The 144,179-nt window shown below is 45.5% G+C and overlaps 1 long non-coding RNA gene across 1 annotated transcript; it reads right to left on the bottom strand.

Moving 5' to 3' along the window:
- Nucleotides 1–56,900: 56,900 nt before the first annotated feature.
- On the bottom strand, nt 56,901–143,830 carry LOC144685299 (uncharacterized). Its single transcript, XR_013577701.1, has 3 exons — nt 143,700–143,830; nt 57,364–57,425; nt 56,901–56,976 (listed from the first exon to the last, which is right to left on the bottom strand). It is a non-coding gene; the product is annotated as an uncharacterized LOC144685299 (long non-coding RNA).
- Between the last annotated feature and the right edge of the window lie 349 nt (nt 143,831–144,179).

The following is a 144,179-nucleotide window of genomic DNA, read 5'->3' as shown; positions in this document are numbered from 1 at the left end:
CAAAGTTCAGAGATGATGCATTAACTTATTAAACTGAAAAACTATCCATCCCATGACAGGTTAGAGTGGTCCGATCCCAGAGGATGAACGGACAGTTGGCACAGAGTGTGCTGATCTCAGCAGCTTGTGATAGCAGCATTCTGCTCCCTAGTCTAAGTGTTAGGAATTCTTCCCTCAGTTTATCTCCTCCTCTGCTAATCCATCTTCCATATGAAGAAGGCAGCTTGGTGAAGGATGTGGTTGGTGACACCGTGTGGCAGCCTCGGACACCTGCAGAGAGAATATGCAACAAGCCTCATGGCGTTAGCCGAGCATTGGTGAAGCACACCATAGGGACGCTAAAGGTGCAATTCCGATGCCTAGACCGACCTGGAAGAGCACTCCAGTACACTCCCCAGAGGGTCTTATAAATCATCGTGGCTTGCTGCATGCTGCACAACATGGCACTGCAAAGGCAGGAGGACTTGCCAGATGACGAGATGGAGGAGCTGTACATCCCTTCCGATGAGGAGGACCTTGAAGGGGATGAGGGTGATGAATTCAAGGTAGATTAGACTGCAAGCAAAGAGGCCATGGCATGGGCCAGATGAGGCAGGCATGCACATGGGGCCCTGTTAGCCACCAGATTCCACAAGGAGCATGAGGAGTTGTAGTGAGTGCCCAATTGGACATGAGCCGTCCTTCGTGGGCCAGAATGAGCATCAACGTTACAGTTCCTCTCATTTCGTCCAGTCACTTGTATATGAGAGTGAATGGTTACACATCAGGCTCACTATGTCCAGATCCTTTGAAGGATGATGAACCCTTGGCAGCATGTGTCCTTGTTGAGGTGATGTGCTAACTGGAGGAGAGTGTCCCAGCATCAGACTTCAGAAGGTGCTGCCTCTTCAAGCGTCTCTGCAGAACCCCAGTTGCAACAGCATCCTACAAGAGCCAGGAGCTGTTGGTCAATCCTCAGCGGTCTCGTAGCTGTATGCCTTCAGTGTGACAAGGTTCCTCAAGGAGATCCATCTGAAGCAATGGAATTACGCACTTTGTGTAATGTTGATGGTGACTCAGATAATTCACATTTGGGCAAGGCAGCTGATGATGTTCCGCTGCTGTAAATCCATTTATGGGTGACTCAGTCATCTGTGATGCAGTCTTCCAAATCACACTGACATCCGGCACTCTCAGTTAGGGATCCTGGGCTGCATTTATCCTCAGCTTGATATGGATGCAGACCAGCTGAGCATGACAACATCAAACAATTGCCTGCCAGACATTAAAATGTCTCCTCTTTAACACAAACATTGTGCTCTCATGGCCAGCCCTGGCCCTTGCCAAGTCTAAAATGCACACACACCATGAACCCCTCAAGGGCTCGCATCCTTGCGAATAAAGAGCAGACTTCAGCTTCAGTCCATCCTTGTTCCTATCCACTGCTCCATTACACTTTGTCTAAAGCAACCAAGTGGGCTTCCAGGGCCTCTCAAAGCCTGTATTGCCTGCCAGAAATGACCATTCGGAATTAGCATCAGTGACCTCAGCCAGTGCTCAGGTGAGGGGATGCACAGCGCTGCATCATTAGTTTGTGACAAGAGCCTTGTTCCTACAAGACACACAACTACAGGGCGAGGGGTGCTCAAGGTTGAATGTTCGAGCATCAGGACAATAATGTGGCTGAGAGGGGCTGGGCTTTGGCACCTTGAGGTGGCAAGGTTCCCCACATGTTGGTGAGCTTAGCAGATGTGCACTCTGAAAGTCGAAAACGCCGGTGGCTGACAGCAATGTACACGAATATTGGCCCTTAGAATGAAAACCCTGCTGAGAGACAGAGAGCACATGGAGTTGCATGATATATGACCCTTCTCCAAACGTGAACACATCTCTCCTTGTACTCTGTGCCTCCACCTTTCAAGAATGCAGACGAGACTGGAGAACACCTCTGTCTTAATCTCACATAGCCAACAGTAAACATGACATGACCCTGCAAAGCATGTGAGTGAAGTTCCTTCCACCAGTACACTTAACATTAAGGTGGAGACATCACTGATGTCAAGAATTATCTGGAAAAGGGGCACACGCGATGGTGATATGGAAGCATTCTACTTTGACGAGAGGCCCACGATAGCGACAAGTGGGGTGAGGGACCATGGACGTGTAACCTGAGTGACTGCAACACAGCTCATCATATCAAAGAGGCATACACAAGAGGAGATTTGGAATGGGTGTGATTCTATTTACAGTTGTGAACATTACATACATGTTGTGAACATCTGTGCCACCATTGTGCTCCTATTATTTTCTTGATTCCCTAATCCTACTATTATGCCTGGGTGCATCCCTGACATCCACAGTGGAGGTGGAGACATCTTGCTGACTGCTACACCCTGTTGTCAGTGATGAGTTCAGCAGGCATCCTCTGGAGGGCCGAGACCTGGAGGACCCCAGTCTGTTTTGGGCCTCCTGCTGTGGAGCAGGTGCACCCTCCCTAGTCTGTGGAGCTGAAGGTGATGGGGACACAGGAAGATGGGATTGAGATCGGCCGGACACTCCTGCAGTCATCTGAGTGGATGGCCCTGGGGTATCCAGCTGCTGGTCCTCCTCCTGATGGGTGCCCAAGGACCCCTGGCAGATTCCTTGAGGGGGAGGGGCAGCTGGAGTGAGATTGAGGTGCCCTTCATCCCTCTTGTGTTGACATTGATGAATGCCACCAATGCTTACACCAATGAAGTGCAACTCATGCAGCAGTGTAGGATCAATGCTCTGGACCAAGGTCTCCATAGTGGCCACCACCCTACCAGTGTTGACCTCAGTACATTGACATGATGGCGCGATCACCTCAGATTGCAGGCAAACGGACTCCTTCAGTGTCCATTGCAGCTGGATCCCTTCCTGTTATCCCCATGCCTGTCTTTGCAGCTCCCGCAACTGATTTAGGACCAAGTCCAGGGGCTCGACATCTGACTCGGACTCAGTTGAATTATGGCCTCCCACAGTCCTCTGAAGAGTGTCCTGCACTCAGTTCTTGTTGAAAATAACAAGAGTGACATCACAAGACAGCACGAGAGAGCAGTGGAGAGATCAGAACCAGCGTGAGTGCAGGGAAGCTTCAAAAAGTGATGTCAGAATGAAGGTGAGAGCTGATTGGAAAGTAGTGAGTAAGTGTTTCCCTCCTGTTTTTTCTTCAGTTTTTCTCCAGTTTAAAATAGATTAAGCTAAGGAAAGGTAAAAGTTCTAATTTTTATTTAAAGTACATAAATAATTTAACGTTTTTTTACTGTACTTAACTTAAAGTAAAGGGTTTTTTTTTCAACTAGAGGCATGGCAGGGCAGCTCAGTCCCGCGTTATGTATCGCCTGCAACATGTGGGAAGTCCTAGACGCTCCTTGCACTCTGAGTGACCATGTGTGCAGGAAGTGCCACCAGCTGCAGCTACCTGAGCTCCGAGTTTCGGAGCTTGAGCAGCAGCTGGAGGCACTGAGGTGCATCTGTGAGGCTGAGAGTTTCGTTTTTAGACGTGGTCACCCCACAGCTTATGGAAGTGCAGACAGAGAGGGAATGAGTGACCATCAGTCAGAAGAAAGGTGTCAGGTAGGTAGTCAGGAAATCCCCAGGGTGCATCTCACGCGAGGACCATTTTTCTGTGTTGGAAAACGGTGAGAGTGATGGTTCCTCTGGGGAATGTAGCCACGCTCATGGCACTGTGAGTGGCTCAGCTGCACAGGGGGGGAGGAAAAAGAGGGGAAGAGCAGAAGAGCAATAGTGGTAGGAGACTCAATAGTAAGGGGAACAGACAGGCGTTTCTGCGGCCGTAGATGTGACTCCAGGATAGTATGTTGCCTCCCTGGTGCCAGGGTCAAGGTTATCACTGAATGGCTACAGGGCATTCTAAAGGGGGAGGGCAAACAGACAGAGACCATAGTACATATTGGTACCAATGACATAGGTAGAAAGAGGGATAAGGTCCTGCAAGCAGAATTTAGGGAGCTAGGATGCAGATTAAAAAACAGGACCTCAAAGGTAGTAATCTCTGGGTTACTTCCGGTGCCACGCGGTAGTGAGTATAGAAATAGGAGGTTAGTCCAGATGAATGTGTGGCTGAAGAGATGGTGCAGGAGGGAGCGCTTTAGATTTATGGGACATTGGGACCATTTCTGGGGGCGGTGGGACCTGTACAAGGGTTGCACCTGAACCGGAATGGAACCAACATCCTTGTGGGGAGGTTTGCTAGTGCTGTTGGGGAGGGTTTAAACTAACTTGGCAGGGGGATGGGATCCTGAGAGGAGGTTCAGCAGCGGGAGATGCACAGCCAAAATTAGAAGAGAGAGCAAATGAGTCTGGAAGGCACAGAAATTATAGGCCAGTTAAGGCACAAGGGAGTTTGGCAAGGTTGGAGGGTATTTATTTTAATACAAGGAGTCTGACAAATAAGGCAGATGAGCTGAGGGCACAAATTGACACATGGAAGTATGATGTCATTGCTGTTACAGAGACATGATTGAGAGAGGGGCAGGATTGGCAGCTCAATATTCCAGGATATAGGGTCTTCAGGCCGGACACGGAAGGAGGTAAAAGAGGAGGGGGTATCGCAATATTGATCAAGGAATCAATTACAGCAGTAAGGAGGGATGACATCTTAGAAGGCTCTTCAAATGAAGCCATATGGGTAGAACTGAAAAATAAAAAAGGAGCAAGCACATTGCTGGGAACGTACTATAGGCCCCCAAACAGCCAGAGAGAAATAGAAGAGCAGATATGTAGGCACATTTCAGAGAAGTGTAAAAATAATAGGGTGGTAATAGTGGGGGATTCCAACTTCATTAACATTAACCAGGTAGTCATAGTGTGATAGGTTTGAAGGAGCAGAATTCTTAAAATGCATCCAGGAGAGCTTTTTAAGCCAGTATGTAGAAGGTCCTACAAGAGAGGGGGCAGTCGTGGATTTAATTTTAGGGAATGAAGCCGGGCAAGTGGTAGAGGTATTAGTGGAGGAGCATTTTGCAGATGGTGATCATAACTCCATTAGATTCAAGGTTGTTATGGAAAAGGACAAGGATGGGCCAGAAATCAGAGTTCTAAATTGGGGGAAGGCCGATTTTAATAAGATCAGGTATGATTTGGCCAGAGTGGACTGAGAGCAGCTACTTTTAGGTAAACCTGCGTCAGAGCAGTGGGACTCATTCAAAAAGGAAATAGGGAGAGTACAGGGCCAACATATTCCAGTAAAGATAAAGGGTGGGACCAACAAATCCAGGGAACCCTGGATGTCGAGGGATATACAGGATTGGATAAGGAGAAAAAAGGAGGCTTATGGCAGATACCAAGGGCTCAAAACAGTGAAAGCCCTAGAGAAGTATAGAGTGTGTAGGGGGGAACTTAAAAAGGAAATTAGGAGAGCAAAAAGGGGGCATGGAAAAACATTGACAGGTAAAATAAAGGAAAATCCAAAGTTATTTTACAAGTACATTAAGAGTAAGAGGATAAGTAGGGAATGAGTAGGGCCCATTAAGGACCATCATGGTAATTTGTGTGTGGAGCCAGAAGACGTAGCTGGGGTTCTAAATGAATACTTTTTGTCAGTGTTCCCAAATGAGGAGGACAATGTGAGAATGGAAATCAGGCAGAAGGACTGTGATATAATTAAATAAATTAGCATAGAAAGGGAGGAAGTTCTAAGTGGTCTGGCAGGCTTAAAAGTAGATAAATCTCCAGGCCCGGATGAAATGCATCCCATGCTGTTGAGGGAGGCAAGGGAGGAGATAGCAGGGGTGCTGGCAATAATTTTCAATACCTCTCTGGCCACAGGAGAGGTGCCAGAGGACTGGAGGACAGCCGATGTGGTACCGTTATTCAAGAAGGGAGGAAGGGATAAACCAGGGAACTATGGGCCAGTCAGTCTAACCTCAGTGGTGGGAAACTATTGGAAGCAATTCTGAGGGACAGAATTAATCTACACTTGGAGAGGCAGGATTAATCAAGCACAGTCAGCATAGTTTTGTTAAGGGGAGGTCATGTCTGATCAATTTGATTGAATTTTTTGAAGAAGTGACCAGGTGTGTAGATGAGGGCGATGCATTTGACGTAGTCTACTTGGACTTCGGCAAGGCTTTTGATAAGGTCTCGCATGGGAGACTGATAATGAAGGTAAGAGCCCGTGGGATCCAAGGCAATTTGGCAAATTAGATCCAGAATTGGCTGAGTGGCAGGAAGCAGAGGGTGATGGTCCAGGGGTGTTTTTGTGACTGGATGCCTGTGTTCAGTAGGGTTTCACAGGGATCGGTGTTGGGTCCCTTGCTGTTTGTGATACATATAAACGATCTAGACTTGAATATAGGAGGGTTGATCAGTAAGTTCGCGGATGACACGAAAATTGGTGGGGTGGTAAATAGTGAGGAAGATAGCCTTAGATTACAGGAGGATGGTCTATACAAGATGGTCAGATGGGCTGATCAGTGGCAAATGGAATTTAATCTGGATAAGTGTGAGGTGATGCACTTGGGCAGGATAAACAAGGCACGGGAATACACGATGAATGGTAGGACCCTGGGAAGTACCAAGGATCAGATATATCCTGGTGCATGTCCACCGGTCCCTCAAGATAGCAAGACAGGTCGATAAGGTGGTTAAGAAGGCATATGGGATACTTACCTTTATTAGCCGAGGCATAGAATATATGAGCAGAGAGGTTATGCTGGAACTGTATAAAACACTGGTTAGGCCGCAGGTAGAGTATTGCATGCAGTTCTGGAATCCGCATTATAGGAAGGATGTGATTGCACTAGAGAGAGTGCAGAGGAGATTTACCAGGATGTTGCCTGGGCTGGAGAGTTTTAGTTATGAGGAGAGATTGGATAGACGGATTATTTTCCTTGGAACAGAGGAGATTGAGGGTGGACAGGGTTGAGCTGTATAAAATTATGACGGGCATAGATAGGGTAGATAGGAAGGAACTTTTCCCCTTGGTGGAGAGATCAATAACCAGGGGGCATAGATTTAAGGTAAGGGGCAGGAGGTTTAGAGGGGATGTGAAGAAGAATTTTTCACCCAGAGGTTGGTGGGAATCTGGAACTCACTGCCTGAAAGGGTGGTGGAGGCAGAAACCCTCATAACATTTAAGAAGTGTTTGGATGTTGTGCCCTTGCGAAGCCATGGCAAACAAAGCTATGGGCCTAGTGCTGGAAAATGGGATTAGAATAGTTAGGTACTTGTTTGATCATTGCAGACTCGATGGGCCGAAGGGCCTTTTTCTGTGCTGTAGACCTCTATGACTCTATGGCTTGATGAGTGCCAGTGACCTTGGATGTCCCTGCCTCCACCTACTGTAGACCAGATTGTGCACTGCACTCACCAGATCGTGACTCTGAGCCTGCTCTAGATCTAGGTCCCACCGAGGTATGAGTCTCTGTGCTGGTGGAGAGTATGGGTGAGCGCTGTGACAGGTCTTCAAGGCTGCTGTGTTCTTGTTCCACCTCTGAGGTGTCCTTGGGGCTGGAGCTGAGGGCCTGGCTGACTGAGGGCATCAGGCGCTTAGCAAAGGTGACCTTGACATAAAGTAGAGATAATTAGTGCATGGCAACTAAGTAAAAAACAGGAGATTGCACTCCCAGTGGGATGAACTGTTGGATTATCTGGAGCAGGATCTTCATGTGGGTGTTTGCTGCCAACATCACCGCCGCCGCAGGCATGGTCCACGTCCTTTCCGGCCAACTCAATGACTCTGTTCTCGAATGTGTTAGGACATTGAGTTCCGGCACTCCACCCATGATCTGGGACCTCTCCCTGTGATTGTGCACGATCTTCCCCTGCGTAAAGACAGATGGAGAGAGTGTGAGCAAGACACATGCCAGGGCAGGTGAGAAGGATGACTGGCCTATGTGGGTGATGAGTGGTGCCATGGACAGGATGAGGACATGATCTGCAGAGGAGATGAAGGTGTGTGTGAGAGAGTGAGTGATGTCCATTGAGCTGGCCAGAGATCCCTGTGAATGTCTGTTGGGCTTGTGAGTGTGTGAGTTGGGGGTGATGAGATAGTTGACTTGCCTAGGGAATGGAGGAGATCATTCATCTTCTTTCTACATTGGCTGGCTGACTTCTTCTGTGCAGCGATGGCACTGATCGCTGCTGCCACTCCCTCCCAAGCCTCTGTGGTGAGGTTGGTGGACCTCCTGTGCCCAGGGCAGGGGTAGAGGACATCATGGCGTGTCTCCACAGTGTCCAAAAGGTGTTCCAGTGAGGCGTCACTGAACTTTGGTGCTGCCATCTTCTTGGCTTTCGGGGCCATGTCTTGAGTGAAGCAGTCCTGGGCTGCAGACATTGAGAACTGTGCAAGCAGCTGCAGTTTAAATATGGCGCCCAGAGTGAGGAGGAGGGGAGGTCATGGCATGGCGGGTGAATCAGAGGTCACCTGCCAGCAATACGGCATGTTTTCCGATCCGACATAATTAATAAGATGGGAAGTGGATGATACAGCATGAAAACCAGCCAATGAGGCCAATGGGAAAAAACACTGATTTTTATGCCTGCTACCCCACTTAGGGCAATTCAGGGAAAATCCTGCCCTGACTCTCAGTTAGGCAGTTGGCCTATACCTGTAAAAAGGATAAGAAATCCAGTTCACCAGTTTGTTTCTCAGATAACAGAATTTTGTATTTTCTCAGGTGGGAGGTTGAACGTGTTAAGGGAATTATAGATCAGCCAGCTTAAAATTGGCAGTGGGAAAAATAATGGAATCCCTACGAAAGGAGAAAATAGAAAAACATCTAGAAAATCAAAATGTAATAATGAATAGTCAACATGGATTTCAAAAGGGAAAGTCTTGCTTAATGCAACTTTATTGAATCCCTTGAAGAGGCAACAGAGAAAGTAGACAAGGCAATGCAATAGATGTATTACATTGCGGTTTCCAAAAGGCATTTGTTAAGCTATCAAGTAATAAACAAATGAATAAGATCAAAGCATGTGGAGTCAAGGGACAAGTAGCAGAATGGATGGCTGGCTGGCTAGCTGAAAGGGAGAAATCAGAGAACAGAAGTGGGGTTCCAACAGTGTCAGTATTGGTAATAATTATTGCTTACAGTTTATATTAAAAATTTAGACTTAAAAATAAAAAAAATCTAATTTGCAAATGACACCAAATTGAGGGCAATAATTAACACTCAGGAGAACTACAAAAAGTTGGAAGAAACCATTAATGAACTCACAGAATGAATTTCAACACATATAAGTGTGAGATATTTACATTTTGGTATGAAAAATGAGGAGATCATATATTACTTAGAAAAAAAAAATCTAAATATTTAGTGGAGAAAAGGAATCTGGGTGTACAATGTATAATTCACTAAAAGTTATGGCCAGGTCAGTAAGGACATAACGAAAGCAAACCAAGCACGGGGTTTATTTCTGGAGGGATGGAATTGAAAATGGAGAAGTTATGCTAAACTTGTATCGAGTACTTTGGGTTGGATTTTTGTGGAGTCGAGGAGACCCTGGGCAGAATCTTCTAGTCCCACCAGCAGTAGGGAGCGTGGCGGATGGGTGAACTTATTTGGCGTGAGGCCAAGAATCAGTTTCCCGACGTTGGGATGAACTTTTGGAATTCAGTTCTTGGGACTTTAAAGACGGATCGAGCTTCCTGATGGACAGTGTCAGGAAGCCCTTTTGCATGCATTAGCATATCATGCATGCTCATTAAGAGGCCATCTCGCTGGAATTAAGCTCCCCCTCCAATTTAAGTACCCCGCCAGTCAGAAATTAGAATATTCTGTTTTGTGATTTGGATATAAATAGTGTGCACCTGGCGAGCTTCACTTTTTCCATGACTTTGAGATCAGTGGATGCTGCTTTTGCTTCCTTGGGGACTGCTTATAATTTCAGTCATATCGTATGTCGGCAGCTAAAGTTGTGCCAAGGTTGGAAACAGGAGGCAGGCAAAGGGTGGAAAGTGGGGTACGGTAGAGCAAAGGCCGGACAGGGGAGGTAGGTGAAGGCTGGAAGTGGGGTAGGGTGGAGTGAAGGCTTGACAGGGGAGGTAGGTGATGGCTGGAAATGGGGTAGGGTGGAGCGAAGGCTGGACAGGGGAGGTAGGTGATGGCTGGAAGTGGAGTAGGGTGGAGTGAAGGCTTGACAGGGAAGGTAGGTGATGGCTGGAAGTGGGGTAGGGTGGAGTGAAGGCTTGACAGGGGAGGTAGGTGATGGCTGGAAGTGGGGTAGGGTGGAGTGAAGGCTTGACAGGGGAGGTAGGTGATGGCTGGAAGTGGGGTAGGGTGGAGCAAAGGCTGGACAGGGGAGGTAGGTGGAGGCTGGAAGTAAGGGATTGGATGCAGCAAAGGTGGGACAGGGGAGGCAGGATAAGTAGTGAGCGAATGGGTGAATGGCTATCTGGGTATCCTTTAAATGTGGCGCCTGGACTTTCGACCCCATGAGGTAACAGTGGGGACGATGACAGCAACTTCCCACCCACCCTCGCCATGAGATTCACTATGCTCTGCCTGGATGTAGAAGTAATGAGCTGAACAGCGCAAGATCGCATTGTTCCCCCCCGCAGTGGGAATCACTCCCACTCCCATGCCCACTACTGAACTTAGACTTCAGAATGGAAGGTTCTGCTCTCTATTTCTGAAAGATCCAATTACTGCTCGGAAGGAAAAGGGGGTGTGACATGAATCACACAGGAGATAAATCCAAACTCAGCAGGGCCATTTGAACCCCTCACTCTTTGAACTGTCAAAAAAAAAACTGGCTGCAGTTGTCACTGATTGTTAAAACAACTCTGCTGGACGTTTTGATTGATAGGTCTATAGCAACTGTTCGAGCAGTGTCAATAGAGTTATTTGTTGACATTTCCTTAAGGGCTATTCATTATGAATGCTTAGCTGAGTTTCAAAAACTGTAATTATCTCAGCAGGGGTTTATGAGCTCACAGTTTTATGGTTTAAAGTAGCTATTGAAGTATTAGGAGCATGAACAGAAGTTTGTTTTTATTAGAATTCAACCACTTGAAGATATTTTAAAGCTTTGAAGCTTTCTTGATTTTCAACTATGAAGTCTGTATAGCGAGGGATGTATTAGATTTTTAGAAATTTGTATATTTTTTTCATTTCCACATGGCTCCTGAGGTCTGCCCATGGTGGACACTGGATGAATTAGCATTGAGTAGGCATGGGGATTTGAGGGATCATTGAGTGTGTGGGTGTCGGGATTTGGTGCAGGTCACATGAACCTCTTCACTACTCCTTCTTTCCTTAAATTAAACAGACAATCCCAAAACTTAACAAACTTCGTATTTATAACAAGGTGATTAGTACTGATGCCTTTAAGGGGAAGCTAGATAAGAATCTCTGAAAGCTCTACATGAAGATCTTTGATCAGTTTATGGCCCCATAACCAATGGTGTAATACCCACCCTCTTAGCAGATGGCAATCAGCTCTTAACAAATAGGAATGATATTCTCTATTGTTTGGCATAGCACTTCAGAAGCCTCCTAAACCAACAATCCATAGTGTGCAATGATACCATTGAGTCACTTCCACAGGACCACACTCTAGAAGAGCTTGCTCTCGATCCTTCACAAGCGGAAGTCGCAAAGGCCATGAAGCAGCTTTCTATGGGCAAGTCACCGGGAGCTGATGGCATCCCAGATGAAATATCCAAGTACGGGGAGATTTACATGGTTAGGAAACTCATTAGTCCCTTCTGCCTAATTGGGAACCAGAGCGCTGTGCCCCAAGACTACAAGGAGGCCTCCATGTCTCATTTCTTCGAACAGAAATGGAGCAAGTCCATCTGTGACAATCATTGTGGAATATCACTTCTTTCAACAGCAGGAAAAGTTCTTGCAAGAGTATTCGTAATCGGATTGTCACTCACCCCATTTACTCTGTGTACCCAGAATCACAGTGTGGCTTCCATGCAGGATGGAGAAAAATAGACATGACCTTTGCAGCGCCTCAAATTCAAGAGAAGTCCTGTGAACAGAATAAGGAGTTCTATATGGTGTTCACTAGTCAGACTAAGACGTTTGACACAGTAAACCGGGCAGGCTGTAGAAGCCTCTGTACAAATATGGCTGCCCTAAAAAAGATGATCGGTGTCATTCACTCACTTCATAATGGCATGATGGTCAACGTGATGCAAAGTGGTATGCCAATGGATGCCTTTCCTGTCACCAGCGGTACCAAGCAAGTTTGTGCATTAACTCCAGCCATGTTTGCCAAATGCTCCTCAGCCATGCTCCAATATACACTCAAAGATCTTGACACAGGAGTACACATTGAATTCAGGATAGATGGCAGCATCTTCAACTTGCAAAGGCTCAAGGCTTGCACAAAGGTTACTGAACAGCCAATGAGTTTGTGGAGAACTGCACTCTCATAGTACATACTCTGGAGGACATTCAGCTGCTTGTTGTTTGCTTTGCCCTCACCTCAGACCACTTTGACCGGACAATAAATGTGAAGAAGACACAGATCTTGTATCAACCTGCCCCTGGCCACGTACTCCAAGACTCCATTGTTGCCATCAACAACACGCTCCTCCCTTCTTTCCAGAAGCTTCGCTATCTTGGAAGTACCATCACATTATGCTGTATGACAAAACCAAATGTCGTCTAGTAAAAGCAAGCTCAGTGTTTGGCAGGCTCACTCACAGACTTTGGAAAGAGCATGGAGTTTGTCTCAGAACAAAGATCAAAGTCTGCCAGACAGCTTCTGTGGTCAAGGTACTCCCACACTGCTGCAGTCTGTGGGGTCAAGGTACTCCCACACTGCCGCTTTCTTTTGGTTAATCAGGTCCATGGAAAATTCTGCTTACCTACACAAGTAATAATATCTTCTGACCTAGGCATCCCACCTGTAATTAAGGAATATCAAGAATAACACTAGCTGTCACTCAGTAAGTCTACCATTACATCAAAGCACTTTGTTTGCTGTGCTTTTCCTTTCATCAGCTCATGTTGGCTTAGATTTATTGCTTTTCTCGATAGATGCTTTTTCAAGCAGTGCCTTTATAATAGACTCTAGTATTTCTGTTGCTGTAGATGTCAGTAACTTTCCCAGCATGGATGTCAAACCAACAAACCTGTCACTTTTAAACTTGTGCTTTTGACCTTTATATTTAAAGATTGGAGTTGCATTTTCTATTTTCCAGGGATATAGCATTGCAATTGGCAGAGCAGCAAACTGTTCGTGAAGTGAGGATGAATGTGGAATTTAAAAAAAATTATTTAGTGCCCAACTTCAGAACATTGGTGAACGTGGTAGCACCAATAGGGTGAACCTGCTGCCTCACATTGGGCCACATTAGCCCCCTTCACCCATTTTAGTGAAAAGTGTGCATGACTTAAGATGTAGAGCATTGTGGTTAGAACCTGAAACCTGAGGATTCTGACCTATTGCAAAAATAAACTGATATTATCCAGAATTACTTCTAAGAGGGCAAAGTCCAACATTGGTGAGTTTGCAAAATGGGTGATAATGCATTGGCCGCCTGGCATTTTCACCATTTTTCTTTCATTTTTCCTTTTCTTGATTTCAACGTGTATAGCAAGTGACCAATTCACAGCGGCCCATTCTGCCTTCATGCTAAAGTTGATTTGCACCCTCAACAAGTTTAATTGATGGCACTTGCCTCAAAAGCAGTTAAAACTACAGAGGAGTTTTCTACCCATAACCATGGGTGTAATGGCCATTAATGGATGAATTGCGGTTAATCAGGAGGACAAGAGGGTGGTCAGGAATCACAGAAGATCGGCAAGCTGAGCATAGTGGAGGAACTTCGGGTTCACTAGGTAGTTTGTGACAGAGGCGTGTCTCCTAATCAAGATGTGTTACAATGTAATATCGGAGCCTTGCAGGTCACTGCTGGCCTCAACCTTTTTTGCCACAAGGATCTCCCAGGCATCCACAAATAGTTCACTAATCAGTTGCTACGTATTACTCCTAATGCTCCCTACAATGAAACAATGGCAGACTGACAATAAAAGCAATAAAAGTCAATTAACCTTATTAAATTTACCAGTGTTTATGGCATTACGGTTTGAGTGTTTGTTTTCCAATTTGCCCCATTTTCATTGTCCATCTGCCTGACCACTTCAGTTTAACAAGCACTGTAGTGAGCAACTGAATAGAAAACTCGGGAGCTACGAAGGATGTAGAAGGCCACTTAAGGGCTCCTCCCACTACCATTGGTATTTTACCAAAGGCGGGAGTTGTCCACATCATTAGGTGAGGTTATCAGGTTCCACCTGGTGGCTTTTTTGTGGGCTGAGAGGGCCATCTCCTTTGTTCAGGCACCCTGTGCCCAATGGAGGCCCTCTGCCACAGGACTTGCCTCACTGCTGCTTGTTGTTGTCACTGCCCCAAAACCCAGTCCTCTGAGCTTCCCCTTGCCTGGGCCTGGCAGACTGGCTGAGGCAAAACAACCCTCACTCACCTTCCAATCTAGTTCCATGGCTCCACGGTGTGGTGGACTGCCTGCAGGCCCAGTAGTGGCCACCACTCCTAGTGGCGTTGCTGGGGCAAGAAAGCTGTCGGACATCTGATTGGCCAGCAGCACTCAAAGTCTGGGGGCGGGTCTACCTCCCAAAAGGGGCAGAAGTCTCACCCTGAGAAAATTAACAGGCCAACAGCTGTAAAATTAGGCCAAACAGAGGCTGACTCGCACCACCCCCACCACCCCCCAGCCCCCAAACCCCCACTTTTAAAGTCAGGAGGCAGTACTGCTGCCTTCATGTAAAATCCAGCTCATAACTTGTAACATGTAACAATCCTCCACTTACTGCATTCAGCTGGAGAATTCGCTTTCATTAAAAGTTGCTGCAGTTTTGGCTATGAGTTCTGTTTGCTGCAGTTCATGGAGACTCTTTTTAAAATATACTATGTAAATAGACTTCATTTGCTTTGCTGTTCCTTTTGTCTGCTGGAAAATAGATGGCCTTAAGCCCTGTTATAAATCCCGCCCATGGTGGTTTCCATAGGTACTCTGGATAAACCACCATGCTAACTAACACCTTTAATTATTTGGAAATCATCTTTCTTTACCAAATATTGATGCTGAACTCTGTTATCAACTACCAAGGCCTAAACTATCCTCACATTTTGTCAAGCCATTCTCGGCAACATGTATATATTCTGTTGCTGAATTCACAATTTTTTAAAAACAAAAAACTGCGGATGCTGGAAATCCAAAACAAAAACAGAAACAGAAATACCTGGAAAAACTCAGCAGGTCTGGCAGCATCGGCGGAGAAGAGCACAGTTGACGTTTCGAGTCCTCATGACCCTTCAACAGAACTAAGTAAAAATAGGAGAGGGGTAAAATATAAGCTGGTTTAAGGAGGGGAGGGGTGGGGGGGGCGGAGAAGGTGAGGGGTGGTTGTTGGGACAAGCAAGCAGTGATAGGAGGAGATAACCAAAAGATGTCACAGACAAAAGAACAAAGAGGTGGTACATCTTTTGGTTATCTCCTCCTATCACTGCTTGCTTGTCCCAACAACCACCCCTCACCTTCTCCGCCGCCCCCCACTCCCCTCTTAAACCAGCTTATATTTCACCCCTCTCCTATTTTTACTTAATTCTGTTGAAGGGTCATGAGGACTCGAAACGTCAACTGTACTCTTCTCCGCCGATGCTGCCAGACCTGCTGAGTTTTTCCAGGTATTTCTGTCACAATTTTTTACATTAATACCAGTCAACGGACAAGTTGGCTGTTACAGAGCATTGTACAATTATGCTGAAACACCATTAATGGCTGCAATTTTTGATTCCCCCCTAACAAAATTGCATTTTTGGAAGTCACACCTTTTTATCCTAAAGCATTTCAGGATTTAATTACCATGTCACAAGATAAGCTGTTAATTCTCTCAATGTTCTGAAAAGAGGAAGAACGAGTCTAGTGAATTTTCAAATAAATGTTTCCATGATCGTATAAGTGAGGAGAGAACAGAGGAAAATACAGAAGGAATGGGTTACTTTGCTGAAAGTTGGTCTTATTTTTTAGGAACATAGGACAAGCAGGAGGCCATTCAGCCTCTCTAGTTTGTTTTGACATTAATCAGGTTATGACTGATCTTCACATCAACTCTAATTATCTGCCTTTATTCCATATCCCTTGATACACTTACATAAGAAAACGTACCTGTGCATTGAACATTACAATTGGCCCAGCATCCTCAGACTTTTGAGGGACAGGGATTTCTACTACCATTTGTGTGGAAAACATACTCCCCGATTTCATTCCTAAATGGCTTAGCTCTGATATTAAGATTTGCACTGGATTCCCACACCACAGCAAATGGATTTTATGCATCTGACATTTCAAACCCTTTTATTACTTTGAAGGCCTTGATTAGCTCACCCTTCAACCAATTGAACTCAAGGGAACAGAAGCCAAGGGCTGAATTTTCTCTCTGGTGCTGGGGAAACAGAGGTTGGGATGGTTTCCCGATGCCAAGCCCGTCCCTGGGGTGGGGATTGAGGAAGAGTCACTTATTGTGATTTTCGTGGTCGGAGAGGTGGGGAACGGGCCCTATTTGGCCTGGAGACAAGCTCGTTGCCTGAAAATCAATGGTTAACCACTGCTCTCTGTTTCTTGTTGCTCAGCCAGTTTCATATCCATGTGCTACTGTTTCTTTATCCCGTGGGCTCAAACTTTGCTCACAAGCCTGGTGTGTGGCACTTTATCAAATGCACCCAATTGTGATGGGTACGCTCAATGGCAAGATCAGAGAATTTCGCAAGAAGACGCTAGTCGCATTTCCCAACAATGAAAATCCAGGACACGATTGTCCCTCCCCCCATCAATGGCGGGCCGTGTTTCCCAATGTTGAACGTCGGGAATTTAATTTTAATAAATTTTCATCTCATTATGGTGACCACATGCCGGAATCACCCCCCACGTCAAATTTAAATCCCACGTCGGCGTGACTTCACAATGGTGTGATTTATAACTGCCTTTAAAATGTGTGCACTGGGTGACCTCAACTTCAAGCAGAACTGGGAGGTGAGTGCGCAGTGCTTGCAATGATCCCAGTGGCTCTGCAGATTCGGGGGTGGGGGACACAGGCAAGACTCCGCAGTGGCTTCTTCGTGGCTATCTTGTGTTGCTGGAGCAAGGGTAACAGTGCTGGGGAGAAGGGGGAAAATGGAACCTTGGGACAAGGGCGACAGTGCATGCGGGGGTGGGGTGGTGTGGGAGGCAGTGGTGGGGGGAGGAAAACAGCCAGGCTAATAACAAAGCATGTCAAAGATGAGCACTCCACCGCAGATGAAAGTGTTTAGCTTGAGGTCAATTGACATGCTTGGAATCAGCCTAGTCAAGCAATTGTGCCCACTCAAGCAGCACTAATTCCTCACAGTGCCAATGATTGCTCCTTGGCTGTTAACCCCTCACCTGCACACTTCAAACTCGAATGAATACTATGGTGCAGCAGAACCATTGCACGACTGGGCAAGCCTGAGGATCCTGTTGGGAAAGGTGGCCATTGAACACTGATGGAGGAGTGTTCTCCTAGTCCCTTGTGTTATGTTTAGGTTGACTTGAAAAGTCACCCTCATTACAAGCAAACCACGACGCCTTGGAGTCCAGGTTAGGAAAATACCTGCACCTGAGATGAGAGTTCAGGATGCACTCGAGTGGCTGAAGCTGCCATGTGGTGTGGGGCGGTGATGGATGTGGGCATGGTGAGCCATCATGCGCAGTAAACACCGAGCATCCATGTGGTGGCTTGGACTCTCCGGCATGCGTTAAGGGGCATTGAGAGGAAGCCGCAGGCGATGACTGATCAAGAGTGGTCCTTAGGAGAAAATTGCTGACCCTTGCATCTCTCTCTTTGATATTGCAGTGAGGAGACCATCAGGAATATGGAATCTGGTGATCTTGCTGTCTGCCTGATTGCTTATAGGCGGGGGAGAAGAATGCAACGGAGGTGCTTGGCTAGTAAAAGGGATGAGCAGAACCCTGAGGACCAAGGAGCAGCACAGCCTCCTCCACACGCAGAGAGTGAACCCCACAGAGCCGTCGTTCGTAGGCGCATCGCTAGACCTAGGGTCTACAGGTGACACATGTGCTTCCTGCAGATGAGCGAGAGCCGGTGTTGCCAACGCCTGCGCATGTCAAGAGAGCTTCTGCAGGATTTGGCACCACAGAGATTCAGAGGGCATCCACTGCCATTGGTAGTTAAAGTTACCGCTGTGCTCAATTTCTACGGCAGTGGCTCCTTCCAGGGCTCCACCAGAGAGCTTTGCAGGATCTCGCAACCTCCACCCATAAATGTATCCAGGAGGTCACAGACACTCTTTTTGCCAAGGCACACACCTTTGTCAATTCTGACAGAGGTCAGGCGAGCCAGGAAGCAAGAGCGCTGGGATTTGCTCCGATTTCTGGATTCCCACAGGTGCAGGATGCCATCGATTCCACCCATGTGGCCCTTAAATCTCCCTGGAACCAGCAGTCCAGTATGTGAACTGCAAAGGCTTCCACTCTCTCAATGTTCAGCTGGTCTGCGACCATAACAAATGGACCATGCAGATGTGTGCAAGTTGCCCCGGGAGAGTCCATGACTCGTACATCCTCAGCAGGTCTCAGATTCTTGACGTCTTCCAGGGATCACACAGGATGCAGGCTTGGCTCTTCAGGGACAAGGGCTACCCACAAAGGATGTGGTTGATGACGCCCATGCGATGGCCTCAGACTCCTGGTGAAAGAAGGTACAATGAGGCTCATGCCGCAACCTGGAGTTTGGTTGCACACACCATTGGCATCCTGAAAATGAAATTCTGGAGCCTGGAATGATCTGGTGGTGCACTCCAGTACAATCCCCAGAGGGTATGACATAGCGTCATAGCAGCCTGTTGCTCACTACACAACCTGGTGATGCAAAGTGGGGGAGAGCCTGAATGATGAGGAAATGCAAGAGCTGCACATCTCCTCCGATGAAGGGGAAGTCGAAGGGGATGAGGGTGCTGAGGCCCTGGAAGGCGAGGGTGCAGGCAATGAGGTCATTGCATTGGCCAGCCAAGGCAGACATAGTCGTGAGGCCCTCATTGCCGCAAGATTCTAGGAGGATGATGACGAGATACAGTCAGGACACTCCTGAGATCTTCACATTGCACCTGGGATCCTCTGACACCAGTCTGGCTGAGGACAGCATACATACGCTCTGTGAAGAGGCTCATATCATTGATATGCTGCTGTGAAACAGTGGCCACAGGGACTTTAAGACAACGTGATCCTTTGGCAGGCTTCATCACCTGTTCCCTTCAGCAACACGCCTTGACCTGTCAGAAACGGTGATGAGATGAGGAGGCAGCCCCGCCTCAAAGGTACTGAGAGCACACAGAGAACATCATGGAACCCAGTGACGCTGGGTACGAGATTCTTGCAGCAAACACAAGCTACATGGAGGTGCAAACATCACTAATCTGGATACTAACTTTGAAGCTGGACAATCACTGGGCTCAAAAGGCTATAATCTGCACAGGGGAGAGGCCCTGTTCTGTGACAGTAGCCATCATTTTGTGCAGGAACCAAAGTTTCACATCTAATTGTCATGAACACTGCTCAACCTAACAAGGAGCCATAGACAAGGAGACATTCTTGGGAATGTATTTACAATGGTCAACATTAAGTATAAATCATTAACACCTGTGCCCACATTGCACAATTAAATCTTCTTGACCTTTCTAACTCTACAGCTAACCCTTTGGTTCTCCCCCAACACCCACAGCAGAGGTGGAGGTGGCCTGCTGACTGCCATGCCCTGTTGAGTGTGGTGACCTTGGCGGGTGTCCTCTGGAGGGCTGAGACCTGGAGGGCCCCATCCTGCTTGCGGGGTCCTGCTGTGTGGTAGTGACACCCTCCTCGGCCTGTGGAGCTAGAGCTGCTGGGGTCACAGGAAGAGGGGATTCCGATAGGCCAGACACTCCCGGAGTCACCTGGGTGGATGGCTCCTGGATGTGTACTTGCTGATCCTCCTCCCTATGGATGCCTAAGGGCCTCTGTCTGACTCCATAAAAGAGGCAATTGGAGTGAGCTCAAGATATCCTGCCCTCCTCTTGCACTGACACTGATGGATGCCTGGAAGTGCCTCCGTGATTGATTGCAACTCCTGCAGCAGCGGAGGATCATTGTACTGGATCAAGTTCACCATGACAGCCGCCATCCTACCAGTGCTGACCTCGGTGTGTTGGCATGCTGCCGCTATCACCTTGGAATGAAGGCGGATGGACTCCTCCATCGTGCCTTGCAATCTGAGGAGTTCAGCAGACAGCCCATCCTGATGTCCCCGAGCTTGCCTTTGCAACTCCAGCAACTGAGGTAGAACGGACTCCAGAGGCTTGTCATCTGGCTCGGACTCAGCAGATTTGTGGCCTCCAGCAGTCCTCCGAGTGTCAGAAACCTGAGAAGTCCCTGCCGCCGCCTGCTGTGGATCAGACAGTGCGATGTGCTCACCAGATTGTGATCCCAAGGCTACCCTAGAACTGGGGCCCACCGAGGTGTGTGTCTCTGCGCTGGTGGAGGGTGTGGGTGACGCTGTGACGGGACTTCAATGTTGGTATCTGCTGATTCCTCTTCCTTCGTGCCCTCAGGGCTGGAGTCAAGGGCTTGAGTATGGACCCTGTCAGCTGCTTCCCAGATGTGCCTATGAAAGCACAGAGAGATAATCAGTGCATGGCAGGGGACTGCGGAACAGGGGAACTCACTCACAGCATGTTTGTCTGATTGATGTTGCTGTGCTGGATCCTCATTGGTTGAGGTCCACCGACCTCACTGTCAGCACAGGAATGGTCCAAATTGTCACTGGCCAGCTGGATTACTCTATTTTCAAAGTCTGTGAGGACCTTGATGTCAGGCATTTGTCCACCAGTCTGCGGCCTCTCCCTTTCGTTGTGTGCCAGCTTGTCCTGCATGAATACAGATGGAGAGAGTGTAAGCAGGACGCCTGCCAGGCCAGATAACAAGGATGCCTGGCATGTGTGGGTGCTGAATGGTGCCCTGGATGGGAAGAGGACATGATCCACAGGACAGATGAAGGTGTGTGTGAGAGAGTGAATGGTGATGTCCCTCGAAGTGGCAGTGAGTTCACTGTGGATATGTGATGGGTTTGTTAGTGTGTGAGTTGAGAGTGATGAGAAGAGTGACTTATCCTGCCAGAAAGGAGATCATTCTCCCTCTTTTGGCACTGAGTGGCTGTCCTCTTTTGCAGGGCATTGGTGCTACTGATTCCCATGCTGGATTGGTGACCTTGCTTGCTGGTCTTCACCCAGAGTGGGGGTAGAGAACATTGAAATGGGCCTCCACTGCACTCGAGGGAGGCTTCGCTAAATTTGGGAGCAGCATATTTGTTCCATTTGGCAGCCATGGCTTTGCAGCAGCTTCCAATCCTTTAGGGAGTGCTAGCTCATGCAGGGGCGTCCTTTAAATACAGTGCCCAGATTACTGAAGGCCTGAGGTGACGGGGGGTGGGCGAATCTGAGGCTACCTCGCCAGCGATCCAACATGAAACCTGTGCCTCTGCATTTTTTCAACAAAGTGCCGCACAATACGGTGGCAAAAGTGGCCATTGCCGTCAGCAGGTCAAACGCTGCTTTCCCCACCCAATATTGGACTGTGCTGATTTCTGTGATGATTCCGCCCATAGTTTCTAGAAGCTTCCCCACCACTGAGGCTAACCCGACTTGCTAGTGGTTTATCTTTATACCCTTTTTTGAACAAAGTTATAACATTTGCAATTTTCCAATCTTCTGGAACTACCCGTGAGTTGAAGGAAGATTGGATAATTATCGCGAGTGGCTCCGCAATTTCCACTCTCGCTTCTCTTAGTGCCCTTGGACTCATCTCACCCGATCCTGGTGCCTTATCAACTTTCAGTACAGACAGCCTATCCAATAACTCCTCCTTAAATTTAAACCCTTCAAGTTTCTGAACTAACTATTCTTTCACCATGACCTGTGCAACATTTCCTCCTTGGTAAAGACAGATACAAAGTATTCATTTAATACCTCAGCTCTGCCCACTGCCTCCAGGTGTAAGTCTTCTTTTTGATCCATAATTAGCTCCTTTTTAACACCCTTTTACTTTTTATATGCCTGTAGATGACTTTAGCTTTCCGTTTTATATTGGCTGCCAGTCTGTTCTCATATTCTTTTTGATTTTCTTATTTGCTTTTATAATTTCCTTCTGAGCCTTTTGTATTCAGCTTGGTCCTCCATTGTATTTTCCATCTGACATCTGTCATAAGCACACTCTTTATTCTTCACTTTAATCTCTATCTTTTTTCCCATCCAGGGTGCTCTGGATTTGGTTTTCCCTTTGTGGGAATTTTGTTTGAATACGCCCAAACTCTCTTCTCTAAAGGCAGCCCGTTGTTCAGTTACTGTCTTGCCTGCAACCCTTTGATTCCAATTTACCTGGGTCAGATCCATTCTCACCCTATTGAAGCTGGCTTTCCCCCAGTTAATTATTCTTACACTTGATTGTTCTTTGCCCGTTTCCATAGCCAACCTAAACCTTACTGTCCTTAAAGGTTCCCCACTGACACTTGATCCACTTGGCCCACCTCATTACCAAGAACCAGGTCCAGCAATGCCTCCTTTCTCGATGGACTGGAAACATATTGCTGTAGAAAATTTTCCTGAACACACTGTAGGGACTCTTGACCCTCTCTTCCCTTTAGACTACTACTATGCTAGTCCATATTATTTTTTATTCATTAATGCGATGTGGGCGTCGCTGGTTAGGCTAGCAATTATTGCACACCCTTATTGCCCTTGAGAAGGTGGTGGTGAGCTGCTTTATTGACCCGCTGCAGTCCATGTGGTGTAGGTACAGCCACAGTGATGTCAGGGAGGGAGTTCCTTGATTTTGACCCAGCGACAGTGAAGGAACGGCGATATATTTCCAAGTCAGGATGACGAGTGGTTTGGAGGGGAACTTCCAGGTGGTGGGGTTCCCATCTATCTGTTGCCCTTGTCCCTCTAGATGGTAGCGGCTGTGGGTTTGGAAGGTGCTATCTAAGGAGCCTTGGTGATCTTGCAGATGTGTGGTACTGTATGTCGGTGGTGCAGAGAGTGCATGTTTGTGGATGTGGTGCCTCTGACGTGCTCTTATAGCCACAGTATTTATATGGCTATTCCAGTTCAGTTTCTTGCCAATGATAACTCCTGGAATGTTGATAGTGGAGGATTCAGAGATGGTAATGCTATTGAAGGTCAAGGGACAATGGTTAGATTCTCTCTTATTTGAGATGATCATTGCCTAGCACTTATGTGGCGTGAATGTTACTTGCCACTTGTCAGCCCAAGCCTGGATATTGTCCAGGTCTTGCAGCATTTGGACATGGATTGCCTCAGTATCTGAGGAGTCGCGAATGTTGCTGAACATTGTGCAATCATCAGCGAACATCCCCACTTCTAGCCTTATGATGGAATAAGGTCATTGATGAAGCAGCTGAAGATGGTTGGGCCTAGGACACTACCGTGAGGAACTCCTGCAGTGATGTCCCGGAACTGAGATGACGGACCTCCAACAACTACAACCATTCTTCTTTTGTGCTAGGTATGACTCCAACCAGCGGAGAATTTCCCCCTGATTCTCATTGACTCCAGTTTAGCTTGGGACCCTTGATCCTGCACTCGGTCAAATGGTGCCTTGATGTCAAGGTCAGATACTCTCACCTCACCTCTGGAGCTCAGCTCTTTTGTCCATGTTTGAACCAAGGCTGTAATGAGGTCAGGAGCTGAGTGACCCTGTCAGAACCCAAATTGAGTGTCAGTGAGAAGGTTATTGCTAAGTTAGTGCCGCTTGATAGCATTGTTGTTGACCCCTTCCATTACTTTAATGAAGATCGAGAGTAGACTGAAAGGGTGATAATTGACCAGGTTGGGTTTGTCGTGCTTTTTCTGTACAGACCATACCTGGGCAATCTTCCACATTGCCGGGTAGATGCCAGTGTTGTAGCTGTACTGGAATAGCTTGGCTAGGGGCACAGCAAGTTCTGGAGCACAAGTCTTCAGTACTATTGCTGGAATGTTGTCAGGGCCCATAGCCTTTGCAGTATCCAGTGCCTTCAGCCGTTCTTGATATCACGTGGAGTGAACCAAATTGGCTGAAGACCGGCAGCTGTGATACTGGGGACCTCCAGAGGAAGCTGAGATGGATCATCCACTCAGCACTTCCGGTCGAAAATGTTTGAAAATGCTTCAGCCTTATGTTTTGCACTGATGTGCTGGGCTCCCCCAGTATTGAGGATGGGGATATTTGTGGGGCCATCTCCTCTAATGAGTTGTTTAATTGTTCACCACTATTCATGACTGGATGTGTTAGGACTACAGAGCTTAGATTTGATCCGTTGGCTGTGGAATCACTTTGCTGCTTATGCTGTTTGACATGCAAGTAGTCCTGTGTCGTAGCTCCAGCAGGTCCTGTACCTCATTTTTAGGTATGCCTGGTCTTGCTCATGGTATGCCCTCCTTCACTCTTCGTTGAACCAGGTTTGATCCCCTGGCTTGGTGGCAACGGTAGAGTGGAGGAAATGCCAGACCATGAATTTACAGATTGTGGTTGAGTATATTTCTGCTGCTGATGGCCCACAGTGCCTCATGAATGCCCAGTCTTGAGTTGCTAGATCTGTTTGAAATCTATCCCATTTAGCATGGTGGTAGTGCCACACAACACGATAGAGGGTATCCTTAATGTGAAGACAGGACTGTCAGAATTTTATACGTTTCAATGGGATCACCTCCCATTCTTGCAAACTTCAGTGGATACAGGCCTAGTCGACCCAATCTCTCATACGATAATCCTGTTATCCCAGGAATCAGTCTGATGAACCTTCGCTGCACTGCCTCTATGGCAAGTATATCCTTTCTTAGGTAAGGAGACCAAAACTGCACACAATACTCCAGGTGTGGTCTCACCAAGGCCCCGTACAGCTGCAGTAAGACATCCTTGCTCCTGTACTCAAACCCATGGCAATGAAGGCCAACACACCAATTGCCTTCTTAACTGCTTGCTGCACCTACATGCTTGCTTTCAGTGACTGGTGTACAAGGGCACCCAGGTCCCTTTGTACATCAACATTTCCCAATCTATCATCATTTAAATAATACCCTGCCATTCTGTTTTTCCTACCAAAGTGGACAACTTCACGCTTATCTACGTTACAGAGAATCTACCATGTATTTGTCCACTCACTCAACTTGTCTAAATCGCCTTGAAGCTCTTAACATCCTCCTCACCACTCACATTCTCACCAAGTTCCGTGTCATCAGCAAACTTGGAAATATTACACACATAAAAACTGAAAATGCTGGAAAATCTCAACAGGTCTAGCAGCATCTGTGGAGAGAGAAACAGAGTTAATGTTTTGAGTCTGTATGACCATTCTTTGGAGCAGAAGGGTCATATGGATTCAAAATGTTAACTCTGTTTCTCTCTCCACTGATGCTGCTAGACCTGCTGAGTTTTTCCAACATTTTCTGTTTTTGTTTCAGATTTCCAGCATCCGCAGTATTTTGCTTTTATCTTGGAAATATATTTTTGGTTCCCTCAATCCAAATCATTGATATATATTGTGAACAGCTAGGACCCAAGCTGTGGTACCCCACTAGTCACTGCCTGCCACTCCGAAAAAGACCCGTTTATTCCTACTCTCTGTTTCCTGTCTGCTAACCAATTCTCAATTCATTCTAATATATTACTTCCAATCCCATGTGCTGGTTCTCCCTTATCTATTCTGCTAGTTACATCCTCAAAAAGGTTTGTCAAACATGATTTCCCTTTCACAAATCCATGTTGACTTTGTCTAATCCTGTTAGTGTTTTCCAAGTGCCCTGTTATCACATCATTTATTACTGATGTTAGGCTAACCGGTCTGTAATTTCCTGTTTTCTCTCCCCCTCCTTTTTTAAATAGTGGGGTTACATTTGCCAATCTGCCAGGACTGTTCCAGAATCTACAGAATTCTGGAAAATGACAACTAACGCATCCACTATTTCTAAGGCCACTTTCTTTCATAATCTGTGATTTAGATTATCAGACCCTGGGGATTTATTGGCTTTCAGCCTCATTAATTTCTCCACCACTATTTTTTTAGTAATGCTAATTTCCTTCAATTCCTCCTTCTCACTAGACCATTGGTTCCATAGCATTTTTTGGGTAGTTATTTGTGTCTTCCTCCATGAACACAGAACTAAAGTAGTTGTTCAATTGCTCTGCCATTTCCTTGTTCCCTATTATAAAATCTATTGTTTCAGACTGTAAGGGACCTACACTTGTCTTCACTAATCTTTTTCTTTTTCCATGCTTATAGAAGCTTTTAGAGTCCGCTTTTATGTTCCTTGCAAGTTTACTCTCATATTCTATTTTTCTCCTCTTAATCAATCTCTTGGCCCTCCTTGGCTGAATTCTAAACTGCTCCCAATCCTCAGGCTTGCTACTATTTCTAGCAACTTTATATGATGGTGGTGTCTGGTGCATTATCTGTAAGCTATGATTCCGTGAGCATGACTATGTCAGGCTGTTGCTTGACTAGTTTGTGAGACAGCTCTCCAAATTTTGGCACATGGCCCCCGATGTTAGTCAAGAGGGCTTTGCATGGTTGACAGGGCTGAGCTCACAGTCATCGTTTCTAGTGCCTCAGTCGATGCCGGGTGTTTCATCCGGCCTCATTCCCTATTGACTTTCTAGCGGTTTGATACAACTGAGCGGCTTTCTAGGGCAATTCAGAGGGCAAGAGTCAACCACATTTCTGTAGTTTTGGAGTCACATGTCAGCGAGGCCGGATTACTAGTCCAGTGACAAAGCAAACACATAATTGCCTCCTGCTATATTCAGTCTATATTTAGATAATTAAAGTCCCCATTATAACTACTCTATAATTTGTGTACTTCTCTGTAAGATTTTTGCAAATTTGTTCCTCTACATCTCTCCCACTAATTGGTGGCCTGCACCAAGCAATGTCATTGCACCTTTTTTGTTCCTTGGCTCTAGCCAAATAGATTCTGTCCTGACCACTCTGGGACATCCCTCCCTCCAGCACTGCAATGTTCTTCTTAATTAATACCGACACACTGCCCCCTTTCCTGCCTTTCCTATCGCTCCTGAACACTTTGTGTACAGGAATGTTTAATACCCAATCCTGCCCTACTCTGAGCCAGGTCTCCATTATAGCCGCATCATCAGAGGTAACATTTTTCGCTCAGTGGGTGGGCGCGCGCCCGACCCGACCGAGTGTAAAGTGACCCGCGATGACGTCGGGTGAACATCCTGATGTCAGACGCACTCGCGCGATATTTTGGTGGGCGGGTGCGTGCCGGATTTGGCCGAAAATTAAAAGGCTCATTAAGGCCATTAAAAGTTAATTAAAATAAATTTTTCGCTGCCCGTCCAACCTTACGCCAAGCGACCTTTGCACTTTTGTGGAAACCTTATCCACAGGCGGGATAAGGTTTCCAAAAGCAAATAAAAATAAAATATAAACTTTAATTTTTCATTAATAGCACATCCCTGCTCATGTGACGGAGTCACATGAGGTGACATGTTTCATTACATTTTTATTTTTTAAAATTTTTGTTCACATATCTTCACCGCCCTGAGGCAGCTCTCTGCCTCAGGGAGATTATGTAGCACGCACTCGCGCGCATGCAAGAAGGTACCTCTTGTCCGGCTCGCACCCCTCCCCCTGCCTGCACAGGCAGCGCTGAGCGCTGCTGCTTGTGTTTCACGCTGGGCGGGCTTTAATTGGCCCGCCAGCATGAAATTGCCTTCTGGACCTGATTGCAGGTGGCGGTCGGCCTCCCAACTGCCCCCACCGAGCCCTCACGCCAAGGGCAAAATTCTGCCCCATATTTCCACTGGCTATCTGCACCTGCAACTCACCAGTCCTATTTACCACACTCTGCTCATTCTCATCCACGTGCAATAACCCTAATTTAGACTTTATTACTTGCCCCTTATGCTGAAAACAGATACTACCTTACCATTTCCTACTCAGGTGCTATCTTTCTCTCCCAGCATTCTGTGCACCTTGGTATCCTTTTCTAATATTACCTTCTGTCCCACACCCCTGCCAAGTTAATGTGAACCTTCTCCAATAGCACTAGCAAATCGCCCCACAAGGAAATTGGTCCCGGCTCGGTTTAGGTGCAAGCTCTCCGGCCTGTACAGGTCCCATCTTCCCCAAAACTAGTCCCAATTACCCACGAATCTAAAGCTCTCCCTCCTGCACCATCTTTCCACCATTTCCATTAATTTATTTTATCCTCCTATTTTTATACTCACTTGGAATCTATTTATAAAATGGTTGGGATTTTGAGGTTGGGTATTAGTGATCATAAAATTTCATCAGATTTCACTGGTCGGCAATATGCATAATTCTGTTGTTAGCTTTGATGTCCTGTGAAAATATCTTTTTATCACATGTCCTTTGAGTAACTCTTATTACTTTCTTCTGTTTGATGAAGCTCCTGTGAAGCACCTTGGGATGTTTAACTATGTTAAATTGTTAGATAAATCTCTTTTTATAACTCCCTCGGGTCCAAATGCATTTCTATTAGGTTAAACTGTAAAAGGGGAGGAGCGTGACATTCTTTTCATTCTATATGCTTCTTGTTATAGATACATTGTGCATTTAGGAAAGGTAAAATGGTAAAAGCTCACTTATAAAACAGCTATGAGCAGAAATTCTTATCAGATTTTTCTGGCTGTAAATCTACCCAAAGAATCTCCTTCCATTTCTCCTAGTGTTTTCTCTTCACTTCTGATTAGCTTTATAATATTTTTTATTTAATTCTCCCAATTTCTCTATTTTTTAAAACATTCTGTTTCATAGCCTCTATTTAACCATTCAGACCTTGGCTTTGGTATTTGTCTCAATTCTACAATTAATCTGTACATCTTGCTGAGACTTCAAAACCTCATTTTTACCAAGGGCAGAATCGGGGGGAAGTTCAGGAGCTGGCGCGAAGAGGCGCGCCTCTGATCGGTGCCCCCGATCGAGGGCATGCCGCCATTTTTCGTGGGCGGGCCAATTAAGGCCCGCCCAGCGTGACGTCCACCAGGAATTGCTATGCGCTCCCTGTGCGGGCGAGGGGGGGGATGATTCCCTGAGCCAAGAGTTCGCTCTTTCACGCATGTGCGCATGAAAGAGCACACTCATCTCCCGGAGGCTAAGTGCTGCCTCAGGGAGATCGGCGCCAAACTTAAAGATGTTAAAAACAGAAAACAAAAATTTCCCTGACCTGTCCCCTCATGTGACACCCAAACATGAGTTGGGACATGTCCATCACTTTTAGTTACACTTTTATTAAAAATATAAAAACCTACAAGAAACTTCATCCTGCCTGTGGATGAGGCCTCATGCTTTTTTTTAAGCACGCCAGGGTCCCAGCCTGCCCGCCAACCTTAAGGTTGGATGGGCAGGTCCATTAATAACCTTAAGTAATTTATCAATGGCCTCAACAGGCCATTGACAGCTCGGTGGGCGCACAGCTGATTTGGCTGAGCCCCTGCCGACCTGAAAATTGAAATGGGGTGCGGTGACGTCGGGAGTTCCGTCCAATGTCATCCCGCGTCATTTTACGCATCAGCGAGTGGGTCACGCCCCCCCGCTCGCCGACCGAGAAATCCTGGCCCAAGTATTTTTTGCCTCCAGCATTATTTTCCAATTTATCCTCCCCAGCTCATGCCTCGTTGACTTAAAATCACCTCTTCTGAAAGCAGGAACATTCATTTTATTATGCCTAGTGCCAGCCAGTAATCAATGATGACGTATTATGATCATTAATATCCAACCTCAAAATTCCCAGCCATTTTCGGCTCCCTGCTAAATGCCTGATGTGGTATGGCTTCCCAACAAGTTGTGTATCAAGAATCACGGAAGAATAAGGGAAGACTCTAATTAAGATGTGCTGCTTAACTGAGTCTGAGAGAGGCAGCAGAGACTTAAAATGTGAGAAGCAGTAATCTGGAAAGTGATCTCAGCTTCTGACTCCTCCTCTCCCTAGGGACCAGGAATAAAAACTAAAATGTAGTGCTGAAAAATGTGAAGAATATTTGGGTTTGACAAGAAGGAGGGAAAAAAAACAATGAAAGATTGATTTATTTCCATGATGATACACTAATAATCCTAGGATATTTATGCACTGATTGTCACTTAGCATTGAACAATTGTGACAGGGCAACCAGCCTTAGTGCATTTAATAGGATGGTTCTGACAAAAGGGAGACTTTTCAAGAACGGTGTTCCCAATCTAATGAGAGCCAATTTTCAACTTGCCACCGGGTGTAAAACTGGCTTTGGGGATCGCCCTCCCACTATACAAACTACCCCATTTTAATTTCTATCAAAGTCATCAAAAATTGGGAGGTCTCTAAAACAGGCAATCATCCACAACACCTGTTTTGTGTTTAGCTGGAAAATTAAAAATCCACCCCTGCTTGGAATAAAAATTTTCCACTGTAGTATTCGGGTGAATTTGAAACATTTTCCATTTTTTTTCATCTAAACATTCCTCCCCATCACCCCAATTTTCTCTCCTAAAAGTGCTAATTTATGCAGATTTGGCACAGCATAAATACCAGTCACCCTCACCTCAGTAAGCCAAGGCCCAACAGTGGTAATATCACTGGACTAGTATTCCAGAAGTTCAGGCTAATGCTCTGGTGATGTGAGTTCAAATCCAACCAAAGCAGCTGGTGAAATATAAATTCAATTAATTAATCTGGAATACAAGGCTAGTCTCAGTAACGGTGACTATGACAACTGTCATGGATTGATGTAAAAACTGTTCTGGTTCACTAATGGCCTTTAGGGAAGGAAATCTACCATCCTTACCTAGTCTGGCCTACAAGTGGTTCCAGAGCCACAGCAATGTGGTTGACTCTTAACTGCCTGCTGGAGTGACCTTGCACTCAGTTCAAGGGCAATTAGGGATGGGCAACAAATTCTGGCTTTGCCAGCGATGTGCTGATCCCATGAAAGAATATGTGTGTCATGTGCACAAGGAGCAGGAGTAAACCATTCGGCCCTTCAAGCCTGCTCTGCCATTTGATAAGATCATGACTGATCTGACAGTAACCTTAAATCTGCACCCTGTCTACCCCTGATAACCTACTGCCCCCTGGCTTACCAAGAATCTATGCACCTCTGCCTTAAAAATATTCAAAGACTCTGCTTCCATTGCCTTTTCAGGATGAGAGTTCCAAAAACTCACGACCTTTTGAGAGAAAAAAAATTGCCTAACCTCTGCTTTAAATGGGTGACCCTTATTTTTAAATGTGACCCCTAGTTCCAGACTCTCCCACAAGAAGAAAACTCGTCTCCACATCCACCCTTTCAAGACCCCTCAGGATGTTATGGGAAAAATGTTCCCCCCACTGGGGGGGGAAGTGCGGGAGCAGGCACAGGCGGGCGCACCTCCGATCGGCACCCCTAATCGGGGGCGCGCCGCCATTTCACGTGGGTGACCTTAAATGGCCCGCCCAGGGTGACGTCCGCTCAGAGGCGCTGTGCGCTCTCTGTGCGGGCAGGGGGGGTTTCCCTCAGCCGAGAGTGCACTCTTTCGCACATGCGAGTGAAGGAACGCCCAGATCTCCCTAAGGCTAAGTGCTGCCTCAGGGAGATCGGCTCGGAATTAAAATTTTTAATACAAAGGATTAAAAAATTTCCCTGGCGTGTCCCCTCATGTGACACTGTCACATGAGTTGGGACATGTCCATAACTTTTATTGAAAGATTTAATAAAAATTTAAATGTCCTCATGAAACCTTATCTCGCCTGTGGATGAGGTTTCATGCTTTTTCTGAAGCCCACCAGGGCTCCTGGCCTGCCCGTCGGGCAGGTCCATTAATGGCCTTGATTAGTTTCTCAATGGTCTCAATAGGCCTTTGACAGGTCGTCGGGCACATAGCTGACTTGGCTGTGCCCCTGCGGACCTGAAAATGGAAATGATGGGGGGTGATGTCGGGAGTTCCACCCGACGTTATTCCACATCATTTTACGTGTCGGCAAGTGGGCCCCGCCCCTGATTGCCGACCGGAAGATCCTGCCCTATGTGTTTCAATCAAATCACCTCTTACTCTTCTATACTCCAGCGGATACAAACCTAGCCTGTCCAACCTTTCCTCATAAGAAAACCTACCCATTCCAGGTATTACTCTGTTAAACCTCCTCTGAACTGCTTTCAACACATTTGCATCCTCCCTTAAATAAGGTGTCGAGACAGTGACTATTGGCAGATGTCTAGACCATGGAAGCATTGCAGCCATGTCTCATCCTTAATTCTTCTGACATGCACACTTTCCAGAGGAGAGACATTTAAAGGGAAGCTAGGTAAGTATATGAGGGAGAAAGGAATGCAAGGATATGAGATAGGGTGAGGTGAAGTAGGATGGGAGGAGGCTCATGTGGGGCATAAACACCCATCATGGGCCTATTGGGCTGTTTCTGAGCTGTAAATTCTCTACCTTTCTAAATATTTAAAGTGAGAACCCTGAGAATTATTTCCCATTGTCGTGGGGATAAACAGCCACTCTGGTGTCAGTGAGGTTCAAGTAAGTAAAAGCACCTTTATTCGAGCATGCCTGAGAGAACTAAGGGAAACCTCGTGAAATGTTACAGTTTGCAACATCCTTTTATAGTTCTTACTTCCAAGTGCTACTGCTAGCTCTTATTGGCGAGGAGGTGGTGGCATAGTGGTATTGTCACTGGGCTAGTACTCCAGATACCCAGGGTAATGCTCTGGGGGGCCTGGGTTCAAATCCCACCGCAGCAGATGGTGGAATTTTAATTCAGTAAAATATCTGGAATTAAAAGTCTACCATGAAATGATTGTCAATTGTCGTAAAAACCCATCTGGTTCACTAGTGCCTTTTAAGGAAGGAAATCGGCCATCCTTACGCAGCCTAGCCTACATGTGACTCCAGACCCATAGGTGGCCTAACAAGACACTCAGTTCTTAAGGGCATTTAGGGATGGGCAATAAATGCTCCGCCCACATCCCATGAACGAATAAAAAAATCATTGGCTAATGACTACAGGATATTGTTAAACTGCTGGTAATGGCTATAGGATCTTGTTAACAGCCACGAGTGGCTGGTTTTCTAATACATTGTTTACCTAGTGAGTCTCTTTCACCTACTTAGTGAGATAATATATAAAGAGCCGATGTTATCTCGTCTGTCATCTTAAATCCCTCCCCCTGTCTGGAACTCAATTCCTTTTATTGTTTACACAGGCTGTGAACAGTTCTAGAATGTCAAGTATCCCATCATGCCTCTTGAGTCCACTCTAAGGTTGTTAATGTATATACTGTTATATAATTTAATACCCATCCTCACTGCCCCACCTCACCCGCAACCTAGCTTAGAGTCAGTGAGGTAATTTCCAGCTTTCCAATCAGCAAATTGAACACAGGCCTAGAATGGAATCTAAGCAATGGTAATTTATTTATGAATTCTCCCACCTTCAAAAAGTATCTTACTTTGGAATTTCTAGATGGGGTTTGGAAGTTGTAAATCTCAGCAACTGAATCCAATCAAAGAAATGAACAGTGTGTGCGTTGAGGGCCAGAATGTTATCCTAAGATTTGATATCCTCAAGAGACAACTCATTAAAAGATTCTTCTCCTTCCACTTGCTCTGATGTACATCAGATGGCGCAGTGAAAGAGGGGGTGGCGGAAGCTAATTTATTGTGGAAGCTCAAGTGCCACTAAACTGAATTTTATTTCAAAAACACAGTGATTATTTCACTATGCAATGCTGCACTGGTAGGGTTTTTAATATTTAAAAAGAATTCATTCCCTACTGGATAAGACTGCCAAAGATTTTCTTTCTCTTTCTCTGCCGTTGATGACATTTTTATTTTTTTCCTTCACTCACTCAACCATCACATTAAAGTAGAAAAAAGGATTGAGATGGGGTGCCACGGTGATAAAGATCACTAACATTTTCTATCAGGTACCATTCCTGTTGCCTGCCCTGACTTATCCTGCCTGTGTTTCCAGTTTTCTTTCTCCCTCTCCATTCAAAAAGCTCTCAACCCAAAGAACATTTGGTAGTCTTTTAACTCTTCCATAGCAATTAATGTTGCAGCATTTGCAAAGGTCTGAGTCCAGATTGCAAAGTCTGTATTCTCATTTGTAAAATGAAAATGATGGGTGATGCAGAGGAGAACCAAAGTGTATGTTTGTGTAACTAAGCTCATTGCAGTGTTACACAAATGTTGCTATTAACTAGGAGGTGTCAGCATAACACACTAGCACATGCATAAAACATGTAACAGATATTACGTTATAGCAAACCACCAGGGGAAAAATAGAGATTGGAAAAGAATAAGACCATAAGACGTAGGAGCAGAAGTAGGTCATTCAGCCCATCGAGTCTGCTCTGCAATTCAATGAGATCATAGCTGATCTGATAATCCTCAATTCAACGTTCCTGCCTTTTCCCCAATAACCCTTGATTTCCTTACTGATTAAGGATCTGTCTATCTCAGCCTTGAATATACTTAACGACCCAGCCTCTACAGCCCTCTCCAGTAAAAAATTCCACAGATTCACCACCCTCTGAAAGACGAAATTCCTCCTCATCCCTGTCTTAAATGGGTGGCCCTTTACCTTGAGATTATACCCTCTGGTCCTAGACTCTCCCACAACGGGGAAAAAACCTCTCAGCATCTACCCTGTCAAGCCCCCTAAAAATCTTATATGTTTCAATAAGGTCACCTCTCATCCTTCTAAATTCCAATGAGTACAGGCCCAACTTACTCAACCTCTCCTCATAAGAAAATCCCTCCATACCCGGGATCAACCTAGTGAACCTTCTTTGGACTGCCTCCAATGCCAGTATATCTTTCCTTAGATAAGGGGACCAAAACTGTTCACAGTATTCTAGGTGTGGTTTAACTAGTGCCTTGTATAGTTTTAGCAAGACTTCCCTATTTTCATACTACATTCCCTTTGAAATAAAGGCCAACATTCCATTTGCCTTCCCTACTACCTGCTGAACTTGTATGCTAGCTTTTTGTGATTCATGCACTAGGACCCCTAAATCCCTCTCTGCCACAGCTTTCTGCAGTCTTTCTCCATTTTAAAAAAGTGTCAATTAGGAATAAGAGAAAACTAGAAGGAGAAGATGACTTATTGGGGTCAATTTTCCAAGTACGCACTGTCATCAGGGAGCATTGTCTGAATGTTGTGCATATCAGGAAATCTTGGACTTGCTGCCTGACATTTACTATCCTTTGGAAAAAGAGTTTCTTCTTTAAGGTTTCAATTGACTCTGAATCAGGAGGTTGATGTTGCATGTCAGGACTTTTGCACATCACCTCGGCTTATGCAATACTTCAGGGAGTGCTGTGGTATCAAAGATGCCATTTTTCATTTGAAAAGTTAAACAGCAACCCTGTCTGCTTTCCTGGTTCATGCAGTACAAACGCATGAACTATAAAAATGAACTTATGAAATATGCACACAAAATGGACACTTTCCTTTAAACAAAATAGAGTTGAGAGGTTAGGCGACCTTATTTCCTGCCAATACGTATAGAACTGCAAAAACCCTAAGCTAATCTTTATGCCTTGACAAATCTTGTGGATGAAGTCATTAAAATGCAAGTGACCTTTCTGGACATATCTTTGAGAAGTCATTAAAATACAAACAACCCTTTCTGTGGTTAATGGTTGCACTTCTCCAACTAATTAAAAAGACTAGTTTCACAATTTGGTTGCAGTCTCTTCAACACCAAACTCGAAATCTAGAAAATGGGTGTGAAAAGCTCTATATTATCAAGATGGTACGTGGATGAGTGACACCAAACTCCATTATCTAACAATGGCCGAACCATCAGAAATTATTTATGAGGACAAGAAGTGCTCTGGTCACATGACAGAAACTAGGGGCAGAATTTTCTGCCTGTCGGGCGGACCTGACCCAATCGCTGGCGGGTGCAGAGCTGATCGCTGCTGCAAAGTGGGCCACACCGCCATTTTACGTGGGTGGGCCAATTAAGGCCCGCCCAGTGTGACGTCCGCCGGGAAGTGCTATGCGCTCCCTGTGCAGGCAGAGGGGAATCCCTAAAAGCGAGAGTGCGCTCTTTCGCACATGCACACGAAAGTGTGCACATCTCCATGAGGCTAAGTGAAGCCTCAGGGAGATCGCATGGACTATGAAAAATATTAAAAATAGAAAAAAAAAATTCCCTTACATGTCCCCTCATGTGGCATTGTCACATGAGTTGGGACATGTTCATAATTTACAGTACAACTTTATTACAATATTTAAAACCTTGCATGAAACCTCATCCCGCCGGTGGATGAGGTTTCATGTTTTCTCTATTTGCTGCCGGGGCTCCTGGCCGACCCGCCAACCTTAAGGTTGGACGGGCAGGTCCTTTAATTCATTAACTGATCCTGTCAATGGCCTCAAATGGCCATTGGCAGGTCGGCGGGCCCGCAGCTGATTTTGCTGCGCCCCCGCCTTCCTGAAAATTTAAATGGGGCGGGATGACGTCGGGGGTTCCGCCTGATGTCATCCCGCATCATTTTATGCGTCGGTGAGCGGGCCCCGCCCCCTGCTCGCCGACGGCAAAATTCTGCCTGAGGTTTCTGCTAAGGGGTTTTAATAAGGTATGCTCAGATCAGACAGAGACAGAAACACCAAGAGAAAAGACCCTGCTTAAAATCATCAGCTTTAAGACACATGTCGACAGAGACCCAAGTCTTGAACTCTACCTGAGGAAACGTAGCAAGGCTTCACTACAGGACATTGTTATTGCACCTTGACTGGAGTGGAATAAGAGAAATCTGCTACTGTACCATAATTGATCAACAAATTTGTCCTAAAACTACTGGAGCTTTTTCCTTCAGTGGACACAAAAGGATTACAGACCTGCATCATTTCAAATCTTCACCCCAAGAGATGAGCAAGTGTAACACAGAACACTTGAAATCATCAGACATTAACACATGCTACTTTTATAATTGCAACCTTTTCTTGTCTTTTTGTGTATGCATGTGTGTGTGTGCGTGTGTGTGTGTGTGCGCGCACACATGTGTGCAGTTGCGTACATTCGGGTGTTGAACAATAAACGTTTATCTGTCTTTTAAAACTTATGAGAAAACCTGTCATTTTTCTATTCCTGACAATTACAGCGCTCAGCGGTTAAAACACTTTTTAAAAACACACTGGGTAGAATCTTCCGGCTGACATGCGGGTGGCGGAACCTGCATGTCAGCGCTTAAAATGTCGCGCGCTGACGTCGCGCAAGCGTCCCAACGTCAGCACGCGGCATCGCGATATTTCGGTCGGCGGGCGCACACAGCAGTGGGACGTGCGCCCGTCATTAATTAAAGGCCTCGTTAAGGCCCTTAACTTGCCAATAGTCGACAATTTTGAGGGGCCCGTGCGAACTTCAGCTCAGCGCAAGGGCCCAATGGGCAGGCAGGTAGGAGATTTTTTATGAAAACTCATGCACTGGCGGGATATGTGGACTCAGAAGGGTTGTTCATGTTTTTCATGAAGCATTTAATGCAGAAAGTGTTTAAAACTTGCCTGTGTGATTGTTAGCAGCTCAGATCGATTTCCAATAGTTTTCTCTGTACTTTGAAGCTTCAGCTCAGCAGTCTGCAGACAGTAATCTTTATTGGGCCTGCAGCTTTCCGGAGGCCTCCATTTAGCCTGGGTATGGGTTCTGACATCTCCACTGGAGGCAGCTTCTCTAAGGAGGAAGGGAGGGATAGAATAAGGAGGAGGCTAGGAATGGACAATCAGCCTCCAGGGGAGCCACCTTTGGGAGGCCAGGCGCAGGCAGAAGGGGCGCAGGGCCAAGAAGTTGTCCAAGGTGGAAGGGGCCACAGAAGATGCCACTATCCCGCTGCCAGGGTTTACAGGCGGCGAAGCAGCTACCTCAATATGACTGAGGTGCAGTGCTGAAGGAGGCTCCGTCTGTCAAGGGAGACTGTCAACTATATCTGTCAGATGATTGGCCCTGAGATCTCCCCTACCCTTGTGGGTGGACACCCTGTGCCAGCGGCTCTGAAGCTCACAGTTGCCCTCCACATCTATGCCTCTGGCTCCTTCCAGGGCTCGGTGGGTGATCTTTGCGGTGTCTCCCAATCAGCTGTCCACACTTGTGTCAAGCAGGTTACAGATGCTCTGTTCAGACGGGCATTGACCTTCATCCACTTCCGCTGTGACCAGGCAAGTCAGGCACAGTAAGCCAGAGGCTTTGTGGCCATTGCTGACTTCCACCGTGTCCAGGGTGCTATAGACTGTACACATGTGGCCATCAAGGTTCCAGCAGGTGAGCCCGGTGCCTTCGTCAACAGGAAGGGCTTCCACTCCATGAACGTGCAGATAGTGTGTGACCACAGGATGCTGATTCTACAAGTCTGCGCAAGGTACCCAGGCAGCTCCCACGATGCCTACATCCTCAGACACTCCCAGGTGCTGGAGCTCTTCAGTGCTCCAGCCCAGCTGGATGGTTGGCTGCTGGGTGACAAGGGCTATCCCCTCAGAAGGTGGCTCATGACGCCTCTCCGCCATCCAAGAACAGAAGCTGAGCAGCGGTACAATAGGAGCCACGGCACCACAAGGGCTGTGGTGGAGAGAACCATTGGTCTTCTCAAGATGCGCTTCCATTGCCTGGACCGCTCAGGGGGCGCACTCCAGTACCCCCCAGATCGCGTCTCTCTGATAGTGGTAGCATGCTGCACTCGGCACAATCTTGCGCTGGAAAGGGGGGATGCAGTTGACGATGAAGACCTTGACGCCCTGGATGAGGCTGCACATGATGAATCCAGCAGTGGCTCAGAGGATGAGGAAGCACAGGGCAATGATGAGGGGCAGCACGCCGACCTGCTACTACACCAAGGAGGCAGGGACACCCAGGACACTTTAATCCAACGAACCTTCAGCTAGCTCCACACTCATGGATCAGCAGGACCAGCATTGCCTGGCGCTTCCACACGTGGCACTTAGGTGCTACATCTTCCACCTCATCAGCTGCAACTAAGGGCTTAGTACAGAAACATCAATGTCCACTCAAACACTCGTGACATATCTGTGAAAAATATAAATGCAGCACAAAGAAAACACCCTCAGCCATGGTCAGAAAAGTGGACTTTATTCTGTCCAACATAAAACAGAAACATCTCTATGACAAACATAACTATTTGTTCCCTAATCTAAGGCCAACACAAAATCACCAGTGACAAACCCGTAGAGTGCCTAACATGCCTTATGTTTACGTTTCCGGGTGCTATGTCTAGGTGCCGCCCCATCGCTCGGAGTGGCTTGTGAGACAGCCTGCTGACTCTGCTCTCCTGTTGGCCTCGATGACCTTGCCGGGCGTCCTCTGGCCTGTGATGGCCCCGCCTGGGAGGGAGTGGCCAGTTCCAGAACTGGCACCTCCCCAGTTGTCACAGCCTCAATGGAAGCAACGTTGACTGGTAGAGTGGCGGAGGAGCTGCTGCCGTCATCCGGAGCGCCCTGAGAGGAGTTCGCAGAGATGACAGGCAGCTGCTGCACTGACGAAAGGTCCCTTTCGACCTCCCTGCTCACCGCAGATGCATGGGCACCGAGCACTGACACTTGGTGCCCAGAACATCTCAAACATTGGGAATGACCACCCCCGGCCATTACTGCTGTGAGGGCTTGCAGGTCAGAGCGTAACCCAATCAGAAGAGTCTCCATCCGATCGAAGCCCCTCTCCATGAGAGTCGTCAATCTCTCAATGGAGGAAGCCTGAAGCTCTGTCCTGAGGTTCATGCCTTCACTTACACTCTGCCTGGACTCCTCCATCGCAGACACCAACTGAAGCATACCCTCTATGCAACCCTGTCAGATGCAAACGCGATTCCTGCTGCTTGTCCTGCAGCTGCTGCATGGCTGACATCTCCAGAGGCACATCATCACTGCCCGACTCAGCATGTGCCTGGTCCCCTGCAGGCCTCAGGCTGCTGGCGCCATCGGCACTCTGTCCGTGTCATCTCCTCCAGCAATTGTGAAGTGCCCTCTCCACTGTGACCCGGGACACTAGCCGACGTTAAATTCCCCACCGAAATGTTTGTGTCTGCGCTGGTGCCTGGCTGGCTGAAATGATGTGCCGCAAGTTGCACATGTTGGGCCTCAGGTGTGGAGGGGGGGCTCTGGTGTTGTTGAGCGCGGCCATGCGGCGGTGATGCTGAAATTAACAACAAGGACAGTGCATCAGTTAGCGTACAGTCAGTTCAACCTTTCATCCCTTCCCCCCCCCCCCAGCCTCATAAGTCGCTCAGCCTTCAAGACCCTAAGGAGACGAACATTGGTGGGGTGGAAAAGAGTCAAGAAGAGGCCCAAACATTAGATGCGCAGACAGACAGGCTGGTCAGATGGCCTCAGAAATGCCACATGGCATGTTATGTACCGTTGGAGTGGGGAGAGTGCAGAGGTTCCTGACCAGGATGCATGCTGGCCTGGATAGTTGTGGTGCTGAGGAAACATTGCAAACACTTGCGACATTTGCCGTGCATCACAAGAGATTGACAGGTCACATTATTGACTTTCATACTGTTAGGAGGGGCATAGAACGGGTGGGCAGAAGGCAACATTTCCCCTTGGCACAGGGATGAGTAACGTGGTGGCCTTTATTTAAGTTGAGTGCCATGAGGTTCACAGCTGAGGTGCTGAGGACCTTTTGGACAGAGTAATGTGGGGTGCACTGGCTGAAAGAGTGATGGGGTTTCCAACCCCCCCTAAGATGCAAAAAGTCTTTGGCTGTGCAGCAGTGATGCCATGGCATGTTAGGCCATGGTGATAGTGGTCACAAATGGGATAAGGTGATTTTGGAAGACGGTGGAGACGCAAATCCTCAAGGGGACGAGGGACCTTTGAGTATGACCCACACGTCAGAGTTTCTCTGTCTCTGAATGAGCAGTGTTGCAGCATTAACGATTGCAGCAACCATCAGTGGTTTGGATGGTGGGCAGACAGAGTGGATGGGACTGTGGACCTCAAATACCCGGCCGCTGGACCCCAGCCTCGCCGTCACCTGCCGACCTGGCCGCCTGCCTCCTCCCCAGCTCCATGGCCTGCTCCTTGAAGGTGGTGAGGCGCTGGAGCAGGACGTGCCAACCTCCAGTCCTCTGGCGCTCCCTGAGATTGTGTTCAGTTTTTGCCTGCAAAACAGAGAAGAGGATTTATTGGGGCTGATCGCTCACGTACTCTGCACACGCACAATGCACCCCAACCACAGTGGCTCATCTGAGGCCTCCAGCGGCTCCTGTCCACACAACTGGTGATCAGTCCCCGGAAGATAGTACAGCTCCTCCCAACCCCCTCGCCCAACGGCCACCTTGGACACATTCGGCGTCCATCACTTTGAATAACACATGGGTCTTAGCACCCATGGCAAGGCGGCACAACTAGGTGCGGCGCCGATGCCAGCAGATGGCTCTTGGCCACGACACCTTGAGGCTCCCCTTGCACCATCTCATCACCATCAATAAGCCATGTGTTGGAGTTCTGAGTATGTGTCTAGCTGCCTCCCCTGCAGGTTGCCCCCAGACTATTCAAATGCCACAAACACCAACATATGCTGCGGGGAGAAGCCATCTTCTCCTCAACCACTAAGGCTGATGTAAGCATGGTCACTACCTGTTTTCCCACCCAGCGTGCGCCAAATGCCCAATGCAGTAACGACAGCAAGACGTTGGGGGGGGGTTCAAAGGCTAAGGCTACCTGCTGGGTCAAATGGCCAAGGCCGACATGGTACTCACCCGTCCAGAGCGCAGCAAATCATTGAATCATTTGCGGCACTGGGTCCCTGTACACCGCACATCATCCTGGGCACTCACAGCATCACCAACCTTCTCCCACGCCTGCCTCCTCCTCCTCCCATCCTCCTGATACAAAATATCCCGACGGCTGGACACTTCTTGCAGGAGGACAGCAAGGCATGCATCGGAGAATCGAGGGGCACACTGGCCCCCCGCTGGCATCTCCTGCAGCCTGCCCTCCTCCTCCTGCTCCTGTCCTGTGACAGGTGCCTCTCTCTCTCTTCAAGTGGCCATGGTGCACTGCCTCAACAAGGCTGTCTTTATACAGACTGCTGGTTCCCCATTGGAACCGGCAGTCTGAGCACGCCCGCCTCCACGACTATTTTCCCGTTCCCCATGGGAGTCGCTAACTCGCTGGGCGGGCGTTAATTGGCCCGCCCGCGCAAAATAGCGGCTGCCCGCCTGCCCACCGCCGAGTCGGTCAGACCCGCAAGCCCATCAAGGGCAAAATTCTGCTCACTGTGTTTGGTCAGTCGAGAGGAGAAAAAGAGGGGAGCCATCCCTGTCATCTCCCCCCTGTCTGTAACACTGCCCATTCAGGTGGCCGTAAAAGATCGAATGACACTATTTTGAAGAAGAACGGGGAAGTTCTCTCCGGAGTCCTGGCCAGTATTTTTCACCCCATTAACAGCTCCAAAACAAATGAACTGATCATTCATTTTATTGTTTTTTTTGTGGGTCCTTGCTATGCACTAATTGGCTGCTGTGCTTGCCTGCAAAGACAATAATGAATACATTAGTCAGCAGTTTTTTGGCCAGGAAGCACTTTGAGGTACCATGAGAGTTCAAAAGATGTTAGAGATTAAGATAAGTCTTTCTCTCTTCTTCAATTAATGGCCCAAGTTTAGCCGAATGGCTGTTCTAAGTTGCCATGCAGTAAGTGTCAGTGATGTCAGTTAGGTGTACATATTAGGAATAGCATTTCAATATAACCAATGAATGTGTCAAAAGACTTCCTTCCCTTACTCTTAACTTCAATATATTCAGGCTACATTTGGAGAATTTTGAATCAATACTTTGACTGGCAGACAGTAGTTTTCTATCTGACTCCTAGGATGTTTTATTGACCTTTTCTAGGCTGTTGAAGCATTTGTTTCAGGTTTCATCTGATCAATGGGCTTGAAGTAATGCCAACTCGAGATCATCCCAAGTGATGAGGGGGAAGTTACCCAAAATGTTAGTGTAGCTGGTGCCTTGGTGTTGAAGAAGTATTTCACTTTCCAATTAAACTCATTGAAAGAACACAACCTATTATGCTAAACCCCACGGAATGTAGCTCTGAAATTATGCCATGGGATTTGAGCCAGCAAACACTTGCATATTCATCTGAAATTCCTCTTGCCACTCTTTCAGCAGAGGCCTTAACCAATTTATTTAAAATGAATACCTCCGCTAGTATATAATGGGAAAGGGATTTCAGACAAACTCGCTAAATAATTGTGTGTTAGTATCCGCTGACATAACATCCATATTAAACAAGCAAGGGTAATATAAGAAATAATGTTTTGCATACATGACCCAGGAATCAAACACTCAGTGTGAGATACTTGGTGACCTTTCCAGGTAAGGATGCCCCCTCCCCAGATATGATCAGTTTGTGGAAATGTGTCATACAGACACTAATTCAGTAAAAGTGCAGCCATTTCAGAGTTATGAACTCTCTTCCTGTCTCTAAATGTCCAGGTAACTGATGATTTTGCTGTAAGTGTAAGTTCAGAATATATAACATTACTTATTGCCTCCAGCCATCCACAACATGCTACGCTGCAAAGAAAATCTCATCCAGCCACATTGAGCTTAGCTACTGTTATTCTCGTGGTGTTCCAATATCAGAGGTTTTAAAAGCTTTTTATCATCATCCAAGAAAGAAACACATCTACCAAAAAAAACACGTACAAAGAACAGCCCCAATGTCAACCAAAAAGAGTACAGCCTAAACACTGTGCTGCCTATTGTTTTTTTATTGTACATCCACCAGCTGAATTGCTCGTGCAGAGAGCTGACACAGAAACAACAGGCCAAATGCCCTTCCTCTCTATTGCAACCATTCAATGATTCACAAGGCTGTACCAAACTGGGAGACACATTTTCTCTGTAATATAGTGTGACATGTTTCAGTAATAAAAGTGTTTTATTTTTGCATTGAGGGGATGGAAAGAGTGTAGTATAAGCATTATGTTATCAGTGCTGCAGGAGTTCGCAGTACAGCCGCCCCTGCTGTTGTCATCTATATCCAGCCTTGGAAACCATTCCTATCTGTGGATCCCCACTCCTGATGCTAAACAGCCTAAAGGAAAGGGGGAGTTGAGAAAATGATTAAAAACAAAATGGTTGCATTCCCTGATCTCCACGAGTCTGGTTGAAGAGTTAATTGTTTTCCTTTGAAATTTCTAAGACATATTTAACAGGCTGTTTGTATTACCTACCTTCCTTCAACTTAGAATCATAACTCAAGAAGACTGGTTAAGGAGGCTGTTGTTCCCATTTGAAATTAATAAGATATATTTAATATTCTACCTATATTGTTAATCTTATTACACTTAGAGCCATAACCATAGGGGGGAATTTTCTATCATTTGGAGACAGATTTGGGGGCAGGGGGTGCTAGGAAACTTGGAAAACCCTGTACTATCTCATTCATTTAGGACTTGCTGTTTGAGTCAAAAGTGGATATGTAGATGACATTTAAACAGATGCAGTTTAATTATCAGATGCTAGTAATGTGGTTACTCTCTGTACTGTAATGCAAATACCTTATATGAAGTACAATAGTATATTGGTTATGGTAATAGCTAATAGCTCAGAGATTGTCATTCAAATCCTATCCTACAAACTTGGGCAGAGAACTTAATTCATGAAGGAATAGTTAATAGCTTGAAGATGACTTTGATCAATATTTGCATTCAGACGCTTAACATATAAGTATATTGTATAAATATCAAATTACCCTTAATGCTATTTTAACAGAAGCATTAACCTGTTTATTTTAAATAGGTTGATACCTTATTAAAATACGAAGGATTGGTATTTGATACAAAGATGTTAAACAACAACATAATATAACAGCACTTCATAATTTTCAAGCCAAAAGCTATTATTCTTTCTACCTGGAAAAATGATGTGTCAGCAATACTAAACCCTGGAAAAATGAATATAGCATTCAGTTTAGTTTTTCGAAAAAGATGGTTACCTTGCAGGGAAAAACTGACCTGAAATATTGACAAGGCACCTCAGTAAATAGCTTTGAGCAGAAGAGTTAAATCAGTTTTGTTCTTTGAAGAAGCTCAGGCAGTCAATTATATCTGATCTTAAACAATACAATGCCTAAACTGAATATCCCCCAAACAGGGGTTGAGGAAGGGGGGGATTGCAATGCATGAATATCGCTCCCCCCCATCTCCCCCCCACCCCTCACCATTCAATGTAATGCAAGCAGCATGCCAACTCCCTGCTCATTTGAATGATTGCTGTGTCCAGCCAGTGCTATCACACACTTCATTGCCTGCACGCACCAGCAAGGGACACAAGATTGGAACTTGCATATAACCTAGCCTGCACTGCCTAAAACCAGCCTGCAGCTCTGAAATGGGAGGCAAATGCCATCTGGAGGAGGGGCTGCCACTCTCACAATGAGTGAATCTGACCTGGGGTACAGAGAAGTATAGAACAGCATCGCAGAGCATGGGCTGTAATGTTCTTGGACAGTGCACTGGAGGCCTTGTTCAAAAGCAGGAGAGGTGTCCAATATCTTCAGGTAACTAGGAGGCCCTCTAGACACATGTTGAAAAGGCAGTGGGAGCACATAGCGGTGGCGGTCAATGCCAGCAGTCTAGTCCCGAGGACCTGGATGAGGTGCTGGAAGGCGTTTAATGATCTTGCACGAGTTAAGGTGAGTGAATCCATTTTCAAATGCTATATCCCACCAACTGTGCCACCAGCCCCAGACACTACTCAAACTGCCACACGCCTATCACTGACCAGCCAACAATCTATATCAATTGCTGGAGAGACAATGGCATAGTAGTAATGTCGCAAGACTAATAATCCAGAGACCCAGACTAATGCTTTGGGGGACATGGGTTCAAACACCATCACAGCAGCTGGTGGAATTTGAATTCAATTAATAAAATCTGGAATATAAAGCTAGTCCCAGTAATGGTGACCATGAAACAATCAACGATTGCATTAAAAATTTTATCTGGTTCACTAATATCCTTTAGGGAAGGAAATCTGACATCCTTACCTGGTTTGGCCTCCATGTCACATGTCCCATAGCAATGTGGTTGACTCCAAACTGCCATCTATAATAGCCTAAGAAGCAACTCAGTTGAAGGGGAAATTAGAGATAGACAACAAATACTGTGGGTGGGATTTTCCCCTCAGTGCAATAAGTGTGACAGTGGTCGTGAAAAATGGAGTTCTACCTACCGGCCACAATGGCGGGTTTTTATCATCCGCTTCTCACCAGATTAATTATGCATGCAAGGGAAACATGCTACATCATGGGCAGGCAGCCTCTGATTCACCTGCTCCATGAGCTCAACGCTCCCTCACTCCGGGCACCATATTTAAACGGCATCCGCACACAGCTTTTTTCATGTCTGCTGCCCAGGACTGCTACATGTGACTCCGGGAATGTGCGGCCAATCCCAATCACCTCTCCCTGTGACCCCATCACCTCCAGATCCACAGGCCAAGGAGGGTGTATCTGCTCCACAGAAGGACACCCAAAGCAGCCCGGGGGCCTCCAGAGGACGTCTGCCAAAGCCATCACAGGCAACAGGGCGTGGCAGTCAGCGGAATGCCTCCACCTCCATTGTGGATGTTAGTGATGCACCCAGATGTAGCGGCATGGTTAGGAAAGTTAAAACAAATTAGGAGCACAATGGTGGCACGGTTCACAACATGTATATAATGTTCACAACTGTAAATAGAATCGCACCCATTTCACATCCCCTCTTGTATATGCCTCCTTTTTATGATGAGTTGTGTTGTTGTCAATTAGGTGTGATACCATGGTCCCTCCCCCCACTTAGCGCAGACGTCACAATCATGGGCCTCTCATCTATGTAGCGTACTTCCATATCACTACAGTGTGCGCCATTTTTTCACATCATTCTCGACATCAGTGATGCTTCGACCTTAATGTTAAGTGTACTGGTGGAAGGAACCTCGTTCACATGCTTTGCAGGATCACGTCATGTTTATTCTTGGCTGTGTAAGATTGAGGCAGAGGTGTTCGCCTATCTCATCTGCATTCCTGAAAGGTGAAGGTGTAGTGTACAAGGAGAGATATGTTAACACATGGAGAAGGGTCATAAATCGTGCAACTCTATGTGTTCTCTGTCATCTGGCAGTGTCTTCCTGCTATGAGCCCATACTCAGAGTTTGTGTGCACTCCTGTCTGCCAACCGCGTTTCCGACTTTCCGAGCGTACATCAGCTGAGCTCACCAATAAGTGGGAGCACCAAGGTGCCTAAGGTCTGCCCTTCTCAGCCACAACATTGCCCTGGCACTCGAACCTACAACCTTGAGCGTTTCTCAGCCTGTAATTGTCTGTATTGCGGCCAAAAGGCTCTCATCACAATGTTGGGATGTAGCGCTGTGCATCACATGACCTAAACACACGCTGAGATTTGTGACGCTAATTGTAAATGGTGATTTTTGGCAGTCAGTAGAACCTCTGAGCATGTTCTGGAGGTGCACATTGTAGCTTTGGTTATGATCACAGCAGATGTTATTGGTGAGCAAGCCAGACTCCAGAGTGGTCTGTCTCACTGATCATAAACCTTTTCTTATTATGAAAATAAAGAGGAAAAGCTACTGACCTCAAAAGCATAGAACTCCAATAACACCTTTAGAATTTTAAAAATTAAAAAAATGTATTAAAAAGGAAAAAAAAAACTTAAGCGCACAAGATTAAAGTTACACAGGTAAAACAGTCTCACAGAACAACCCCAAAAAATACCTAATTGGTCATAAGTACACAATTAAGCTACCTTCTTGGCAACTACCCCCTCACAGATTTTCACCATAAAAATCCAGGGCCAGCATTTTGAGTTCGGCGAGCGGGCGCGGTTGGTGGGCCCAGGAGCGGCCGGGAAGGGGCTCACCGCCCACGATCAGCCCTCGACCACAATTTCATGCTGGTGGGACAATTAACGGCCAGCCAGCATGAAGCGCGCACTGATATATGATCAGCGCTGCCTTGGTTGGGGGTGGAGTCAATGTGCGAGTGTGAAGTCAGTGCGGGCACGGGGGAGCACTCACAGGAAGGTCCCTGAAGGCAGAGAGCTGCCTCAGGGAGCTGAAGACTGCAGAAGAGTCAAATAAAGATTTTTAAATCCAGTAAAAAATGTCCACGCAACACAAGCAGTCACCTGATCACGGAGGTTATAAAAATTCTGTGCATAGATTTTTATTTTTTAAATTAAATGACAGAAACCTCATCCCACCCTTGGTTGAGGTTTCCTGAAAAATGCAAAGGTTGATTCGCCCACCTGCCAACCGTAACATTGGACGGGCAGCGAAAAATCCCAGTTAATTGTGCCGTGAATGGGCTTAATAGCCCTCATAATTGTCAGCGGGCGCGCTTCCGAGTTCAGCGCGTGCCCGCCGACCAAAATATCACACGAGTGCGTGATGATGTCGGGATGCTCGCCTGACGTCATCGCGCGCTATTTTACGCTTGAGCATGTCAGGCGCGTGCCCACACACTGAGTGAAAAGTTCTGCCCCAGTAATATTAGCCAAATCAAGGAATTGTTGTCAAATTAATAAAGGTACACCTCACGACTTCTCAAACACTCTCAGTCTGATGTGGTATTCCAAAAGAGGCACAGAAACAAACTGTTTCTTAAAACACAGGCTTTCCTGGCTTAACACTGGATGGTTGCCTTCAATTCAAAACTTCAACAGCTTTTCAATGGATCACACGCCAAGGCACTTTTCTCCCCACAGCCACCACCCAACTCAGTTAAACATTCTTCCTTCAATATCTTTTTCCTCTTTCATCACAGGTTCCATTGCCCTTGAACACCTCTTTGAACTCAACTTCTCCACATATAAAAATCTTTCCTGTTTTTTATTTTGTCTTTATTTTTGGGTCAATCAAATTTATTATACCTTCCCCTGTTTACTCATGAACCCTTTGTAAGATGCACAATAGCAAGTTAAATATAAGATGCTGTCTGGTTGGTTCCAGATTGTGCTGCTCTAAGAAATTACCTCAAAAGAATTCTATGTACTCCTCATCCAGGCTACTACTGCCAATCTGATTTTTCTAGTATATATGTAGATTAAAGTCACCCATGATTATTGCTACCCCTTTATCACAAGCACCCAATATTTCTTCTCGTATACTTTGTCCTACATTGTGGTTACTGTTAGAGAGCTTATAGACCATTCCCACTAATGGCTTCTTTTCCCTACTATTCCTCATCTCCAGGCAAACCAAGTGTACACCCTGATCTCCTACCAAAGTCAGCTCTAATTATTGCATACATGCCATCCTTGATTAACAGTGGTACCTTTACCTAGCTTCCTATGCATTCACGGGATGTGGGCATCACTGGCTAGGCCACCATTTATTGCCCATCCTTAATCGCCCTTGTTAAGAGTTAACCACATTGCTGTGGGTCTGGAGTCACATGTAGGCCAGACCAGGTAAGGACTGCAGATTTCCTTCCCTAAAGGACATTAGTGAACCAGATGGGCTTTTACAACAGTCGGCAATGGTTTCATGGTCAACATTAGACTTTTTAATTTACTTTTTTTAAACTCCGGGTTTTTACTGAATATAAATTCCACCATCTGCCATCGTGGGATTCGAACCCCGGTCCCCAGAGCATTACCTTGGGTCTCTGGATTACTAGTCCAGTAATTATTACTATATTACTATTCTTCTTGAAAGTCATACACCCCTTAATGTTTGGGACCCAATCCTTGTCATCCTGCAGCCACATCTCTGCAATGGCCATCAGATCATATTTATTTACTACAATGTGCACGATCAATTTGTTTACTTTGTTATGAATGCTAAGCATATTCAAATACAGTGCTTTCATTTTGTCCATTTGTTATCTTTGTGACATCTGGTCTTGATTCTTAGTGCATTCTTAGGCTGTTTCTCTCTGTCCCTTCCTGGCATTCTCCAACCCTCATTTCCCATATTACTATTTTCCTCTCTTACCTTGTCTCTACCCTTTGATATACCCCACCTTTCCACATTTGATCCCTTGCAAAGACTATTTAGTTTTAAACCCTCTCTACTTCCCTAGTTATGCGGTTTGCAAGAACACTGGTCCCATCACGGTTCGGGGTTCCAACTTTCCCCAGTACTGATGCCAGTTCCCCGCAAACCAGAGCCTGCCTGTCCCACACCAGTCTTTGAGCCACATGTTCATCTCGCTAATTTTATGTACCCTATGCCACGCGGCTCAGGTAATAATCCTGAGATTCTAACCTTTGAGGTTCTGCTTTTCAATTTAGTACTTAGCTCCTCATACTCTGTATGCAGAACCTCTTCCTTAGCTCTAACTATATCGTTGGTGCCTACATAGAGCACAACAACTGGATCCTCTCCCTCCCACTACAAGTTCCTTTCCAGCCCTGAGCAGATGCCCTGAATCCTGCCACCAGGCAGGCAACACAGCCATCTGCTCTTTGCTGCAGAGAACAGTGTGAATCCCCCTCCCTATACTGTCCCCTGCTACTACAATGTTCCTTTTTGCTCCCCCTACTTGACTGCCTTCCTGTACCACGGTGCCATGGTCAGTTTGCTCACCCATCCTGCAGCCCCCACTCTCATCCAAACAAGCTGAGAGAACCTCAAACCTGTTGGACAATTGCAGAGGCTTACACTCCTGTACTCCTGCCTTCTGGGTTCCTTTACCTGCATCACTCGCAGCCACACCCTCCTGTCCTTGACCACGGACCAAATCAGAAGACCCTATACTAAGTAGTGTGACTGCCTCCTGGTACAAAGCATCCAGGTAACATTCCCCCTCCCTGCGTCTGAAGCTCAGCCTCCAGCTCAATGACTCTGAGCCAATGTTCCTTGAGCCACAAACACTTTGCCCTGGATCACAATGTTATCCAAGAGCTCCCACATGCTGCAGTCTTCACACATCACCTGTCCTACCATCCTTTATGTGTTTTAAATAATTACTTCATTCTATTGTTCATTTATTTATGTTGCATTTTAATACATTTTATTAACTTTACCACCAATTCGTGCACTGTTTTAAACCTTAGGGATAGAATAGAACTTACCCACTTCCCAGATACTCACCAAGCAGCTATCTCCTTTCCCTGTATTGGAGTAATAACCAATTCCTACTGTTAGGAAATAGAGACAGTTTAAGTAAGTTGTATTTATATTTGTGACAGTTAGGAATGAGTTTTAGCTTTAATGTTTAAGTTTGATTTTTATTTCTGTATCTGTCTGTTAAGAAAGGTCACATTGAGTTTTAGTTTCACTTTAAAAGGTGCCTGCATTCCTAATGAGAGTTTTACAACCATGGCTTCCATGTTAAACAAACAAGAGCAGAGAAACTGGGCTGTGGTCCAGAGAGGCAGGCCGCACCCACAGACACACAGAGAAAAACTAAAGAAATTGCAGTTTTGAGTTCAGTTTGAAGCCAGGACTCCAGAGAGACTGGACACTGGGAGGGGTAACTGCAGGTCCCAAAGCCAAAGGTATGAGACAGAGACAGGAGAAAGCCCCAAGCAGACCTTCTAGTCAAAGGAAGACAGTGACCTGGAAAAGGTCCTGTTAATGAAGTCAAGAGTGTGGGGCAGAGAGAAAGGCTCCAAGCTTCAGACTTGAAGAGAAAAAAGCTGCAGAAAGCAGATTAAAAGCAAGAACAGCTTGCAAGAGGCAAGAAGGTCCAAAGAAGCAACAGAAGGTCTGTAACACTTTGCCATGGGCATGTGAAGAAGTGGTGTACTGTTGACAGATGAGTCAGTGAAAGAGGGTGTGTGGAAGACAACTTGAATACATGTGGTGATCCAGGGAAGAAGAACATTGGAAGGAGAGTTTGAAACTCTGGAGGTGAACTCTTGTGGAAGGTGTCTGAAAGAAAGTGTCGGTCTGGGAGAAGATTCCAAAGTGAGTTCTTTGAAAGATTGGGAACCATCAGTTGAAAGATGAAGTGTAGTGAGACCAGTTGGCTCATGGTGTGACAAGCGTCAGAGGGGATTTGAGGAGAGATCCATAGCATCTGGTTGAGGTGGTATCTGTCACTTGGTTTCAGAGTGTGGTGTGTCTGACCACAGGGTGCCTATTGGTTTACATGGACTGTGTACTTACTGTAAATATTAGAGTATAAGATAGCTTTGTAACTTGTGTTATCCTTACAAATCTGTATATATTTGTAAAGGTATAGTTGTGGGTGAAGGAATATTGTAATATAGTTCATTTTTTCTTGTTTAATAAATGTTTTATTCTTTTGTTAAGAGTTCATCAGCTGATTCCTGTGACTGTTCATAGCTTCTCTCCATGTATCTAAACAAACAATTAAAAGTTAGAATTTATCAAGGTGGGCTGCACTTTGGGATTAGGCTTGTCCAGGAATAATCTCAGCTGGGGATCATAACACTACAGGATGAGAAAGATAGAAAAAGGAAACAAACACCCCTCCTTCCCCCTTCACCGAACTCCCCCACTCACCAAACTCCAACTCTGCACTCAGTTTCCACAGCTGTATTCCATTTGCCGAGATGCATGATGTTACGACAATGCTCCACACACAACATGCTGGGCATGACTGAGACTGGACTGAGATGCCCTCTCCCTCCCTGGACTGGGACAAGGACAGCCTGCAAGCTCAACACTGTAAACTAAAGCGCTTCTTCACTCAGCACTGCACCCATTCTGGCCCCAAGTGGCTTGTGTTCATTCTGTAACATACTCTCTCCCTATCCTGGCACTGAGAGCGATAAGCCTTGCGCCTTCTGCCAAGTCATGTGTCTGAGTGCAACCCTCCCCACTCTTACCCCGCAGTGGAGCCCTTGCCCTGCAGCCCCTTCCCATGCCTCTCTCAGGAGAGTTTCTCTCCTTCCCTAGTGGATCACTAATCCTGTAGCACATTAAAAGCCACCTATGCCATACTGTTGGCCTGGTAGGTAAAGACTTGACTTTGGCAACCTCCGGAAAGCGATGCGGTGCTGAAGCCTGGTGCTGATTACAGTGAGTGCTGCCTGACGCAAAATAGGCGCACGAACTTCAGTCATAAGCGAAGTGCAGGTAGCCAGGTGCACACTGCTTAAATACTGTTGTGATACACGTTGTTCTAATTGCACGCTAACGTGCCCTAATGATCCACTGCGGGGGATGATTCCGGCGAGCAGTCCTTATAATGAGATGCAAATTTATTGAAATGGCATTCCTGACGTGCTGGGGTAGAAAATGCGGCCGCCATTGAAGACTTCAGTGCATAATCGCGAACTGGTTTCACGACGATGTGAAACTGATTTCTGGCCTTCTCTTTTTACTTTCTGCTCCTGCCCGACATGCCGCCCACTGTGGGTGGGAGCAGAAAATCCCAGCCTGTGTTTATGCCGTGACTCCCCACATCCCATGTAATAATGAAGAAAATAAAAAAAATCGGGACTCACATCTAACATTCATATTCTTCACCTCACCCTCAGGCACTTAGCACTGCTGCAAGCCTCACACCCACATCGCACAGATTACACACACTGCCAACCATGACAGTCAGGTTACCCAAATGCATTGCCATCTCACTGGTGCACTTTCCTTTCTCTTGCAGGACAAAGTGGCAGACAACCAGAGGCGGCAGAAGCTAGCTGGCAGGGGCAGGCACTCCTGCATGTCCTAACTCCCCTGAAGGAGACCGTACTGACCATTACTGGGACAGCCGTTGCTGAGGCACTGGCCAGTGACATGGCTGAAACCATCACAGATAACAGCATCCTCATACCATCCTCGTCTGACAATCCACTTTCCCCTTATCTCACACACTCTTCTGGTTTACAAGCTGCAGAAGATGTAAACGTGCATCTCTTACCTTTCCACCCCCTTCTTTCACCCACACCTTAACATATCTTTTTCCTTTCAGGTACCTCAGAGATGTAACCTGTGGATTGTGGAGGAAAACCAAAAAAAGAGCGATGATGCAGTTACAGCGCTGTCTCTTGGTTTTACACTTATCACCAGCAGCTCAGATACTAACACTGTGCATGCCTTAGAGGATAGACTAGAAACAGGATTTGCATATGGTGAAACACCAGGCATGAGTGAGCTACTGCAAGGGCAGGGGGCAATGGTAGCAAAGATGCCAGCTTGCTAAAGGCCGAAATCACACACGGGTTCCATAGCAGAAGACTCGGATGAGCACTTCAGTGAGCCTACTGAAGAACATTCATGAGTGCATTGGGTAGCCTCCCAGAAAGCCTGTGGTCAATGCCAAAGAACATGGTGGGGTTCAGCACCAATTTGGCCCAGGGCTTTTGAACTGAACTTGTAGTCCAGCATGGAAGTGGTGACCAGCTTCTTTCACACATTTGTGGGCCCAATCATGATGCAGGGTCTGATATCCAGTGTTGCAGCCTCTGTTGCAACACAACAGCAATCAACCAATGCCTGAGTGCTGCAGTAGAAGCTCAGGTTGCTGTCATGTTAGGTCAGCTTGCTGCCATTCAAATTCAGGTGGCTGACACCAGGGCTGTGGATTACAATATGTAAAGAGCTGCATGCAGGGTGTCACAACAGTGCAGTAATCTGTCTCCAACAGTGGCAGTGGTTCCATGGAGCATGGATCCTTCAACCCTGCCACTCCACCAATACCCTTGTTGTTGCCTGTCCACCAGCCAATTTGGATTGATGGTGACCATGCCAACTATGGCAGTTCACAACTGGATCTACAAGGACCAGAGCCGCCCGAGGTCATCCGCCAAAGACATCTGCCCATTCCTCCATTGAAATTCAGCAACCTTCTGTCAGCCATGCTGCAACCATTGGGGTAGCACTGCACTGGAGCACGAGGGCTGACAAAGGCTCATGGAAGATACCATTAAGTGAGTGCACAAGGATGATTTGTTGGCCTTTGTGTGCAATATAGCATGATTTCATTTATAAATTTGATTTGGAATATTTATATTGTGTAGCTTTTACTTTTGCATTATGACCAAGTGGATACTGATATAATCAATGACAGTGGGAAGCTAAGGTGTGGAACTGTCAGTGAAGGGAAATTTGGATTGTGGTTCCCGGTATTGCACTCAGATCAGTTCACCAACAGCTCAGCTGGAGTGGAACTGTCTCGGTTTGTTTCTCCCTTCCTCTTTCTCATCTTCCTCTTCTTCATGCTCCTGCACCTCAGCTGGTCAGTGTATAGCTGGCAGCAGAGCTGTCCCTTCAGAATGGCAGAGTTGTGCAGTGTGCAGTGGATCACCACGCACCTTTGAGACCGGTTCTGCCAAGTACTACAGGGCTCCTTCTCCTCCTCTTTTTCATCCAACTTTCAATCATCTGTCCTACACTAAATGTGTTAAATAAATCCAGCTTGGCCGTGCTGGTAGTAGCATTACCCTTACACTGTGTGAACTCTAACCTTAATAATCTTCAATGATAGAATCGACATAAAATACGGGGAGATAAATTTTCAATTTCAGCAGGGGTAGAAAACTGGCAGACTTGAGGTGTGCCCATTGGCTGCATCCCACACCTACCCCACTTTCCAGAGTGAGGACATTCACAGCAACGGGTCCAGGCCCTGAACCATCAACAATGTAATAGGGCCGCCCATCCCAGGAGTTCTACACAGACACCTGGAGCGAAAAGAGGCTATCATGGTAGCAACCTCCCTTCCTTTCGCTCCTCCTCCTTCTCACCTCCTGCAAATGCTCGTGTTCCTCAGCTGCTCACCGTATAATTGTTGGCAGGGACTGTCTCCTAAAAATGGCGAGGTCGTGCAGTGTGCCTCAAGCAGGTCACTATGAATCTTGACACCGTTCCACTGTGTACTGCAGGAATGCTCCAGGGCGGGTCAAGGCACTGGAAGCTTTGTTTCAGCAGGCCAATGGTCTGCTCTGTCACATTTCATGGCAGCATGGCTTTCATTGCTTGTACGCTGTATCCACCCTTGGTGGCTCATATGCAGACGGCAATGCAGATCTCCACAGAATGAAGGTCACAGAATGACTGCTGCCATGATATCAGGCTTGATCTGCTTGATTTCCTGCCTATGGTCACACACGAGCTGGATGTTGAAGGAGTGGAAACCCTTTTGGTTCTGGTATGGGGCAGAGTTGATGCCCGCAAACTGATGTGCATGCAGCCAATGATACCCTGCAGCATGGGGAAGCCTGCACTCCTGGCAAAGCTCTGTGATCGCTCCAACAGGTTGTCTCTGGTAAGAGAAAATGAAATGTCATTAACTTTCATTGAATAGAGGCCATCAGTGACTTTCCTTACTTAATAATATCTAGCATTAGAATACTCAAATATGTTATTAACCATTGTTATATAATCGCCCCAAATGGCCAGCTCCTGTTGATTGTAGATCCTCCTCCCAATGATCAACAGGTTGCCTTTTGAGACCTCCTTGGCTGTGCTCTTTCCTTGATTGCAATAAAACACATCTGATGTGTTTAATCTCTTTTATCCTGTTTCAGGGGATGGACCTGGGTTACTACATTGACAAGCTATACCGCCCTATGAAGCTTCTCCTTATATCACAATACCCAAATATGTTTTTGCACTCTTTGTTTAAACTACAAGTTTTTAGCACAGCCAGAATGATGTCCACATTTCTTTCATTTTCTTCAGTAGTTTTCCATCACATGTAGCTCCTTGCCGTCAGCCTTCCAGATCAAGGATGATGGAGGATCACTGCAGGCCCTATCTTATCTAATTTGAACAGTCTCCAAGAGCTATACAAACACTAATGTCTATCCTTTGCTTGCACCATCCCTGTTTCTTCCTGATAGCTTTTGTTTTATTTTCACAGCACAGAGAAGATCAGCAGTTTATTTTAGAAAGGCTGAAAACAGAAGATTCTGTTCTCAGTCCAGTTCAGTTCATCGCAGGACATGGCAGGTTAATAGGTTTTTGGAGTGAATTTATGTAAAAAGTTTAAAAGAAACCCCTCCAGAGGAATCATTTGAGCCACAGGCTGAGTTGAGCTGGTGACCTCTGCTCATGACAGGGTCTACTCCTCTAACAGAAAAATACCGGCATTACCACAAAATTGCTTCTAATTTGAGCCTTACCCATCTTAATTGGCTGCTGGTTGCTGTGGGGATGGGAGCCGATCCTATTCGGAGTCCGCCTCTGGGAAAAATTTGACACACCCCCTCCCCCTTAATTTTCGTGGCTGTCCCCGCCTCCAAGCCCACCACCATAGACCTGGGAAGATTCATTGTTCTTCACTAAGGTTCAGGTAGGAGAATAGCTTTCTGAATACACTGGGTGTATATGATCTCCTGCTGAGACCTTTCTCCTGCTCCTACTCCTTCCTCTCCCGACAGCTTGTCCTGCTCTGCGTGACTGCTGTTCTTTCTCCAACTCATGCTGTATTCCAAGGCGAATGCCTAATATGTACCCATTTCTGGGAGCATCTGCTTCATTCAGAAGTATTGCAGTCGGCAAAATGTTTTTCAGTACCTGTCACTGTAGGTTTGAAACTTGAAACAATTGTAGAAAGCACCAAACACTTGTAGAGCTTTAGCAACAGCAAGAAGAAATTAATCAACAACTAATTTTTAAGTAGCTGATGATCCCTTTAAATAGCACTAGTCGGGGGGTCCTTCCTGCTGCTGAACATGTGTTCAGCTGCGTGAGGTTAAGAGAGGGCGTTAGCTAGAGTATTGAGCTCCAAAATGGCACTGCTGATACCAGATTGCATGCTGCTTGAAATCACCATCTGCCAGCTCTGCACATTCTGGTAGATACACGCTGAGTAATTGTTAACACTCTCATCAACAAGCCGTTCAGCATGATTCATCTCTTAAGTGTGTGTGCATGCTGCAGACACCATTTTGGAGCTTCAAGGCCCAAGAAAAGGCACCGATAAGCCCAATTTCTTGCCCAAAGTCCAACAGGATTAATGCTTGTTGTAAAACTGATTTTATGGTCAAAATGTGATATATTGCGTGACAGTTGAATCCTACGTATCTACAGAAGAAGTACACTGAGGCAATAGTTCTTTCAATATTGTTGTCACACATGTTACGATGCCCAGCTGAGGTTACCACTGGAGCAGCCTGATCCCAGGGCTTGATAGATCCTAACTTTTATTGTTTGCTTAGATACGTGAAGAGGGGCTATTGAACAGAGTCACCAAAGTCAGCTAATTAACTTTTAACAAACACATAAAATATTTATTAAACAAGAAAAGATGAACTATATTAGAATATTCCTTTACCCACTACTATACCTTTACAGAAATATACAGATTTGTAAGAATAACACAAGTTACAAAAACTATCTTATACTCTAATGTTCACAGTAAGTACAGTCCGTGTAAACCAATCGGCAACCTGTGGTCAGACACACCACACTCTGAAACCAAGTGACAGATGCCACCCCAGACTAGGTGCTATGGATCTCTCGTCAACTCTCTCAAGATGCTTGTCACACAGTGAGTCAACCAGTCTCGCTGAACTCCGTCTATCACATGAGGGTTTCCAATCTCCACTCTCCAAGAACTCACCTTGGAATCCTTTCCCAAACTGACACTTTCTCTCAGGCGCCTTCTGCAAGGGTTCACCTCCAGGGTTTCGAACTCTCCTTCTGATGTTCCTCTTCCCTGGATCATCACATGTATTCAAGCTTTCTTCCACACACTCTTTCTCACTGTCTCAGCTGTCAACAGTACACCACTGCTTCACACGCCCACAGCAAAGTGATACAACAGACCTTCATTTGCCTCTTTGGATCTTCTGCCTTCTCATAAGCCTCTATATCGCTTTAACTCTGCTTCCTGCAGCTTGGAGCTTTAAGCTTGAAGCTTGGAGTCTTTCTCTGCCCTTCACTCTTAACTTCACTTAACAGGACCTTTCCCAGGTTCCCGTCCTTCCTTTGACTAGAAGGTCTGCTTTGGACCTTCTCCTGTTCCACTTCCCTAGATTTGGAGACTTTCTTCTTTAGCTTGGGACTGGCTATTTGTCCCTTTTTCTCCAGTCCCTCTCTGGCAGCTTCTTTCAACCAACGTTAGCTTGGGACTGGCCATCTGCTCCTTCTAGGCTGCCTCTGCCTGGCAGGTGTCTTCAAAACTGAACTCAAAAATTGCTGTTTCTAGATTCTTCTGTGTGTGTCTGTGGGAAGGTCCTGCCTCTCTGGACCCAATTATTTCTGTTTCCTAACGCAGGCTAGTAAATCTGACCAACGAGGAGTAATGAAACATTGGACCCTTTACCGACATTTCCTGTCAAACCAAATTGTTTCAATCTGTCTCTGTAGTGATCACAGGACTTATATACTGGGCTGTCTGCAAGGAAGGAAAACACTACAGACTCCTCTCTCCAATGAGATAAGAACAAAGCCATGTTATTGCTATAGATTGAAAATTACACCCACTACAGTAAAGGTCATGTTGTTCATGAGTTAGGCAACAGTAATTTTAGAGTGCACCGCAATACCATTTAATGCATCAGCATTGAACAGTATAATATTATTAATGGGAGGAAGTGGATTTTTGACATTATAGCACTGAAGCACTGCCACTAAAGGTGGGCAGAGGTAATATTTTCACCCTGTTTGTCTCTTTTTAAACAATATATCTCAAAAACCAATAGATGTATTTCAACGAAACTTGGTGCATAGATAGGGTATGGCCCATGGTTATTTTTTGGCAAAGATGCCAATCTGGATCTGGACCCTGGAATTTTTAAGACCTGTTGACATTGGGAGAAGGACAAACTGATTTTTTTCTTTTAGAATGTTGTGTGTTGTTTAATTTAGAATGTTGCTGATTGTGAGTTAACATCTCATTTCTTCTCTGGTCAAAATCTCTTTTCGTCATTTTAGATGCTTTATATGTTCACACATGAGATGCTCTATATGTTCACACAAAAGGGTTTTGTGCTCCTGCTTGGTTTGATCTTTGAACTTTTTGTGATCTTGTTGTTTCTCCAAATCCCATTTTCAACATGCCTTTTCCACTTCTCTTGGAACAGCATCAATTATTGTTTCCCTGTGGAGTTTGGTAGTTCACTCTAACCATTCAACTATTTTACATTTTTACATAGTCCATGAACTATATCATGCCTCTCCTTTACAGGTTTTAAATGGCCTTTTTCAGATTGTCCATTTGCCTGGATTCCAACTGCTGTATCTTGTGTATTAGCACCAGCAAGCACTTGTAAATCAATGTCTGGTCATTTTGCACTTTCAATCCTTTTTGTTGACAATTATTAAGTTGGCAATTCTGCAGGCACTTCAGTCTCTTCTGTACTGCCAATTACTGAAGTTGATACATCAATAATGTTGCTTGGATCAGTTCTTTGCTCAATTGGACCCCAATTTAGTGAGGGTTTTTATTCAACGGAACAACTTTGGAACTGTAACACTCCATACCACACATCTTCTCCTTCGTTTTCTCCAGTTTGCTTTGATGTTCAAGAATCTCATTACCCTTTTCCCAATGAATTTCTAGAAGTTTATTAGTTTTGGTTTTTAATTCTGCATTCAACCAATTATTCTGAGTTACCAACAATCCCTTTTCTTGTTCAAGGCATTTTTTCCACGACAAGTCATAGAGACTACATATGCTTGAAGTTCATCAAGTTTTAACTGAAGATTGACCTTAGTTAAATTTGCTTCTACAAGTTTATCATTTAGATATTTCAAGTCCTCAGTCAAGTGTTTCACTTTCTGTGACTGATTCTCAATTGTTCTCATCAATTCTCATTCTTCATTAATGAACTTCTCTCTCATACGCGAAAGTTAGTTTTCTACGTTAATCAGGTTTTCCTTCAATTGCTTGTTATTGGCAATAAGCATCTCATTGTTGGCCACAGTAGTTTTCTGAAGTTGATTAATATCAACATGATCAACCGCCAGCTGCAATACCATCGTTCCCAGATTGCTGTCTCCACTAGCCAAATCATTACCCAGAATAAAATCTACCCTTTCAGTAGGGGACTTAGGAATCATTCCCACAGTAACAATTCCGTTTACAAAGTAAATTTGTAAATTGATCTTACACAACGAAACAGGTTCTTAAATTCCACTAATACCCTTTATTAATACGTTTTCCTTCATAAAACTATCTGGAACACAAAATGCATCATCAGCCACCATTAATGATTGATCTGCTCCCGTATCTCTCAACATTTTAATCTGTTTACTTATTTTGCTGGAGGTGTAAAGGAACACTTCTCCCCTCTAGACAAAACATCCAGAAGAACCACTAAAAGCCTGACTTCCTTTACCAGTACCCATTGAAGAGTTCCCGGGACTATGCTAAACCATATCCCCTTTTTCTGTCGGTTCTGAAGGAACACATTTCACCTGGACTACTGCTACAGTTTTAACAACCATTTCCTTTTCTGATGCAACCTTTCCTGAGGATTCCTTAGGCGCTCCTTCTACTGCAATAGGTCTACTGATTAGTCTCCATCAATTTACCTGAATATGTCCCACCTGGTTATAATGAAAACACTTAGGCCTTCAGATGTCACTGCCACCCTCAGCACCTTCCTTTCTGGTTTGAGGACAAATTTCCTGAGAACTCCCAACTGTCCCTTCCCTTCCCTGGCTACTTGCCTTCCTTTCACCTTCCCATCTTCTATCCTTCTTGGGTTTGTAGGGATGACAGAAAAAGGGTTTAGATTTATGGGCCAGTTCATAGCCATCAGCCATCTCTGCTGCCTGTCTAGCTGAGGTGACCCTCTGGTCTTCAACATGGGTTCTAACTACGGGAGGAAGTGAATTTTTAAATTCTTCCAAGAGAATTATTTCCCTAAATGTTTCATATGTTGTATCTACCTTTAATGCCCATATCCAATGGTCAAAATTACTTTGCTTTACCCTCTCAAACTCATTATAGGTCTACCCAGGCTGTTTCCTTACATTCCAAAATTTCTGCCTGTAGGCCTCAGGGACTAACTCACATGCACTCAGAACAGCCTTTTCACTGCATCACAATCCATTGAAACCTCTTCTGACAGCGATGCATAAACCGCATGAGCTCTATCCACTAACCTACTCTGTAAGAGCAATGTCCAGATTTCTGTTGGCCACTTCATTTGTTTAGCTACCTTTTCAAACAAAGTAAGGAATGCCTCTACATCCTTTTCCTCAAATTTTGAGAGGGCTTGTACAAATTTAAATCCCCCCACCCACCGCCCCCCAACTAAGCTTTGTGTTGGAGGACTTTTCATCATCAGAATCCTCAGCAGCTGAGGCCTCTTTTTTAAAGCGCGAACTTTAAAGCTGGCATTCCCTCTCCTGTTCCTTCTCTCTTTCCTCCATTGCAAACTTCTCCCTCTGGAGGTCAAGTTCTCTTATCTTGTTCCCTTTGTCTTTCCTGCCTTTCTGCTTGCTCCCTTTGAAATGCTGTCTCTTTTTCCTTTTCCCCTCTTTCTCTTTCCTTTTCTTTTTCTTTTGCCTCTAGCCGTTTCAATTCCAGTTCTCTTTCTTTTTCTTTCATCTGTAATTCAAGTTTTTTCAGTTCTTTTTCATGTTCAAGTTGTTTCATTCGCACCTGGATCTTGGCCAACTCAATTCACTTATCCCCTGGAGAACGTGGTTACTTTTTGTAAACCAATCAGTGTCACATTTTCCATTTGTAAAAAAGTCTTAGCAACCTCCAAAGCCATTTCGAATTCCAATGCATATAATATACCTCACAGCAACTCCAATTCCTACCTCCAGTACCTCAGTACCTCCATGTACTCATTAAACGGATTCACAGTTTCCACCAATGTTCACGGATTTCCAATCCCACAAGAGATCCCACCTTATAATGATTATCCTGGGTGAGCCCTCACTTTGTTATGATCCCAGCTGATGTTACGACTGGACAAGTCAGGTCCCAGGGTGGAGCCCTGATTGATAGATCCTAACTTTTAATTTTTGTTTAGATGCATGGAAAGTGGCTACTGAACAGAGTCACAGGAGTCAGCTGATGAACTTTTAACAAAAGAATAAAACATTTATTAAACAAGAAAAAATGATCTATATTACAATACTCCTTCACCCACAACTGTACCTTTACAGATACATACAGATTTCTAAGGATAACACAAGCTACAAAAGCTATCTTATACTCTAATGTTCATAGTAAGTACACAGTCTATGTCAAGCAAGTGGTCAGAAACACCACACTCTGAAACCAAGTGACATATGCCACCCCCATCCCCAAATAGATACTATTGATCTCTCAACTCCCCCCAGACCCTTGCCACACCATGAGCCAACCAGTCTCACTGAGGGTTTCCAATCTCCACTGCTTTCCATTGTCCTTCCAATGTTCCTCTCCCCTGGGTCACCACATGAATTCAAGCTTTCTTCCATGCACGCACTCTCACTGACTCAGCCATGCCAACATAACATGACTGTTTCACGAAAACACAGGAAAATGCTGGAAAAACTCAGCAGTTCTAACAGCATCTGTGGAGAGAAAGACAGAGATAACATTTCAAGTCCAATTGACTCTTCTTCAGAGACAAAGAGAAGTAGAAATGTGATGAAATTTATACTGTTTAAGGGGGGTGGAGCAGGTGAAGCTGGATAGAAGGCCAGCTGGAGGCAAAGGAGAGATTGAAAAAGATGTTATGAACAAAAGGACAAAGGGGTGTTAATGGCAGTGGTACTGGCCAAAGGAGGTGGTAATGGTGGTATTAAGGTCAGAATGCAGAATGTGATAATAGCAGGAAAAGGGTAAGCACTCTGGAAAGAACAACATGAACAAGTGACAGATGGCCCTGGTGGAGTGTGGGGAGGGGACGTGGTGGGGATGTGAGGTGGTGGGAAAAAAATCGAAAATAGGATGAAAGGTGGGGATAAAACAAAGAATAAAAATGAGAATAAATAAAGATGAATAAAAATAAGTGGATAAAAAACAGAAATTTAAAAATAAAAAATATTGAAAAAAGGAGATAAAAAGGGGAGTTAGAATGGAAGAGAGAGTTCATGGTCTGAAGTTGTTGAATTCAATGTTAAGTCTGGAAGGCTGTAAAGGGCCTTATTGGAAGATGAGGTACTGTTCCTCCAGTTTGCATTGGGCTTCACTGGAACATTGCAGCAGGCCAAGGACGGATATGTGGGCATGAGAGCAGGGTGGTATGTTGAAATGGCAAGCGACAGGAAAGTCTGGGTCATGCTTGCGAACAGACCGAAGGTGTTCCACAAAGAAGTCACCCAGGCTGTGTTTGGTCTCTCCAGTGTAGAGGAGACCTCATTGGGAGCAGGGAATACAGTAGACCAAATTGAAGGAGGTGCAAGTGAGGCGCTGCTTCACCTGAAAGGAATATTTGGGCCCTTGGACGGTGAGGAGGGAGGAAGTAAAGGGGCAGGCGTTGCACCTTCTGTGATTACATGGGAAGGTGCTGTGGGAGTGGGATGAGGTGTTGTGGGTGATGGAGGAGTGGACCAAGCTGTCCCACAGGGAACGGTCCCTACAGAATGCCGACTGGGGGGTGAAAGGAAGATGTGTTTGGTGGTGGCATCATGCTGGAGTTGGCAGAAATGGCAGAGGATGGTGGGGTGAAAAATGAGGACAAGGGGGACCATATCATGGTTCTGGGAGAGAGAGGAAGGTGTGAGGACAGAGGCGCGGGAGATGGGCTGGACACGGTTGCGGGCCCTGTGAACCACAGTAGGTGGGAAACCTCATTGAAGGAAGAAGAAAGACCACTGTTTCACATGTCCATAGTACAGAGTTACAGGCCTTCAGCTGTCTCTTTGGGTCTTCTGGCGTCTCGCAATCCGTTTTTGCTTGAAGTCTGCTTCCTGTAGGTTCCTCCTCTTTAAGCTTGGAGCCTTTTCTTGCTCTTCACTCTTAACTTTTCTTAACAGAACCTTTTCCAGGCTCTTGTCCTTTTCCTTTCACTTAACTTTCCTCTTGAGACCTTTCCTGTGCCACTCCCTGGTTTTGGGGGCTTTCTTGTTCTGTTTTTTGGGGAAAACTGCTTCCTCTGCCGTTCCCTCTCCTGTCCAGCCACTCTGGAACCCTGGCTTCAACTGAACTGAATTGAAACTACTTTTCTGTCTCAATGGGGCCTCCTGTTGCTAGGCAACAGCTCAGTTTTTTTCTACCTTGTTTGTTTTAACTCCCCTTCAAGAGTCCTAAAATCTTCATTAAAATGCAGGCATCTTTTAAAGTGAAACTAAAACTCAAGTTCCCCTTTTTCTTAACACACAAACACAGAAATACAAATTAAACTTAAACTTAAAGATATATCTTATTCCTAACACACCCAAATACACATATAACTTACTTAAACTATCTCTATTTTGGAACAATGTTGTGGGTTGTTTTATTTAGAAGGTTGCTGATTGTTTTAGAATGTTGTGGATTGTTTCAGCTGCTATGGTAGAATTTGTCACAGCTGTCAAAATGTGAGCAGAGTTTTCAGAGCAGGTTGTTGGATGTGGATTGGCCTGAAGTCTCTTCAGTGAGATGGAAGCTCTTAATAAAAATAATTCTTTTTTTCAGTTTTATGGTTACAAAGCATCATCCAGGCAGGCCAAAACCTCAAGGAAGTTGTGTAATTATAATAATTTTGAGTTAACACAGCTTGGCAGAGATATGCACTCTACTGAGTGCCCTCTTCACTTTTTATTTAGATTGATATGAATTTATTGCAGTTTATAACATTATAAAAGACAAGTTTTAATAAGCAAGATAGTAATTAACTGCAAAAAAAAATCAGAATTTACTGAAGTTAAAATGCATGCCATAATAAAGTGATCTTGAATTGTGTTTTGGAGTATTCAGCCATTACCGTGAAGAGGTTCCACATAATAGGCCTACGTAAAGAAAAATCATTACACGGACCTACATACTGATGGTCATAGTTTTACATTAACTGACGCATACAGCAATCACTGGCCAATATGAAAACTAGTAAGAAAGTAATGTGAAGTCACCTGCAGGTCATTTAATGATCTGGTCTGGTTAATTCTGGGACAATAGTTGTATGCATGCATTTTGCAGAAGCTGTGTGATGTTAGGCCCTGGCTTTTCAACTCAGGAACATATCACTGTATAGATGTCATCCTGTCTTGCTGCAGGGAAGCATGATCTGAGAAAATGCCAGCGGAGCTGAAGACTGATTGATATTGTAGCTGAAGTTAGTTGGACCTTGAATGCTGACCTGTGGATTTTTTCAGTGACATCCTAGGAGATGATTGGCCTCCAAAAATCACAGCCACACTCTTTTGTGCCATGATTCCTAGCACTGGAGAGTTTCCCCTTTTCCCAATCCTCATTATTTTCTCCAACAAGAGAAAACATAATGGCCTTCCCTTGGTGTTCTATGTCATTCCTGCTAATGAAATATTGCTGCATAAAATCATGCCTTGCAAAATTGTACACACTTGCCATTCTGATTACAGCCTATTGAGGTCTGTGGAAAAGGTATTTATATACATATTCCAAAGAGGGAAACTATGACTCCTTTTGCAGCAGATTTTATTAAATTTACACTGAATCTTTCACAATGAGGACTTTGCTGATATCCTGAGGGTTTCCCTCATCCCTTTTCAATCAGATGAGTTTTTTTTATTATTCACGCGATGTGGGCTTTGCTGGCGAGGCCTGCATTTAATGCCCAGCCCTAGTTGCCCTTGAGAAGGCAGTGATGAGCTGCCTTCTTGAACTGCTGCAGTGCAGGTGGTGTAGGTACACCCACAGTGCTGTTAGGAAGGGAGTTCCAGGATTTTGACCCAGTGACAGTGAAGGAACAACGATATATTTCCATGTCAGGCTGGGAGCTTGGAGGGGAGATTCCAAGTGGTGGTGTTCCCATCTATCTGCTCCTCTTGTCCTTCTAGATGGTAGTGGTGGTGAGTTTGGAAGGTGCCGTCGAAGGAGACTTGGTGAATTCCTGCAGTGCTACTTTGCATCAGTGGTGGAGGAAGTGAATGTTTGTGGTGTGGTGCCAATCAAGCGGGCTGCTTTGTCCTGGATGGTGTCAAGCTTCTTCAGTGTTGTGGGAGCTGCACTCATCCAGGCAAGTGGGGAGTGTTCCATCACACTCCTAACTTGTGCCTTGTAGATGGTAGACAGACTTTGGGAGTCAGGAGGTGAGTTACTCGTCACAGGATTCTTAGCCTCTGACCTGCCGGTGTAGTCACAATATTTATATGACAAGTCCAGTTCAGTTTCTGGTCAATGGTAACCCCCAGGTTATTGAAAATGGGGGATTCAGTGATGGTAATGCCATTGAACATCAAGGGGTGATGGTTAGATTCTCTCTTGCTGGAGATGGTCCTTGCCTGGCAATTGTGTGGTGCGAATGTTACTTGCCACTTGTCAGCCCAAGCCTGGATATCATCCAGGTCTTGCTGCATTTGGACATGGACTGCTTCAGTACCTGAGGAGTCATGAATGATGCTGAACATTGTGCAATCACCAGCGAACATCCCACTTCTGACATTATGATGGAAGGAAGGTCATTGATGAAGCAGTTGAAGATGGTTGGGTCTAGGACACTACCCTGAGGAATTCCTGCAGTGAAGCTGAGATGACTGACCTCCAACAGTCACAACCATCTTATTTTGTGCTAGGTATGACTCCAACCTGCGAGAGCTTTCCCCCTCATTCCCATCAACTCCAGTTTTGCTAGGGCTCCTTGATGCTACACTCGGTCAAATACAGGCTTGATGTCAAGGGTAGTTACTTTTGCCTCACCTCGGGAGTTCAGTTCTTTTGTCCATGTTTTAACCAAGGCTGTAACGAGGTCAGGAGCTGAGTGACCCTGGCGGAACCCAAACTGGGTGTCAGTGAGCAGATTATTGCTAAGCAAGTGCTGCTTGATAGCACTGTTGATGACCCCTTCCATTACTTGACCGATGATCAAGAGTTGAAGGATGGGGCGGTAATTGGCTGGGTTGGATTTGTCCTGCTTTTTGTGTACAGGACATACCTGGGCAATTTTCCACATAGCCGGGTAGATGCCAGTGTTGTAGATGCACTGGAACAGCTTGGCTAGGGGCGTGGCAAGCTCTGGAGCACATGTCTTCAGTACTATTGCCCGAATATTGTCAGGGCCCATAGCCTTTGCAGTATCCAGTGCCTTCAGCTGTTTCTTGATGTCACGTGGAGTGAATCGAATTGGCTGACGTAGCCTCCATACTGAATAATCCTTTCAATTTTTTTTTCTTTTTGATTAATTTGTTCGCCCCACCACCACCCCCCTGAAGCCACCCCACACTCCTCGCAAAGATGGGAATATCTGCATCAGCATCAAGCTATCCCAGGACTGATAGGACACAGCTCGAACCAGGAGAAAGCTCTTTTTGCCATAATAATACTGCTTAATGCATCTCTCAAGAGTAATATCTCCTAACAGCATCAGGGAGACTTTCCACTTTCTTTATGGCTTCTCTAATTGAGATGGTTAATTGAATGGCAGCTTTGTCCTGGGAAGCAGAACACTCTCAGAAAAAGTTTTCATGAGTATCTCATTTCAAATATGGTTGACAGGAGAAGAAATAAAGTCAGGTGATTCCGTTTCACTGGGCTGGGTTTCATGCTCACCCTATGTCGAAGGGTTTGAAGGCATGTGCAGCTGGTAAAATACAGAGCATGACCTGTCTGCTGCCACCCCTCCCACCTCTGAGCTCAAATTTTATGGGAGCCGTTGGAGGTGTTGGCCAATCTGCCTGCCCTATTGAGATCCTTAAGCGGCCAATGGCCACTTAAGCTCCTCATCCCACCCCCCGCTGCTATATTATCCACAACAGGAAGAGGCCCATGCTTGTCGGAATGGCCGCCAGTTATAGCTATGTGAGCTAGTGTTGGGCAAGGGGGTCCTCCCTTGGGGGTTGTCTGTGGCCATTGGAGGCACCCCAGCACCCCACCCTCCCTCCCCCCACCCAAGGTCATTCTTCCCCTTTTACCCTCCTCTCTGGCCTCTCAAAGCCAGCCCCCCACTCCCCCCTCATCCTCATCAGACGGGGCTGCCAGCCTGGCCCCAGAGATAACCCAGACTTACCTTGGTGTCTGGGCTCCTGTTCTCTGGGATTGCTTGTCCTCCCAGCAATGGCCACCAGTAGCTGGTACTACTGGGACTACAGAGCTGTCAGCTCGCTAAGGTGGGACTTGCTCCCAAAGCTGGGGCAGAAGTCTCACCTCAAAGTAATGAATGCTGCTCCCATGGTTAAGTTGCTGTGCGGCAGCGGCAGTATTGTCTGTGGTCTCCCGCCCAATGACATTTTTAGTTTGCTGCGTGGGAATTCCACAGTGCCCTGGAAAGTCCATCCCATTGTGCCTATGTTTGATTTAAACCCAGAGTCCGGAGATGAAACCATGGTGTGCAAACCAACTGCATCATGGAGTCACTGGTAGTGAAATGCCCCCGTACATTTTAAACTGAAGCTCACTGGTGCAGATACATGGGTGTCATTACTAATTTTCCAAGAATAAAAGCTGACTCATCTAGGGCAGTAACCTACAGATCCTGCATGGTTCTGACTTTAGCCATTAGAATGCTACATAATGCTGATTGGGAGTTAATTGAATCAATGGAAAATGTGATGAATTGTGCAGTTTAACTGAAATGAACCACTTGACCTTTATGAGGTTTGTTGCACACAGGCAGTAAATCAAGGAAATGAAGTGGGAAAACAAAAATTAAAGTAAGGGCATGTTTGCACCATACAAGCATTAGAATATACACATGGGACATGCTGAGTATTGCAACCTGTAAAAAAACAACCTCGTACATAATCTAGAGTGTTCAAAGCATTCAGATACAGCCCCAAAGACACTGTAAACTCTTTATGTAGTCTGACAATGATTTGGGCTTTTCAGTGCAATCTCATGGACATCAGAACTTCACTGAACTTCCATCCCAAGTCCTACTGAAGAAGTACAATATGCTTAGAAATTATAAATAATTAATAGAAGTATAATATCATAGTTATAAATAATTAACAGAAGTAATATCACTGGTTATGAAAATACATACTAACAGCTTTGAAAACTGTTCTCTGTTCTGTTTTGATAAAAGCAGTAATTGATTTTGCAATAATAGTCTTTCATTATTTAAACCAATATTAGATGTTTGATTAAACAGGTAATAGTAATGAATGTGCTTACTAAGGTTGACTTTCACAAAATCTAATGCTTTCTAAATGCTATGTGTAATTCAGAAGTGACTTTCTTTGGGACAGAACCGCTAAGAGTGATTTGCGCTAAACTGCGACTTCAAGATTCTGGCAAAGCTGTTGACTAGGAAAACTTATCACTTTGCTGCCTCATCTCTTACACAGGACTATACGAACTGTATCAAAGCTCAGCACTGAAGGGATATTGCAGGAGGCTCTTTAACTATATTCATTATTTTGTTGAGTGAATACTTATGTTATAGTTTTGTCTTTTAGATACAATTGACATCTAGCGGGGCCACATGGTCATTTCTTTGTGCAGTCCTTAGGAGGATGGGCTGTAAGGAAGTACCCTTTTCCTCTAATCCCAATGTAATTGTACAAATCGTAATGTCACATTATGCATCCACTAACTCCTGCCATTGCTAAAGACTATTTCATCATTCCGTTTTCTTGTAAATTGAGACTCAGTGAGATATCAGCTAGAGCATGTACCAACTTCATGCAAATCCCACAACCCATAGTGGAACAGAACCACAGAATCACAGAAAAGTTACAGTGCAGAAGGAAGCCATTTGGCCGATTGTGTCTGCACCAGCTCTCCGAATGAACAATTCATTTAGTGCCATTCTCCCACTCTCCCCATAACCCTCCATATTCTTCTTATTTAGATAACTGTCTAATTCCCTTTCGAATGCTTCAATTGAATCTGCCTCCACCACACTCTCAGGCAGTGCGTTCTAGACCTTAGCTGCTCGGTGCATGAAAATGTTTTCCTCATGTCGCGTTTGCTTCTTTTATCAATTACTTTAAATCTGTGCCCTCTTGCTCTTGATCCCTTCATGAATGGGAACAGTTTACTGCTATCTACTCTAGCAAAACCCCTCATAGGTTTGAATACCTCTATTAAATCCCCTCTTTGCTCCAAAGAAAACAGCCCTAATTTCTCCAATCTATCTTCATAACTAAACTTCCTCATCCCTGGAACCATTCTCGTGAATCTTTTCTGAATTATCCAATGCCCTCACAATATCTCCCTAAAGCATGGTGCCCAGAATTGGATGTAACACTCCAGGTGAGGCCAAAATACGTCCTACACAAGTTCAACATAACTTCCTTGCTCTTGTACTCTATAGCCCTATTAATAAAGTCTAGGATACTGTATGCTTTATTAACTGCTCTCTCAACCTGTCTTGCTACATTCAGTGACTTTCGCACATATATGCCCAGGTCCCCATGATTTTACACCCCCTTTAGAATTGTATCCTTTTTTTGTATTGTCTGCTCATGTCCTTCCTACCAAAATGAATCACTTCACATTTTTCCACATTGAACTTCATCTGCCACCTGTCTGTCCATTTCCCCAACTTGTCTATGCCTTTTTGAAGTCCTACATTATTCTCCTCCCAACACACAATGCTTCCAAGTTTCATATCATCCATAAACTTTGAAATGGTGCCTTGCACACCAAGATCTAGGTCATTACTATATATCAGGAAAAGCAAGGATCCCAACATTAACCTCTGGGAAACCCCACTAGAAACCTGTTTCCAGCCCAAAAATCATCCATTAACCATTACTCTCTGTTTCCTGTCACTCAACCAATTCCTAATCCGTGTTGTTACTGTCCCTTTGATTCCATGAGCTATAACTTTGCTGACAGGTCTGTTTGGAAGTGCATCTACACCACATCAACTACATTGTCCTCATCAACTCTCTCTGTTACCTCATCAAAAACTCCAGAAAATTAGTTAGACATGACTCTCCCTTAAGAAATCCATGCTGGCTTTCATTAATTTACTGACATTTGTCCATGTGACTATTAATTTTTGTCCCGAGTTATTATTCCTAGAAGTTTCCCCATCACCGAAGTTAAGCTGACTGGGGTCTGTACAGTTGCTGGGCTTTTACACCCCTTTTGGGTCAAGAATGTAATGTTTGCAATTCTGTGGACCTCTGGCACCACCCTGACTCTAAAGAGTACTGAAAAATTATAACCAGTGCCTCTGCAATTTCCATTCTCACTTCCCTCTGTATCCTCGGATGTATCTCATCCAGTCCTGGTGCCTTATCCACTTTAAGTACAACTGGTACCTCCTTCTTATCAATTTTAAATGCTTTTAGTGTTTGAATTACCTTTGCTTTCACCATGGCTTGAGGTAGAATTTTCTTCATTGGTAAAGACAAATGCAAAGTATCCAGTTAATACCTCAGCTATGCCCTCTGCCTCTGTGTGTTAATCCTGTTTTTGGTTCCTAATCATCCCTACACCGCCTTTTACAATTTATATTCCAAACAAGACTTTGGGATTCCCTTTTCTGTTGACTTCCAGCCTCTTTTCCTACTCCCTCTTTGCTCCCCTTATTCGCTTTTTCATCTCCCCTCTGTAAAGGGTTAACTCTAATGAAAGCTACTGAGCATGTGGATAAGGAGCTATGTCACAGTCATGTCACTCACGGAGAGGAGATGAGTGTGAAGATCTCAGAGATGGCTCCAGCTCTGTCTTGGTCTTATTTCACCTTTGTAAAAAGTTAGCGCGTAAATAAATGTTTTTGAACAAAAGACCATTGAATGAAATTTTCCAAGCTCGCTGGTGGTGGGTTTGATAGGTGGCATGTGTGGAAAATATGGCGCGACCTGCTTCACGGTGGCATGAAGGTAGGGCACGATCGTCCGCTCAGCCCGCCTATGGCAGGCCACGTTTCCTGCCATCGGTCGACGGGGAGCTACGTGTAATACATTAGCATATAATTAAAAGGCCATCCAGCCAGGCTCTTGGAACCCCGCCGTATCATCTGTCCATGTTGGCGGGAGAGCACACCGACGTGTTTCACAACAGCGCACAGGCGACGTGCACTTGGCGGCCTTCACTTTGGGGGAACTGAGAAGAGTGAGCAACAACAATCTCCACAGCTTGCCCATTGTTTACAGGTCTCAGGGGCACCGGGGGACGGGGGCAAGTCCAGGCCAGCTTCACAGGCGACTGCTGAGCAGGGGAGGTGTGGGGGCGGTGTCGGGGTATCCAGGGGCAAGTGCTGGCCAGCCTTGGAGGCAACTACTGAGGGCGGGATGGGGGATGGGGTGGTGTCTGGGGGCAAGTGCTGGCCAGCCTCAGAGACAATCATTGTCAGTGGGGAGTCAAGTGCTTCCCTGGTGCTGCATACCGTGCACAGGGTCAGGGTAAGTGAGGGAAGTGGCCATGCATTAGGGACACCTGTATTAACTGACCATGCCTCACAACTGAGACAGATCAGGCGCAGCCATGGTGATATTATTGGGGTTGGGCTCCTAACCTGCACGATGATGCAAGCAAAGCGGTGGCAACAAATGGTCACCAAGCACTCCATACCTTACCGTGCCCACCCCCCCACCCCACCCCTCCTCCCCCCACCCCCACCCCACCTGCAACCCCCCAGCACAGGCTTCGAGTCCGCCACCACTTTATTGGACCGTGGAGCAGTTGGACTGCACACGTTGTACAAACTCCTCGCCAACCTTGGCCATGTAGCAGTCACTGCTGGAGGCGCTCACTGCCCCTTGCAATCTCAGCATCCCTGTTTGAGCCAATGTCCCCCACATCACAGGTTGCCAGGGCAGCCATGCAGTGCACTCATCTGTGACCATTCGAGGGGTGACCAGCACTCTCTGGGAAGGATTAATGGGCGGTCACATAGGGTCAGGAAAGCTGCTAAGTACAACCATGATAACCACGTCCCTCTCTCTCTTTCATGCTGCAGGAGGATCATGGATTCTGGTGACCTAGCTGTATGCCTGATGGCCCACAGAGACTGTAGAAGACTGAGGAGAGAGCAACTGAGGCTCCTGGCTGCGCAAAGGCAGGAGCAGCAAACTCATGAAGAAGGGACAGCAGGGGCTCCCGGAGCAAGCCATAGCTGGTCGGTGCCTAGCAATACCCAGGGTCTATAGACGCCGCCTGTCATTCCTGCAGATGACTGAGAACCAGTGTCGCCGATGACTGCACATGTCTAGGGACCTGGTGTCTCACACCTGCCACTTACTGCAGGACTTGGCGCCAAGGGGGCATGGAGGGTATCCACTGCCAGTGGCTGTGAAAGTGACCAATTTCTATGCCAGTGGCTCCTTTCAGGGCTCCACAGGTGACCTCTGTGGGATTTCACAATCTACCACCCACAGATGCATCCATGAGGTCGCAGATGCCATCTTCTCCATGGCACACAACTTTGTGCATTTCGCCCTGGGCCGGGACAGCCAGGATGCAAAGGCCATTGGATTCGCCCCGATCTCGGGATTCCCACAGGTGCAGAATGTGATTGACTGCACTCATGTAGTGCTCAGATCTCCATCGCTACACTCAGTGGACTTCATCAACCGCAAGGGCTTTCACTCACTGAACGTGCAGCTGGTATGCGACAACCAGAAACTCATCCTGCAGGTGTGGGCACGGTTTCGAGGGAGTGTGCACAATGCCTACATCCTGAACAAAAACAGAATTACCTGGAAAAACTCAGCAGGTCTGGCAGCATCGGCGGAGAAGAAAAGAGTTGACGTTTCGATCAACAGCCTACATCCTGAGTCGCTCGCAGATCCCTGCAGTCTTCCAGGGTCCACAGAGGCTCCAGGGTTGGCTCCTTGGGGACAAGGGCTACCTGCAGAGGCTGTGGCTGATGATATCCATGCGGTGGCCTCAGACTGCAGCAAAGCGACGCTATAATGAGGCTCATGCAGCAGCTCGGAACTTGGTGGAGCAGACCATCGGGATGCTGAAGATGAAGTTCCGGTCCCTGGTCTGGTGGAGCCCTGCAATACAGTCCACAGAGGGTGTCGTGCATCATTGTCATCTGCTGCGTCCCTTACAACCTGGCATTCCAACAGGGAGACGAGCTGGCTGAGGAGAAGATGGAGGAGCTGCAGGTCCATTCGGATGAGGAAGACGCTGACGGGGATGAGGGTGAGGGCGTCCTCAGTGGTGACGATGATGGGGATGAGGCTCTCACACTGGCTAGACGAGGCAGGCATGCTCAGGAGGCATAGCTGCCATTTTAGTGGAGGATGATGACGACATGCAGCGAGGTGTCCCTGTGGATCCTCACATCGCAGATGTGGACGTTTGACTCCAGTCTGGCTTATTGCAGCCAATACCCTCTGTGAGAATCTTCCTGTCATGGAAGGTGCAGACTCGATAGGTCGAAAGGCCTCTTCTGCACTGTGTGATTCTATGATTCTGAGATGCAGTGGAGGCCCTAATAGTCACTGGGTGGCAGGAGGATGATGACAACATGCAGTGAAGACATTCCATAGATCTTCACATAGCCTCTGTGAATGTCTGACTCCTGCCTGGCCGAGGGCAGCTCGCTTGCGCTCCATGATCAGGACAATCTCAGAGACGCATCCATGAAACTAGATGCATCTGATGCTGTGTCTGCCTTCAGCACTTCAGGAGCTGGTGCACAGCATCATTGGTCGCAGATGCTGGTGTGATGGAGGCCAGCCCCACCTCAAAGGTGCTGAGAGCACACAGAGAGAATGAGAGATCTCTGTGGCGCCTGCCCACTACATTCTGGCAGCAATGACCAGCACCGCCGAGGTGCAGGCATCAGTAATGTTTCCAGGGAGTGTGAGGCCGGACCATCTCTGTGGTCTGAAGGCTGCATAGAGCACAGGGAAGAGGCCCTGGACTGAGACACCTGTCTTTTATCTTGTGCAGAAAGATTTCACATCTGAGTGATAAGAACACTGCTCATCAGAACAAGGAGCCATAGGCAGGGAGGCATTCTTAGGAGTTTATTGACAATAGTGAATATTATGTACAAGTGATCAACACCCGTGCCCAGCAAGACTGCTGCTACGTCTTGGTGCTCCCCGGACATGCACAGCAGAGGTGGAGGCAGCCTGCTTACTGTGAAGCCCTGGCTGTGAAGACTTTGGCAGGCATCCTCTTGAGGGCTAAGACTTGGTGGGCCCTGGCCTGCTTTCAGGGTCCTGCTGTGTGGCAGTGGCACCCTCCTCGACCTGTGAAGCTGGAGCTGCAGAGGTCACAGGAAGAGGGGATTCGGATGGGCCAGTCACTCCCAGAGTCACCTGGGTGGATGGCCCCGGGGTGTGCACCTGCTGATCCTCCTCCCAATGGGTGCCCGAGGGCCCCTGGCTGATTCTGTGAAGGGAAGGCGTAGCTGGAGTGAGATGGAGCTGGTCAGCACCCCTCTCGCTTACACCTCTTGGAGGCCAACTATGGCATCAGCGATGGAGTCATGCCCGTGCAGCAATGACGTCCTGGACCAAGGTCTCTATGGCAGCCATCATCCTGCCAGTGTTGACCTCAGTGTGTTGCAATGCCAGCGCTATCACCTCAGCCTGAAGACGGACGGACTGCTCCATTGTGCCTTGCAATCTGAGCAGTGCAGCAGACATCCCTTCCTGATGTTCCCTAGCTTGCCTTTGCAGCTCCAGCAACTGTGACATGACTGAGTCCAGAGGCTCATCATCTGACTCGGACTCAGCAACGTTCTGGCCTCCAGCAGTCCTTCGAGTGCCGGGGACCTGGGAAGTCCCTGCCTCCACCTGCTGTGATCAGAAAGTGCGATGTGCTCACCAGATTGTGATTGCGAGGCTATTCGAAAGCTAGTTCCCACCGAGGTGTGTGTCTCTGCACTGGTGGAGGGTGTGGGTGAGCGCTGTGACGGGACTTCAGGGAGGGTACCTCCAGATTCCTCTTCAAAGGTTTCTTCGGGGCCCTGGAGGCTCTGGGACTCTATCAGCTATTTGCCAGATGTGCCTGTGAAAGGGAGGGGAGATAATTATTGCATGGCAGTGGCCTGTGAAAGAGGACATCTCTTGCGGCATGGTTGTCTGGTGGATGTTGCACTGCTGGATCCTCACTTGGTAGAGTAGTGCCAACCCCACCGTCAGCACAAGACCCGTCCTGGTCATCGCCGGTCAGCTGGATGGCTCTGTTTTCGAATTCTGTCAGAACTTTGATCTCCAGCATCCCTCCGCGTTCCTGCGACCTTTCCCTCCTGTGTGTACCAGTTTGTCCTGCATGGATAGAGAAGGGGAGAGTGTATCAGGACACCTGCCAGGTCAGATGATAAGTATTCCTGGCCTGTGTGGGCGGTGAGTGATCCCATGGACAGGATATAGACAATGCAGGTGTGTGTGAAAGAGTGAATGGTGATGTCACTTGCCTTGGCTGTGACTGAGGGCCCTGTGGGTGTGTGATGGGTTTGTGAGTGCGTGAGTTGGGAGTGATGATAGTGACTTACCCTAGTGGAACGGAGGAGATTATTCATCCCTTTGCGGCACTGGGTGGCTGTCCTCCTCTGCAGGGCATTCACACTGACCATCGCTGCCACTGCCTCCCAAGCCAGGTTGGTGGCTTTGCTGCCCATCCTGCAGCCAGAGGTGGGGTAGAGCACATCCCGACAGGTCTCCACAGCATCCAGCAGTCGCTCAAGGGACCTGTCATTGAAGCAGGGGGCTGCAGTCTTTTTTTCCTTTCCTGGCCATGTCTCCAGGGCAACGGTGGTGAGCTAGTGGTGATGAGCGCTTTGCTGGCAGCTGCCTTTTAAAGATGGCGGCCAGAGTGATGCAACAGTGGAATGATGGCGGGCAGGCGGGCGAATGAGAGTCCACTCGCCATGGAAACAGCGTGTTTCACGGGAGTGAATAAATAATGAGGTGGGCTCGGGACAATACGGCGTGAAAACCTGCCATTTTCGTTGGCGGGTAGGACTCCATTTTACCCACCCGTTGCCACACTTAGTGCATTTCTGGGAAAATTCCGCCCATTGCCTCTAACAAGGTATCTTCTAGAGCAAGGAACCAATGAATGCCGAGATAAACCCACATTAACAGATCTGCTGAACCTTCTATATTCATTCTGGTTCTCAGTTGTACTTTCTACCTGACATCTGTCATAAGCACACTTTTTCTTCTTTATCTTAATTTCTATCTCTTTTGCCATTCAGGGAGCTTTGGCTTTGTTCACCTAACCTCTCCCTTCCAAGGGAATATACCTCGATGGTGCCTGAAATGCCTCTTCTTTGAAGGCAGCCCATTGTTCAGTTACCGCTCTTCCTCCCAATCATGACTTTGTACGATGTAAAATTTGCAGAGCTGAAAGCTTGATAGGGGGAGGCTACTGGAAGTTATTTGAATCCAAACTGGGAGAAACGGATTACTTCCATGGCAATTTATCAATTCAGTGGGTCGAAGACTTTAGAAAACCTGCAATTTAGCAATACAGTTTAACTTCTATTGCATGTGACAGTAGAAGATCCATCCATTATGGAATATGTAAGTTACAGGCAGCTACACCCAGGACATGAATGAAAATCATGCAGTGGAATTGTCCCTGAATTGCAGTAATTGAGGTAGTGGGCCTGATAAAAAATGTTTTCCCCGCTGGCTGCAATGGTGGGTTTTTGCGATGTATTGTCTGCTTCCTGGCTTGTCCTGCCTCATTAATAATGCATTCACAGTGAACACGCCGGACCACTGGCAGGTAGATTTGGATTTGCCCACCAATGCCATGACATTAGCACTTCCTTGTCCCATGCGCTATATTTAAAGTGCACCAGAGTGCAGCCTCCTCCATGTCTTCAGACCAGGACTGTTCCAGGCGATGGATGGCCCTGAAAGCCAGGAGGACGGCAGCCCCCAGATTTAGCGACGCCTCACTGGAGCACCTTTTGGATGCCGTTCAGGCCGGCCGCAATGTCCTCTACCACCGCTCTGGCCACAGGAGCTCCACCAGAGCCACCAATCCAGCCTGGGAGGTGGTAGCAGTGGTGGCCAGCACCAACAGAGCACAGAGGAGGTCAACCATCCAGTGCAGGGAGGGAATGAATGATCTCACCAGAGTATGTCAACCACCTCATCACTCTCAACATACACTCCCAAACCCATCACACATCCACAGGGATTTCACACCTCAAGGGATGACACCACTCACTCTAACACATGCCCTCACATCTCCATCAGGCTCATATCCTCTGGAGCTCATGTCCTCATCTGTTATTGGCTCTGCTCACCACAGAAACAGTCCATGCATCCTTATCATCTACCGTAGCATGTGTCCTGCTCACACTCTCTCTGTCTGTTTTCATGCAGGAGAAACTGGCTCACAACAAGAGAGAGAGGTCCCAGACCGGGGGGTGGAGTTGCCAATATTAGGCCGGTCACTCACTTTGAGGAGTGTGCCATCGCGCTAGCTGGTCAGGACGTGGACCATGCCTGCAGTGACAGTGAGGTCAGCGGCAAACATCCACTTGAGGATCCTGCACCAGGTCATCCCTCTCTCAACGGAATTGTGAGTGCTCTCTCTCCTCTTTTTGGCTCGGTTGCCATGCACTCATTATCTCTACTTTGATTCACAAGGAGCCCTGCCAAGCGACCGACACCCTCAGCCAGCCAGTCCCTCAGTTCCATCCAGATCCTCACCTCCAGAGAAGAGGACCTCAGCTCCAACCATGTCCTTAGTTCCAGCCAAGAGGACACCTCCTCCACTGAAGAGCTGGGAATAAGCAGTCTGGCAGACCCATCACAGCCTTACACACACCCTGCTCCAGCGCAGAGACATACCTCGGTTCGCAAACTGGTGGTCACCACACGGACACATGTCCGTAGATGGAGGAGGCAGGTTCAGCCAAGCTCCCCAGAACGTGGAGGACTGCTGGGAAAGAGGCATCTCTGAGGTCCAAGTCAGTAGATGAGCCTCTGGATTCGGCCTTCCAGCTCATCGTAGACAGTCAGCAGAAGGCGGGGGAACATCACACAGAGCTGTTGCAAGCCCTCAACAGAGTGGCACATGAGTCAGAGGGATATGTCCGCCTGCTCTCTGATGATGGGTGCCCACATGTATGCTGATGGAGGTCTACATGGGAAGCATGGCAGACCTGCACTCTATCATGGTATCCGTGGGTGAGTTCCTGCAGTGGCAACGCGGGAGGTAAACTGGGCACCTTGATGTCCCTTCAGGTGCTCCTTCCCCTCAAGGAGTTAGGCCAGGGTCCTCAGGCACCCGAAGGGAGGAGGAGCAGCAGCTGGACAGCCCTGGGTCATCCACCCAGGAATCTCAGAGGCTGTCCTCTCCTTCTGAGTCCCCTTTTCCTGTGAACCCCTCAACCACATCCTCTGTCACCGCAGAGGGAGCAGCTGGCCCACAGGAGGACAGCCAAAGCAAGCTGGGGCACTCAATGCCTCGGCTCTCCAGAGGACCCAAGCCAAATTCATCAAAGGCAACAGGGCCAGCCATTGCACAAGCTGTTCCACCCTTGCTGCAGTTGTCAGGGCAGCACCTAAAAGAAGTGGTAGGCTTAGAAAAGTTAAGAAATTTTGATCACAAGCGGTTACACGGGTGAACACATTTTGTCACTTCCTAATCTGAAAATATATCCATTTTCACTGAATAATGTGAAATGTTGGGCAGGATGTCTGTGATCTGAGCAAGGCCCTAAAGGTAAGTCATGCTCCGCGTAAATGTAAATCAGGCATGGAGGGGTGATTCCTGTCGGGCCTTACTTTGCATCTCATTAGCGGGACGCAAATCGGCTTCACACTGGCCTCCAGCGAGATTCACGATTTGCCACGGTGGACACCATCAGATGATCCCGCTGTGATTTCACGTTGGCATGAAACTGATTTCTGCCCCCTCACCTGCTATGATGCCCGCCGCAAATGGGAGCGGAAAATTCTGCCTGTGTTTTTTTTTTGTAAAATAACTGAACTATTTATTTCCAAATTTCAGCTACAGAAAAGATTTTCACTTGACGGGGAGGGTGGGGGGGGAGAAAGACTTCTCCTTAAGTAGCCGAGCTATCAGACTCTCTCACAGAAGTGTTTCTGCATGAAAGCTAAATGATTTGTCACCTAAATAACCCATCTGCCCCATTTCTGCCAGGGGCTTCATAATTCCAAGAGAAAACACACTATTTTCCTGTCCCACTAGGCAGTCTGTGCCAATGACATACGTTTGCTGCTCTTCCTCTCAGGCAACCTACTCACAGTGGCAGTTCCCTCCTGGAGGGATGAGATGTTATTGTTTATTACCACTTCTACACTGGTTACACACCTTGGCCTGAATTTTGCCCGTGTCGGGCGGGCTCGGCGGGAGCAGCCGGGGACAGTCGGAGAGCTGACCGCCGCCCGCAGTCGGCTCCGCACCGCGATTTCGCGCGGGCGGGACAATTAAGGCCCGCCCTGCGTGGATTATGAGTGGCAGCGCTGAGCGCTACCTGTGTGGGCGGGGCGGAGGAGGGAGAGTCGGGTCTAGCACGCAGTTTGCGCATGCGCCCGAGTGCGTACTTCATGGTCTCCCTGAAGCGCAGAGCTGCCTCAGGGAGATGAAGTGCTATATAAAAAATAAAGAAAATAAAAATGTAATGAAACAGGTCCCCCTCATGTTTGAGCAGGGACATGTTATTAATTAAGTTTTAAAATTTTTATTTGCTTTAGGGAACCTCATTCTGCCCATGGGTGAGGTTTCCTAAAAAGTGCAAAGGCCGCTTGGCCTTTTCGCCTGGCCGCCAACCGTGAGTTTGGATGGGTAGTGAAAACTTCAAGTTAATTGATCATTTAATGGCCTTAACAGGCCTTTTAATTGTCGGTGGGCGTGCTGCCAACTCCGGTGCACGCCTGCTGAACGAAATATCGTGTGTCATTTTACTCTCGAACAGGTCGGGCGCGCACCTGCCCACCCAGCTAAAAATCTTTGCCCTCTAAGTAAAAGGCCCCACTGAATCCAGCCAGATGAGGGCATTGATCAGATGATCCATTAGCCAGATTCAGGCAGCTTGGATTGTTGTGATATTTTGTGCCCACCTCTCTCCTGGATCTCTTCTTTCCAACCTGTTTTATTTCAGGAGGTTTTATTTCCTCTCAATCACTACCTTTATAGCTTGTCGGTTAATACATTTTAGTCAATGTCTTAGTCCAAGCTATTTTACTGTATATTTTATCCCGGTTGTTTTAAATGGGCCGGAGGTTTCCACCCCTCGCTTTGGTGGGATCTTCCCGTCCTGCCGCTGGGAATGGGGATTTCAATGGCCCGCTGGCCCCGCCATGGTGGGGGGGCTGGAAAATGCCGGCCGTGGTTTGTGACCTGGAGGATCCATCCCGACTTAGATTATGAAAGCCTCAATATTCTACATCTTTATAAGAAATTGTAACTGTTTTATAACCAATTCAGTGACTGTTTTGCAAACCCTTTTTTTCCTGTCCTTGTTTCTTATTTGAGGGAAGGTGGGGAATCAATAACCTGATCTGGTATGTAAATACTCACTTCTAGGAGGCACATGATTCCCCTCTGGTGTTGGAAGACATCTCATATCAGCTGATATCCCATTGATTGAGGTCAATTACTTCTATCAATGGCCTGTATGATTATTGTTGACCTTTGTGTTGGTTATCCCATGAGGGAAGCATTGTGGCAAATCTTGCTTTGCTCCGATGTGTGTCAATGGATTAAGTAAAGATTTTGAAAGGCGGCCCTTGTGCTTTTGGAATCTATTTTGATTGTTTTAATTGCAAAGGCATCCTTTTTAAAAACTATATTTTTAGTAACTTGGGGCAGAATTTTCCCCCTGTTGGGGGGGAACTTGAGGAGCGGGCGCGTGGAGGCGCGCCTCCGATCGGCACCCCCGATTGGGGGTGCGCCGCCATTTTACGTGGGCGGGTCAGTTAAGGCCCGCCCTGTGTGACGTCCACCAGGAAGCGCTATGCATTCCCTGTGCGGGCGGAGGGGGATTCCCTGAGCCGAGAGTGCGCTCTTTCGTGTGCCAAGTGCTGGCTCGGGGAGATTGGCTCCTGTCTGAAAAAATGTTAAAAACAGAAGATATAAATTTCCCTGACATGTCCCCTCATGTGACACTGTCACATGAGTTGGGACATGTCCATAACTTTCATTGACAATTTTATGAAAACTTTTTAAACCTGCATGAAACCTCATCCCGTCCGTGGATGACATTTCATGCTTTTTCTTAAGCCCGCCAGGGCTCCCAGCCTGCCCGCCAATCTTAAGGCATTCCGCGTCATTTGACGCGTCGGCGAGTGGGCCCTGCCCCCTTACTCACCGACCGGGAAATCCTGGCCTTGGAGTTCAAAGGGAAAAGAGGCAAAACCATTGATAATTTTTGTTCTTCAGTGTACCTGCTACTTTACTGATATGTTTGTTGGCCAAGCTTAATCTCTCTGGTGTTCAGTCCCAAGTAAATCCAATTATTACAGACAAGTGGTCCAAAATTAGGAATAAAGTGCTAGATTTCAGAGTTTTTATTGTTTAAAAAGGATAGCAAAGTTAAATGAATGCCTATCATCTATCTAAATCTATTATTCTTTTACATGTATTTAATCTTCTTCATAAAGTGATTTCATAGTTTTAGTCTTACATAAAGAATTTCTGTATGGTGCATTCCATCAGTTGTATAGAGCAGAAGAATATAATTTCCTGTGTATATTTCAATTAGAAAGAGTCTTCTGTTCACCCAGAGGTTCACAATGCCTTGTGCATAAGGTCATGTTTTGGTTTATAGAAGTGTGTATTTATCTATGCAAGCTGACTTTTATGTTAAGCACAAATAAATGGCATCTGGAGAGAGACCAAGTTTTAACTGTTAACAGTTGTGTTAAAATAGCAAATACAGCAAGTTAACTTGGATACTTAAATCAGCTAAAATAGCATAAAAGGAATTAGCCGATATATTCGTTTGATTTTGTTTTAAAGAACTAGTAATTAAAGAATTTCTAGTCAGTGAGATGAATTGTATTGTCAGATGCAAAAGTAAATAGGTCCTATGTTTATGTTATTGCACATGAAATATGATCTTTCTCAGAGACTTTTCATTGATTCTCCGGCAAGGTGCCTTGTATAGCTGACTGAATCAACTTAAGCATAGACTTTTTGGCCAGAATATTCCGTTTGACGGGCGGGCGGGCCCGACTGACTTGGCGGTGGGCGGGCAGCCAATTGCCGCCACCGAAGCGGGCCTCACCGCTATTTTGCACGGGCGGGCCAATTAAGGCCCGCCCAGCGGGTTAGCGACTCCTATGGAGAACGGGAAAACAGTCATGGGGTTGGGCAGCCTCAGACCGCCAGTTCCAATGGGGAACCAGCAGCCTGTATAAAGAGTGGCCAGGCAGCCTTCTTGAGGCAGGGCACCATGGCCACTCGGGGAGCGAGGGAGGGAGCTGTGGTTCCACAGGAGCATGAGCAGGAGGAGGAGGGGGGCAGGCTGCAGGAGAGGCCAGCGGGGGGCCACTGTGCCCCTCGATTCTCCGATGCATGCCTTGCTCTCCTCCTGCAAGAGGTTTCCAGCCGTCGGGATGTGTTGTATCCGGAGGATGGGAGGAGGAGGGCCCCCCCGTGTCGCCAGGCAGGCGTGGGAGGAGGTCGGTGATGCTGTGTGAGTGCCCAGGATGATGTGCGGCGTACAGGCACCCAGTGCCGGAAAAGATTCAATGATTTGTTGAGCTCTGGATGGGTGAATACCATGTCGGCCTTGGCCATTTGACCCGGCAGGTAGCCTTAGCCTTTGAGATCCACCCCCACCCCAGCCCACGTCTTGTTGTCGTTACTGCATTGGGCATTTGGTGCACGCTGGGTGGGAAAACAGGTAGTGACCATGCTTACATCAGCCTTAGTGGTTAAGGAGAAGATGGGTTCTCCCCGCAGCATATGTTGGTGTTTGTGGCATTTGAGTAGTCTGGGGGCAACCTGCAGGGGAGGCAGCTAGACACATACTCAGAACTCCAACACATGTCTTATAGATGATAATGAGATGATGGAAGGGGATCCTCAATGTGTTGTGGCCAAAAGCCATCCGTTGGCATCGGCGCCGCACCTAGTTGTGCCTCCTTGCCATGGGCGCTAAGACCCATCTGTTATTCAAAGTGATGGACGCTGAATGTGTCCAAGGTGGCCGTTGGGGGAGGGGGTTGGGAGGAGCTGTATTTTCTTCCGGGGACTGATCACCAGTAGTGTGGACAGGAGCCACTGGATGCCTCAGATGGGCCACTGTGGTTGGGGTGCGGCGTGCGCGTGCAGAGTACATGAGCGATCAGCCCCAATAAATCCTCTTCTCTGTTCTGCAGGCAAAAAGTCAACACAATCTTCGGGAGTGCCAGAGGACTGGAGGTGGGCACGCCATGCTCCAGCGCCTCACAACGTTTGAAGAGCAGGCCATGGAGCTGGGGATGAGGCAAAAGGCCAGGACCGGCCGGGGGCGGCGAGGCTGGGGTCCAGCGGCCAGGTATCTGAGGCCCACAGTCCCATCCACTCTGTCAGCCCACCATCCAAACCACTGATGTTTGCTGCAATCGTTAATGCTGTAACACTGCTCATTCACAGACTGAGACACTCTGACGTGTGGGTCATACACAAAGGTCCCTCGTCCCCTTGAGGATTCGTGTCTCCACCACCTTCCAAAGTCACCTTATCCCAATTGTGACCACTATCACCATGGCCTAACATGCCATGGCATCGCTGCTGCACAGCTAAAGACTTTTTGCATCTTAGGGGGTTTGCGATGTCCACCACCCTTTCAGCCAGTGCAACCCACATTACTCTGTCCAAAAGGTCCTCAACACCTCAGCTGTGAACCTCATGGCACTCAACTTAAATAAATGCCACCACGTTACTCATCCCTGTGCCAAGGGGAAATGGTGCCTTCTGCCCACCTATTCTATGTCCCTCCTAATGGAATGAAGGTCAATAATGTGACCTCTCAATCTCCTGTGATCCACGGTAAACGTTGCAAGTGTTTGCGATGTTTCCTCAGCACCACAACTATCCAGGCCAGCATGCATCCAGGTCAGGAACCTCTGCACTCTCCCCACTCCAATGGTACATAACATGCCATGTGGCATTCCTGAGGCCATCTGACCAGCCTGTCCGCGTGTGCGTTTAATGGTTGGAGCTCCTCTTGACTCTTTTCCACCCCACCAATGTTCGTTTCCTTAGGGTCTTTAAGGGTGAGCGACTTATGAGGCTTGGCGGGGGGAAAGGGATGAAAGGTTGAACTGACTGTACGTTAACTGATGCACTGTCCTTGTTGTTAATTTCAGCATCACCACCAGATCGCCGCGCCCAACGACACCGCAACCACCCTCCACACCTGAGGCCCAAGACGTGCAACTTGCGGCACATCATTTCAGCCAGCCAGGCACCAGCGCAGACACAAACACCTCAGTGGGGAATTTACTGTCGGCTAGTGTCCCGGGTCACAGTGGAGAAGGCACTTCACAATCGCTGGAGGAGATGTTAGGGACAGAGAGTACCAATTGCACCAGCAGCTGGAGGGCTGCAGGGGACGAGGCACATGCTGAGTCCAGCACTGATGATGTGCCTCTGGAGTTGTCACCAATGCAGCAGCTGCAGGACAAGCGGCAGGAATCGCGTTTGCATCTGGCAGGGTTGTATGAGGGTATGCTTCAGTTGGTCTCTGCGATGGAGGAGTCCAGGCAGAGTGCACGTGAAGGCATGAACCTCAGGGAAGAGCTTCAGGCTTCCTCCACTGAGAGATTGGCGACTCTCATGGAGAGGGGGTTCAATAGGATGGAAATTCTTCTGATTGGGTTACGCTCTGACTTGCAAGCCCTCACAACGGGACTAGTCACGGGTGGTCATTCTCAATGTGGGAGATGTTGTGGGCACCAAGTGTCGGCTCGGTGCCCATTCATCTGCGGTGAGCAGGGAGGTCCAATGGGACCTCACGTCGGCGCAGCAGCTGCCTGTCGTCTCTGCGAGCTCCTCTCAGGGCGCTCTGGATGAGGGCAGCAGCTCCTCTGCCCCTCTGCCAGTCAACATTGCTTTCGTTGAGGCTACGACAACTGGGAAGGTGCCAGTTCTGGAACTGGCCATTCCCTCCCAGGCGGGGTCATCACAGGCTCCACGGGCCAGAGGATGACCGCCAAGGTCATCGAGGCCAACAGGACAGCAGAGTCAGCAGGCTGTCTCACAAGCCACTCCGAGCGATGGGGTGGCACCCAGACGTAGCACCCGCAAACGAAAGCATAAGGCACATTAGGCACTCAACAGGTATATCACTGGTGATTTTGTGTTGGCCTTAGAATAGGGAACAAAATTCTTCTTGTTGGAATGGAGAAGTCTGTGTAATTTTTTTCGACATAATAAAGTCCATGTTTCTGACCATGGCTGAGGGTGTTTCCTTTGTGCTGCATTTTTCTTTTTCACAGACATGTCATGAGTGTTTAAGTGGACATTGATGTTTCTGTACTAAGCCCTTAGTTGCAGCTGGTAAGGTGGAAGATGTAGCACCTAAGTGCCACGTGTGGAAGCGCCAGGCAATGCTGGTCCTGCTGATCCATGTGTGTGAAGCTAGTTGAAGGTTCGTTGGATTAAATTGTCCCGGGTGTCCCTGCCTCCTTGGTGTAGTAGCAGGTCGGTGTGCTGCCCCCCATCATCGCCCTGTGCTTCCTCATCCTCTGAGCCACTGCTGGATTCATCATGTGCAGCCTCATCCAAAGTGTCAAGGTCTTCATCATCAACCGCATCCCCCCTTTCCAGCGCAAGATTGTGGAGAGTTCAGCATGCTACCACTATCACGGAGACGCGATCTGGGGGGTACTGGAGTGCGCCCCCTGTGCGGTCCAGGCAACGGAAGCGCATCTTGAGAAGACCGATGTGTCTCTCTACCACAGCCCTTGTGGTGCCGTGGCTCCTATTGAACCGCTGCTCAGCTTCTGTTCTTGGATGGCAGAGAAACGTCAAGAGCCACCTTCTGAGGGGATAGCCCTTGCCACTCAGCAGCCATCCAACCAGTTAAGCTAGAGCACTGAAGAGCCCCGGCACCTGGGAGTGTCTGAGGATGTCGGCATCATGGGAGCTGCCTGGGTACCTTGCACAGACTTGTAGAATCAGCATCCTGTGATCACACACTATCTGCACGTTCATGGAGTGGAAGCCCTTCCTGTTGACGAAGGCACCGGGCTCACCTGCTGGCACCTTGATGGCCACATGTGTGCAGTCTATAGCACCCTGGACACGGGGGAAGCCAGCAAGGCCACGCAGCCTCTGGCTCACTGTGCCTGACTTGCCTGGTCACAGCGGAAGTGGATGAAGGTCAATGCCTGTCTGAACAGAGCATCTGTAACCTGCTTGACACAAGTGTGGACAGCTGATTGGGAGACACCGCAAAGATCAACAACTGAGCCCTGGAAGGAGCCAGAGGCATAGAAGTGGAGGGCAACTGTGACCTTCAGAGCCGCTGGCATGGGGTGTCCACCCACACAGTTAGGGGAGATCTCAGGGCCAATCATCTGACAGATATAGTTGACAGTCTCCCTTGAGAGTCGGAGCCTCCTTCGGCACTGCAGCTCAGTCATATTGAGGTAGCTGCTTCACCGGCTGTATACCCTGGCAGCAGGATAGTGGCATCTTCTGCGGCCCCTTGCACCTTGGACAACCTCTTGGCCCTGCGCCCCTTGTGCCTGCGCCTGGCCTCCCAAAGGTGGCTCCCCTGGAGTTTGATTGTCCACTCCTGGCCTCCTCCTTATTCTATCCCTCCCTTCCTCCTTAGAGGAGCTGCCTCCAGTGGAGATGTCAGGACCCATATCCCCAGGCAAAATGGAGGCCTCCAGAAAGCTGCAGGCCCAATAAAGATTACTGTCTGCAGACTGCTGAGCTGGAGTTTCAAAGTACAGAGAAAGCTATTAGAAATCGATGTGAACTGCTAACAATCACACAGGCAACTTTAAAACACTTTCTGCAAATAAAACTTCGTGGAAACCATGAACAACCCCTCTGAGTCCACATATCCTGCCACATGAGTTTTATTCAAAAACCTCCTACATGCCTGCCCGTTGGGCCCTTGCGCCGACCTGAAGTTTGCACGGGCCCCTCAAAATCCTGGACAATTGGCAAGTTAAGGGCCTTAATGAAGCCTTTAATTAATGGCGGGCGAGCATCCCGCTGCTGAGTGCAGCCGCCGACCGAAATATCGCGATGCCGCGCACTGACGTCGGGATGCTCGCGCGATGTCAGCGCGTGACATTTTAAGCGCTGATGTGCGGACTCCGCCACCCACATGCCAGCCAGAAGATTCTGCCCTTTAAATTCAAAATTGCTGCACTGAATTTTAAGTAGCCCCATATGTGGGACAGGATTTTCGGGAGCGGTGGGCGGGAGCTGCGGGCGGGCCCGGGAGCTACCGGGAAACAGCCCACCCCTCACGATCGGCCCCCGATCACGATTTCACGCCGGGTGGCCAATTAAAGACCAGCCAGCGAGAAAGGCGCGCTGAAAAGCTCAGCGCTGCTGGGGTGGGGGGCAGGGGGAGGGTGAGCGCTGAAGTCTGCGCGGGCGCAGGGGTAGCGCATGTTGAAAACTCCCTGAAGGCTGAGAGCTGCCTCAGGGAGCTGAAGAATTTAAAAATCAAGAGTGAAGATTTTGAAAATCTGAAAAAAATGTCCCCGCGCGGGACTCACTCACACGAACAGAAATGTAATAAAAACTCTGCCCGAAATTTTTTTATTTTTTTAAATTTAATTATGGAAACCTCATCCCACCCACGGATGAAGTTTCCTAAAAAACCCAAAGGCCGCCTGGCCGATTCGTCCACCCACCAACTGTAACGTTGGACGGACAGCGAAAAATACATGTTAATTATTTGATTCATGGCCTTACTAGGCCTCTTAACTGTCGGTGGGTGTGATGCTGACTCTCGCAAGCGCCCGCCAACCGAAATATCGTGTGGGTGCATGATGGCGTCAGGATGCTCACCCGACACCATCGCGCGCTACTTCACGCTTGGGCGTGTCAGGAGCGAGCCCGCATGCCGAGCGGAAAATCTTACCCTGTATTCTTAAAGCACAGTTGTTTGTTATATTCAATTACAATAATGCCAGCGCAGTTCGACCAGTGCACTCAGTTCTCAGTTGAGTTTCTGCATGGAATTCCATTCAGTTATCACAAAGCTGTTTGGATCTAGAAAACTGCTTAGTTACAGTGTGCCATTATTGCTTCCACATCTAACTATGCACTGAAGAAACTGATTAACAAAAGCATTTGGGGACCTCTTTTTGTGTTGCTGGGGATCTAAACACTTTGAGATGTTTATGGTGCTGCTAGAAGTTATTGTCCAACTTCAATGAAACGCTGATGCAAGTTAAGGCATTTAATTGGATGTTACCTAAGAATGTTTGAATTGATCACCTCAGTGAGTCGCAGTAAAGTACTTGACCTATGCTAATGCATGAGATGACATAAGCTGCCTGTGATAATTTGCGGAAAATGGAAATCGAACAACCTTTTACCACTTGGACCATAATTTCTGCATGGAAATAAGGCTACTTAAAAATGACCAACAATCAGAATTTCTTTCTCCTGTTAGTTCTTTGCGGAAGAGAAGAGCATGTCCGGCAGCCTGTGTTAGTATTCTATTGATATCTGCTGCTGCTATGCTTCTCACTCCTAATTCCACTGAAATAAAGAAAGGGCTCTATTCTTTAGAAAAGAGAAAGCTGAGGGGTGATCTAATAGAGGCCTTTAAAGTTATGAATGGAGTTTGACAGAGTAGATGTAGAGAAGTTGTTTCCACTTGTGCAGAAATTCAAAACGAGGGGTCATAAACATAAGGAACACACCAATAAATTGAATATGGTATTCATGAGAAGCTTCTTTACCTAGAGAGTGGTTATAATGTGAAATTTGCTACAATGTGGGGTGCTTGTAAAGGAAAGCTAGACTAGTACACAAGAGAGAAGGGAATATAAGGATATGCTGATAAAGTGAGATGAAGTAGGGGGCAAGGAGACTCATTTGGAGCATAACCACTGACATAGACCAAAGCGCAAAAGACTGCGGATGCTGGAAATCTGAAATAAAAACAAAAATTGCTGAAAACACTCAGCAAGTTAGGCAACCCAAAAACAGGATTAACGTTTCAGGTCAACGACCTTTCAGAACAGTCCTGATGAAAGGTCATCGACCTGACATAAACCGGTTGGGTTGCTGTGCTGTTCATTTTTAAAAATTCACAAGTGCTTAAAAGTGCACATTACAGATGTTAATCCCCCAACTATGAGTAGCCACATTTATTAATAAGGAAGAAATAATTCGACAGTTTTTGATTTTTATCTGTGCCTGATACTTGCAGACCCTTTAATAACAATGAGGCACTGTACAATTACTGCACTAACCTGGCCTTTTGATTCAATGGTTGTTCCACAGCTTTTATTATCTTTGTAATTTTGCTTAAGTGACCAGAATAAATGCTGACGAATAAAAAATTCTTGCCTTTCATGCAGCTCTGCTACCCTATCGAATGAACCTAATGCCAGAAGCGGTCATTAAGATTCTCATCTGGAGCTGTAAGTTGCAGTGAGGATTGTTTCAAAGGGACAGTGAGGAAATGCTGCGTCGATTCACTTCTTTTTCGACAACGCGCCTTTTTAAAAATCAACGCGATTTGTTATTTACGGCCTTGTAGGTGGTCGATCCTGCGGCTCTCGTCACTTGTTTTATTTACACAATGCAGCAATGAAGCAGGCGGAGATCTCTCGTGCAGCTGTTGCACATTTGCTTGCGCAGTTGGGAAACAAATCAATTGCATCATAAGTTAGCTGTTAGGTTAGTGGGGTAACGTTTCAGAAATGAGGGAGTTCAATTCACTTCCGGGCTCAGTACAAGGGTCAAAGCTCTCCGTGTATCACAGCATCTGAAAGGAATGTTACCTGGATTTTAATGGGGTTATTAAGGCTGGGCCTATCAAACAGTAAAATCTAAAACAAAACAAACCAGGTTATTTCCAAAAGCTCACGACAGTACCTCAAATATTGGTTTACATTCCTATTCTGAGTATCATATCAGTAAATTACCATTGAGTAATTCATTATTTTCAGCTCTGTTGACGTTTCTTTCAAAGGAACAAGGGCAAAATTTCCACCCTTCTCCTTAAGTCATTTTAGGCCAAGCAGGATTCACTTAGATTCTTTATATGGCAGGTGGTCCTGAATTCTGCAAACAATTGTGCTGTTTTTCTCTCAACACTTTCTAAAATGCCATTGAGCTCTGAGTTTTGGAAACAGGTGCTGGATCCTAAATGAGTTCTGGCTAATCACTTCTGATAATATTTGTCTTTATTTCTATACTAAAATCTTATATCTGAACATTTACTATTTACACAACTTGATTCCCTGTTGTCACATTTGTGTGGCACTTTCTGTGTCAGCTTGCTCATAAGAACCATTGGGCTGGATTTTATATGCCCCCTGTGTTCAAATCCACCAGCAGAGGAGTGTAAAATCCAGCCCATTGAATAGTACAACACAGAAGGAGACCATTCGGCCCCTTGAGTCTATGACAGCTCTTTCGAAGAGTAATCCAATTAGTCCCACTCCTTAGTTCTTTCTGCATATTCCTGTAATTTTTGCTCTTTTTTTGTCCTTTTGCAAGCAACTAATGGATCTGTTTCCAATACACAACCAGATAGTGTATTCCAAATCCTAACCAGTCATTGTGTAATTTTTTTAAACCCATAGAAACTCATCACTCTTGAGTTCAGAATCTGGTTACTGGATAACCACAAATTTCTCAAACTCTACTTTGATTGTTGTTTTAATCCATTGTTTTTCTCTCAGTAAATTAAATTCTAATGTCGAAAATGTGGATTTACATAAAATTAACATTTTAAAAAGCATGTACATTTCCCAACAACATGATTACATTTATCAATTGAATTATTTTGCTTGAAATCTAGCGGCTCCCTCAAAAGCTTGGGTTTGGACTTAATATTTTTGCCTTGTGCTGTGAGCCAAATTTAGATTGTGCAAATTGAGCACGTGTTGTGTGTCTAATTTCTCAAGATGCATCAGTATCAATGATGGGATACTTTAGTTTATAGAACTTTCTGCTTGATAGTTTTTCCTTAACTAACTTTGAAAGTCAAGACCACACCTGGGCCAGGAGCGGGGGGGAGGGGCCCGTTCGCCAACACGTAAAATGATGCGGGATGACCTTGGGCGGAATTCCCAATGTCACCCGGCGTCATTTCAATTTTCAGGTTGGCGGGGACGCAGCCGAATCAGCTGTGCGCCCGCCGACCTGTCAACGGCCAATTGAGGCCATTTAAAATCTAATTCAACTAGTTAATGGACCTGCCCGTCTAACCTTAAGGTTGGCGGGCAGGCCGGGAGCCCTGGCGGGCTTCAGAAAAAGCATGAAACCTCATCCACAGGCGGGATGAGGTTTCATGTAAGTTTTTAAAAATTTAATAAAAGTTTGAATAAAAGAGATGGACATGTCCCAACTCATGTGACAGTGTTGCATGAGGGGACATGTTAGGGAAATTGCAATTTTGTGCACTGACCATTTTTGAATTTGGCGTCGATCTCCCTGAGGCAGCACTTAGCCTCAGGGAGATGAGTGCACTTTTTCACGCGCATGCGCGAAAGAGCGCACTCTCGGCTTAGGGAATCATCCCCTCCCACCCGCACAGAGAGCACATTGTGCCTCCTGGCAGACGTCACGCTGGGCGGGGCTTAATTGGCCCGCTCACGTAAAATGGCAGAGCGCACCCAATTGGGGGCACCGATCGGAGGTGCACCCGCACGTGCCCACTCCTGAACTTCCCCCCCCCCCGATGGGGTGGAGAATTCTTCCCATGAGCACAATCCAGAATCTAGTGTTTCACTACTTTGAACGAAAAATCCAATGAGTCGATAGTTACTGCGTGTTCCCTTCAAGAGAATGGAAAGGCAGCATAAGGCAAGGTGGCAAAGATACTGCTCCTGGTGCCATAGCCATCTATATTTCTGAGCTGCCAAATTGGATCAACAAGCACTTCTAGGTGCAGAACATTGAATATTGCTCAGCCACCCAATGTACAAAATCAGTCCACAGTTTTTATATAGTTTCATCTGGGAAATTCCATTGAAGTAGGAGTTAACAATAGCTCCATTCTTTTGAAGCAAAACTTGCTACATTTCAGATTGAACCTCTGTTACAAGGAGGTTCATTCTGTGGCAGCAAATAGTTGTCCCAGGGTCCATTTGGGGGTATGGGGCTGCTGAAGACTGTCTTCTTACCAGACGGAGAATATTATTAGTGTCAGAAGTACAACCGCTACAAAAGCAGAACTGAATTCACTAGTTTAATAACATATCCAGGTCCTAAGATAGCTTGCAAAGCTATTAACTCAAATATATAGACAGGCTGGTAGGTTGTTGATTTAAGATAATGTGTTTCTACACTTGGCTTCAATAGAATCAATGGAAAATTTAGATACTATCACCCGCTATACTTTTCGCACACTTGACGTTTAGTGATAAAATTTTTGAGGAATCCCTGAATACTAACAGGAATTATATGGAATGTTATCTAATTTTGTAAAATTAAATCCTCTTATCTTGCCTTAATATTTTTTAACATGCCCCTGATAGACAATAGTATCTATGGGCAGAATTTTCCCCCTGTTGGGGAGGAAGTTTAAGAGCGGGCGCGCGGCGGTGCGGCACCATTATATGTTGCCCCGCCCAGCGTAACATCCGCAGGGAAGCGCTATGTGCTCCCTGTGCGGGCGGGAGGGGTCGGGATTCCCTGAGCCGAGAGTGCGCTCTTACGCATGTGTACACGAAAGAGCGCACTCATCTCCCTGAGGCTAAGTGCTGCCTCAGGGAGATCGGCTCTACAGTAAAAAATCTGAAAACTAGGAAAACTAAATTTCCCTGACAAGTCCCCTCATGTGACACTGTCACTTTTACATACACTTTAATTACATTTTTTAAACCTACATGAAACCTCATCCTGCCCGTGGATGAGGTTACCTGCATTTTCTACTTCCCGCCAGCGCTCCTGGCTTTAAGGTTGGACGGGCAGGTCCATTAATTACTTTAACTACTTTGTCAAGGCCATTGACAGGTCAGCGGGCGCACAGCTGATTCTGCTGAGCCCCCGCCTACCTGAAAATTGAAATGGGGCGCGGTGACATCGGGAGTTCCGCCTCACGTCATCCCGCATCATTTTACGTGTCGGCGAGCGGGCCCTGCCCCCCACTCACCGACCGGGAAATTCTGGCCGATGTTGCTCATAATGATGGTGTCCTGTAAAGTGCTGTGACATCACAGAATCACAGAATCACAGAGTGCAGAAGAGGCACTTCGGCCCATCGAGTCTGCACCGACACGTGAGAAACACCTGACCTACCTACCAAATCCCATTTACCAGCACTTGGCCAATAACCTTGAATGTTATGATGTGCCAAGTGCTCATCCAGGTACTTTTTAAAGGATGTGAGGCAACCCGCCTCCACCACCCTCCCAGGCAGCGCATTCCAGACCGTCACCACCCTCTGGGTAAAAAAGTTTTTCCTCACATCCCCCCTAAACCTCCTGCCCCTCACCTTGAACTTATATCCGCTTGTGACTGGCCCTTCAACTAAGGAGAACAGCTGCTCCCTATCCACCCTGTCCATGCCCCTCATAATCTTGTACACCTCGATCAGGTCACCCCTCAGTCTTCCCTGCTCCAACGAAAACAAGCCAAGTTGATCCAACCTCTCTTCATAACTTAAATGTTTCATCCCAGGCAACATCCTGGTGAATCTCCTCTGTACCTCCTCCAGTGCAATCACATCCTTCCTATAATGTGGCGACCAGAACTGCACACAGTACTCCAGTTGTGGCCTCACTAAGGTTCTATACAACTCCAACATGACCTCCCTACCATTGTAATCTATGCCTTGACTGATAAAGGCAAGGGTCTCATATGACATTTTCCCATTAACATGCCCCTCTGCCTTCAAAGACCTATGGAAACACACTAGAAGACCATAAGACCATAAGACATAGGAACAGAAATTAGGCTATTCGGCCCATCGAGTCTGCTCCGCCATTCAATCATGGCTGATAAGTTTCTCAATCCAATTCTCCCGCCTTCTTCCCATAACCTTTGATCCCCTTACCAGTCAAGAACCTATCTATCTCGGTCTTAAATACACTTAATGACCTGGCCTCCACAGCCTTCTGTGGCAATGAATTCCATAGATTCACCACTCTCTGGCTAAAGAAGTGTCTCCTCATATCTGTACTAAACAGTCTTCCCTTTACTCTGAGGCTGTGCCCTCGGGTCCTAGTCTCTCCTACTAATGGAAACATCTTCCCCACGTCCACTCTATCCAGGCCTTTCAGTATTCTGTAAGTTTCAATCAGAACCCCCCTCATCCTTCTAAACTCCATCGAGTATAGACCCAGAGTCCTCAAACGTTCCTCATATGTTAAGCCTTTCATTCCTGGGATCATTCTCGTGAACCTCCTCTGGACCCTCTCCAGGGCCAGCACAACCTTCCAGAGATACGGGGCGCTAAACTGCTCACAATTTTCTAAATGTGGTCTGACCAGAGCCTTATAAAGCCTCAGCAGCACATCCCTGCTTTTATATTCTAGTCCTCTCGAAATAAATGCCAACATTGCATTTGCCTTCCTAACTACCGACTCAACCTGCAAGTTAACCTTAAAAGAATCCTGGACTAGGACTCCCAAGTCCCTTTGCACTCCAGATTTCTGAATTCTCTCCCCATTTAGAAAATAGTCTATGCCTCTATTCTTCCTACCAAAGTGCATGACCTCACACTTGCCCACGTTGTATTCCATCTGCCACTTCTTTGCCCATTCTCCTAACCTGTCCAAATCCTTCTGCAGCCTTCCCGCCTCCTCAATACTACCTGACCTTTCACCTATCTTTGTATCATCTGCAAACTTTGCCAGGATGCCCTTAGTTCCTTCATCTAGATCATTAATGTATAAAGTGAAAAATAATGATCCCAGCACTGACCCCTGAGGAACTCCACTAGTCACCGGCCGCCATCCTGAGAAGGACCCCCTTATCCCCACTCTCTGCCTCCTGCCAGACAGCCAATCTTCTATCCATGCTAGTACCTTGCCTCTAACACCATGGGCTCTTATCTTACTGAGCAGCCTCCTGTGCGGAACCTTGTCAAAGGCCTTCTGGAAGTCCAAGTAGATAACATCCATTGGCTCTCCTTTGTCTAACCTACTTGTTACCTCCTCAAAGAATTCTAACAGATTTGTCAGGCATGACCTCCCCTTGATGAAACCATGCTGACTTTGCCCTATTTTACCATGCACTGCCAAGTATTCTGAAATCTCATCCTTAATAATGGACTCTAAAATCTTACCAACGACCGAGGTCAGGCTAATCGGCCTGTAATTTCCCATCTTTTGCCTCACTCCCTTCTTAAACAGAGCGGTTACATTAGCGATTTTCCAGTCCTCTGGAACCCTCCCTGACTCCAGTGATTCCTGAAAGATCACCACTAACGCCTCCACTATCTCTTCAGCTATCTCCTTCAGAACTCTGGGGTGTAATCCATCTGGTCCAAGTGATTTATCCACCTTCAGGCCTTTCAGTTTTCCTAGCACCTTCTCCTTGGTAATGGCTATCATAATCACCTCTGCCCCCCGACTCTCTTGAACTTTGGGGATGTCACCCGTGTCTTCCACCGTGAAGACTGACGCAAAGTTTCTAGTCAGTTCCTCTGCCATTTCTTTGTTCCCCACTACTACTTCTCCAGTGTCATTTACCAGCGGCCCAATGTCCACTTTTGCCTCTCTCTTACCCTTTACATATCTAAAAAAACTCTTGCAATCTTCTTTTATATTACTGGCTAGTTTACCTTCATATTTAATCTTCTCCCTCCTTATTTCTTTTTTAGTTGTCCTCTATTGGTCTTCGTAGGATTCCCAATCCCCTGGTTTCCCACTGCTCTTCGCCGCATTGTATGCTTTCTCGAGCTTTTATGCTGTCCCTGACTTTCCTTGTCAGCCATGGTTGCCTCGTCCTCCCTTTAGTATGCTTCTTCTTCCTAGGGATGAATTTTTGCTGTGTCCCCCAAATTACTCCCAGAAACTCCTGCCATTGCTGTTCCACTGTCTTTCTTGCTAGGCTCATCTCCCAGTCAATTCTGGCCAGCTCCTCCCTCATGCCTCTGTAGTTGCCTTTATTCAACTGTAATACCGTTACATCTGATTCCAGCTTTTTCCTCTCAAATTGCAGGGTAAATTCTATCATATTATGGTCACTTCCTCCTAAGGGTTCCTTCACCTTAAGCTCCCTTATCAAATCTGCCTCATTACACATCACTAAATCTAGAATTGCCTGTTCCCTAGTGGGCTCCACCACAAGCTGCTCCAAAAATCCATCTCGTAGACATTCCACAAATTTCTTTTCTTGGGATCCACTACCAACCTGATTTTCCCAGTCTACCTGCAAATTGAAATCCCCCCATGATCACTGTAACCTTTTCTTTCTTACACGCCTTTTCTATCTCCTTGAGTATCTTGTGTTCCACATCCTGACTACTGTTCAGAGGCCTGTACATAACTCCCATTATGGTTTCCCACACCCCAAGGTCCCTTTGTTCCTCAGAACTTCCTAGTGTCATGTCGTTCATTGAAGTCTTCCTTGTCAAATTACTCCTTCCAAAGTGTATCACCTCACACTTTTCAGAGTTAAATTCTACCTGCCACTTGTCAGCCCATTTGACCATCCTGTCTATTTCTTCCTGTAGCCCAAGACACTCAACCTCACTATTAACCACCCGGCCAATCGTTGTGTCATCCGCAAGCATACCAGTCCTACCCCCCACATAGTCATCTATGTTGTTTATATAAATGACAAATAATAGGGGACTCAGCACAGATCCCTGTGGTACACCACTGGACACTGGCTTCCAATCACTAAAGCATCCTTCTGTCATCACCCTCTGTCTCCTAGAACTAAGCCAATTTTGAATCCACCTTCTCAAATTACCCTGTGTCCCATGTGCATTTGCCTTCTTTATAAGTCTCCCATGTGGAATCTTGTCAAAGGCTTTGCTGAAATCCATATAGACTACATCAGCTGCACTACCCTCATCTACACACCTGGTCACATCCTCAAAATATTCAATCAAATTTGTTCAGCATGACCTCCCTCTGACAAAGCCATGCTGACTATCCCTGATCAAACCTACCTCTCCGAGTGGAGATAGATTCTCTCCTTCAGAATTTTCTCCAATAGTTTCCCTACCACTGACGTGACACTCACTGGCCTGTAGTTCCCTGGCTTATCTCTACAACCCTTCTTAAATAGCAGAACCACATTAGCTGTTCTCCAGTCCTCTGGCACCTCCCTCGTGGCCAGAGAGGAATTAGAAATTCGGGTCAGAGCCCCTGCGATCTCCTCCCTTGCCTCCCTCAGCAGTCTGGGACACAAATCATCTGGACCAGGAGATTTGTCCACTTTTAAGCCTGCCAAATACCTTAAACCTCCAATACCTTGTCACTCCCTATATTAATTTGCTTAAGAACCTCGCAGTCTCTCTCCCCGAGTTCGACACCTTCATCCTCATTCTCTTGGGTGAAGATGGATGTGAAGTATTTATTCAACACTCTAGCGATGTCCTCTGGCTCCACCCATAGATTGCCCCATTGGTCCCTTATGGGTCCTACTCTTTCCATGGACATGTGACTCATTGAACTGGAGCAGCTTTTCAGAAAAACGTGGGAGTTCTCTAATTATTCTCTTTTGGAGGGTTGAGTTAGATATTCAGTATTTCTTATCCTCCTAATATCAAGTAACAGATCTGATTTCTTCTCCACTGATGCTGCCAGACCTGCTGAGTTTTTCCAGGTAATTCTGTTTTTGTCAAGTAACAGATATTGCTTTTGTGACTATCCCAGGATATTGCTGTGAGACTGCTATAGTTATGTAGTGCTTTGACGAATGCCTGCGATTAGTATGGAGGGACAAAGTCAATACCGATACTTGGAGCTTGATAAAGTGTTTTAAAATACTTGATAAATAGATTATTATTTTCAAGTACTGCTATTTGCTGAAGACAATTTTCAGAAAGTATGATATGTTGTCCTGATCAAGTTACTAGGAGCCATCTGTTTAACCTGTCATATATCAATCAAACCAATACACCAAAGTGATTATCTAAGAATAACAGCTATCATTACTTTATGGCTGACTGTGCTATATATCACTTTACAACATTTAGAAACATAGAAAATTAGAAACTAGGAGCAGGAGTAGGCCATTCGGCCCTTCAAGCCTGCTCCGCCATTCATTATGATCATGGCTGATCACCCAACTCAACAGCCTGCTCCCGCTTTCTCCCCATACCCTTTGATCCCTTTTGCCCCAAGAGCTATATCTAACTCCTTCTCAAAAACATACAATGTTCTGGTCTCAACTACTTTCTGTGGTAAAGAATTCCACAGGCTCACCACTCTCTGGGTGAATAAATTTCTCCTCATCTCACTCCTAAATGGTCTACTCCATATCCTCAGACTGTGACTCCTGGTTCTGGACTCCTCCACCATCGGGAACACCCCTCCTGCATCTACCCTGTCTAGTCCTGTTAGAATTTTAAAGGTTTCCATGAGATCTCCTCTCATTCTTCTGAACTCCAGCGAATATAATACTAATCAACTCAATCTCTCCTCATATGTCAGTCCCGCCATCCCAGGAATCAGTTGGGTACATCTTCACTGCACTCTCTCTATAGCAAGTACATCCTTCCTCAGATAAGGAGACCAAAACTGCACACAATATTCCAGATGTGGTCTCACCAAGGCCCTGTACAATTGCAGCAAGACATCCCTGTTCCAGTACTCGAATACTCTGGCTATGAAGGCCAACATACCATTTACCTTCTTTACCGCCTGCTGCATCTGCATGCTTACCTTCAGCGACTGGTGTACAAGGACACCCAGGTCTCGTTGCACATTCCCCTCTCTCAATTTATAGCCATTCAGATAATAATCTGCCTTCCTGTTTTTGCTACCAAAATGGATAACCTCACATTTATCCACATTATACTGCATCTGCCATGCATTTGCCCACTTACTCAGCTTGTCCAAATCACACTGAAGCATCTCTGCATCCTCCTCACAGCTCACCCTCCCACCCAGCTTTGTGTCATCTGCAAATTTGGAGATATTACATTTAATTCCCTCATCTAAATCATTAATATATATTGTGAATAACTGGGGTCCCAGCACCGATCCCTGCGGTACCCCACTAGTCACTGCCTGCCATTCAGAAAAAGACCCGTTTATTCCTACTCTTTGTTTCCTGTCTGCCAACCAGTTTTCTAACCATCTCTACACTACCCCCAATCCCATGCGCTTTAATTTTACATGCCAATCTCTTATGTGGAACTTTGTCCAAAGCCTTCTGAAAGTCCAAATAAACCACATCCACTGGCTCCCCCTCATCAACTCTACTAGTTACATCCTTGAAAAATTCCAGTAGATTTGTCAAGCATGATTTCCCTTTCATAAATCCACATTATACTGTTCACTATGTCATCTTCCTCCTGCCACTTCTCCCGCATTGTGTAGCTCTGTAGGACTCAGTTTTTCACCAAATGCTTCTTTTTCTTCTCTGATATCATCAATTTGAGTTCACTAATTATCTATCCTTAGCCTCCTTTTCTTTTCTGACTAGATACTTCCCCTCAGCGGCATCCTCTACTGGCATGATGTCAGCTTTTATATATATGCAAATGGCAGCCATTGTGACATTTCTCCCTGTTAGGGTAACAGAGTCATGGCACAGATGAAGGCCATTCAGCCTATCAAGTCCATGCTGGCTCGCTGTGGAGTATCCAGTCAGTCCCACTCCCCAATTAGATCCCCATAGCCCAACAAGTTTGTTTCCTTCAAATGCCCATCCAATTCCCCTTTGAAATCATTGATTGCTTATGCCCCCCGCCATCCTCATGGGCAGTGAGTTCCAGGCCATTGACACTCGCTGTGTAAAAATGTTTTTCCTCACATTCCCCCTGTGCTTTTCTTGCCCAAAACCTTCTATCTGTGTCCCCTATAGACCTTGTAATGTCAGCGAATGGGAACAATATTTCCTTGTCTACCTTATCCAAACCTGTCATAATCTTGTACACTTTTCCAACCTACCCTTGTAACTAAAATCCCACCTCTTGGAACTGCTCCAGTAAATCTCTTCTGCACCCACTCAAGGGCCCTCAAATCCTTCTGAAAGGGTGGCAACCAGAACTGGACACAATACTCCTGTTGGGGTTTAACCAGAGCTTTATAAAAGTTCAGCATAGCTTCCCTGCTTTTGAACTTAAAACCTCTATTTATAAAGGCCACAATCCCACATGCTTTGCTAGCCACTCTCACAATATGTCCTACCACCTTCGAAGATCGAAGCATACATACCCCCAGGCCCCTCTGTTCCCTTTAGAACTGTACCATTAAGTCTATATTGCCATTCTGTCGAAATGCATCACCTCACACTTCTCTACATTAAATTCCATCTGCCACCTGCCTGCCCATTTTCCTAGCCTATCTAGTCATGTTGAAGGCAATTCATATTGTCCTCATTATTTGCTTCCAGGTTTGGTATGATCGGCAAATTTTGGAATTCTACTCTGTAGTCAAAGATCCAAGCCATTTATATTTAACAAAAAAAGCACTGGCCTTTGCGCTGACCCTTGGGAACACCCACCACCACCACACTCCAGTCTGAAAAATAACGATTTACCATGACTCACTGGTTTCTGTCCATAAGACAATTTTTTAGCCAAATGGGCACTGGCCTTCCTATGCCATGAATTTTATTAAAAGTCTTCAGTCTTACTTTGTTGAATGCTTTCTTAAAATCCATATAGATAATTAAAGTTACCTTCCTCACATTCATCAACTTTCTCTGTTACTTCATTAAAAAATTCAATTAGATTAGTTAAGCATGATCTCTTACAAATTCATGCTGGCTCTCCTTAATTAACTCAAACCTCTTCACGTGGCTGTTGATTTTGTCCTTAATTATTTTTCTAAAACATTACCCACTATTGATGTTAAACTAACTGGCCTATAGTTGCAAGGACTGGCCTTATATCCTTTTATTGAATAAGGGTGTCACATGTGTGACTCTCCAATCCTCTGGCACCTCCCCTGTACCTAGGGAAGGTTGAAAGACTATGGCAAGCCCTTCTGCTATCTCAACCCCCACAATCCACCCTGCAAACCATCCTGACCAGGTGATTTGCCTACCCCAAGAGTAAGCCAGTCTTCCTAGTTCCTGTTCCCTGTCAATTTTCACCCTGGCCATTGCCTCCACTATCTCCGCTTCTACCGATATTTTGTCAGATTACTCCTCCTTAGTAAACACGATGAGAAGTGCTCATTGGGTAGAATCTTCGGCTTGGCGAGTGGGGGTGGGGCCCACTCGCCGAGGCATAAAATGACGCAGGGTGACGTCGGGTGTGCGTCCCCAAGTCACTGCCCATCATTTAGATTTTCAGTTCGGCGGGCGCGTAGCCAACTTGGCTGTGTGCCCGCCGAACTGTCAAAGGCCTATTAAGGCCATTTAAGTGTCATTTAAACTAATACACTGAGCTGCCCATCCAACCTTAAGGTTGGCGGGCAGGCGAAGAGCCCAGGCGGCGGTGCAGACCCAATTGGGGGCACCAATCAGGTCCACGGCTGCTCACACCTGCCCCCGCACAACCCTCCGGATGGGGGGAAAATACTACTCATTAAGTATTCTAACCTTGTCCTGCACCTCTAAGCATATATCAGCTTATTTGCCCCTAACAGGGACCACTCCGCCTCTTATTATCCAGTTACTATTTACATGCCGGTAGAAGATTTTTGGGTTCACTTTTATGTGGACCTTCATTCAATTCTCATATTCTCACTTTGCCAGTCTTATTTTCCTTTACACCTTTCCTCTCCCCTTTTGTATTTGAGCTGGTGTTCACTTGAAGAATTCACCTGACATGCATCATACAGCCCCTTTTTCTGTTTCATCGTAACCTCTATCGCCCTCAGAATCCAAGGAACCTGTTTTTAGTTCTTCTATCTTTCGCCCTTACAATGTACCTAGCTTGTACCTGAAACATCTCTTCTTTAAAGATCACCTATTGTTCCATTACAGTTCTTCCTGTCAGTCTCTGATTTCATTTTACACTGGTTAAATCCTTTCTCATCACATTGAAATTATTCATCTTCCAATCTAGATGTTCTACTTTACATTGTTCCTTGCTTTTCTCCATTACTAATCTAAAGCTTGTGATAGGATGATCACTCATACCCAAGGGTTCCTCCACAGAATCTTGGTGCACTTGACCCAACTGATTTCCCAGCACCCAATGCAGAAATGCCTCCTTTCTGGTTGGGCTGAGAACATAGTGATCGAGAAAATTCTCCTGAACACATTTCAGAAATTCTTCCCCTCCTTACCCTTTACTCTAACATTATCCCAATCAATATTTGGTTAGTTAAAGTCCCCCAATATTGCCACTCCATTGTTCTTGCAAAACTTTGTGACTTTCTACAGATTTTCTCTCTAACACTATTTGGAGGCTTATAGAATACCCCTAGTAGCGTGATTGACCCCTCTTTGCTTCTCAATTCTAATTAAATGGGTGTCCTTGCCCCCTCAAGGCCATCCCTTCTTTCAAAAACTACAATAAATGCTGTGTTATCTGACATTCTAACAACTGGAATTCTCTACTAGCCGGAATTTCTGATGTTCTTTGAATACAAATCATCACTTTTCCAGGCAGAAGCAATTATAAAGTTATCCGGAACTCATACCTGTATCCTGTATTTTTTTAAACTTTAATTTTTGTTTTAATGTACTGTTGAAGATATAGAAGTAAAAAGAATACATTTCTTTACTTCCTGTGTGTTTGCATATTAGTACATGTGACACTGTTGCTGGGTCAAAATCCTGGAATTCCCTCTCTAACAGCGCTGTGGGTGTAGCTACACCATGTGAACTGCAGCGATTCAAGAAGGAAACTCATCGCCACCTTCTCAAGGGCAATTAGGCTTGGGCAATAAATGCTGGCCTAGCCACTGATGCCCACATCCCATGAATGGATAAAAAAAAGTATTAGATTGTATTCATTGGTAAATGGAATTCTCCATGGACCAGCATTTTTGATTAACCAGCATTTTTGATTATCCAGCACCATCCATTCCCCACACATGCTGGATCATAAAGATTTTACTGCACAATGTCTTTCCTAATCAGTACTGCCACCCCACCTCCTTTTTCCTTCTCTATCTTTTCTGAACACTTTATATCCTTGCATATTAAGCACCCAGTTCTCACCATTTTCAAGCCACTTCTTTTGCATTCATCCCACAACCATTTTTTGTGCTGTTGGATTGTCAGTCTAACACTAAATCCCAGTTGCGTCACAATTTCCACCAGTTGAATATGAAATCTGAAGCCATTATTCTCAGCACCCACTGTAAATTCTGCTCACTTACCACTGATGCCAGCCCTCTTTGGTCACTCAGGCTGAACATAAGTGTGCACAACCCTTGGTCTCTTGCTGGCTCAGAACTAAGCTTCATATTCTGTATCCTCTCCATTATCAAGATTGTTTACTAGCAGCTCTACAACATTGGCTTCCAACCAACGCACTCCAACTGATCCAAAATGCATCCAAGTTCCACACGCCTATCACTTCCATTCTGTTCCCCAAATGGCCAAATTGAAATCTTTGTCCATGAACTTGCATCTCACTACCTCTACAACCTTCTCCATCCATACAGCCTCCTTGCGTAAACTTTGCTTCTCTGATTCTGGACTCCCATGCATCCTTCTCTCTGTTGGAACATGTGAGGTGGACAAGTTAGGTTACTAGGGTAATTATTTAGTATTAGGTACTCAGGCTAGTGAAAGGTGAATGGGAGCCTAACATTGAGCTGGGAATGGATACCAGGCACTCACAGGCAGAGGAAGTGAAGAGCTATGATATACGAGGTACCAATGTTCGGCCCTTGGATTGGAATATGGTAAACGCATAGAGGAAGGATTATAACTGCCTCTCAGCGGCTAGGAATATTATATTTCCTTAATGCAGAGACATATTTTATGGTGTAGCTGTCCTAATATTGGCGGCATAGGACTGAAACCTAAGCAATTTGATATCCTGTGTACATGGTATTTTTATAGGGTTTTGACTGTGATTGGTTCATGGGTTTGATGGTTTTTGATCCACAGTTAAGATATTAAAAAATGTTGATTTTGTTTATGTGTGCATGTAATTATGCAGTCACCTCGCTATGGCGTACACCTGTGCATGCTAAGCAGACATGGTACTCCTTATATATCTTATATATCGCCGTTCCTTCACTGTCACTGGGTGAAAATCCTGGAACCCCCTTCCTAACAGCACTGTGGGTGTACCTACACCATGTGGACTGCAGCGGTTCAAGAAGGCAGCTCACCACCACCTTCTCAAGGGCAATTCGGGATGGGCAATAAATGCTGGCCTAGCCAGCGATGCCCATGCATTGTACTTCAATTTTTAAAAATCTTCCTATTTATGGTTTGGTGCATTTATATAACTGCCTTAAATGGGCTGAAAATTTCAATAAGTGAAAATAGAGCAGGGAGCTGGTGTGATCTGGTCCTGCTCCAACTTCTACCTCGACTTACTCAAAATGTGATGTTATTAAAGCCAAAAAGAACATTAAAATTCAGTATCACTATTCGTATTGGTGGTTTCTTGAATTATTTTAAGTACCTACTTTAAAATTTCTTTATTTCACAGAATAACACTCCTCCTAAGCTTACTGTATCTACCATGTTGCCTGTTTACATTTTTACTGGTTTCACTTATCACTATTAGGTTCAGGCTTTAGATCATCTGCATATGAAATTGGCATCATATATGGGAGGACTTTGTGAGTAGATCTTTCCATGAAAGCATCAGCCTTCATGAGCATTGTAAAACCCGAGTCAGCCTCAATGAAGAATTCCAAAAAACCTGCTGCACATGTCTGACAGTATCCTGAACACTGCTGGGAAGTTACATTGGAAGGATTCTCCCGATCTCTAGCCGGACCCCTGGAAAAATCTGTAAATGGCTATTTGAAGCAAATCAGTTGACTTCAACAGACATGCAGTGGTCAAGGAGCTCATAAGTGGCTACCCCATGTGCCAAGTTCATCAGCATGATAATCCTGCAGCAACCTATAGTGAATTAATGGACCTTATTGTGAAACTTGCCAATCATGGTTTAATTCATGGTGACTTCAATGAATTCAATTTAATGTTGGATGATGAAGATCATGTCACAATGATTGATTTTCCACAGATGGTATCTACGTATCACCTAAATGCTGAATGGTATATTAACAGAGATGTAAAATGTATTCGTGATTTTTTTCTCTGGGGAGCTCTGTTAATCTTCTACTGATGTCATGGCAATTGATTCCAGGTGAATGTGCTATTTTTGACCTCCTGTTTTAACACAAGCAGACTGTCTATTCAATTGACATAAGACGTAGGAGCAGAAGTAGGCCATTCAGCCCATCGAGTCTGCTCTGCCATTAAATGAGATCATGGCTGATCTGATAATCCTTAACTCCGCTTTCCTGCCTTTTCCCCAAAACCCTTGATTCCCTTGATTAAAAATCTGCCAATCTCTGCCTTGAATATATTTAACACCCAGCTTCTACAGCCCTCTGTGGTAAAGAATTCCACAGATTGACTACCCTCTGAGGGAAGAAATTCCTCCTCAACTCTGTTTTAAATGGGCATCCCCTTACTCTGAGATTATGCCCTCTGGTCCTAGTTTCTTTCACAAGGGTAAACAACCTCTCAGCATCTACCCTGTAAAGCCCCCTAAGAATCTTATATGCTTCAAAAGGTTGCCTCTCATTCTTCTAAACTCCAGTGAGTAGAGGCGCAACCGACTCAACCTCTCCTCATAAGAAAATCCCTCCACACCCAGGATCAACCTAATGAACCTTCTCTGGACTGCCTCCAATGCCAGTATATCTTTCCTCAGATAAGGGGACCAAAACTGTTCACGGTATTCTAGGCGTGGTCTAACTGGTGCCTTGTATAGTTTTAGCAAGACTTCCCTATTTTTATACTCCATTCCCTTTGAAATAAAGGCTAACATTCTATTTGCCTTCCCTATTACCTGTTAAACTTGTATGTTAGCTTTTTGTGATTCATGAACAAGGACTCCCAAATCCCTCTGTGCTGCAGCCTTCTGCAGTCTTTCTCCATTTAAATAATATTCAGCTCCTCTGTTCTTCCTGCCAAAGTGCATAACCTCACATTTTCCCATGTTATATTCCATCTATCACATTTTTTCCCACTCACTTAACCTGTCTATATCCCTCTGTAGGCTCCTTGTGTCATCCTCACCACTTGCCTTCCCACCTATTTTTGTATCATCTGCAAGTTTGGCGATAGTACATTAACTTCCCTCAACTAAGTCATTAACATATATTTTAAATAATTGAGGCCCCAGCATTGATCTCTATTGCACTCCACTAGTTACAGGTTGCCATCCTGAAAATGCCCCCCTTATCCCAACTCTGTCTTCTATTAGTTAGCCAATCCTCTATCAGGCTAATATACTACCCCCAACACCATGAGATCTTTTCTTTTTAAGTAGCATTAAATGCGTTACCTTATCGAACGCCGTTTGGAAATCCAAATGTATTACATCTACTGGTTCCTCTTTATCTATCCTGCTTGTTACCTCTTCAAAGAATTCTAATTAATTTTTCAGGCAAGATTTTCCCTTCATGAAGCCATGCTGACTCTGCTTGATTAGATTATGTATTTCTAAATGCTTTGCTATTACATTCTTTATAATAAACTCTAACATTTTCCCAATGACAGATGTTAAGCTAACTGTCCTATAGGTACCTATTTTTTTGTCTCCCTCCCTTTTTAAATAAAGGTGTTACATTGGTAGTTTTCCAATCCTCAGGGACTTTTCCAGAATCTAAGGATTCTTGGAAGATTACTACCAGTGCATCCACTATCTCTGTAGCTACTTCCTTTAATACCCTAGGATGCAACCAATCAGGTCCAGGGGACTTATTGGCCTTTAACCCCATTAGTTTCCCTAGTAGTTTTTCTCTAGTGATAGTTATTTTATTTATTTCCTCCCCCACTTTTGTCCCTTGATTATTTAGTATTGGAATGCTATTAGTGTCTTCTACTGTGAAGACTGAAGCAAAGTATTTATTCAACTCGTCTGCCATTTCCTGGTTCCCCATTATTATTTCCCCAGCCTCATTCTGTAAGGGGCCTATGTTCGCTTTGGTCTCTCCCTTCCTTTTTATATATTTAAAGAACCTCTTGCTGTCCATTTTTATATTACTTGCTAGTTTACCCTCAAAGTTTATCTTCTCCCTCTTTATTATTTTGGTTATCTCTTGTTGGTTTTTAAAACTTTCCCAATCCCCTGGCTTACCATTAATCTTTGCCACATTGTGTGTCTTTTCTTTTAATTTGATACTATCCTACTTCCTCACTGGGACATATCTGCGTTGTGAGTCATGAACTATTTTCTTAAACGTCTGCCATAGTTCATCAACCATTTTTTCTGCTAAAATCCTATCCCAGTCCACTTCAGCCAACTCTGCCCTCTTTCCTTTGTAATTACCCTAATTTAATTTAGCACATTTGTTTCCAACCCAAGTTTCTCACTCTGAAACTGAATGCTAAATTCTACCATATTATGTTCACTGTTTCTTAGGGTACCTTTTACTCTGAGATCATTTATTAAACCTGCCTCATCACACACTATCAGATCCAAAATAGCCTGATCCCTGGTTGGATCCACAACATATTGGGCTGAATTTTCCGTTCGTCGGGTGGGCGGAGCCGACCCAATCGCAGGTGGGCCGCACCACCATTTTACGTGGGCTGGCCAATTAAGGCCCACCCAGCGTGACGTCCGCAGGGAAGCGCTGTGCGTCCCTATGCGGATGGGGGGGGGGAAGCCTTAAAATCATGAGTGCGCTCTTTCGTGCATGCGCACAAAAGAGCGCACTCATCTCCCTGAGGCTAAGTGCAGCCTCTGGGAGATCGCCTTGACTTTTAAAAATATTAAAAATAGAGAAAAAAAGAATCCCTTACATGTGCCCTCATGTGACAATGTCACATGAGTTGGGACATGTTCATAATTTCCATAACAACTTTATTACAATTTTTAAAACCCTACATGAAACCTCATCCCGCCGCTGGATGAGGTTTCATGTTTTTTCTAGTTCCCGCCGGGGCCCCTGGCCTGCCCACCAACCTTAAGGTTCAATCAATTGCTTAATTGATCCTGTCATTGGCCTCAAGTGGCCATTGTCAGGTCGGCGGGCCCACAGCTGATTTTGCTGCGCCCTTGCCTTCCTGAAAATTTAAATGGGGCAGGGTGATGTCGGGGGTTCCGCCCAATGTCATCCCGTGTCATTTTATGTGTCAGTGAGCGGGCCCCACTCCCGCTCGCCGATGGTAAAACCCTGCCCATTGTTCTAAGAAACTGTCCCGAATACATCTATGAATTCTTGCTCGTGGCTACCTCTGCCAATTTGATTTTCCCAATCTACATGAAGATTAAAGTCACCCATGATTAATGCACTGCCTTTTTTACATGCCCTCATTATCTCCTGATTTATTCTCTGTCCTACAGTAAAGCTACAATTCTGGGGCCTATAGACTATTCCCACCAGTGTCTTCTTCCCCTTGTTATTTCTTACCTCCATCCATATGGATTCTACATCTTCTGTCCCAAGATCCTTTCTTGCTTCCTTACTTATTCCATCTTGCATTAACAAAGCTACCCCACCACCCTTTCCTTTCTGCCTGTCCTTTCGGAAATTCACATACCCTTGAATATTTAGTTCCCAGCTTTAACTCTCTGTAACCACATCTCTGTAATGGCTATAAAATCATAACCATTAACCTCTATTTGTGCTGTTAATTCATTTATTTTGTTCCGAATACTACGTGCACTTAAGTAAAAAGTCATTAATTTTGCCTTTTTACCATTTTTTGCCCCTTTGACTCTAATTGCTGCTGTTTTTTAATGTTTGTATACCCAGTCCCTTCCTGTCATACTCTGGGTATCATTATCTAAATTTCTGCCCTGCAAAGCTGCCATATCCTTTTGCTTTGTAAGCCTACGCATCCCCTTTCCAGAACTGTCTCCCCTCTATTTAGTTTAAAGCCCTCTCTAGTTATTTGGTTTGCCCGGACACTGGTCCCAGCATGGTTCAAGTGAAGCCCGTCCCACTGGAACTGCTCCTTCTACCCCAGTACTGCTGCCAGTGCCCCATGAACTGAAACCCATTCCTCCCACACCAATCTTTGAGCCACACATTCAACTCCTTGACTTTATTTACCCTATGCTAGTTTGCCCGTGGCTCAGGTAGCAATCCCAAGATTATTACCTTGGTGGTTTTTAAATTTAGCTCCTAATTGTTCAAATTCTTTCAGCAGACCTCCTTTCCAGTCCTATCAATGTTGTTGGTACCAACATGGATGACAACAACTGGATCCCTCCCCTCCCACTCCAAGTTCCTTTCCAGCCCTGAGGAGATGTCCTTCACCCCGGCACCAGGCAGGCAACACAGCCTTTGGGACTCATACTCACAGCTGTGGAGAACAGTATCTATCCCCCTAATTGTACTGTCTCCTACCACTATGTTCCTATTTCCTCCCCTCACTTGAATGGCTCCTTGTACCATGGTGCAGTGGTCATTTCATTTATCCTCCCTGCAGTCCCCACTCTTGTCCACACAGCTTGCAAGAACGTCATAACAATTGGACAATTGCAGGGTCCGAGGCTCCTCGAACGCTAAACATTAGGTCCCCAAACCTGCTTCATCTGCAGTCACACCCTCTTGTCCCTGATCACAGACCAAATTTGAATTACCTAACCTGAGGGGTGTGACCGCCTACTGGGGCAAAGTGTCCAGGTAACTTTCCCCCTCCCTGATGTGGTGCAATGTCTGCAGCTCGGACTCCAGCTCCTCAACTCAGATCTGGAGTTCCTCGAGCTGCAAACACCTGGTACAGATGTGTTTGCTCTGGGTTACCTTGGTGTCCAGCAGCTTCCACATGTTGCAGCAGCAACACATCTACCATTGCTATTGTATTTTATTGAAATTATTAATTAATTACTCTAGTATCCCCACTCTTTGCACTTTATTATAATTATTTTTTATACACACCAATATCGATCTTATACTTAAGAAGCTTTCTGTAAGAAAAAGAGAAAAAAAGACTAGAGACCTAAACACAAACTAAAGACCTTAGTTTTAGTTTATAGACTAGGAATACTCACCAATCCTACCCACCAATCAGCTGTTCTCCACGCTCTTTAATGTTCTCTTACTCTTCTCGCACCGTCTCACTGTTAAAGGTCACTCTCCTCTCTCTCACTGTTAAAGGTCACTCTCCTCTCTCTCTCTCGCTCTCACTGTTAAAGGTCACACTCCTCTCTCTCTCTCTCTCTCTCTCACTGTTAAAGGTCACACTCCTCTCTCTCTCTCTCTCACTGTTCATTATAGTCCTAACTGTTCCATGCAATGCAACTAAATATATCTTTGGTATAAAAATATTGCTTTGTCATTTTTTTTCTATATATTTTTTCTCTTCTTCTCTTCAGAGCACATTATGTCTTGGAGGGATATGGTTCCTCAGATACTGCGCATGCCCTCACCTATGCATGATTCTCAATGAATGTCAGCAACTTATTCAGCCACAATGGGCATTGCAGACAACTTCAGTCTTGTCTTCAATCCAGTCCCCATACACATGCATGGATGAGAACGCTGGCCAACTGGCACCCTGGTTTAGCTCAGCTGATCAGCAGAGACAATACTCTGCATGGCCCAGTTGCATGCTTGCTTTATCAGGTAGACTATTGGGGAAGTTATCACCAGATTCTCGTTTGGCGAGACCCAATTCCATTCCATGATCCCCAGAAACATTGGCATGGAGCCGGCATGGTCCACATCAACCTGCCCCACAGCCATAAAGTGCTATGGTGCGGCCTTATGAGGGCCAAGTGGGACTTCCACCCTTCATTGGGGTAGAAGTCTGGCCCTCTGAAGCTGCCAGCCAATCTGATTGGTTGGCAGATCCATCAGTCCCGGCTGCTCCAGGAAGGCATCAGTGGCCACTGCTGGGACTGCAGAAGGAAAAGAAGATCGGGGCAGGATTGTACCCCCGTCGGGGGGGGGAGGAATTTGACATGCGGGCGCGCAGAGGCACACCTCCGATTGGCGCCCCCAATTGGGGGTGCACTGCCATTTTACGTGAGCAGGTCAATTAAGGCCCACCCAGTGTGATGTCCGCACTGAAGCGCTATGCGCTCCCTTGTGCTGAGAGTGCGCTCTTTCACGCATGCACACGAAAGAGCGCACTCATCTCCCTGAGGCTAAGTGCTGCCTCAGGGAGATCGGCTCTAATGTACAAATGATTAAAAATAGAGAAAAAAAATTCCCCGACATGTCCCCTCATGTGACACTGTCACATGAGTTGGGACATGTTCATAACTTTTTAAAAAACTTTAATTAAATTTTTTAAAACCTACATGAAACCTCATCCCGCCTGTGGATGAGGTCACATGCTTTATCTAATGCCCGCCAGGGCTTCCGGCCTGCCCGCCATCTTAAGGTTGGACGGACAGGTCTGTTAATTCCTTTAATGACTCTGTCAATGGCCTCAATTGGCCATTGACAGGTCGACAGGTGCACAGCTGATTTTGCTGAGCCCCTGCCTACCTGAAAATTTAAATGGGGCGTGGTGACGTCGGGAGTTCTGGCCAACGTTACCGCGCGTCATTTTACGTGTTGGCGAGCGGGCCCCGCCCCCCTGCTCGCCAACCGGAAAATCCTGCCCAAAGGCCCATGGATCCCCGGAGCAGGTAATTGCAGCGTCTTGGGTTGGGAGGGTTTGGGTAGGTTAGGAAGTGGGACAGCAGAGGGTGGGGAGAGGGTGTGGGTTTAAGGGAGGGAGTTGGTAGGAAAGTGGAGTTCAACCTAAGGGGGGGGGCCGCCTCTCGATTGGCAAAGGCCAGTCCCCGAAGAGCCACCTTTTAAATATTTAATTAAAAAATATCAAGCTTTCTGCTCCTGCCCTGCTGTCCACGCCAAATGTTTTATGGCATGGGCAGCATATTATAAGGATCACTTGGCTTGACAACAAGCCTAATTGACCCTTAATTATTCATTTAAATATGGCGGGTGGACTCCAGATTTCAGAACCCTCCCTCCCCCTGTATTATGGGGATGAGCTCAGGGGTGGGTGGGAAGGTGGTGGGATGGTGCCCAACATATTTTAAGTGCCTCTCCTGCAGAAAACACACCCACTGGGGGGCATGTAAAATTCAGCCCAACGATGACTCCGTTGACTCACCTCTGTGCCAGAAGGTTGTGGATTCGAGACCCGCCTCAGAGGCTGGAGTACAACATCAAAGCAGTGCTGACAGGTTACTGACAGAGGTAGCATCTATCGGATGAGATGTTAACCCAAGTCTATCTTCTTGGGTGAATGTAAAAGATCTTATGGCACTATTTTGATGAAAAGCATGGAAATTCCCCCTGGTGGTCCTGACCAATAATTATCCCTTAACCAAAATTACTAGTCATAGCTACATTTCTGTTTATGGGAGCTTAACTGTGTATAAAGTTGGTTGTTGAACTTCATATATTACAATGGTAACCAGAGTTTAAAAATGCTTAATTTGAACAACTTGAGGTTATGAAAGGTGCTATATAAATGCCATTCTTTATTTCTATCAGAAGGCTTTCTTCCAGCCCAGATGAGCTGAACAGTTGTATTATCTACACCTTCGGGTTGCATTTGCTTTCTTGATTTACTACAGCTTACAATGATTTGAACTTCACAAGAAACAGCCTGCTCTCTCTCCCTGCTTTCTCACGCTGAGAAATAAATTTTCTTCTATTTTATTTCCTCGAAGATAGCTTTTTATTTACAGTGTTATCTGAATAATGTGTCCTTGCAATGTTTTTGCCAGGAGATGTTGACATGGAGGATTTACACCTCCTAGTTTTCACAGGAAAGCCAGTTGTTGATTCTGAGTTTTGTAGATTACATATTTTTCACATCAGTCTCATAGTGTTTCAGGCATGTGAGTTTTCTGCTCCATTACTGTCCCAGTAATTGGATTTCAACAGGGAATGCTTATTATATTCATTAAGAGGAGAAAATGCAAAAGGATTGAACTTTCCTTTGGAGATACGGGTTGAAGATGTAAAGATGTTTCCTTATCTTTGCTTCTCAAGGGGCATTCTTGGCTAACTTTCAAACTTTGATTTTTGCTCTCTTTTTCACTGGTTCTAACACTGTTCCTACAACGCAACAATAACTGGACTTCAAAAGTAAATTATTGGTTGTATAGTGTCCAGGGACATCCTAAGACCATGAAAAGTGCTGCATGGATGCAAGTCTTTAAAAAAAAAGTGGTTCAGTCTAGAAGAATATAAAAAGCCTAATCAACAACTAAGGTATAGTCACGTTAGAAATTGATGTTTAAAAGGTGTCTGGATATGCATCTCAAGTGCTGTAACCTGCAGGGCTATGGACCAAATGCCGGAAAATAGGATTAGGCTGGGTGATACAAAAACAAAAATTGCTGGAAAAACTCAGCAGGTCTGACAGCATCTGCAGAGAGAAAGACAGAGTTAACGTTTCGAGTCCGTATGACTCTTCTTCAGGCTTCTTAGGCTGGGTGGCTCATTTTTTGGCTGGCGCAGACACGATGGACAAAGTTGCCTCTTCCTGTGCCATAAACCTTCGATGTTTCTATGATTCTAAATGCAGACAACTTAAAATTATTTACTGATGTTTTGGTGAACAACCAAAAAGGGAGTCAAAAACCAGGACCGATCTTTATATGAGATGCAGTCACCCCATAAATTTGCCATTATAAGGATGAATTTTAGTTCCAGAGACCTGTTATTATTGATATAGCATGTATTTAATCATTACCAGTGAAATCTCTAAGGTGCTTATGTAGTTATGTAATAAAAGATGAAAAGTGATGCCCTTGGCATCAAAACTAGATGGCGTTTCGGTATTCTTATATGACTCATTAGCTCACAGGCTGACATTAGCGTTTCAATTTTATGAAACGGAAAAAAGGAGAACATGATGCATTGCAGTAAAACACTTCTTGCTGAACCCTTGAATCTTTCTTAATGACCATTATGATCAAGATCAGGGAGCTGGATAAAAGTACATTTGCCACTTTTAATTTATGGAAAGCATGCTAAGCGGTTTTAGATTAGCTGTTGCCAGGATCAGCAGCAATGTTGAAAAATCTTGACGTTTCCCACTGACGGTGCTGCCTCAGATCCACCAACCGCCCACCCCCAGCCCCTCCCCTAAGCCCATATCATCTTGATTCTGGGATCCACCTTCCTTCTTCATTTGTGTCAGACCATGTTTGCCAGTGTTTAGGACGTTAACATCTGTTTCTTTTCAACAATCCTTGTTCATTAGGATTGAGATTTCGAAATTGCCATGTCACCTTTGACATACAGGAATGGTTGGAAGTCACTTCAAGTTAGTTGGATGCTGTGCTACTTATGGGAGCAGTGGACAAGTCTTTTCCTTTCATGCGCCACAGCATGCTTTGTTATCAGAATCCACAGCAACTGTTTGACTTTCAAACGTGTTTGAGTAAAGCAGCAAACTGTGTGCAAAGGCTGATGAAATGAGAGAAGCATCATTAAGATGTGCTACGTTAGTGTTCAGCAAGGGGGTCTTATAGTCAACTATTAGAAGTCAAGATGCATCCATGTTCCATGTATAATTCCCACATGCGGATTGTAGGTACTACATAGCAATATTCCTGTGAGCCATGAATGTTTATACAGAATAGAGAGAATAAGGTTTTTGGAAGCATACCTGCAGACATGTGGTTGCAAGGGCAACAGACAAACCGTGTTTATAAGCAATGAAGGGCTTTTTACACAGGTCTAATGTACTTACATTAGAACAGATTAAAGATTATGACAGTTGACAAAAACTTCAATAAATAAATGTCAGTATAGATTAAGTGCCACAATTAAGATGCTATATTTTATTTCAGTTTATGATTGATGAGCTGAAAATTCAATTTATAGACTAATTACATGGAGAACAATGGATAACCAGGTAACGATTAAAATTGAGGAGTTCGGAATGTTTATCTGTCGAATGGGGGATGCCTCAGACTGAATTACAGACTGTTATCTAACTAACAAATTCTGATTGTTTTACAATTGAATTATGGATACTGGGAAGTGATTACAAGATAGTAATCTGTAGAGAGGTTTAGATGGTTTATCCATAGAATAATGGTTACTGAGAAGCGAGGTACAAGGCAATAATTGAACGGCTGAATTAGTCTAACATTGTGAAGCAGTAGAGCAAAGCCAATGCAATTTATAATCATCGTATTAGTCTCTGCATTAAATGACAGCATTAAATTTGGTTTCTGCTAACTTTTATTTTTGAATAATATAAAGAATAGCTTAATATTAATGATAATTATAAAGGTATGTCAACCTGACACAGTTTTGGGTCAACATTTTTGACAATGGTGGCTTTTTGTATTGACACCAACAAGCTGAAGTTGTTGTGCAATTTTATCAACAGATACATCAATACATTTCTGTGGATTTTACCTTTTAATATAATGTTGGAGAAGCAGACAAGGGAATCTGAAATAAGTGCATTGGGCATTGGTTGTTAATATCACATCAGCCAGATTTTAACCCTCTGGTTTGTTGTTGGTACAGGATGAGAGAATTAACAATGTAGGTTTAATCATTAGAGGCTTTGTGGGAGATACTTTGTGACTGATTACTCTGATGATTCTGCAGCCACCATATATTGTAAAACTGTTAGAGCTGCAAGATTCTTATGCCATCCAAGATCCCATGGTCAAGGATATTTGCACATTATGGGTGAGCACCTGTGTCATTCTTGGTGTGTGGAAGAGGCTATTGCGGTGACACCTAGAGTGAGTGGGCTGGCTGTGAAATTCAAAGACCCAAGGAGACAATAGAAAAATGGTATAAAGGCAGAAAGTGCTGGAAACACTCAGCAGGTTTGGCAGCATCTGTGGAGAGAGAAACAGAGTTACTGTTTTGAGTCCAACATGACTAGTTCCGATAAAGAGTCACATTTGACTCAAAACATTGGATGGAATTTTCCATTCCAAGGACTAAGGGTAGAATTTTGCCCTCGGTTGGCGGGCGGGCCCCACCGGTTCGGCGGCGGGCGGGCAGCCAAACTCCGCCGCCGAAGCGGGCCCCGCCGCCATTTTAAGTGGGCGGGCCAATTAAGGCCCGCCCAGCGGCCTGCCCGACAGGAAGCCTATGTGCTTCCTGTGCGGGGGGATGGAGGGATTCCCCATCTGTCAAAGTGCGCTCTTTCGCACATGCGCGTGAAAGAGCACACTGCTCCCTGAGACTAAGTGCTGTCTCAGGGAGATCAGTGAAAGTGTTACAAAGTTAAAAAATACAAAAATAAAAAAATTATTAACATGTCCCCCTCATGTGACAATGTCACACGAGATGGGACATGTTAATAAATATCACAAAAAATTTCTTAAAGTTTTTAAAAACGGACATGAAACCTCATCCTGCCAGTGGATGAGGTTTCATGTATTATCAGAAGCCCTCTGGGGCTCCTGGCCTGCCCACCAGCCTTAAGGTTGGATGGGCAGGGTCTTTAATTATCTTAATTACCCTGTCAATGGATGGCCTCAATTGGCCATTGACAGGTCGGCGGGCGGACAGCTGATTTCGCTGTCCGCCCGCCTTCCTAAAAATTTAAAGGTACCGGGATGACGTCGGGGGTTCCTCCCGACGTCATCTCGCATCATTTTCCCATCGGCGAGTGAGCCCCGCCCCCAAATCGCCGACGGGAAAATTCAGGCCTAAGTGTGGTGGCGGGCGGGATTAGTGGCGAGTTTCCCTCTGATTGGCAGATCGGGTTCTTATGCCCGATTTTTTGCTTGAAACCTCATTAATTATGCATAGACAAGCTACTCGCTGAATCACATGGCAGGCAGGCACTGATTTGTCCGCCTGTCATCACCTCATGGGGTCAAAGTTCCTAGCGCCATATTTAAATGCCACCTAAACACACACATTATTCTCTGCAGCCCAGCTCTATGGTCGAAAGTTCCAGAGATGGACCCAAGGAACAAAAAGAGTGTGCAAATCTTTAACCACGGCTCCCTGAAGGCTTCAATTAGAGGTGTCTGCCAGCACTGAGAGCTTCTTTATCACAGGGATGGATCCAGGAGGTCTACCAACCTCACCTTACCAGTGGGTGCAAAGGAGGTCAGCTCCATGGGCAACTGCCAGAGAATTACCATTCACTGCAGGAAGATGACAAATGATCTAATCCATACTGCCAGGGTAAGTCAACCTTTAGCTCACTCCAAACTCATACTTTCCTCATGGCATTGTGCACTCAAAGTGTCACACAGCTCAGGGATCTCACACAGTGTTAGCAGGGTAGATATCAAAATTGAAAGCCTATTTACCAGCATCTCATCTATCATCCTGCACAAACTCCATCTTCAGCCCTTTCTGGGGAGGGCTCAGCATACACAGTAAGCATGCATGCTTCCCAACCTCTGCTCCATCTCTTCTCATCACATTCCATCCATTTGTTTCATGCAGACCAACCTTACCCACAACAAGATGGAGAGATTCCAAACTGGAGGAGGGACAATTGACATCCAAGAGCTCTCCAAATTCGAGGAGGATGCTGCCAAGTTGGCAGGGGAGGACAGAGATTGCTCCTGTGGTGAAGGCAGGATCGATCTCTACCAGCAAGTGAGCCCGGATGAGCCCTCCTTGAGTTGATCACATCCCGACATTCACAGTGAGTGACATGTAATGTTGTATTCGGCCTGCTCGTGAACTAAATCTATCATCTCTCTCTTGCAGGCAGCAGAGGGTCCAGACAGACCAGCACAGGCAACATAAGCTCCAGTCCCCAGAGCACCTCAGAGGAGGATGATGGGGATCCATTTGAAGAAAACCTGTCACTGCGTTCACTTGTGCCTCCACCAGAGCAGAGACACACACCCAGGTGGGTCACAGATCTAGATTAGGCTCAGGCTCACATTCTGGGGAATAACTCACTGACACGTCTCCGCAGCAGTCGGAGGCAGTGACAGCCCAGGTCTCTGGCACTCTGAGGACTGCTGGAGAACAGGTATCTGCTGAGTCTGAGTCAGATGACCAGCCTCTGGAAATGGCCATCACAAACATGCAGCCTTGATGGTATCTCCAGCCATGTGCACATCTCTGTGGCTGCAAGAAGTGTCTCATTCAGGAGGCTACAGTTGCATCAAGCCCAATGGATGCAGGGTTTGCACTGGTGTGCTGCCTTTCAATGACCAGAGTAGCTAACTGCAGCTTCGGCTGCTGCCCTTGTCAAAGATTAGGGCCAGGTGAAACCTGAGGGTTGGACGTCTAAGGCTGAATGCTGACCTTACGCTCGATGTTAGTGCTTGTAAAGGCCTTTCAGGTCACTGGCATGCCACTAAGGTTCAGGAGAAATGCACTCGGGTCCCCTTGCCTGCACCTTACCCCTCCTGGAACTGTGTAGTTATCAGTGTCTCAGGGACACGTCTTCCATGTCGAGCCGCTTCAATGGCACCCTCTCCTGGAAGCTCACCAGCATCTTCCTCCTCAGCTTCATGCCCTTCCAGGTCTTCATCATCCGAGGAGTTCTTAGCCTCCCCCATGATTGCCTCCGCCAGGTCATCTCCATTTTGAAGTGCCAGGTTGTGCAGGGCACCACCCGCCACTATCCTGTGGGATACCCTCTGTGGAGAGTACTGCAGAGCACCACCTGAGCAGTCCAACCATTTTTAGGATCCCAATGGTCAGCTCTACGATGGATCTTATCAAGCTATGCATTGCATTGTGTTTCATCTCCGAGGCACTTTGAAGACGAAACATGGGTGTCAGGAGCCATCTTTCCAGCGGGTACTTCTTATCACCCAGCAGCCAGCCTTGTAAGCACTGCAGCCCTTCAAATATCTGAGGCACCTGGGAGTGACTCAGGACATAGGAGTCATGGGAACTCCCAGGGTACTTGAGACAGACGTGCATAATGTGCGCCTGATGATCACACGCCAACTGAACATTTATGGAGTGGAATCCTTTCCTGTTAATGAACATCAGGGGCTGCTGCCATGGAGCTGCCAAAGCCCCATGTAAGCCTGAGATAGCCACAAAGACCAGAAATCTAGCAGCTTGACTGGCTTCATCCAGTGTGAACCTCCTATAATTATGCCTTACTGTAGAGGGCATCCATCACCTCCTTGATACATTTATGTGTTGAGGGCTGAGAAATGCCACACAGGTCCCATGTGGAGACCTGGCCCAACCCTCTGGCATAAAAATTGAGTACGGTGATGACTTTCAAGGCTATTGGCAGGGGATGTTCTCCCAGTCCATGCAGCGTTAGATCCTCCCGCAAAATGTGGCAGATATGAGTGACCACATCTCTTGACAAGTGTAGATGTGTGTAGCATTACCTCTCGGTCATCTCTAGATACAAAAGGCGTCTTTGGAAAACTCTTGGTCATGCGAGTCACCTTTATGGGATGGGTCTGACCTCCTCTCCTCTGGGTGTTGTTGGGGCTTCCCTGGGCCATGGACCTCAAGCCTGGCCTGCTCTCGAAGCTGTGCTTGGCAGTGCCAGGACCCTCTTCTCCTCCTCTGATGGGACATAGCCATCAAGAAGGCAGCATTGAGCGCAGGCTCCATTATTCACTCCTCCTTCTCCTTGTGGATAATGATGGGCAACAATAGTCAACCTCCCATTCACAACCAGAAACCCATTGTCATGCCCTAGAGCTGCATCAGCACTACTCGCCTTTCCCTGATACAGCGTTCCAGGTGAGGTGCTACCTCACAGATCTAGGTGACCAAGATGCCAACCCAGATACTTGACATCTCAATCCTTGAGAGCTTGGAAGAGGCTTCAGTGCAGCCACAATATGTTCAATCTTATCAAAGGCACTCCTGCAATATCTGCTCTTGTGTGTTGATTATGCCGAATGAACACGTTTGGAATGACTGCCCTTTGGCCTTTTAGCCGTGCCAATTGGAGAAAGAACCTTACAGGTTTTCATTGATCATCTGGCAAACATTCAGCAGCCATGCTTCCTTCACGGTTGGCTGCATTTTCCATTCTCACATTCCTCTCTATTATGCTCAAATTAAACTACTTTATTGTGACCTCGGTGAATCCTGCGCTCTCAAGTTAAAGTGCTCCAAACATTAGTGCTTCCAACTGTGCCTTCTCAAAACACTCTTCCAGACTTCTGTTGGCTCAGAGTTCATTTCAAAGTTGTTACTCTAAACAGTTTGAGGGTGCTCACTGAGAGGGCCCTGGAGTCCAGCCACGGGCTCCTCCCACACTGCCTCGGACCCCTCGCATGCAGATTCTTTTCCAGTTTCGTGTTTAAACTGCACCATAACTTTGAGGTCTCAAGATGGTGGTGCTGCATTTCTACTTCGTGACCAGATTTGACCCTCCCCCTATCAATGTCCGTGTCCACCCCTCCCCCCGCCGATCTTTCTCGAACCTCACGATGTGCAGGTAGAACTTCCTCCAGTGATTCTTCAGCCTCCTCCAGTAACCCTGGAACCCATTGTCATTGTGGTGGATATTCCTGCCCTCCCACCTGAACCCATCACTGTTCATGTCTCCGTGCCCCATGTGGACCTCACCTCTCTCCACCTCCCCATCTTGGGGCTGTGTACACAGTGACATACAGAGGTGACCCACCCACCCCCCACACCTTTATTACATTTTTCCCAATTACAGGCTGCAGATGCCTTCCCTGATCATGACCATCCCATCTGCAGTTCAGTACCGAGCCAGACATCCCCATCACCCCGAGTGTGAGACTCTAACCACGTCCTGCACATCAAGCTGTGCCTGATCCCCATTGAGCATACAGGTCTTGCCCCACCCTGGAGCGGGAAGACAATGTGTGTGCCATACATAGCCCTGTAACATGGCCTGCGAAGCCTCAGGACCACCTTAATCTCTCGCCCCAACAAAGTGGTCCACAGAGCCACAGGTCTGCCTCTAATCTCTCACCCTGGCCTCTTTGCCCCAGTCCGGTGGCTATGACTGTCTCTCACTCAGCTCTCTGGTTCATTCAGGACTGGCCACAAGACCGCTTCCCATCCATGAGTCTTTGTTCAGTCCGTACTTCTTGTGCAAGCCTCCCCGCCGACACCACTGATGAATTTGTGTGCAACTCTTCCCTTGCATGCCACAATAAACCTCCCCCTTTCCTACTTCAGAATCTGCATGCATCCCCTCGCATTCATGCAATCCAAACCCCATCCACCACCCCCCGCCTGCCCCACCAGTGTGTGTTAACATTGGCATCACTGATGACGCAGAGCAGCGCTGTTGCAGATAGGCTCCAGATGTTGCACTCACCTCAAAGTCATGAGCAAAGTGAATGTGGATGGCCACATGCCCTTTATATCCAGCTGTGAATGAGATTGGTCTAATTTCCCGCTGGCGTGGCACGTAATTAGGAGAACTTTTTTAATGAGTATTCATGACATGCTAATGCATGCAAATGGGGTTCTTGTCATGGGTCAGCGGGAAACCCGACCCGCACTCGGCCCACCATGAAAGTGGTGAGGGAAAGCTTCCGACTTCATTCCTGGCCGACGGGATTCTGACTTACGGCCTCTGTCCGAATTTTCCGCTCCCGCCCGCCACAAAACTCACCACTGGTGTGACTGGAAAATTCCTCATATTAACTTTGTTTCTCTCTCCACAAATGCTACTAGGCCTGATGAGCTTTTTTTTTTTCCCCAGCACCTTCTATTTTTATTTCAGATCTCCAGCATCTGCAGTATTTCGCTTTTACTTTATTGGAAAAATGATCTTCAATTTCAAACTTTCATGCATCGGGAAACAAGTTTTTGAATTAATACTATGCAGGATCCTTTTTTTTCCGACTGTGAAATTTAGAATTTTCATGTTGGAGCCTTTAAAGTGGCAGTCCAAATCCTTGCCCGTGCTCCTGTTTTGTAAGGTGTCAGCTGTGGCTCAGTTGGGAGTACTCCCATCTCTGAGTTAGAAGATTAGGAGTTCAAGTCATGCTACAAAAATCAATGCTAACACAGGAGTGCTGTGCTGCACTCTTAGAGATGCTGTGTTTTGGTTGAAACATTAAATTGAGGCCCGAGGTGCTCTCTCAAGTTGCGTGGCACTATTTTGAAGATCAATAGGAGAGCCATTGCTGCTATCCTGGCCAATCCCACAATCAATTGCACAAAAATAGATGATCTATTCATTATCAGTTCACTGTTTGTGGAAGCTTGCTGTGTGCAAATTTGTTGCTGTGTTTTCTACATTACAACAGTGACTATGCTTCAAAAGCGCTCCGTTAGCTGTTAAGCATTTTGGGACAACCTGTAGTTGGAAGGCACTATATAAATGCAAACTTTTCTTTAATTAGCCTGAGGCCCTCTGATAACATGTGAATGTTGGACAGTGGGATTAACATTGAACCCCAGAATCTGCTGTTGGAACAGTTATGTATGGCAGGAAGTATCAGAGAGGCTGTTTGCCACTTTATCCAGTGATTTTGTTGCAACAACATAAATTGCAGGAAATACGGAAGAGGTTGTTTCCCTTTTTATCCAGAGGTTTGTATAGACTTTCCCACATATGGGTGGATGGATTTTGCAATGCCTAGAATGTTTCCCAGAAAAAGGGAGAAGGGAAGGCAAAGCTATGTTTGAAACAAAAACCAAAACACCTAGAAAAACTCAGCAGGTCTAACAGCATCTGCGGAGAGGAATGCAGTTAATGTTTCAAGTCTGTATGACCATATGTTTGCACTGCGTTGCTATACATCTTAGATGATTGAATTATATTAGAACACTGCTGTAATGACTCTAGTTCTAAATCCAAACAGTTTATTTGCAGGACTTTAAAACATCTTATAGCTTACAGGTAGTTCAACACACATGGTCTTTGCAGACCCTTAACTCTCTTTTTCTTAACTCTCCATCTTCACCCACAGGTTTAAGCCATCAAGCGTGCATACAAGGATCAGTTACCAAACCAGTGTAATCAAACACAGATGAAACAAATCTTTGAACATTACACTTTCTCCCCTTTTAACTATTTTGAATTAAATCATCCTAAACAATAAACATGTCTATGTCAAGTTGTTTCCTAGAGTTTAACTTGTCTGTTTTCTCTAAGTACAGAAATAGTCTTTGAGATTAGGTCTATGAATGTGATGTCATGGTTCTATGTGATCAACTTGATGAGGTGGATGATCAACATCACTCATGGGAAATGTACCTTCCTAATCACTGCCTTCATTTGTTCATCTGGGCCCTTGTTTTGAGTAAAGCCATGTTATATTCTGAGCACTGGTAAGGTTTTTCCCATCTGTGTGTCCCAGTATGCACCTTTAAACCATCAGTCTTGTTGAAAGCTTTGTTCCTGTAGGGACACTGGTAGGGCGTTTACCAAATGTGCACATGTAATGTTCCATTGCTGACAAATTTCTGGCTACAATATGGACAAGTTTTCTCCTTCTTTCCAGTATGTGTTTTTTTATGACTCATAAGCACAGAGTGAGTCACAAAGTCTTTATCATCTAGGTCACATTTGAAAGTTCATTCACTGCTGTGTATCAGCAGATATCTCGGCAGGGAGCCCAAAACAAAGCCTTACACACCTCATAATGGGATAGTCTCTCTTTCGAATCTGTCTTTTTGTGGCTCTTATATACATTTCTTTGAGCAAATCCTTCTCCTCAACGTTTGTCCTCGCTATGGATAATTCTATGTGCAGTCACATGATCAAGCCATTTGCAAGATGAGTTTCCTTTTGTGATGGTATATTCTTGCTGTATCTCACTCTCAGGAAAAGACTCTTTCAGGTGTTGAACTGATGAAATCTTCTTCTTCGACAACCTGCGTACCTTTGCAAAATGGCCCCACTTTGATCAACTTTTCCCTGATACTGGACATGGAGTTGTGACTCAGTGAGCATTTCCACAGTTTGGGGTTTTGAAGATATCTGACCATGATGGGGCACGTGTTGAGGAGATTGTGAGATATTGTTGTCTGTAATCCTTACACTTGAGCTGTTTACATAGGTTTTGCCTGTGACCCTGAGTCTGAGGGTAACCTCTGAAATCTAACACGGCAGATTTGATTTTGACTGCCAAGGTCATGGCTTTTTATAAGGTTAAATCTTTATCCTTCATGAGGAAACATTCCATACTTTATGGAATTGAAATCTTTTCAATTAATTGATCACAAATTAGTCCATTGATTAGTGTATCAATTTTACAGATAGAAGCCAAGTGCCGCAATGCTAGCACATGTTGTTTGATGGGCTCACAATTTCCCTGGGATCTCTGGTAGAATGTATATCATTTGATGATTGTGCTTTTCTTTGGCCCAAAGTATTTTTAAAGAGCAGTTACAGCCATATCAAACATAGATGTATTTTCTGTGCGCTGCTCAAATATTCATTAGCCTTGTGCTCCAAGACAATGTACAACTACTGCTTTCTTATGGATTGCTGCTACATCTGGACTGTCCATTTCCATAGTGAGCAAGTAGAGATGTAGAAGGCAATGCAGAGATGACTCTCATTCTAAATCCAGTTTATTTACAGAACTTTGAAACATCTTCACACTTACAGGACTTTCAACACACACGGGGCTGGATTTTCCAGTCTAGCCAACACTGAGATCATCTGGTGTGACCGAAAGTCAATGGACATTTGGCTGCGGTGGGTCCAGCCACGGTGGGGCTTGGAAACCATGGCCATGCAGGTAGCCACAAACCCTTTCTGGAACTTTCTCAGATTTCTTAACTCTCCAGCTCCACCCACAGGCTTAAGCAATCAAGTAAGTGTACAAGAATCAGTTCCCAGACTAGCATAGTCAAACACAGATGAAACAAACCATTGAACACTGCAGGAAGGGCTCCTGTAGAGTATATTTCTAGCCCCATTCATCTGGGATCCTTTGCAAAACTGGTGTGATAGGCCTGCAAAGCCTACACCTAGGTTTAGCAATAAAACAGCAAAGGAATAATCCTTATGAAGAAACAGGCATACACTGAAGATCAATGCTGTCACTCTTGAAGGGCTTATCAGGGAAAGCTCATCAGTGATGAGAAAAGTAGTTTTTAATCCACCAAATTGAAAAGTTATTTTGAATCTTACAGAGTACAACGCCATCTGCTGAGCATAACCAAGATGCTCCTGGGTGAGGAGACATTGAAGCAAAGGGTAGATTTACAAGTTGCTTCCTGGGTGTTTAACTGACCATCAGATTGGCCGCTCCCTGTAGAAAACGTCTTGACTTTAATTTCCATTGAAATCAGCAGACAGTGAGTTGAAAAATCTATCCAAAGAGAGTCTTCCCCCAGAGTTGTCAGTTGGTTATTGGAATTGAGCATTCCTGATCAGTTAGAGGGGAATCTGATTAACACTGACTCAGTTTGTTCATTTATTCTTCACACAACAATCTGTACTCAGTTGTTTTTAGATGCCTGCTTCAAAGCATTTTACATAAAGAGGATGTGCATTATAAGCCAATGCAATGTTGCAATTGCATGATTTATGTAACATGCTGGATATTCTTATCAGAATAGATGTTTCATCAGGCAGGGGAAGTATTCAGGTAGTAAATCAATGATAAACCCAGCAATTTACCTTCATTGTGAGTTACGATCCCAAGCTATTTTCTATTATCTAGACTGTGCTGAATTGGTGAGTAGTAAATTGCAGATTCTAATAGCATCCAATTTGAAGGCTAAAGGATTTAAAAGCTCATGCAGAAAAATGATAATTGAGTTTTAATTCCTTTGCACTGCTTTTCCATTGAACGCATAGGAACATGTGATGTGAACATGTGACACCACCTGTAGTGATTTTTGTGATTATAGTATAGATAACAAATAAGTTAATTTGAATACACACATCATCATGTTAATCAGTAACTTGTTAACAAACCTCTTAAAGTAGTAAAAGACAAACATCTAGTGGTAATCCAGCTAGCTGACAGGAGACTTGTGAGTGATGGAACGGACCTGATGTGAAAGAAAACAATAATTCAGCAATGATGGCATGATGGTGTGAAGGAGCGAGTGGACCTCTATGGGGACAATCAGCAAGCAGAGGATAAGCTAAATCATAAAAGAAAAAAAGAACTTGCATTTCTACAGCACCATTTGCAAGCTTATAACGTCACAAAGTGCTTTACCACCAATTAAATACTTCTGAAGTATAGTCATTGTTATATTCAAATTAAAACAGCTACCAGTTCGCTTGCAGAAACTCATGTGATAATGACTGGATCATCTGTTTTAATGATGTTGGTTGAGGGGTAAATATTAGCCAGGGCACTGAGAAGAACTCCCCTGCTCTTCTTCCAATAATGTCATGTGATCTTTTATATCCACCTGAAAGAGCAGGCAGGGCCTTGGTTTCAAGTTTCATCCAAAACCTGGCACTTGTGACAATGCAGCACCCTCTTAGCACTTTACTGAGTACTAAATCTGGGAGAGGCCAAAGATCAATGCAATCTCATGCATTCATCGTGCTTGGGGATGAAATCAAGAAGAAGTTGCTGTATCATGTGAGAAGTACAAAAATTAAGCGAGCTCTCTACTATGTGGTCGAGAGGAATGGAACAAGAACTTGAGGAAAATTTTTATCTCAATCTATTTTTCTAGTAATACTCCACATACTGTAAGTTTAGCACTTGCATCCTATGTTAAAAGGAACTGTCTTTCAATGGAATCATACACTAGACATGGACTAGCGCTATGAGAAGATTTAAGATATGCCGATGACAGGCACACTTCATGAACAGCAAATAGAAAATCCAAGATATGAATCTATTATTGGTTCCTTTTCATTTGTCATGTGGAGATTTATTCTGAAAAGAATATTAACCAGGCTTCTTTGCTGCAAAGGCCCCTTTTCTGCTGAGGTCTTCTGCAGTTCATCTTCTCCTTCTTCCATGGGTCTTTACTAATTCTTATATTCTATGTCAGACTTCTGCCCATAATTATTGAAACCCTTTCTGGGGAATGCTTCAAGTCCTCCCTTTCTCAAGTATTAAAAGCATATGAACTTTTGTTTGAAGCAGTCCAAATTTACACTATCTGTTGTATATTGGAGCACAATTCCAGTCAGAATGTTCATTTTGGAAGCAACCTCTATACTTAGGGTCATGGTCAATGAGGCTTCCATTGCAGCATGGTTTGGAATGGCCACTATCTTGATGATGGTCTGCAGCTCAGTTTAGTCATCATGCTGCACTATATAGGTATGGGAAGTAAACTGCTCCATATTTATTCAAAATTTTGCAACATTCTTTGCATAAGATATTTTAGTGAAGAATATTTGCACAAATATCAGACTCATTCATTGGCAGGACTTGGTGAGACCCAATACCCTCATTTTAACACATGAACATGAACAGTGCACCCTCTGGTTCAAAGGGCGGAATTTTACTGTCCCATCACAGTGGGGGTGGGGGCCATAACATGTGGCAAGCCAATCAAAACTCACCTGAGCGGGGCCGTAAAATCCCGCTGTGGTAAAATTCCGCCCAAAGTTCCTGGTTTCTCCTGATCCTTCTCAAATTGATCCTGTGAGGGAATCGGTATGCTCATGGGTTGTTTCCAGTGTTTTCAGGGAGGAGGCTGAGGACTCCAATGCCTGGTATGCCCGGAGCTCCGGCACAAGCGTAGAGCACAGCAGGGAGTTAGGCCACACGTGCTCAGTGTCCACTATTTTCTGACAGCTGCAGGGATTGGGCACTGCATCTGCATGGTGGTGTGATGTAGAACAACGACAATGGGACTGGTGTGCGGTGTGAAAACAAAAGTAAGCCCATGTGACATAGTGATTCCAGAGCTGAAGAGGTAGCAGAAGGTCACTAGCCCCATGCAGCGGGGGCTCAGAGAAGCCCATAGGAAGCAGGTTAAAAGGAGGGTTGGTTCTATGCAGCTGAAGTGGTGCCATGATCTCTGTGCTGGATGGGTCTCAGGGAAGTCCGGGGAGTCCTTGATAATTTAGTGCAGCTAGGAGTTAGGTCTCAGGGAAGCCCAGGAATAGTGGTGTCTGCTCAGAGCAGCTAGAGAGCTAGGATCATGTCAGTGATGAAATGCTGGAGTGCAGCCTTGTGAATCCAGTGGGACGCAATCTTGGGAGAAGAGATTGAACAACTGAGTGATGAGTGGTTATTGGACAGTCTGATTTAGTGCAGCTGTTGAGGGACAACAGAAATTATAATCTTGAATGAGAGGAGCTGAAATTGCTCATTAAGAAGGCAGAGCTTAAAGGATTTTTGTGAGTCACTGTGATCATTGATATCTGGGTGGGTTGCTGAGGAATTTGTAGGAGCTATCTTGTGTGTGTCTGCTCTTTAATGTGCAGCTTTTGGTGTGTTTGACCACAGTCTGTAAATTAATGTTTACCTCATGTTAATGCTGTACATTAGAGTATAAGATAGATTGTACTGACTGTTTGCTTTGTTGACTCTTGTATGATAAAAATTCTTATGTTTGTTTACAACTGTGCAATCTTGTGGCTTTATTCTCTAAGTAAATATTTGTCACTTCAAATTTTGTTGACTTTAAACAAGAAGTTACTAGTCCCTAACTGGATCATAACAGAATTGGGGGCTCTTTGTGTGATACCGAAAGCACAGATGTTTCTGGGTGCTGGAACTTGTTAAAGTTAAGGCAAACAGGATTTCATGGTGTATTGTACAGTACTTATTGAAAAGCAGCTAAGGCTTTGTAAATTGCTAAAACTTTTCTGGACAAGGAAGATTTATCCCTGAGTGGTTTGCCTCCATTAACCAAGATTACGTTAAAAGCATTAGCAGAAATGTTGAAATTTGAGTTAAAAGCATGACTAAGAAAGCAGATATAATTGAGATAATAGTGCCACTTCTGTGATTTTAAGAAGCGAGGTCTGAGCCAGGTAGAATATAGCTTGACAAAAGCAAAATACTGCGGATGCTGGAAACCTGAGACAAAAACAGAAAATGATGGAAAACTCAGCAGGTCTAACAGCATCTGTAGAGGGAGAAACAGAGTTCATGTTTCAAGTCTGCATGACTCTTCTTGAATTGGCTACAATTCAGTTGCAGATGTAGCAGCTCAAGATAGGAAAAGTGAAAGAGATGAAGCAGCTTGAGCAGGTTGAGATAGAGAAAAGCAAAAGCTCAAACTTGAAAAAGAAGGAAAAGAAAGAGCAGAAGGAATGGAAATGCAAAAGATCAAGCTTAAACTTGTTATGATCCCAGCTGCTGTTATTACTGGACAAGTCAGATCCCAGTGTGAAACCTGGCTTGATAGATCCTAACTTTTTTTGTGAAAATAATGGAGGAAAGTTACTGAAGAAACTCACAGGAGTCTGCTGATGAATTTTTAATACAAAGCATACTATATTTATTAAAACAAGAAAAATGAACAATATTACACCAGACTGTCATGAAGATATAATAATTTTCATAGGGCAGAATTTTCTGCCTGTCGGGCGGGCGGGCCCGACCCAATCTCGGGCGGGCGGGGAGCTGATCCCCGCTGGAGAAGCCGGCCCCGCCGCCATTTTACGTGGATGGGCCAATTAAGGCCCGCCCAGCGTGATGTCCGGCGGGAAGCGCTGTGTGCTTCCTGTGCAGGCGGGGGGAATTCCCCAAAAGCGAGAGTGCGCTCTTTCGTGCAAAAGAGCGCATATCTCCCTGAGGCTAAGTGCTGCCTCAGGGAGATCACTGACACTTTTAAAAAGATTAAAAATAGAAATTTTTAAAAATCCTTAACATGTCCCCCTCATGTGACAATGTCACATGAGATGGGACATGTCCATAAATTACAGTAAAACTTTATTAAACTGTTTAAAACCCTGCATGAAACCTCATGCCGCTGGTGGATGAGGTTTCATGTTTTTTCCATTGCCTGCCGGGGCTCCTGGCCTGCCCGCCAACCTTATAGTTGGACGGGCAGGTCCTTTAATTGTTTCAATGATCCTGTCAATGGCCTCAATTTGCCATTGGTGATCAGAGGGCGGGGCCCGCTCGCCGATGTGTAAAATGACGCGGGATGATGTTGGGCGGAACCCCCGATGTCATCCAGCTCCATTTAAATTTTCAGGAAGGCGGGGGCACAGCAAAATCATTAGAAGGAAAGGGAGGATGTAGATATAGTAGTCCAGGAGGAACACTGCGAGATATTGGACAGGATAGTCATAAAGAGAGAGGAAGTACTCGAAGGGTTGAAATCCTTGAAAGTTGATAAGTCACCAGGGCCAGATGGATTGTTTCCGAGGCTGCTGAAGGAAGTCAGGGAAGAGATAGCAGATGCTCTGAGGATGATTTTCCAATATTCACTAGATACACAGGAGGTACCAGAGGACTGGAGAAATGTAAACGTAATTCCATTGTTTAAAAAGGGATCAAAGGGAATGGCAAACAATTATAGGCCAGCTAACCTTACATCGGTGGTGACCAAATAGTAGAATCAATCCTGAGAGATAGGATTAACTGTCATGTGGAAAGGCATGGACTAGTCAGGGATGGTCAGCATGGATTTGTTAAAGGAAGGTCTTGCCTCACAAATTTGATTGAATTCTTTGAGGAAGTGACAAGATGGGTTGATGAAGGTAGTGCAGTGGATGTTGTGTACACGGATTTTAGCAAGGCATTTGACAAGGTCCCACATGGCAGATTGGTCAGGAAAGTAAAAGCCCATGGGATTCATGGTAATGTGGCAAACTGGATAAAAGGTTGGCTTTGTAACAGGAAACAAAGCGTAATGGTCACTGGATGCCCTTGCGAATGGAAAGTTGTCTCAAGTGGTGTTCCACAGGGCTTCATATTGGAACCCTTGCTGTTTGTGTTATATAATAACGATTTGGACGTGAACGTGGGGGGCACGATTGGGAAATTTGCAGATTGACACAAAGATTGGCCAAGTAGTGGATAGTGTAGAGGATAGCCATAATCTCAAAAACAATATAGATGGGTTGATGGAGTGGGTGGTAAAGTGGCAGATGGATTTTAACATAGAGAAGTGTGAGGTCATACATTTCGGGAGGTCAAACAGTTTCAGGGATTACACAATAAATGGAAATATACTAAGAGGGGTAGATGAAGTGAAAGACCTTGGCGTACAAGTACATAGGTCCCTGAAGGCAGCAGTTTAAATAGACAAGGTTGTAAAGAATGCATATGGAATGCTCTCCTTCATTGGCAGAGGTATAGAATATAAAAGTAAGGATATAATGTTGGAATTGTATAAAACACTGGTGAGGCCACGACTGGAGTATTGTGTGCAGTTCTGGTCACCACATTACAGGAAGGACGTAATAGCTCTGGAGAGAGTGTAGAGGAGGTTTACAAGAATGTTGCCAGGGTTAGAAAAGTGTAGCTGCGAGGAGAGATTGGATAGGTTGGGGTTATTTTCCTTAGAACAAAGAAGGCTGAGAGGTGACTTGATTGATGTGTACAAAATTATGAGGGGAACAGATAGAGTGGACAGGATAAAATTGTTTCCCTTGGTGGGGAATTCTAGAACCAGGGACATAGATTCAAGATAAGTGGCAGGAGGTGTATGGGGGACATGAGGAAGAACTTTTTTACGCAGAGGGTAGTGGGTGTCTGGAATTCACTGCACAAGTTGGTGGTAGAGGCAGAAACTCTAAACTCTTTTAAAAAGTACCTGGATCTGCACCTAAAGTGTTGTAAGCTGTAGGACTATGGCCCAGGTGCAGGAAGGTGGGATTAGAAAGGGCACCTGGGTGTCCTCGGGCTAGCATGGACAAGATGGGCCAAATGGCCTCCTTCTGTGCTGTAACTTTTCTATGGTTCTATGGTTAAAGTTCCAAAGACATATGGAAACAATGTAATTTACATGTTAAAATGGTGAAACATATATAAAGGAGAATGAGGCTATATGTCAGGGGAAGGCATTATAAAATCTAACAGAAGTGTGAGAAGCCTCCAGCATTTGTGCATAAGCCTGCTATCTACAGAAACCAAAGCTGGAGCTAGCCATTTTGAATTCCACTGTGCAGGATATTGTGTTAATTTGTTGGATCTGTTTAAAATCTAAAATCTATTTTTGGACCATTGCCTTAAAGGTGGTATAACTGGGAGTCAGGTTAATTAGGGATGTTAGGAGTTATTATAGTAGCAGTTTGTAGACATATGTATGTGCTTGAAATCTTTTATTTTGTTAATAAATATTTTAATTTTAGTTTTTTTTTAAATCACTAAAGTCTTGGTGGATTTATTACTTCTGAATTTAGGGCTTGCATCTCGAAATAAATACAAATTGCAAAACTGTTGTGATAGCGGGATCAAGTTTCTCTTGTGGATTTGATTGACCTGGCACACATCATCTGCCACGTCATAACAAGACACAAAGGTTGGAAAGATCTCAATACAATCGCAAGAAGATGATTCAAATTCACACTATTCCTTTACCCCAGCAATATCTTTGCAGACACATAAACCAATGAAGAGTTACCGTTTTCTTCTGGTAAACTCCTAAGCATTCACTTGATGTTTCTTACCCAATTTGTATCTTTCCCCAAGGCACCCACACACCACAATCTAAACTCACTGTTTCTTCAGCTCAGAGCAAATAAATTAGTTCCCTAAACTCAGTCTTCCACTAGCACCTCTGCTAAACTGATCACTTGACTGAGTCCTACAACTGATTATTCAAATAACTATTGTCCCACTAACCTTGTAGTTTTATTTCTCAGACACCTTAAACCTCATCTTCTTTGACACATGCACTGAACTCTCCCACTCTCTAATGCTACTTTTTTCTGTCTCTGTGTAATTGAATCACTGTTGCAAGGCAACTGTAAAGCTTTCTCTATATTTTTTTGGTTTGCTTCCTGAACCACTGAACTTCCAAGTCCTTTTAACATATTCAAAGCTGAATATTAAATTGGTGGTAGTAATAGGGATGCCTAAGAAGCCTTCTAACAAGGCTCCAGTAAAGAAAACAGGTATTAAAACACTAATAATGATACAATTACAAAGTGTTCCCTCAGCACCCACTAGGATGGGGGATATGGCTCAGAATAGTCAAGGGGATTCTCCCCTGGATACTGATGAAGTGAGTCAGGTTACTGGGGGTTACAGAGGTTTTGTCTTTAAATGAAAGCTAATCCCTTTGTTCTCCAACAAAACAAGTAAACAAATCAATAGTTTGAAAACCACTGGGGCAGTTCAGTCATTGATGGGAGCTGATGATACATAGAAAACAGGAGCAGCAGTAGGTCATTCAGCCCATTGAGCCTGCTCTGCCATTCAATATGATCATGGCTGATCCTCTAGCTGTATCAAATGCTAGTTAGACCATAGCTGGAGCACTGTTTGCAGTTCTGGTCGCCACACTATAGGAAGGATGTGATTGCACTGGAGAGGATGCAGAGGAGATTCACAAGGATGTTGTCTGGGCTGGAGCATTTCAGCTATGAAGAGAGACTGGATAGGCTGTTTTCCTTAGAGCAGAGAAGGCTGAGGAGGGATCTGATAGAGGTATACAAAATTATAAGGGGCGTAGCTAGGGTAGATAGGAAGAAAACTTTCCCCTTAGCCGAGGTGTCAATAACCAGGGGGCATAGATTTAAGATAAGGAGCAGGAGGTTTAGAGGGGATTTGAGGAAAAAAATTTTCACCCAGAGGGTGGTTGGAATCTGGAACGCACTGACTGAGGGGGTGGTAGAGGCAGGAACCCTCAGAACATTTAAGAAGTATTTAGATGAACACTTGAAATGCCATAGCATACAGGGTTATGAGCCAAGTGCTGGAAAATGGGATTAGAATGGATAGATTCTTGATGGCCAACACAGACATGATGGGCCGAAGGGCCTGTTTCTGTGCATTATAATGCTACGACTTTATCTCAAAGCCATACTCTCACATTCCCCCATACCCCTTGATGCCTTTAGAGTCCAGAAATATATCTATTTCCTTCTTAAATATATTCAGTGACCTGGCCTCCACAGCCTTCTGTGGTAGAGAATTCCATAGGTTCGCCACCCTCTGAATGAAGAAGTTTCTCCTCATCTCAGTCCTAAATGGTCTACCCCATATCCTGAGACTGTGACTCCTTGTTCTAGAGCCTTCAGCTAGAGGAAATATCATCCCTGCATCCAGTCTGTCCATCCCTGTCGGAAATTTATATGTTTTAATGAGATCTCCTCTCAATTTTCTAACCTCCAGTGAATACTTTTTTTTGTTAATTCATGGGATGTGGGCTTCACTGGTTGGGCCAGCATTTATTGCCCATCTTTAGTTGCCCTTGAGAAGGTGGTGGTGAGCTGCCTTCTCGAACTGCTGTAGTCCATGTGGAGTGGATACACCCACAGTGCTGTTAGGAAGGGAGCTCCAAGATTTTGACCCAGCGACTGTGAAGGAACAGCAATATATTTCCAAGTCAGGATAGTGAGGCCTAGTTGGCCCAATCTCTTCTGATATGACAATCCTGCCATCCCAGGAATCAGCCTGGTGTACCTTCGCTGCAGTCCCTCTATGGCAAGTATATCCTTTCTTAGGTAAGGAGGCCAAAACTGCACACAATACTCCAGGTGTGGTCTCACCAAGGCCCTGTACAGCTGCAGTAAGACATCCTTGCTCCTGTACTCAAGTCCTCTCGCAATGAAGGCCAACATACCATTTGCCTTCTTAACTGCATGCTGCACCTGCATGCTTGCTTTCAGTGATTGTTGTACAAGGACACCCAGGTCCCTTTGTACATCAACATTTCCCAATCTATCACCATTTAAATAATACTCTGCCATTCTGCTCTTCCTACCGAAGTGGATACCGTTTATCTTCTAGGTGGTTTGAAGAAACAAAAAGTATTAATAGGGGGTATTCATGGGATTTATGAACACATTCCCTTGTGTAAAGTTAACTTACAAAATGACTTAGTCAGCTGAATTGTGACTGTGGGAATTGCCCCTAGTTTCCCTTGGAAGGGATAGTTTTTATGCTGGGCAATGAATTTGGCCAGTTTGAAATTATTAGCATCTCTGACAGTTTCGAGAGAGCCAGTTGAGGTGAGAGAATTGGAAATCTTGCAGGAGGAACATCCTGGACCGTTCCCTGATTACATGACAACTAAACCCCAAGCTTGTAAGGCTAGACAGGATGAAATGGAAAAGTGACTAGCCCTGGGCCAAGAAAAGTCAGTATCAGAGATGCAAGAATGTCAAAGGCTGTGTGAAGAACTAAGATCTGCTCAGGAAAAACTGACTAGCATAGAGAACCAACTTTCATGCAGAAAAGGTGAGTTAGATGGTGAGAACATTTGAGCATCGGTCACAAGAAGGAGAACACCTGAACGAGGATCTGAAATCTCTGAATGATGAATTTGTAGAAGCAAATTCAACAAAGATAGGTCTTCAATTAAAACTTGATGAACTTTAAGCATCAGAAGTTTCTATGAAGTATGAAAAACATGTTGAAGTGTAAAAGTAATCACTGTTGAATCAAAACAGTTGGTTGAATGCAGAATTAAAAACCAAGACCGAGGAACAACTGGAACTTTGTTCTGAAAAGAGAAGTGAAATTCTTGAACTCCAATGAATCTAGAGAACAAAAGGGACAGGATGTGTGTCCTAAAAGAGCTAATCCAGACTTTAAAAGCAGCGAAGGCAAATTTTGAGAAACAGATTGAGCATTTAATGAGTAAATTGAAAGAGTCTAAGGAGCAGTCAGCTTTTTTCAGCAAACTTAATGGAGCAATTGAAGGCATGTTTCCATCAACAGAGGAGAAGAGTAAGAAAAAAACCTATGTTCTTCTGCATCAAAGTTGAGCAACTCATGCAAAAGTCATTTGTATCATATAGCACAATGAATATGCATCCAGATGTGAAGAGGGTGAGGCCGCCAGAGTATTGGTTTATCTGTGAGGAGCAGACAAAGAGGTGGGTCGGTTCCATGCAGCTGAAGTGCTGCCATTTTCATCATGCTGCTGAGGGGACTGGGACTCAGGGAAGCCCAGGAGCCATTGATAGCTCGGTGCAGCTGAGAGCTGGGGCTCAGGGAAGCCCAGGAGCCATTGATAGCTCGGCGCAGCTGAGAGCTGGGGCTCAGGGAAGCCCAGGAGCAGTAGTGGCTCAGCGCAGATGAGAATTGGGACTTAGGGAAGCCCAGGAGCAGTGGCGTTCAGCTTAGAGCCAGTAGAGAGCTGGGATCATGCCAGTGAATAGATGCTGGGCTGTAATCTTGTGAATCCAGTGGGATACAGTCTCAGGAGAAGAGATTGCTAAACTAGGAGGTGAACAGACATTGGGGAAATCTGATTTCAAATGGCTGTTGAGGGAAATCAGAAGCTGTATTATTGAAAGAGAGGAATTGAAATCCCCCATGAGGAAGACAAAGTTTAAAGGATTTTTTTTAAACTCACATTGATGCCTGTGTGAGTTGCTGAGGAACTCATGGGAGCTGTCTTGGATGTGTCTGCAATTTAATGTGCAGTTTGTGGCGTGTTTGCCTGTTAACTCATGTTTACCTCATGTTACTGCTGTACGTATAAGATAGATCGTATTGATTGTTTGCTTTATTGACTCTTGTACTGTAAAAAATCTTCTGTTTGTTTAAAACAGTGGAATCTTGAGGCTTTATTCTTTCAGTTAATACTTTGGATTTCAAATTTTGTCTGTTTTAAAGCAAAAGTTATTGGCCTGTCTCCAGATAATAACACTCTTCATCGTTTGTACTCTATGATTCAAAGAATTTACAGCTCAGAAACAGGCCTTTCAACCCAGCTGAACTCAGTCAGTGTTTATGCTCTTGTCATCCTATAGTATCAGTAGAACCTTCTATTCCTTTCTCCCTCGTGTACTTAATTAACTTCCTCTTAAATGCATCTCTGCTATTTTCCTCAACCAACATGCGGTGGAAAATCTCTTCATAATTTCAAAAACCATTATTTAAGTTGTTCCAGTGGCCTTTACTTTTCAAGGGAAAAGAATCCCAGCCTATTCAGTCTTTCCAAATAGCCATAAACTCTCAGTCCTGGTATAAGCCTTGCAAATCCTTTTTTGTATCTCTTCAAGTTCCTCCATACCCTTCTTGCAATATGGAGATCACACTGTCGCCTCAGTCTGATGACTGAGAACTCTTTCCTGGAAAAAGTCCCCAAATTAACTTATGGACTAGATGTATCTATTCTGGTGCATGCCACCATTGAATTGGTTGATCTGTGGGGCACTAAGCTAGGTGAAAGCAATCACTTCAGTGAGTTCCTATTATGGGTACCTAAAAGACTGAAAAAAAAAACAAAATTTACCAAAGTTGCCAGTAAGACACCTCTTCAAGCAAAATGTGTGTGGTAAGGTATTGTAGATTATGCAATTATGGATTGTCAGCTTCTGTTTCAGGGAATGAGTGAGTAGAGGAAGAAAGAATTAATAGGACAGAATAGGATTAGTCCTAAGCTCGGAGATATTGTGTACTATATCAGATGCAGATGAGAATAGACCATAGGGAGTTTCTGCAGCCTACAGGCAATTGAGCTAGGGGAAGAAACTGAGTGGGAGTATGGAGACTGGATGTAACATGTGGGGTAACTGGGCAGAGGCAGAAATGTCCTGGGGGAGGGGGGAATGAGTTGGTGGTGGCTCATGCTGCCAATCAGGAGCAGAACTAGCAGTTTTAGCCTGTCCCACCCATGAAGTGGTGGGAGAGGCCTATGTCCTGGAAACGCAAGGCTGTGAATGGGCAAGTGAGGGTGAGATTTGATAGTATTCGTGATATAGCCAAAAAGGAGAGGTTCCATAGTGACCACAGAGTAAGGTTTATCAGTGGCATAAGATGCATCTGCACGTTTGTATTTTCTTGGATGTGTAATATAGCCACAATTTTGCGAGGATATTCTTGGGTGGGTGAGAGTCACAAAAGCAGGTCCTGAGCAAAGCGTGCCCTATTTCAGTATATCGCATTTCCCAGCAAATAAACATGCCTTATTTCTGAAAGTTGCATGGGTAACCTACAAATGTTAGACTTGGAAAGTTTATTTAAATTAGTCCTACATTGGAATTCATGGGGTAAATTTTGATCTAGTGCGACAGTGGTGAAGTGGGTGACAGTGAGTTGGCAAACCCCTTTTACAACTTTCCTATTTTTTTATCTCCACATGAAAGGAAAGTTGGGCACCAAGACAATTTGCTACCTTTTTAAAAAAATGTTATGGTGTCTTTTGCATCCACCTGAACATGAAGACAAACCCTCACCTTAATGCTACATCCAAAAGATCATGCAGCGCTCCTTCAGCACTGCATTAAACTGTCAACCTAAATGATGCACTCAAGCCCTGGACTTGAACCACAATCTTCCAATTCATGGTGCTACCACCAAATTAAACTGACAATCATGCAGTGTGCAGCAGTAATGGAAAACAACAGTCTCAGCAAGGAAGGTTTGTAAGTGCTTTTCAACATCGTAATAGAGATAACAGGGTTATGTTTAGTGGCTGAGCACAGTAAGGAAAGCGCCAAGCATGGCCATGTGCCACTAACAGCAACAAAAATGGCTTTTGCACTTAAATGACCCATTGGAAGGCACAGAAGAAACTATAGAGAAAGCAACATTAGTGTAACATAGGAGCACAGACTTTATATTCAAGGAAGGAAAGTTGTGATGAGAAATTTTAACAAGAATGCAATGGAGATGAAATTAGACATGAGCGGGATGGAAAACAGGCATAGTGCATCAGTCTCCTGTTAGAAGCACTGCCTCATATTCAGTTCCATTGACTTCAATACCCGCACTTTTCAGTCGAAAGTTTCGCCAGTCCCACAACAAATTCAGCTGTTTTGTTCCCCATATTCTTGAGGTGTAGGAATGCAGATAATTAATCTGTTTCTGTTTTTTTCCCATTACTTCACCCAAATATTATGTATGTACACTTCTCATTGCAAATTGCATGGACACAGGAATGTCGACCACTCTGTGTTTCTGTTCAAGCATCTCTTCCCACCCACTGACATACTTGACTTTCTTCCATTATGAATCATCAAACATTCTCAGAAGTTGGAAGCCCAATGGTGGGAGGCATTAACAAAATATCCTGACCAGTGTGGAGAAACTGATAATTTATGGTAAATCAGTAATCACATCTATAGAGGTGTGATCATAAATCATACAGAAAGCATTATCTAACACAGTACTTACATGATTTATTCAGAAAGCTCAAGAAAGTTAAAGCTCTTCATCATCATTGTGGCTTACTGGTTATTGATTTTACTTTTACCCACTGCACACACCAAGTTGTCACAGTTAAGGGCTAATATAGCAATGTCAATGCACTCAGGACTACTGCGCTTTTGCACTTCAGATACAAGCTGCTTTTTGTTTGGTTTGTTTTCTAAATGTCCAGTGGTGCATCAGCACAAAGGGGCTGAAAATGAGTATCTGCAATTAGATCAGTGAAAACAAGGATTGAAGGGACTGAAATACAATGGATGTGTAAAGGAGAATGGTGACAATCAGTATTTAGTATGGTACTGTTTTAATTCCTTTTTGCTTGCGTAATGTAAAAGGTACATAATTGAGTCTAAAATCTGTTTAAATATGTGTTGTTTCTAAATGTGTTATGTGATGTATCTATATAGTATTCCAAAAGAAAAGCATTATGCAGCATTTTTGGAAAAATGCCATGATTCAGAGTGGTGTCATCCACTGATGGATATTAGATGCATCAGTAGATTGCACACTCATCCAACTGAGCAACTTTGCTGAGTTTTGCATCAAAGTCGAACTTTTTATTAAACAATTTACAGGTACAAGGTGTTCATTTTCAGAGTTGTTGTTTATACTCCACTCATGTTGCATGATGAAAATACAACTAATCTGTGGAAAAACTCAGTTCCTGGTGGTACACATCCATTGTAGATCTGTGCCTTCAATGCTTTTGTCAGTGAAAGCCATACAAGTATTGAGAGGACCCTCAGGAATTGCAAATAGTGAATGGTCTTGGTGGCTCTATCTTTGGAAATTCATATCTAACAAACAAACATTTTTTTTACCATTACGAAGGGATAAAGGAAGATTTGGTGTGCCAGCCAAACTTTGTGTTGTCACTTCCAATCAAGATGATTGCTGGTCTCAGCTAAAACCAGGAGGCCAGTTAAGAAACCTGTGGTAATTCTAATTTATCAGAGAGTAATGTCTCAAGTTATCACAATCTTGCTCTCAAAAGATCTCGTTTGTCAGCTTGACTCATCTGAGTTTGCTTAGCAATGAACACAAATGTGTTAACCATGTTAGCTGGATCCATGCCCCACCCAACCCACTGCAACTCCTTTGTGCAGGAGTGAGCAGGCAGGGAGTAGCTGGAGCCAGCACTAGGCAGAAAGCCATGGGCCAATTTTTTCCAAAGCAATTTAAGTCCTGCCTCTAGAGTGGCTTTGGTTGGCTGCAGGATCCAGGAGGCATATTCCCGGTGGGGACCGACTAAATGGCCACCACTGGGACAGCCATAAGGATGGGCTGCCTGCCCCCAAGAGATGCTGTCCCTATTAAAGGGCTGGCAGCTCAGCAGCCTCAACAGCGCCACAGCTAGTGGTGGCATTGCTGAGGCTGCAGCTGCAACAATAGGATGCCTCACTGGCCCTGAAGAGGAGGAAGTGGAGTTGCGGGATAACAGGCAGGCCCCAGCAGTTTGGGAGGGTTCGCAGTGCACTAATGGTGCCGTTGATGTGGGGGTGGCCATTGTCACTGGGGTACCTTTCGTGGGCCATAGAGTGCCCAAAAAGGAGGCCACCCCTAGAATCTATAGTGAGGGTGCCACATTTCACTAGGCAGTTTCCCCACAAGGTGGCTGATACTCCCAATGTGGGAAAATTGCCCAAGGAGGTGGGAAGTAGTCCTTAATTGGCCACTTAAGTGGTTCAGTTAGGTTTCCATCAAGCTGCTGATCTGCCAGCTTTCTCGCGAATGATGAAATGACACGGCAGCAGGAAGATGTTGGGCAAACCCAGCCCCCCCAACCCCAGGCAATCCACTTCCCCCCCCCTGCCCCACTTACTGGTAAATTTTCGGCCCATGTGGTTCAGGTGGCTGATCAGGAAAGCATTGCGGGCAGGAGGAGATGAGGCCATCAGGATGTTTTTGGTCTGATGGACATGTCTCTTATCACACAATAGGATGTCCTGATTGAATTGGGCCAGGCCATGCAGTATATGGCGTGGACAAGTACACTGCTTCCTCCTATCAGAACATAGCATACCACAGTCCAGATCACTCATCTTGAATATGAGGTAGGTTAGAAAGGGAAGTTTTTAAATGATACAAAGCATGATTGGGAAGTTTATGATTTTTTAAATACGTTAGAAATACAATATGGCCTGTTTGTTGATGGTAGTATGCCTTCAGCATATTTTTGAGCTGGGAGACTCAATGCTCAACAGAAAGTAGGCTTGATCCTCTTTATAATAATTGCTGTGATCCAATTAGGGGCGACTGCTTTGTTGGCAGCAGTTCCTCCTTAATGGGGAAATAAATAGTCGGGCCTTGGATGCAAGTCAGCAGCAGCCAGTAGTATTAATGTGTAATTAGAAGCTTTTGTGTTTCTCCTGGCTCCACAAATGAGAGAAGCATTAAAAAAATTACCTGATGCAACTTTAGCAGCCTCCATTGGTCCTTTTAAGGACAGCTGGTTAGCTCGCTAAAAACTAGTTAGAGCTGAACAAATTTCACAAACGATCCAAAAACAGGTGCAGATCTCTCACTGTAATATTGGAAGCCATCTGGACTCTCTAGATTCCTAAAGAGAATTTCTTAGTGATGTACTCACCTGCTAGATGATTGAAATGTAGGCGATCCCAAATGTGAATTCTGAATTGATTTGAGTGATCGTCCTTAATCCACCCCAGATGTCACTAACAAAAATAACATTGCTCTTCCACAACTTAGTTTTTCATTTTACTGTAGGAACTGGCAATCAGTGACACTGCACTTTATACCCAGCTGCGATCATTGCGTACTCACAGGAGAAAGAATCAAATTATTACAATCGCTACACACTGTGTAAGCACATGAATTGAATAAAAATCAGAGACAAATTCACAAATTGTTTCTAAGTGACTTATTAGCAGGTAGTACCTGATAGGTGAAATGCAATTTTAATAACAACAGATGAAAATATCTAAATAACTGATCTGATAATGCAGATTTACCTTCATGCATTAATTACATCTCAGCTTGCTGGGCATTTCCATGGTTGACTACAGGCACAGCTGAACTGAATGCTCAAAGAGCAGCAACTAATGAAGTC

The sequence above is a fragment of the Cetorhinus maximus genome, chromosome 10 (genome assembly GCF_964194155.1).
Source record: "Cetorhinus maximus chromosome 10, sCetMax3.hap1.1, whole genome shotgun sequence".
Lineage (NCBI taxonomy): Eukaryota > Metazoa > Chordata > Chondrichthyes > Lamniformes > Cetorhinidae > Cetorhinus > Cetorhinus maximus.
The sequence above is the reverse complement of the archived record's forward strand: the minus strand, read 5'-3'. Positions and strand labels throughout refer to the sequence as shown.